At 41.4% G+C, this 144,179-nt stretch overlaps 2 protein-coding genes and 1 long non-coding RNA gene across 3 annotated transcripts; 2 read left to right on the top strand and 1 right to left on the bottom strand.

Moving 5' to 3' along the window:
• The first annotated feature begins 32,897 nt into the window (after positions 1-32,897).
• On the top strand, positions 32,898-33,587 carry LOC117545877. Its single transcript, XR_004568890.1, has 3 exons — positions 32,898-33,008; positions 33,194-33,349; positions 33,487-33,587. It is a non-coding gene; the product is annotated as an uncharacterized LOC117545877 (long non-coding RNA).
• Positions 33,588-57,194: 23,607 nt separating this feature from the next.
• Positions 57,195-114,816, bottom strand: mrpl23 (mitochondrial ribosomal protein L23). The gene is made up of 5 exons (XM_034215880.1): positions 114,686-114,816; positions 113,655-113,777; positions 96,687-96,769; positions 90,856-90,929; positions 57,195-58,202 (listed from the first exon to the last, which is right to left on the bottom strand). Exons 1-5 carry the CDS (start codon positions 114,703-114,705, stop codon positions 58,038-58,040), a joined length of 465 nt encoding a protein of 154 aa, XP_034071771.1. The 5' UTR covers positions 114,706-114,816; the 3' UTR covers positions 57,195-58,037.
• Positions 114,817-121,754: 6,938 nt separating this feature from the next.
• Positions 121,755-143,279, top strand: si:ch211-236l14.4 (SITS-binding protein). The gene is given in 11 exon segments (XM_034215957.1): positions 121,755-122,371; positions 123,716-123,887; positions 133,061-133,268; positions 133,480-133,630; positions 136,022-136,219; positions 136,644-136,912; positions 137,018-137,154; positions 137,745-137,866; positions 142,791-142,970; positions 143,105-143,209; positions 143,211-143,279. Coding segments are annotated over 11 exon segments (2,076 nt in total). The 5' UTR covers positions 121,755-121,906.
• The last annotated feature ends 900 nt before the right edge of the window (positions 143,280-144,179 follow it).

The following is a 144,179-nucleotide window of genomic DNA, read 5'->3' as shown; positions in this document are numbered from 1 at the left end:
CACCCACTTAACCGGCCGTTCCTTCATGTTGTGTTAAGGTTAAAGCCATGGATCAGCTGTTTTGATGTGGGGAAGCCCTGTTTGATAATTACAAAGGAAGAACAATGAGTGACTGGAAAACCCATAACATCACCACTCCAAAAGTGAACAAAATAAGAAAGCGGACACACAGAGAGAGAGCAGAACGGAAGAGGCGGAGGATGGAAAAGCGACAGTAAAAAGTCATAATTTGTGACAGATTAGCAACCGCTAGTCCAATTAGAACAGCAGAGGACAGGAAAAACAAGGGGAAAGAGAGTCGGGGTCGATGGGGTTCATTTCCACCCAGCAAGCCTCAAACACACACACACATAAACAAGAACTTGCATGGAGCAGAATTTTCCAGCAGGAGCCCAATTTGTGTTTGGGCTCACTTACACTATTATATCGGTCCAGTATGATCTCAGCTCAGACTGAGGCTAAATGTCTGTGTCTGTCTGTTTGTAGGTGGGATTTTGGGTTTATGTGTGTCTGTGTGTATATGTGTGTGAGTGATTGCGCCTGCAGTTATGTGCACGTGTGCATGCATGAATGCAAAATGTGCATGTGTGATATCCACGGCAGCGGGCATATATGTGAGCGTGTGTGTGCAGGGCTGCCAGTGTGACAGGAGAGCAGAGGTCATGCTAAGGTTGGGATGAAGTCAGAATGTAATTATGCTTCAATGAACCAAAGGGGAAGTAATAAAGACCAGCTGCATGTTGTGTGACTCTTAAAGTTCCACTTAAAGCAAGCTGCACATTCTCCCTACTCTCCCGCGCTGTGCTGAGAAGGGGAATACACGGTATGCGAATGCTCTTGCCTCGAAAAAGGGATACAAGGAGAGTTTAGAAAAATACACACATGTACGCACACACACCTGCACATACAGAGACATTATTAAAAAGCACAGCGTCAGCAGCACATAAAGAGATAATAAAAATGGGTAAAATATTACCTCTCACATTGTAATGGGGCGGGGTTGCCAAGGTGACCTGGCGTGCAGCCAGGGACATAGATGGTCTCTATATGGAGTGCATATATCTATGGGAGGAAAAGGGGGTGGGAAGGGAGGGCGACACACCAGGTGGTTTCACTCGGGTGATCCAGTCTCGACTGTCAAAAAAAGAAGGGAAGGGAAAGAAAAAACATCAACTGGCCCGTCAAAAACAAGAGGGAAAAAAGGGAGAACTTTATCTTCCCCTGAATGAGCCTCCCTCTTTTCTCTCTCCCTCCTGTGATTTTCCCCACTCTTTTCTTTCCCTCTGTTTCACTTAAATCCTAAATCTTTCTCTTTCTCTTTCTTTTCTTATTTTTCTCCCTCTCTCATCATCCTCTCCCCATCTGTCTCACTCAGACATGTTTTCGAGGGCCTGCCATCCATAGATACCGTTTCCACCAACAGTAGTCAGCCAGTGCTGAGCGTAGAGCCCCTGGGGAAGGTGGGGAGCTGGGGGTGGGCCTCGGGGGAAGGCCTGCTGGGTACGGGGTGATACGGCTGAGTTGGAGGGGAGGTCATAAGCCCTCCTACCTGATAACCACAGCAGCTCTATCTGGAGACGCATGGAAGGAGGAACACACTGGCCCATGTCCAGTACAACAAAAGAGACAAATGGGACAGCAGTGTTAACAAAAATTAACAGAAATGTGTGTGTCCACCCTGCAGTCAGATCTAATCCAAAATGTTATGGGTTCTTCCCTGGCCGATCTTCTCTGGCTCTGCTACAGTGTTTAACCAAGTTTAATGAAACCCGGGCCAGTAGTTTTCCCGTAATCCTGAATACAAACTAAAAAACTAATCAAACCCAAAACAGAACCACCTTGGAGGAGATAAATAGCCAGTATTATTTGCGAGCATACAATATGTTGTGACATTAATTACATATGAAGGGGATACATTATATTTATATTGCTATGCGTTAAAACATTTAAAAGTCACTTTTAAAATCTAGCTTCATATGTAATAGATGGAAGTTTTGATAGAATGAAACAACATTGGTTTCTTGTAAGCTTTAAGTGATTGCTTTAACTATTGGTCCCCAGAAAATGTGAATGTGTTGTTTTAAGGTGATGTTCCTTGTATCATTTTATATGAGAACACTTACAGATTTTTTTTTAAATTAAAGTCAATGAACACACTTAATGAGTAGAGAAACAGAGGTTTCCACCGAGGTCATACACATGGTTACATTGTTGTATAAGATCTTCTGGTAATACCTGGCTTATGGGGTCCCATGAAAGTATTTACGAGTTATTGGGAACTTATATGAAGGAGAGAGAGAGGTACGACTTGGCTCTTACAGCTTAGCTTCCTAGGGGGGGGGGGGGTGAAACGCCTGGATCCCACAAGCTTCCCGGGAAAAACAAGCAGAACTTTATCAGGGAAAGAACAAGTCACCTGATGTGGCAACTGGGGGCCGCTGTCAGAAGGGAACTACATTAACAGATACTCAGCAGTCACCAGTCATCCCTGAAACATGTGGTTCCTGTAAAAACACCCCCCCACCCCCATGAACCCCTGCCACTATTCAGTCACACTGCCCAATCGTCAGGGTGCGAGAGATGTGTTTTTTCCTGAGGGTGTCCCCCATGGGTATGCTGTATGCGTGTGTTTGAGTGTGTGCACAAGCAAGACAGGGGATGCTCATTATTTTAGTGTCAAGGTCCACACCACACTGCAACTGGTATTGATTTAGATGAGACTGAGCGGGAATGTTTTTCCGACAAAGTTGTGTGCCAGTCTCGTCCAACTTAGCAATTAAATGGAAAAGTATAAACATTTACATTATGGTTTTGATTTTTTTTTCAGGCATTTTTCCTTTTGTTCTAGATACTTTACGGAAAGACGGGGATGACTGGAAATGAGGGGAATGGCATGTAACAAAGGTCCTACACGGACTCTCAGTTAACAGACCCACCAGCATGATAACTCAATAAACAATTTCATTTTTTTAGCTGATGTTCTAATAAAGCAATGATCTCACAGGCTACAAGAAAATCATTTGACAAAATGTACGGTAGTTTTAAACTCAATAGCCGGAGATAACCCAAGTTCATTGTTTTTGAGGCACAAAGAAAATGGAGAATATGTATATACACTGAACACAAATATAAATGCAACACTTTTGTTTTTGCTCCCATTTTTCATGAGATGAACTCAAAGATCTAAAACATTTTCTATATACACAAAATAACCATTTCTCTCATATTGTTCACAAATCTGAAAAAATCTGTGATAGTGAGCACTTCTCCTTTGCCGAGATAATCCATCCCACCTCACAGGTGTGGCATATCAAGATGCTGATTAGACAGCATGATTATTGCACAGGTGTGCCTTAGGCTGGCCACAATAAAAGGCCACTCTAAAATGTGTAAATGTGATGTAAATGTATGTAGAAGTCAACGGACTGTGTTTGTATTCTCCGTTGTAGAAATGAGGAATATCGCGTGTGACTCTAAAGTCCGGAATATATTTTGAAGTTGATTCCAAATATTTGGAAATCCCAAAGAGAATTTGTCAAGGCCGGAGGAAGGTGACCAGGTCACTGTGAGGAAGCGAAAGCTAAGTGCTCAATAGAAGCAACATGAACTCAGCAACACTTATTTTCCATTCAACCTATGACCCTGCTCTGAACAGAGAACACACAAATAAATGTCATACTTATTCTTGGCAGTGATGTTTAATTTCAAAGCTGCCACTTCTGTAAGCATGTGACAATCCAGAGCCATGAACTAGTAAACACATCCTTTTGGAAAACTCAACACATCTCCTTACAATAGATATGGAACAAAAACAATTCTGGAGAAAGCAGATCAGGCTATAAAAAAAGGGACAAAAACAAATCCTGTCTCATATTTAAACCTTACTGACAGGCAACTGATAAAAGTACAAAAGGAATAACAGGCAGGCAGGTGTCAGGGTTGGCATCCTGAAGAGCATGCCCAGGGAGGGAGAGAGGTAGAAAGGATGCATCTGGGTCCAAGGTGACCCCTGGCTGACCCCTGGGCCACCCTCTACCAAAGAGATGTCTGCAAAGCGGAAATCCTCTTAAATAACAACTGGAAATCAGACTGTCTGAGGAAAAAAAGGCAGCCCAGGCAGAAGAACTCTTTCAGACTGAAATAGCACTGCAGCAATAAGCATAGGTTCCTTCATTAATTTCAATGAGAACATTGTACTTGCATAGCTGGGGTGCAGAAGGAGATGGAGATTTCCCGCTCCCCTTGTAAGCAGACCATTGTTACATCATTTGTTTTGTTTTGAGGCAAACAAGGCACATATTGGGGGCACCAAAACATTATTGGAAAAAGGGGCCCCTAGATGGTTGGCATCATTTTTCTCCGCTGTCGCAAGGACCGTTACAGGAAAATATTCCTGTCGACTGCCATAACACTGTGCAACAAATCACCTCTGGCTGGAAGATAACTCTCTGCTCCATAGCTTCTCTTGGTTAACTGGACTTAAACTCCCACTGTAGTGTACATTTTACATTTATGTTCAATTATATATTTAATAATCCATTCCTTGCACAATTAATGTATATATAATAATGTATTTTGTCACTGTACATTTGTATTTCCACATGTATCTTTGTTAACTTTATGCTATTATATTTATATTTCAGAAATATTTTGGATTGTTTAGTTCTAGGGTTTTAATTTCTCTTATGAACATTGCCTTGTCTTTTTATGCTGCTGCAACGCAAACATTTCCCAAATTGGGATCAATAAAGTACTTCTTATCTTATCTTATCAATCAAAACTTTAAAGCCAAACCTGTCATATGACAGCTGAACACTTATTTAGGACAGCCCCCCCCCCCCTCAGTGCATCATTTAAACTATAAACAGGTGCTAAAAGCACGAAAAATATCGTAGTGTGATCTTTTTGCTAATGTTCTATTTAACTTAGAAGCATTGAGGCAGAAAGCAAACTACTGTTACTGTGACACATTTTAAGAGTTGTTCAACCCTGAACAGAGCATAAAAAAGGTTTTAGGCTATTGCATATTTCATTAAGTTACAAATATTTTCTGGAGAAAATGTTCTGTTTCACCCCAAAATTCTATGATCCACCGTCTGCAGCAGTTGGACAGATGAGCATAGTCGTGAGATGCCCTATTTCTTCCACAATCGCTAATGCTGAACCCCACAAATAGCCTCTGTGTTGGTAGGGAGAAGGTTTATATTCAGAGAAGGAAGGAGGAGTGCATCAGAAATCACTCCTTCCTACTTCATTCGTTTTGTAATATGGCAGACCTACGAACACAACATTTTTTTTAATGTGCGATAAAACACAGCTTCGAGGGACACATGCCCATGCTCCAAATAATAATAATAATAACTTGAATTTATATAGCGCCTTTCATAACCTCAAGGTCACTTTACAAAGAAACATACAAGGACAAGACATAAAAAACATAAACATAAAACAGGGGGCAGAAATGGAAGTGTAACTGGGGGGGGGGGAGTGAGTTATTGTTGGAAGGTGATGTTGAACAGATGAGTTTTAAGGGTTGATTTGAAAATGTTGAGAGAAGGGGCGTTGCGGATTTCTGCAGGGAGGGAGTTCCAGAGAGTGGGGGCAGCGACACTGAAGGCACGGTCCCCGAAGGTGCGGAGGCGTGAATGGGGAATGGAGAGCAGGCCGGAGTCTGAGGATCGAAGGGTGCGGGACGGGATGTATGGGTGGAGGAGATCTGTGAGGTACTGAGGGGAGAGGGCATGGAGGGATTTGTAGGTGAGGAGGAGGAGTTTGTATGTGATGCAGGACTTGACCTTGGGTTGTTGGTTGTTCCTAGAGTCTCTAAAAGTACAATGGGAGCCAGAGCCTTTTCTTATCAAGCTCCACATTTGTGGAATCAGCTTCCAGTTTGTGTTCGGGCGGCAGACACCCTATCCGTTTTTAAAAGTGCGCTTAAGACCTTCCTTTTTGATAAAGCTTATAGTTAGGGCTGATTAGATTCAGCACCTAGTTTTGCTGATATAGGCTTAGTTTGTCGGGGGACATCTTACTTCTTCCTTCTCTCTGTCTATACCTGTGTACTCTCATGTTCCGATTAACCCAGCTTCCCCAAATGTCTTTCTTTTTGGTGTCTATATACGCTGGGATCCGGAGTCATGGATGATCCTGCGGTCCTGTGTCCTGGATCGCGAGCCCTGGATCTTGAGTCGTGGCTGTGGTCCTGGATCATAGGTCCTGGATGGATATCCTCGTGGATTCATCTTCCTATTATACACACATGCATTTTCAAACATTTGGACTACCTATGTTGCAAATGTATTATCTTTTCAATTTACACACGGCATCTATTGCACGTCTGTCCGTCCTGGGAGAGGGATCCCTCCTTTGTTGCTCTCCCTGAGGTTTCTCCCATTTTTCCCTTTAAAACTGTGGGTTTTCTTCGGAAGTTTTTCCTTGTACGATGTGAGGGTCTAAGGACAGAGGGTGTCGTATTGTCATACTGATATTCTGTACAAACTGTGAAGTCCACTGAGACAAATGTAACATTTGTGATATTGGGCTATATAAATAAACATTGATTGATTGATTGATTGACCGGGAGCCAGTGGAGGTTGAATAGAGTGGGGGTGATGTGCTCCCAGGGCTTGGTGCGTGTGAGAACCCTGGCAGTTGAGTTCTGTATGTACTGAAGCCTGTTCAGGGTTTTGCTGGGAACCCCGGACAGGAGTCCGTTACAATAGTCCAGGCGTGAGGTAATGAAACAATGTATCAGCTTCTCAGCAACAATGATTTCCAATGATGATTTCAAATGATGAAACAATAAAGGGCAAACGAAGGCAGGACTGATGGAGTCAGACAGTCAGCAAGGTAAATACAGTAAGAATCCAGAGACACAGACAAGATGTGGCGGCGGACAGGCGTTAACTCAGGATACTAATCCATGTTGAACTTTTTCCCAGACGCTTGTATCCACATAACTGATGTTCTCCTTATCCACGTGCTATCCATTTGCTCTAAATCACGCAAACACATTCACTCTCATATACAAATGTATTAAAACATACACAAGGACTAATAATCCCACTCCTCTCGCCACATAAATCAATGATACACATTGTGTAAAACACAACACCATTAAGCAGATCACAGCCAAAAAAACACGTTTTACAAATGAAGCATGTGCCAATTTCTTTTTATCAACCTCTTGATTCAAAGCAACCTTGAAGTTGAAATATGTTTTACTGGATACATTAAAAAGCTCTCTGTACAAATGTGTTAGTATTTTACTTGATAAATTAAAGCCCACTGAGGTGGTCCATACTTCAGCCGAGGTAAAAAGAGGACACAGAGTGTCCAAGGCCTAAAACCAAACACTTCAACCCCAAAGAGTCCCCCAACTCCACTATAAACCCTGTCAAATATCTGTTTGAAGAGTTGTGTGTGTGTGTGTATACGTGTGTATCCCACCCCACATTTAGGAAAGTTCTGCCAAACACAGATCCATGTAAGGTCATTAGCCCACCTCGGACGTCTCTGCTTTGTGTCTTAATGGCAACTTCCCAAACACTCAGTTCTCTCTGCCAGGGCTCCCCACACACACACACACACACACACACACACACACACACACAACACACACACACACACACACACACACACACACACACACACACACACACACACACACACACACACACACACACACACACACACACACACACACACACATATACTCACACAAACACACACACACACACACACAAACAAACACATGTACTCACACACACACACACATACCATGTATACATCACTTCAGGGGACATTACATTGACTGACATGCATTTCCTGGAGACTTATCCTAACCTTAACCATAACCAACACATGCCTAACCCTTACCCTTAACCTTACCCTTACCCTAATCCTAAACCTAACCAAGTCTTCACCCTAAAATTAATGATTCCCCTCATGGGGACCTCCAATTTCACACACACTCAAATAAAATACAACCTGGCTGCCATAGTGTAGAAGGCCTGGAGGAGCCCAGACATCAGTCTATTAATAGTGGTCCATCTGATTGTGTGTTGCCCAGGGCGAGAAGTTATTTAAACTGACTTTTGTTATCATTATTTCCTCTAATGTATCCAAAGGTTCAGAATATTTTAAATTCAGTTTCTCCTCTGAAGATGCCTTATCAATATGGGATCAAATTCAAATGTTCATTTGCAAATCCTTTTTTAGCTTATAGACTTCCCCCAACCTATGGACACAGGACTGGTTCCCCTTCGGGTTTAAAAGACCAAGATAGCAACAGCAAAAAGGCCAAACTCAAGACTTCCAAAACCATTTAACACAAACCAATGGATGACGTCACAGTGGCTACGTTCCCTTTTTATGAACAATCTATGGTCTTTACAATCTGATGTAAAAGACTTGTAAAACTCAAGAGAGTATATTGCTGGCGGGAAGTGCTTTTTCCTGTTTAATACATATAGGGTCTTTACTCGTATGTACTGCCTCCAGGAAACAGCCATATGCTCCCACACCGACAAAAGCTCTCGCGTATGCTCCTGTCAACTCGGTTTTTATGTTACCAAACTTATTCCCATCCATATGAAGGGAGTTATTCCAGACTTACTGTGTTACCATACTCAGTCAGTATGCTACTGTGTGACAAAGTTTAGCTTGTGCCGGTGCTAACTGACCAGTCTGGGTTTTACATGTATGCAATTGCTGCTGAGATCATTCAGTACTACAAACTTGACAAAACTCAACTTCAAAACTCTGACCATATGCTGAAGAATTCCAAAAGAGAGCCATTTCATGTAATGTTACCAGTTGTCAGCCTCTCGATACTAATCCTGGCTGCCTGCCGACTTTTTTGAGACTTGGTCCTGTTAGGAGCTAAAAACATTTAGTCCCTCGTAATGTTGATAATTGTTTTGCAATTTGATTAAAATACTTGTATTTGTAAGGGTCTTCTTGTATCCCAACCTTAATAAGATAGTAATTGTAATAGTAATTGTAATAGTAATTGTTATAAGTCGAACACAAAGTAAGTAAAAGAAAAAAAATTCCAGCTTCCATGTTATGAAACGTTTGTACCGGGCCGCTTAATATTTTGAGTATAATAAAGAGTCATGCTTTACTTGAACTCAATACCCCTGTATCATGCCAGTGTGCTCTTTTCTCTTGTGGCGCATAGGTAACATAACACTTGGTCAAAATTGTGTCACTTAAGTTATAACCAGATTTCCGGATGTTGCCAATCTTTTTACAACTGTTTACCTATGGTTTGTTGTTTTAAACTTGCCCCTTTTATGAAGTGCAATAAATGGGGAACTGGCACTGAAGACGAAATGGACAGAGGACTGACCGTCTTGCCTTTGATACCTTCTCAACTTGCCGTTGTTTTCTTCAGATCTTTTTTCCACACATCCTCAGGGAATACATGAGCTGTGTGATACTGGACTGATCAATGTGGGTCAGAACAGTCAGTTCCTCTCATCAGCCACCAAACAGCCACTCATACTCATAGGAGCCAAGTTTAAAAAATAAAAGAAACAGGACAAGCGTTTGGACGGCTTTTCTATGTGGCTTAAGCTCTGTGTGTGTGTCCTTACAATAATGGGGCCCTGTAACACAGCTCCCTGGCTTTCACTATTATACTGCCCCTCTTGTAATGCAGTAGGTGCTGGCCACGTCACTGTCGATAAGAACATCTCCCCTTACAAACAAAGATAGACTGAGATGAGATCACTTTCTTAGAAGTCTGTGGGAAGGCTGTGCTCTTCTTTGGATTTACAGGATCGTGACAGGAGCCTGCTGTTCCTAAAATTCCTAAATGTTCACACCTCTGTCCCAGCATGTAGCTCTTACCGCCACGTCAGGAGACGGACACTATTTCGCTGATGTAGCTAACCCCAGATAGCATCATGCATTTACATTTGCTGCATTGTAGGAGCGGCTGTTTTTGTTTAAAAATGATTAGGGTTTGAACCATACAGGGATTCTCAGTGGGAGATTATCTTTAATATAAAAAAATATCCACCAGTTAATCCAGCAGTCTTAACAACATGCCTATGCAATGAAACAATATGGTTAAGTTGTTTTTCAGTGCGCCGTTCTGCACTCATCACCTGCAGTGAATTTATGAGACCCCTCCATGGATGAGGTCAGCGTGTTTAGGGTAAGCGATGTGCTGGGTATTTTAGTAACTGAAATATACTCCTACATGCACACGCACAAACACACACTTCCACGGACAGTAACAGTGTGTACAGACACACACACACACACACACACACACACACACACACACACACACACACACACACACACACACACACACACACACACACACACACACACACACACACACACACACAGACAGACAGACAGACAGACAGACAGACAGACAGACAGACAGACAGACAGACAGACAGACAGACAGACAGACAGACAGACAGACAGACAGACAGACAGACAGACAGACAGACAGACAGACAGACAGACAGACAGACAGACAGACAGACAGACAGACAGACAGACAGACAGACAGACAGACAGACAGACAGACAGACAGACAGACAGACAGACAGACAGACAGACAGACAGACAGACAGACAGACAGACAGACAGACAGACACACACACACACACACACACACACACACACACACACACACACACACACACACACACACACACACACACACACACACATACAGAGAATGACTCAGGCGAGCAGAATGTGTTTGCTGCCTGCTCAACTCTCATCTGGAAGTTCCAGACATGAGATAACGTGGATCCAATGATGACTTTCTGTCTGACCGATGGAAACCGACCCCTTGGGCTGAGAGCTGTTACTTGGTAGATACACACTTTCTCACACACACAACTGACACAATCACAGCAGTACAAAAACACCCCAGAGCTCCTTTGCATGGTTCAACTTATACTAGACAATCACATGAGGCGGCATGCTGATGATCTGTTGCATATGGTCGGGAGGAAATATACGACTCACGCCATACATTCATTTACTTAGCTGTTTGTCTATGATTAATCAGGGAACTATATCCTGTCAGCCGCCTACACAACAAGGCATACATCTGAAAGGTAATGGTGCAGCACAGCATGTGTAACATTCAAAGACTGCTCCGGATAGATTTGTGTATGCATGGATGGAGGATTTTTAAATGGGAAAGGGGTGTGAATGTGGATCAAATGCAGATCATGGGATGATTGTATGCAAGGAAAACACCCCGGTTCGATATGCAGGACACGTAAACAGAAGTAATAAGAAGTTATATCTGTAAATAAAATCTTTAAAGGTCCCCTATTATACTGTTTTTCATCAATATATTATAGGTATCAGATAAATACAAAACATGTCTCTGAAGTGTTTGGCTCGAAATACCAAACAGATCATGCATTGTAGCTGTAATGTTGTGACATACTATTTGGTCCGGAGTTGTGGATACCCGGAATGCTATAGGCGTGACACGAGTTATTAGGTAGTACAGAGCGGGAATAAAGCACAGTTAACGATACTCGCTGTCTCCTGAGTTGTTTATAACAAAGCAAGATACACATACCAAATGACAACACTACAACTGGCGACGAGGATACCGCAACACATCGCAGAATGAGGGAAGAGAAATAAAACATCCACAATTCTGGATAAGCGGTAAGCGAACTACATTGGCTAACACATAAGGCTAACAAGCTAGCCAAGCCATCCACGGGACGCACCATGGCCAATCTCCCACATTTCCCGCAGTTTGATGTGCACACTGAACCCAGCTCTGTAGGCTCGAGGTGGAAGAGGTGGATTAAACGATTCACCAACTTCCTAGTGGCATTATACATAAAGGAGGATACACAAAAACGTGCGATATTGCTGCACTATGCTGGATCAGACGTGTATGACATATTTGACACGCTGCCAGGAACGGGAGACACTGATGATTATGATACGGCCATAGCGAGCCTGCAAACCTATTTCTGCCCCAAAGTAAATCCTGAATATGAGATCTATATTTTCAGACAAGCCAGGCAAAATGACAGTGAGACATTGGATGCTTTCCACACGCGACTGAGACAGTTGGCGTCAACATGTGACTTTACCGACACTGATAAGGGAATAAAGTCACAAATTATTCTAAGCTGCAGTTCTCCGCACGCCTCCGCAGGGTGGCGCTAAAGGACAGCGATATGACACTTAAAAAACTACTGGATGCAGGCAGAGCTCAATAACTGTCACGGCCCGTCCACACTACAGCTTCGACAGCTTCAAAAACGGTTTCCAATGCTTCTGCCCATTCACTTTGAATGGGGTGACGTCACTTTTCGCCGAACTGCATTGTGGGAAGCAGAGCGGAGCTTTCCTGGCGTTTCAGGCTGCAAAAGTTGAGCAATGTTCAACTTTTGAAGCTTCTGAAGCTTTCGGTGGAAGCGTCAGCCAATCAAATCATATGCCAGTACAAGCTCTAGCCAATCAAACCGCTGCTTGTGTGTCAGGGGCGGGAGATTCATGTGAGTGGTTGTTGGTCGAGCTTCCCACACGCCCAGCTCCAAGCTTTTTTTGAAGCTGTAGTGTGGACGGGACGTCAGACAAACAAGCTGCAGGTATGGAGACAGGAAGATCACAAAAAGAATTCCCAGTGCATGCTGTACAAAAGAAAAGCTTCCAAAGTCATAAACAATTCAATAAATATAATAATGTGAAGCATGAATACAAAACCTACAACAACTGTGGTGGACATTTTCCTCATGAGGGAGGACAAGCAAACTGCCCAGCAAAGGGGAAAGATTGTAAAGCATGTGGAAAATTAAATCATTTCCAAAGATGCTGCAGATCACAAAACAAAGATTATACCCCTAAAGCTGCAGAAAAACAACAACATTACCGACCAAAATACAAAGTGCATCAAGTGCAGAAACAAACTGAGCAAAAGACACAGAGACCAGACACTCCAGACAGCTCAGCAGAAGATGACTATGTGTATGTTGTATGCACACTGCAAGACAAAGCAGGACACAAACGTACACAAATACAAATTGTGGACACAGTAATACATGTTATTGTTGACTCTGGTGCGACAGTGAACATATTAGATGATGTTTCATATGAAGAGCTAAAAGCCAGTTGTGAACTGCAACCATCTGCTGCCAAGATCTATCCTTATGGCTCATCCACTGCTCTTCCTTTGAGAGGAAAATGTAAAGCTGCAGTCCATTCAACTACTTCCACAGTAAATGCAGTTACCGTAATTTTCGGACTATAAGGCGCACCTGAATATAAGCCGCAGCAGCTAAATTGAATGATGTGTACATATATAAGCCGCACTGGACTATAAGCCGCAGGTGTTTTAATGTTTAATTCTATAACACATAGGTGTGAGCAATCTCTCTGATTGGTCAATAGGCGTGTTTGATTCCACGATCAAAGAACGGTCAAATAGAACGTGCCTTTTCACAACAAGTCAGTATCCCTCCGCGTCTGAGAAAAACGGTATACCCTTGGCCTTGCTTTTCGAACTGGAACAAGAAAGCAGCGGAGAAGTAACGGGGCAGAAACCCTCCTTTTTACGTTACGAAACAAACTTCCAAACATAATATGGAAACATTTAAGATTAACTTCAACCTCCGGGGGGGTCTTACTGTGGAGGACTGGATTGAGGAGTGCCTAGGAAAAAAAGCACTTAAACGACAACATGCAGAGCTACGTGAAGAGCAGGTAGACCAACTGGAAAAGTACCACAATTCAAAAGCTAACTGCAAACTGGAACAAGAAAGCAGCGGAGAAGTAGTGGGTTTCCATAGCGACACACAGCCGTTACATTGTTACATTGTCTCTCGTTGGAAAATCGTTAGCTACAAAATGTCAGATTTTATAATTATCATCTGGACAACAGAAAAATGTGGAGCAACGCGCTTTTTGCCGGTCCGGGACACGCCAAACGGCCACTGGAGGAAAGCTCTTCCGTGAACACCACAGCACCAACTGCAAAAAAGTCTGGCATGGAGTTCATGAGTTGTTTCAAAAATTGCACGTTTAATGGCAGCATGAACATCCACCTTCATTCTGAAGCCAAAATGTTAAATATGTAAATAAATAAATAAATAGCCTAATTCAAGAATTGTTGTCAATAAATTGTTTTCAATAAATTGGTTAATAATATATTATTTACTATAATTATATCAATAACTGTAAGCGGGGAAGCAGGAGTGTTCGATTGATCGGCTCTCGTTACCAAGGGAACTACTTTATAGGAACTACTTTCTGACGGAGATTAAGTCAAGCAGAAAGTGAAGGTTTGGGAGCAAATTAGCCCACATTATGAAATTATTTTACGATATTGTTGATTACAATGATAGTTTGTGTTATAGAATCGCAATCATACACTTGAGGCCGTTCTTCAACGTCATTATTGGTACGACAGTACTGCGGCAGGACCGAGGCGCTTGCGCCGAGGTCCGTACGCCTGTACTGGCCTCTCGTGTATGATTGCTTAATTACCATATGTAAGGGTTCGTGCACAGAGGGGATTGTCGGGAAAGAGATGGCTGTTTGAGGAAGCTCCCATTTATTAACATTTCAACAAACAAGTTGCATATTTGCATAACGTATTCAAGTGTTACCATTTAGTGCAATAGTAGCTAGAGAACATGTACTGTGCTGTGTAAACTGTACTGTATCACATAGCGTTTCAGACACACACACTTTTCCATTTTCAAACTTAAACGGTGCGCTCCCAGCGCACGTACCGGCAGTGATCTCCAGCAGTGGTTTTTAACCAGTGGTACGGGGACCACCAGTGGTCCTTGAGGGAGTGCTAGGGGTTCCCCAGCAAAATTAGTTAATAGCGTCACAATCATTTAACCACTTAGCTTTGGCTATTTTTGAAAAACCTTGAAAAAGTGTGCACATCTTTGAATATTTATATTTTTTAAAGCGAAAATTAACTGATATCTTTGCTTCTGGGGGTCCCTGGCACAACATATTTTCAATTGGGGGTCCGCGGCCAAATGTGTATCAATTTAGGGGTCCTTGGCATGAAAAAGGTTGAAAACCACTGATCTACATTATAGCCTACAGTAGTACCATAACAAAAAACAAAGCTTACAGCGCTTGACGAGGCAATATCAATGGCTAAATTAAATGTGTTTTTTTAAAAGTGCAAAATAAAGTGCCTGTAACACGACAGTAAGCGCGTAAGCCTAAAGTTGCAGTAACACGGCTGCTTAAAATATACGGTAATCAGCCTACCAGAAAAGTCATTAATCCTTGTCTTCATCTTTTAGGCTAAGGTGCAGTACACGGCTGTAACCAGAAAAGTCAAGTCATTAATCCTCATCTTCGTCTTCTTCCTGCGTACTAAAACCACCAAAGTCCTCATCTTCAGTGTCGGAAACGAACAGGCTCAGGGTGGCTTCGTCAGCCACTCTCCTCTCTCCTTCGTTGTCGCTCTCAAAACCAACGAACTCCTCTTCGTCACTGTCGGAATCGAACAGCCTCTGAAGGGCCTCAGCTGTGGCGGCGTCCTCCTCTTCATCACGCAGCAGTCCAGCCTTTTGGAACCCGTTGGTGATCGTGGATGTTTTGACACTCCTCCACGCTGTCAGGATCCACTCGCAAACTTGAGCGAAAGTTGCTTTTCGCATGCGACCAGTTTTGGTGAATGATTTATCGCCGCTAGTCATCCACGCCTCCCACTGAACGCGTAGTGCCACTTTGAACGCACGATTGACACTGATGTCGAGTGGCTGCAGATGCTTCGTTGTGCCCCCAGGAATCACAGCTGGAATTGAGCTTGTGCTCTTGATGGCTGCTTTCACAGAATCTGTTATATGGGCCCTCATGCTGTCCAAAACGAGCAAAGTTTTTTTTTGGCGAAAGAATCCTCCAGGGCGCTTGACGTAGCACTCATTCAGCCACTCCTTCATTACGCTTTCCATCATCCACCCTTTCTTGTTGACTTTAAAGGAGATGCCGTTCGGGATCTTTTCTTTTGGCATTGTAATCCGCTTTAAAATCACCATTGGCGGAAGCTTTAATCCAGATGCTGTGCAGCCAAGAACACAAGTGAAATTCGTTCTCTCGTGGCCAGTGGTTCTCAACGTGATGGACGATTCACCTTTCTTGTTAACAGTCCTAGTGAGAGGCAGGTCAAACGTCAAAGGCACTTCATTCATATTTATGATCTGGTCCGGTCCGATGGAATATTCCTCTATCTTTCTTTGTGTGAATTCGCCGAAGTTTGTTATTTTTTCCTGGTAGTCGGGAGGGAGTTGCTGACACATAGTCGTCCGCGCCCTTATGGACAGTCCCTTTCGTCTCATAAATCTGAAACACCAGGATGGTCCACCTCTAAAATTTTCAATTTTCATTTCGGTGGCGACTGTTTTGGCCTTCAGTCGGATCTGCACGGTGGAAACACCTCGGCCGTCTGCTCTCTGTGTGTTCACCCAATCTTCAAGAAAGTCTTCAAGTTCGGGCCATCTGCTTTTATTACCTCTGAAAGCTTTTTTTGACTTTTTGCATTGAGACAGTTCTTCCCGCTGGCGTCTCCAACGTCTCACCATTGACTCATTGATGCCAAGGGTACGTGCAGCAGCTCTATTTCCTTCTTTTACTGCCAGATTGACTGCCTTTAACTTAAAAGCTGCATCATATGCATTTCTACGTTTGTTTTCCATAATGAGGGTTTGTGCATGAAAACTTCCTTTGCACAAACTGTCTCGCTCTCGTAATGTCTGTCTGTCCTGCTCTCGTTCTGTCTCTCGTACCACTCTCGGTTCCACTTTTACTTTTGCGCGCTACCTGTCTCACTCTTTTCCGGCCTCCAGCTTTTCCTGCTGGAGCCCGCCGCTTAAAGGTGGGGGGCGTGGACCGGCCATAGAGCCCATAGAGTTAAAGGTGGTGGACTGTAACCTGTAAAATCCATAGATTTAGGAGGTCCCCTAGTGGCCGTTAGCTGTAAAAATCCATGGATTAGTTGCACCGTTATATAAGCCGCAGGGTCGAAAAATGGGAAAAAAGGCACGGCTTATAGTCCGAAAATTACGGTACATTCTATGTGATACAGGGTGACCATGGCTCACTGCTGAGTCGAAAGACAGCAACAGAACTTCTGAAAGTTGTAAACTCTATGTCCACAGAAATGCCTATTTCATCCCCAAACCAGCTCCTCCATGAGTACCAAGACATCTTTCAAGGCATAGGAAAACTCAAAGATTTTCAAGTGAAGCTACACATTGATGAGTCAGTGCAACCTGTGACACAGCCACACAGGAGGATTCCTTTCCACATGAGAAAAAGAGTGGAATCAGAATTAAACCAGCTACAGGAAAAAGGAGTCATCGAGAGAATCAGCGGCCCAACGCCATGGGTGTCTCCGATAGTTGCTACACCAAAACCAAAGAACCCTGACAAAGTTCGCAGCTGTGTGGATATGCGCCTGCCGAACACAGCAATACAGCGAGAGCGCCACATCACACCAACTGTAGATGACCTCATCCACGACCTGAATGGAGCTGTAGTATTCTCCAAGCTGGATCTGAATGCTGGATACCATCAACTTGAGCTACATCCAGATTCAAGGTATATCACCACCTTCACTACACACACTGGCCTCTGGAGGTACACCAGACTGAACTTTGGCATTAACTCTGCTGCTGAAGTGTTCCAAAATGTCATTCAAGGAGTGCTACATGGTATTCCCAACGTCAGGAACATGAGTGATGACATCATTGTGTATGGGAAAACACAAGAAGAGCACAACAATAGCCTCAAAGCTGTTTTTCAGAGACTGAGGGAGAAAAATATCACACTCAATGCTGATAAATGTGAATACAGTAAACCAGAGCTTGAGTTTTTTGGCTATATTTTTTCTGCAAAAGGCATATCTGCAGATCCTAAAAAGATCATTGCCATCAAGAACCTTCCTCCACCCCAAAACGCATCAGAGGTTCGCAGTCTGCTCGGGATGATAACATACTGCTCACGTTTCATTCATGACTATGCCACAATCTCTGAACCTTTACGTCAACTAACAAAAAAAGACACTACTTGGTCATGGGGACCACAACAACAGTCGGCAATGGAGAGGCTAAAATCAGAGCTGATGGAAAACACTACAATGGCTTACTTTGACCCAAGGAAGAAATCCAAACTACTGGTTGATGCCAGCCCTGTTGGTCTAGGTGCCATACTCAGCCAGCACAGCCTTGACAAAGAGGGTAATGACCACATTGTTGCATATGCCAGCCGAGCACTCACACCAGTGGAACAGCGCTATTCTCAAACAGAGAGAGAAGCTCTGGCAATCCTCTGGGCATGTGAACACTTCCACCTATATCTCTATGGGTCACACTTCACTGTTATCACAGATCACAAAATAGGGCTGCACGGTATTGAAAAAAACTGACATCGCGATTTCCCCCCCTGCGGTATATATTGCGTTTTTTTTTAACCTGTTAAACCCCAAAGTCCCGGCGGGTACTTTACTTTTTTTTTCACGACAGTGTCTCAGGGGATCGTAATATTTAAGAACCTATTAATGTGTTATACCAGATTAACGGAAATAATCTCAGCTAACTGACGATACAAACCATTTTTACCAAAACAAAGCACAAGTCTCATAAGAAGCATCTAAATGACCCCTGAGCGAAAAATGCTAACGCACTTTGGAGCAGAACTCAAGATAAAAGTACCCTTATTATTACTTATCGTAGCTGCACTTACAAGATATCCGATTAAAGCTGAGGTTCCACAGATTATTTAGGTATATAGTATCATCACTGAGTGATCTGAACTCGGACAGGGGAAGCAAACAGACATCACAACACGTACATTTACGTAGCTTCTAGGGGAGATGTCTCACCGTAGCTGTCAATCTGATCAAAAGACGTGTTCAATGGCATTAAAACGAGAAAGAAAAAACGCGGCTGAATCGGTTAATCCATAGGTTTTTAACGTCTCTGTATAAAAAAATGATTTAATTTATAATCCATAATTCCATTTGTATGTAAATATCGCAGAGCAAAAGTTAGCTGCTAATGGTAGCTACCAGAGTGGCTGCTGCTTCCGGTCTTGGCAATGCGGCAGTCCAGCGCAGTCTAACACACACACATTACCAAATAAGGAGTGAGAGTGACGCGTAGCCAAAACCGGAAGCTGCATACACTCTGGTGGCTACCGTTAGCAGCTAACTGTTGTGCTCCGATTTTTACATAAAAATGGAATTATGGATTATAAACAATTGCTTCAAAGCCACATATACATTATCAACCTATGGATCAACCGATTCAGCTGCGTTTTTTCTTTCTCGTTTGAATGCCATTGAACACGTCTTTTGATCAGATTGACAGCTACGGTGAGACGATCTCCCGTAAAAGCTCAGTAAAAGGTACGTGTTGTGATGTCTGTGTTTGCTTCCCCTGTTGCGAGATCGGATCGCTTAGATACTATACTTAAATAATCTGTGGAGTCTCAGCTTTAATCGGATATATTGTATGTGCAGTTTCGATAAGTAATAAGGGTATCTTTATTTTGAATTCTGTGCTAAAGTACGTTAGCATTTTTTTTTTTTAAATGAATAAAACCGCACGTCCCTGCGGTGTGAATACCGCACATGCGCATACCGCGGTTATCGCCATGACACGGTATATCGTTCAGCCCTATCACAAACCGCTTGAACTGATCTTCAACAACCCAAAAGCCACACCCCCAGCTCGGTTAGAACACTGGCGGCTAAGACTACAACCATACAGCTACATTATCAAGTACAAAGCTGGAAAAGATAACCCTGCCGATTACATGTCCAGACATCCTATTGAGGGAAACATACCAAGCAGATCGTCTCGCATGGCTGAGGAATATGTCAACTTTGTCATTGACAATGTTGTTCCAAAGGCAATGACACTTGAAGAAGTTCAAACAGAAACAAAGAATGATCCTACATTATGTAAAGTGATGCATTTTTTGAGCGCAGGACACTGGAGACATGCACCACAGGACTCAGACTACACTGATTATCCAATGCTGAAAGCACTCTACCGCCTACGAAACGAACTGACAGTCAACGCTGGAGAGAATGTCATTCTCAGAGGAACACGACTTGTGCTACCTACCTCTCTCCAACGTAAGGCAATAAGCCTAGCCCATGCCGGTCATCTTGGCATTGTTAAGACCAAACAACTGGTAAGAGAAAAGGTATGGTTTCCAGGCATAGATGAAATGGTGGAAAATATGATAAAACACTGCATACCATGTCAAGCAGCAACCTCCCAGAATCACATGGAACCACTTAATATGTCTGAACTTCCCAAAGGTCCATAGCAAAATGTTTCTATTGACTTTACAGGACCTTTCCCATCAGGTGATTACCTGCTTGTGGTTATTGATGAGTATTCCAGGTTCCCCGAAGTTGAGATACTAAAGTCCACAGCAGCCACTACAGTGATTCCCAAACTGGACAGAATCTTCTCATCCTATGGTATCCCACATGTGGTGAAAATAGATAATGGACCTCCATTCAATGGACAGCCGGTCAAAGATTTCAGCCACTATCTCGGATTCAAACACAGAAAAATAACACCGTATTGGCCGAGAGCTAATGCAGAAGCTGAACGCTTCATGAAAACATTGAAGAAAACAATAACAGCCACACACACTGAAGGAAAACCATGGAAACAAAACCTCTACAGTTTTCTTAGAAATTACCGTGCATCCCCACACGGTACTACACAGCTGACTCCAGCCGAGTTAATGTTTGGGAGAAAACTCAACACCACTCTCCCCGCTCTTCATGTGACTCAACATCACACACCTGACACCAAACTCCAAGATATTGATCAGCGTGCCAAGCAGCGCATGAAAGAGCATGCCGACCACAAAAACAGAGCTCGACCTTCTATCCTCAAACCAGGTGACATTGTGCTATGCCGTCAGAATATCAAAGGCAAGCTCATGACTCCTTATGGAAGCAAACCTTACACCATCGTGAAGATCAGAGGATCAATGGTGACAGCAGCTCGCCCAGGACATGAGATAACACGAAACTCCTCACACTTCAAACTGCTCCCACCTTCAGTTCCTATTGGATCTGACTCAGGAATGACTGACGAAGAGGATGATCTGGATCTACAACTTCCTGACCCACCAGATGAGGAAACTCATCAGCTCCAAAACGAGAATATCAACCCCGAAGGCCCTGTTCCAACCAGATATTCCATCAGAACAAAGCAGGAGACCACCACAACGTCTCATTGCTGAAATATGACTTAAAGAAGTCAAGAGACTGCAGATAGTTGAACAATTACAAAAAGGACATTTTTGCTAGTGACAAAGAAGACTCAGTCATTTAAGTTAAAACATTGAGATATTCATTTCTTATTTTGATTACTAAGAATAAGAGACCTTTCTTACTGAAATTCTTATTTACATTTCGTTAATATCAAAAGTCAATGTTCATCTGAAATAAGGGAGGGATGTAATGTTGTGACATACTATTTGGTCCGGAGTTGTGGACCCGGAATGCTATAGGCGTGACACGAGTTATTAGGTAGTACAGAGCGGGAATAAAGCACAGTTAACGATACTCGCTGTCTCCTGAGTTGTCTATAACAAAGCAAGATACACATACCAAATGACAACACTACAGTAGCATCCCATAAACCCCTCTGTTTCAGCCCTGTTTCAAAAGTGCTGATTCTCTGGCCGTTTCTCAATCTCGAGGATGCTGGCTTGGTAGTTGCGTACTTCCAAGTCACTTCCTTCAGAAAGGAAGCAAGTATGCTTCCAAGCCACGGCTTCGGAAAACGAAGAAGAATGGAACAGGCTAACAAGTGTGCCACTCTCTCTAATGGTTTCAAAATAAACTGTTCCGAAAATAAATACATGTCTATCTAATTATGAACTTGTTTACTTTCACGGAACACATTTTTGGTGATAACAAATGTAACAAAGTAACATATTTACCAACACATGTTCTACACCACTACATACTTACATTTAAATGTGTGCTGCTGCGTCAGTTCAGCCATTCTCCGCAAGGGTTTTTGAAATGGGTCCGTGCGCAAAGCATTGTGGGGATTTTAAGGACGCAAAGTACAGTATACCCATGTGCAGCCTTGAAATTTCCCCCAAACCAAGGACGCGGCCTCGTGGAATTCCAAGTATGCTGGAGATTAGAACAGTACATCGGCGGCACTCAATGACGTAGCATCCTTGAAATATTGGCTTGGAAGCCAGTATCCTCGAGATTGAGAAACGACCTCTGTCTGTTACTTTAGATGAAAACAAGGAGCCACTCCCCACGCCCCTCTGATAGATATTTGGTTAAAAAGAACACAATGGTGCTCTAGGAGGAGATTCAGGTGATAAGGTGGGGGGGTGTTTCCTTGGTTGGTGATTGGCTAATGGTTACACAAGCCAAAAAAACGTTATGAAATCATGAAGTGGCCAAAATCTGATCAGCTCATTTTCAGACAGGTTTTTATATAAATCGATCAGGATAAAAAGTGAGCGAATCTTTTTTCCTGAAACTTTCAGAATCTCTTTCCAGAGGGGACACATGTTTATGTATAAAAGACATGAAAAAGTGGATTTTGCATAATAGGTGACCTTTAAATCTCAGAAATTGCCGTTTACATCAGAGGGGTCCTCATGTGTCAGCTACCACACATACACACTAAGAGATGTACATGCATTTCAAGTTATTGCTACAGTATATACTTGTGACTACACACAGAAGCACCTGGGTTCCTAAATCGGCTCATTCTGTACAAACCCTACGTATGCAAGTATCCCATTACAGATATATCCATGTTATTTTACCCCTTTGCCATTTCCCCCTCCGGCCAAATGTAACACAGTTTGGAAACTCAACATGGATCAGTTCCCATCATTGCCATAGTTGCCATTTTCATAGTGTTAGATTTTTCCAGAGTGGAGAACTTCTGTTTGTTTTTACTGCTACTGTCAAATTCAGCTGCCCTGCAACTTGATTCATACTGCCGAACCTGACAGAGCTCCTTTGTATCATAAAACTGGCACACAAACTGTGCGTTGTATATACTTCACACACAGACACACGTGCGCACACACACACACGCACACAAATAAACACCTTACATGAACTTATGGAAATTAGTCTTCTCAAACACACACACACAAACACACACTCGAAGGTAAAGCTGGTTTCTTTACATCAGAGTTTCCTCCAGTCCCCCTTGTTTGGAAATAATAAGCGGCATTTAACAGGCACAGAATGAAAACAGGGGGGAAAAGAAAGAGAGAGAATGAGCAGCCACCGTGTCCACCGCGTCGATGTTGCAGATGGAGCAAGTGAGTGCGCAAAACAACGCTGATGACTGATATTTCTTTAACACAGGAGTCTATTCCTCCATAAGAGGCGCGTTCACACCGCAGTACTTTTCCCACAAAGGTTCATCAGAACTTAATTCATGATGAGAACTCTTTAGTTCTCATGAACTAAGTACAGATCGCGTTCACACGATAAATTCCTGGGGAAGGATTAGGCAAATGAAGCCGCTGACGTCACTTCTTCTTCTTCTGCTTTGGGTTTACTGGCAGGCCGCAAACAACTTCACGCGTATACTGCCGCCCAAAGTCCCCGGTCGGCCGGAGTCCCAGCAGCTTCTACTGAAGCCTTCCGAGTAAATTGCCAGAACGCTGACACCTCCTCATCTCCACCGCTCCCATGTTTTCTTTTGTGTTGCCATAAGTTCTCTCTGCGTTTCTGCGCTGGGCTAATGCTAATAATGCTAATGCAAGAATAATAAAATGGCTGCTTCACAAAACTTTTGGGAGTTTTACGGGGCGTGGTTGTATGGGATTAGTTTTGTATCGTAAAGATAAAGCAACACTTTCTCAGAATAAAGCAAAAAAAAAAAAAAAACTGAGTCAAGCAAAATAAAATAAATTTCAAAAATACAAATAAAAGTTGCAAACAAATCATTTGTGTAATCATGTAAACTATAAGTCTTTTTTCTTTGTTTTAACATAGGTTTTTGTTTGCAGTTCTTGTTTCTTCTTTCTCAATGATCAGACTTTTGTTCTCGCTGTATGGAATGGCATTTAAGCCAAAATTAAATAAATACATAAATAATTAAATAAATACATATATATATATAAATATGCCTATGAAATAAATTCTGAAATAAATAAATGAGGCAATAAATATGTATACATGTACATTTAAATACACATTTATTTATTTCATGGGACTTTTATTTCATAATGACACATTTATTTATTTCAAGAGACTTTTATTTCATAATGACACATTTATTTATTTCAAGAGACTTGTATTTCATAATGACACATTTATTTATTTCAAGAGACTCGTATTTCATAATGACGCATTTATTTATTTCAGGTGACTTGTATTTCATGATGAGACAATTCCATTCCTTATATGCAAATGAACGGGGCGTGGTTAGCTCACAGATCCAGACCAAAGCAACAGCACCACAACACTGACTCAATAGCTTTTGTTTCACACTCCAGTACTCTTAAGTGGTTTGCAAACTGCCAATAAACCAAACCGGTTCAAGAACCATTCTTGTGCTTTTCTGGTGCTTAACTGGTTCTTCTCTGGTCTTATCTGGTCCGCCCAATGCTGGCTGCTCTTCTAGAGGTTTTTAGTTGGACATGAAGTTAGCTAACGTTAGCTAACTCTACCAGGTTAGCATGTTAAGCTGTACTTTCTGTGGCAGCTTGCTTAATAGGGGTTTTGTGCTTCATTGCAAACTTTTCTTTGTTAATCTACCTGAAACTGTAGGGACAGTTTGTTTCTACTCAACTATACAGACCATTGTTGAGGAGATGCAAAACATACTGTATATGAGTTGGGTCCAACATATACCTTGAGTAATGTTACTTTGCTGCTAAAAATGAAACATCATTATCAGATGAGGACATCACCAAAGTGTGTGAGCCTGTCAGGGGATTTGATCTGTTCTCTGCATGTCGTAAACACTGCTCTGGTATTACTTATCTTGTAAAATGTAAGTCTCCCGCTCTTGTCATCGTTCAGGCTTTCTTTGAACTCCTATGACTGGTTGCAGACTTGAAGGGAACGCCTTCCTGACATCCAGGAAAAAGGTGAGATTCTAATACATTTGAATGCCAAAAGCAAGTTATTGTTTTTAACTTTTTAAATATGATTGTTTTGGGGCATTTCAGTTTTATTGGACAGGCAGTAGAGATCTACTGGAAACAGTGGAGAGGGAGGAGATGATATGCAGCATACGGCCCAGCCGGATGGTTGCTGCTCCGTGTGGAACGTGTTCTATCAGGTAAAGCACTTTGGTACCCAGTTATTTATAGTATTGAGTTTGAATTTAGCCTTTGGAAGGTCATTTCCAACAGTGCATTGTAAAGACTGAAAGATGTAATGCTTGACATGATTTCGTCTTTTACTTAAGAAGGTGTTTGTCCTCCTGTGTTGTCTTATTTCCTTATCTTTCTTTCAGGTGTAACATCTACCAATGGTTGTACATGACAGAGACCTCCTCCACCTCTTTGCTGTCTTACTAGTCAATCCTTCTGATCAGGTCCTTTCCTAAATAGCGGTAAGTTTTACAGTTCAGTGTACGTTAATTTAGCAACTTAATGATTTACCGCTGTTGAATAAATCCTATATTGCTAGTCATTTTATTAAAAACTACGATTTGTAAACTTTTGATTCCAATTAAAATAATCTTTTGTTATAATTGTAAAACATATCTTAACATCCATCAGCAATCAATACAACAAATCATCCAACACTAAATAGAAGAAATCTGGACATATTTCTTTTTATACAGCAGCATGTTTTGGGGACTGCTCATTGATGTCATCAAGAGCCATTGAGTCTACCTTTTGTAGTCGGCCTCTTAGAATGTTTATCATTTATTTGTATCTTAACATTCCTATAATTATTAGTTTTTTTATTGTTGATATTGTTTTGTACTTTATTTTTATTGTGAGAATCACTTTGCAATTATTGTGTAAGTGCTATATAAATAGTTATACTAATATTATTGTTGTTACTGTAGAGGAAACTTCTGTGTAGCTATGCAGTGGGAGTCACCGACTCAGGAAGGAGACACGGGAAGAGCAGTAGCTTTGATGTCAAACACATGATGGTTTATTTGGAGTTAACGGCCGGAGGATTCACATCACAAGTCCAAGAGTCAGAGGTTCTGACTTCACGGTAGAGTTGCCACGTCAATCTGGAGAGCCTCTCTCTTGCCAGCCCATCTAACTGGTTTCGCAGAGAGTAAACAACATATTTGAGAAGATAGCCTAAACAGTGTGGGAACACTGAGCTACTTGCCTCGGACACCTATGACCTCGAAGATTTCACCTTGGAGTCCACAAATACAGAGAAGGAAGTGTCCCAGTGTACCCACAACACAGACCATCTGTGACCCAGTATTGACCGGTCACAGAATGGGAACAATAACATTATTGGCTAAGCAGCCTGTGTCCTTAAAGAAGGTAAACAGACATCAAGGTTTGTCCTGTATGTCACATCTTGGCGTCTATGACAATTATTCCATAACAGTCCTCTCTTTTATCATTTATGATAACCTAAAAACATTAGTCTAATAATAATTGGTCAATAATTAACTCAATAGGCGTCTCCAGATTTGAGTGTGGTCTCACCTTACATTAATTACATCACAAAGTAGAATAAGATTGAAACATTCAATCACAATGATTGATACAGCCAATCATAATAGGAAAAAATCATCTCTCATCAGTGTTTGATCATCTTTTGTCAAAAGCATAATAATGAACACACATAAAACACAGGTGCACAATGGCTAAATATTTGTTTTAAACTAATATCTTTTATCATTTACCATTAGTTAATTTCATTCATCAAACTATAAAATCAAAACCAGCTTGCCGCTTTAAAGATTTACTTCAAGGCAATCACTAGTCAAAAGCATTTTTAAAACTCAGGATCGTAAGAGATCCAGCTACAAATTCACAGTTAGAGTATAGAATTCACAATGGTGATTTGATCAATCTGTAATCTGCAAAAGTGCAGTGTCCTCAATTTTAGGATTACTTTTACGTTTACTTAAATACGCTTTAGTCAAGAGTAAGGCACTTAGTGAAATCAATACATTCATTTTAGTCAAGTACATTGTTCAAAATCTGAAAAGGAAAAGTTAGGCAAATATTCAAAGACGTTTGTAAAAACCTGGAAAGGAAGGATTAAACATTTTTAAACCTTGAATTATTACATTTGTAAACGCTACCACTGATCTGTACCAAATTAAGTCTATCAAGTATTCCTATTAGCCATACTTACCTGAGCTACTTATGGTACTTGGAAAGGATTCTTCTGTGTTTATCTAATGTTGAGAATATCAATTTCTTTAAATTATACTTCTCTAATTTGAGGATCAAATATGCTACATAATTGTTATATGAAATATTATAAATATTTGTTTTGGGCCAAAACTGAAATTAATCCAGTACTTGAAACATCATTGTAGGTCTTTCTATGCATGGATAATACATTAAAGAGTAGTGTTGTTAAGCCTGATTGCTGGATTCAAATCCACTAGAGTGCATGTACCTATCCAGAGGGGAGCCAGAACTTGGATAGAGCTTGTCGCCGCACAACCAAACGTAATCTTGTGGCGAGCTAAACCCCACATCACTGGGCCAGGCCAGTTGTATTGCTCACGGTTGCGTTGTCGTTTTTCCCCAGGCGAGCCGTCATCACGAGGTGGGAATGCTCCATGGGGTGTGTGTGTGTATTCCTTCGGTCGATTTTGTGACACGGACAGTCAGACTCCGCACACCGGTAACACAAACGAGGAACCAGAGAGCATATGGAACCGCTCAGCTGGCACTCGCTTGTGACACCTTGTGTGTAGTGTGTTTTGGTGTATGTAGTGCAAGTGTGGTGCAAGTTGGTGATTAGGACACATCACTTGTTGTCATCTACTTTTGTTGGTGATTAGGACACATCACTTGTTGTCATCTACTTTTGTTGGTGACTAGGACCTTGCAGTGGCTGGCGTGGACCCACGTAGCTCTCTCTCTGACCCTTGGCCTTCAGAGCTGTCCTACTGTAGTTATTGGGTTAACACTTGATAGGGATGTTTTCCTGAGTGCAGACAACTCAAGGTAATGGATTAGCACATTATCATTTAAATACAAAAATAGGATAGGCCCCTCAGAATTATTTGGGAGTCTTCCTGACACATGCATAAATGTAAGGTTTGTGTTAGTCATTTAACATGCAAGAATCATAAACTCATCAGTCCAAAGCAGAGAAATGTTATTGTAATTTAAAGGTGAGCTAGTCCCTGTGGATATCACCCCTTCTCAATGATTCTAAATGTTATATTAATTCACCATTTACCGTTTGATAACATATTAGTTTATCAGAAATATTTTCCTCTTCCATAAAACAGGTTTGAGAAATAAATGTTCCAATATAAAATCAATTACTCAATATAATTGACTCTCCCCTCCCTTTTCTTACATATGTCTCATATGAAATAATAACTTAGGAGTCTATTTAAGCATGGTGTAATCTATTACTCGAGAAGACTCAGTATCACCTGTGTGCAGCTTACAAAAAAACAAACAATTGTGAGAAACATATATTATGCAGGAACTGTATACCTTTGTTAAAAAAACAAAGCATATCTGATTTGGGAGGAAAAGCTTCATCCCCCTAACATCTGAGTCACTACTGAAGGCATAGCATGAATGATAGTGGGTGTCTGAGGGTGTTATTACTGAGAAATGTCAAACACATTCAAAACCTTACATTTGAAAACTGGTTTGCATTCCTCCACTTAAAATGACGTTATCATTGGAAACAATAAAAGCTAATTGTTTTGATGTAGAATCTATCAATTGAATTGTTAGAGCAGAACAGAATGGTCGTATTGTAGCCTGAGTACCGTGCAGCCTTCAGTTTCACCAGGTGGAAACATTGTCCATATAATGTGAATACATGTAGAACTAGACATTAAGAGGCCCCTGACATTTAGGCCTATTTTAAAAAAATAGTAGGGGCTTTTAACAGCTTGCCAACCTACAGGCATCCTCTGCATAGCAGTATGAATAGCCTTAAAAAAACAACCCACTCTGCGGTAACGAGAGTCATATTTCTGAACCAAATGCCCTAAGTTAAGCCGTTAGTCCCATCTGACTGACCCAAGGGTTGGTGCTGGTGTGACCGGGAGGCTTCCAGGTGTTCAAAGCAGATGTCAAGCTTTCAGTTCATGGCTTGGTGGGGGGAGTGGCCCACGTGAGACAGTATTGTTCAGTTTGAGGAGCGGCATTGTCTCTGGGAGCAGGTAATGGTGTCCATTCTCAGACCAGACCATTAATGTCATTTCATGTAGAGCAGCCATAGCATCTCTGTGACTGCACTCAGCCGGACTGTCAGAACTGGGTGATTCTTAGTGAAGCCGTCCAAGGCCATAGACAGAATGGAACCACGTACCAACAAAAGGGACACAAGGTCATCAATGTCTCTCTTTACCATTGGCCTAATTGCACAACAAATTAGTGGGAAAAATGTGGAGCACTAATCCATCATGTGAAATGTTGAGTTAATCTAAATAATTCCTTATGGGTTGAAATCAAATTAACATTAGAACTAAAGTCAGTCATAATTGGACTTTGCACGGATCCGAATCTAAGCAATACACCATTTCCCCAGCTCTGTAATAAAAAGGATAAGAAGATTAGGTACATCACAGGAGTGTTCCACACCCAAACATGCACACTTATCTTATTCTAGTAGAGATTAGAGGACAAGGTCTAATGTTGTGAACAAAATGATCAAGTCAAAGTTATTTTGTTTATTATATGTTATGTACCTAATTTAATTTAATAATTAATCTTGAATTACTAATAACTTTAAAGAAGGCAACAATTTACAATTTGGATGAAGTGATTACTCATCCAAAGTGTGTGTGTGTGCGTATCTGCCCAAGGTTTAAAACATTTGGGACAGCACAGCAGTGAGAATGTTATGAGAACCAATCTGTTGTTTATACTAAACTCGAAGGAAGCTAGACTGGAACATTTTAAATAAATCAAAACACTTGCACATTAATTAAATACATTTGACATTTAGCTCGAGCTGGGTTCAATACTTTTCTTTATGGTATTTAAAATTGGGCTCGAGTAGAACCCCTGGATTTGGCTTGCAACACAAAGTGATACTGATCTCTGTAGGACTTGGAAGTGTCATGATTCAAAGTGCCTGTGAAAGAGAGGCCCTTGGAAAACAACATCTGTTTTTTAACTGTGATTACTTATTTTAAAGAAATTGCAACATTATACTTTTAAAGAATTGCTCAATTAATTTAACACATTTATTATGCACACAATAAAAACTTCAACAAATATATTGATCCTGGCTTAACCAGCAACCTTTACTCTGTTGTTCATAAGCTCGGTTTCAGAAAACTTGTCAGTAGTTTAACAATTATTTTAATTTGAGTATTGTCTATGGAGACCAATTGGTTGATACTAGAAATAATTTGAAGCAGTTTAATAAAGAATGTTAAACTATTTTTAAAACTGTAATTGAACTTCAACTTATATTAATTACCTGATTCCAGTGGCCAGTTGGAACAGAATAATTAACACAGTTTCCATTTTGCTGCAACAGCGCAAAAGGTTTCAACAACAATTAGTATTATGTCTGAGTCTTGTTCTGCTTATCTGCTTTGTTTCGGAATGTGTTCAATACATTACGTTTTTATTCATTATTACTATACAATACATAGATTAAGAATAAATGAAACAAATAATTGACCTAAAACCAGATTTTGCAACCCTGATCTCCTCAGGCAAGTCTCTGAGGGTCTCGGGGCGCAGGACGGGGCATAGGGTTTATACAAGGTCACAAAGATATCTTAACATACCAGCAATACCATTTAAGAATGGATTCTTAAAGCAATATAATCTTATTTTCTTCTTACACCTAGCGCTCACCCTGAACAGTGTGCTTCTTGTTTACATGTTCCCCTGCACTCAGAGGCAGGACATAAAAACACTTTTTATTTTTCTCAGGTCATTTACTTTTGGTGAGATAATTAAAGTTTAGTTCATTTTACCCTGTCTATGGACTGATTAATTATTGTTACAAAACATACACAAGACGGCGGGACAAACCAATATAGACCCCCCATACAAACAATCAGACAAACAAAACATGAACTCGTAATAAACACCAGCGCGACAGCAAAGCTCATCAGCTCAATTTAGTCCGGATTTTAGAGATCTTAGAGGGGGTGGGGAATTAGTGGGGCGTCTTCTCACGCCTCACCCTTGTATACAAGTGATTTATCGGTGCCTGAAAGCCGTCCAAGAGCGGTAACTAGCTTATCCTCTTGCGACAACCACTAGGCTATTTGTTTCTAGTGGCGCTGTGCCCCCCCGATCGGAGCCCACAGACTTTTTCCCTGCCCTTTCTCTCCAAACAACAGCTCAGTTGACTGTAGTCCGTACGACCAGCCTATATCTACTCGCCATCGAGTTCACCTCAAGGTGAAACACAGTTTGCCTATGCTTGCTTGCCACTACACACCTCTGATCAATTAGCCTATAATTGTATGTATGCACTCCTGACCGCTACCTGCTCCAGAGAGCCGTAGCGCATCGGGTGATGCACGCACTTCGCGCTGGCCCGTCTAACCATGAGAAAAGCGGTCCTAAACAACGAGTGCTTTTAGACCGTCCCGTTTGAAGGACGGCGGTGCCGTGAGTTAAAACCTATAGGCAATAAGCTGTGACTTTCTCCCTCTCAGCCTGCACTGCTCCAGCCCCACACACACACAGGGAGGTTTTACACACACACACACACAAGGCTGCAGCTGGAGCCGTGTTTTTACAGAGAGGTGATAGCAGTAAATATCTCTGGCTGCTTATTTTCAACTGCTATGTTTGGCCGCTAAGACCCTCAAAATCCGGCGATTTGTCCAATACAAATCTTTTACATTGCTTTCAATTCACACAGAAGCTCCACTTCACTGATGCCCTTTCCTTAAGGTATCTCTAAACATGAGCTGTGTATGCCTGTATGGCACTTCCGTCCCGAGCAGCATACACAGAGGAAATAAGCCAGGACTGAGTCCCCAGACACTGATTCCCTGGGTTTAACTATCCCCAAATGTTCATTAACCAAAAGGAAACGCAGCCGATCAGTTTCACAGGTAATTTTAGGATACCGTCAATCACAGATTCTGGTAAGGCAATGTCCAAATGTAAATTTGAAAATCACACTTACCAGCTCTGTAGATTTATTGGCATCCTGCCGACAACGCCAATTTGTAGAGGAAACTTCTGTGTAGCTATGCAGTGGGAGTCACCGACTCAGGAAGGAGACACGGGAAGAGCAGTAGCTTTGATGTCAAACACATGATGGTTTATTTGGAGTTAACGGCCGGAGGATTCACATCACAAGTCCAAGAGTCAGAGGTTCTGACTTCACGGTAGAGTTGCCACGTCAATTCTGGAGAGCCTCTCTCTTGCCAGCCCATCTAACTGGTTTCGCAGAGAGTAAACAACATATTTGAGAAGATAGCCTAAACAGTGTGGGAACACTGAGCTACTTGCCTCGGACACCTATGACCTCGAAGATTTCACCTTGGAGTCCACAAATACAGAGAAGGAAGTGTCCCAGTGTACCCACAACACAGACCATCTGTGACCCAGTATTGACCGGTCACAGAATGGGAACAATAACATTATTGGCTAAGCAGCCTGTGTCCTTAAAGAAGGTAAACAGACATCAAGGTTTGTCCTGTATGTCACATCTTGGCGTCTATGACAATTATTTCCATAACAGTTACTATTATTAATAATGTCTTCTTTGTTTTCTTTATTTATCGCTGCAGAAAGGATCATGCCAGCCCACATCAAACACCTGATCAAGAACTTGTGAACCTCACGCTGCAGACACCTGTGTGATATTCCACTCTGACTGGAACCCTCAAAATGACCTGCAGGTACGATATATATATCTGCTCTGTCCGTCCTAAAGATAGATCAATAGGGCTACAACAACAACAGTCTTTCCGTTTATTCCCTCGGTTCTTTAAGTGTATATTATTTTCCCATTTAATGCTTAAAAACGTTGAACAGCAGCTGCACATGATGCTCTTTTGACCCCTCTTTTAATTTTTAATTTCAGGCTCAAGCTCGGTGTCATCGTTTTGGCCAGTCTAAGGCGGTGGAGGTGTACCGTCTGATCACTAGAAACTATGAGAGGGAAATGCTGGATAAAGCTAGTCTGAAGCTCGGGCTGGACCGTGCCGTCCTGCAGAGCATGAGTGGCAACAACAACGGGGTGAGAAAAAGAAAATCTGTCATATTTCTAGATGCCAAGTCATTTTTGGGTCAGTCGCTGTTGCAGTACGCTTAGTTTATTTTCAAAAAGAGTTTTCTAAATCCACTTGTGTAAATGTCTCTCTGCGTCGCCTTTAGCCGGTCCAGCAGTTCTCCAAGAAGGAGATCGAGGACCTGCTGAGGAAAGGAGCCTATGCCGCCATCATGGACGAGAACGACGAAGGCAACCACTTCTGCTAGGAGGACATCGACCAGATCCTGCAGCGAAGAGCCACCATCATCACCATCACCAGGTATGTTCTTAGCAGCACTAGCCACTTGCTCTTTGAGACATCAAGTACTTGGTTATTTGAAATGTAATATTGATGATGTAATAATTAAAACTAGGGATGGGTACCGAGCCCCAGTATTAACGGGGCCCCGGGGCTGAATTATTAAAGACCGTGGTACCGTTAACGTCCAACGTTATCGATCTTTTTATCGGTACTGGAGACATTTAAAAAATAGATGTCATATGTATTATATCTACATAAACATTATATCGCAGTCTTACTGTCGCCAACTCCGTTTCTAATATGCAATAAGACTACAAAGTGCTTCTATGATTTATTTTCGATCTTTCCAATCCAGACGAGAGATCTCTCTCTCCCCTGTCGGTGTGCGAGGGGGCGGGGCAGTTTACACACAGAACCTGCTACATGCATGCAACACACACACACACACACACACGCGCGTGCGCACACAAACACATGGCGGAGAGAACTAAGCGCCCCGAGGGTAGTTATGTTACCCGTCTTGAGCATGGATGTATAATAAGAACTGGATACAGCGTCGGAGGAGGGGCCTCGTTTTTTCCTATGAGAGCTGCTCATTGGCGCATGAAGTCAAAATGGCCCAACTTTTGAGAGAGCGAAACGTCACAGATTACCCGTCATGCCTGGCTGTCAGAGCAGAAGAACCCGTTTGTGCGCTCACAGAGCATGCGCCCCTTAAGCCCCGCCCCCGAGCACACACTCTCGGCTCACTAGATGAATGGAGAGAGAGAATAAATCTAGATTCGGCTTTTAGTGCATTTTACAACTTTAAGGACTTAATGATTCCAGGGCTATACAATAGTTCCTACTGGGTAGTTTATTTAGTTAAAAAAAAATTATCCACCGATTTACAGACGTCTCTTTCCCAATGTTAGTCAATGGGAAAAAGTATTTCTGGGCCGGTCGACGTCACAGACTGATAAGGAAATTGTAGTACCACCGTTTGGACACAACGCATATTTTCCTCAGAGTCCAGCACACTTCCTGGGGGCTTGGTCTTGAGGTGGAAAATGCTTTTTGCCAAAAGTGCAATAAGAATTTAGCATGTAAGGGCGGTAACACGAGCTATTTGTCTAAACATTTAGCAAAAGTGCACCACATTCAGACGGAGGAATGCACCGGGTTCGACTGTCTTTCTAGTAGCTCTGTAGCTCCATCCACGAGTAACGTTTCCACGTCAGGTGTTATGTATGCTAGCAGCAACACACAGAGTTAACTCAATAATACAAACATGGGTTAATGATTAGAGGTAACTGAGTTATTTATTTTGTTAAAGTTTCAGCTATTCTGTTTGCAGTTCTGTCATCACATAATTGAATACGATTTGTTAAAACATTGTTGTTTCTTATTTTCAGTTTGCTTCAAGCAGTGGCTGTACGAGAAAGACTTGGAGGACCAAGAAATGCTGGCCAGATTGGCAAAGACCGGAAGATACATAACAGAGAAGATAATGGATATTAACAAGAAAAAGAAAAACAATGTTTATAATTTCTTTGTTGCTGTTTACATTTTGAATTATATTTGTTATTTTTAAATCAAATGCATCTATTTTAGATGATATATTTATTTAGATGTAGGTTTTTTTTTTTAATATATATTATTGTATTAAGTATCATTTATTAAATAAAAATACTGATATGAACACTATACAATGTCTTTATTTTGATAGTTACCAGAATACATTGTATATTTAATACTAACATAAGCTGGTGATAGATAAATGCTGGTCTGCTAGTATGCCAGCAGACAAATATTTATAAAGAAAGAAACAGAAGGGAGGAAATGATGATAGCTAGACTCAGAATAAATCACACAGCATTGAATGGTACGCTGCATGTCATGGGGAAAAGTAACAGTGACAAGTGTAGGAACTGTGGAGTTAAAGAAAATGTGGAACATCTATAAAGCTGAAAGAGAAAAACTAAAGGATAACGTTTTAGAGGCAGAGAGGGAATGGAGTGTGGTTGGTATTTTGGGAACAAAAGGAGAGGGAGAAAGAGCTACCAGCAAGGCACTCTTTACCTTTAGTGAAACTGGGGTAGGTAAAATTATCTAACATTAGGTCAGGAAAGATCATAGATTGTTGTTTTGTTTTATTTATTACGTTTTTTATTTATTTATTTTTGGATTAGATCATAGATACGTCCATGAGTTAAGAGATGGAATGATATGATGATTCACACTCATGTACAGTAGGTGGCGGTATGCACCTTAAAGTTGTTTGCAATCCGCCAAAAAACCGAGAGAAGAAGAAGTCAACTGGTTTGCCACCGAAGAAGAAGCGAACATTTCTGGCGGGTGAAATTTAGAGTATCAGATTACATGCGATGTCTGACTCTGATAATTTAGTAGTTTGCCTTATGGCGCGTTTCCACTACAGGCCTCGCTCGGTTTGGTTAGGCCTTATTAGGCCCGGTGTCAGTACCAGATGTGTTCGGGGTACCAGATGTGTTCGGGTGTATTTCCGTCATATACTCACCTCCCTCTGCTCCCAGCGCTCTGCTGCCACACACCGGCCGTCTGCGGAACTGCAGCCGGAGGAACTCGGGACAGCTTGTTATGTGTGGGGTGCTATGGTGGGGTCCCATGTACTTGTGCACATAAATAATGTTTCTAATTACTTACAATTTAAAAAAATATATATTCTGCGTTACTTTAGCCAACACTTTTATAAGGCCACTAGATTAGATAATTACGAAATGTGTAGATAGAATAGGCCTACATATCTTTCAGGTTGTTATTTTGTCATTATGTTTAATGTTTTATTTACCTTTTAATATGTTTATATAGTATCTGAACTTTGGAGAGGAGTTAGGAGACACACGACACATCAAATCACATCTACAGATCAAGACGAAGCGAATGGAAGTACTCCCATACTCCTAGAGTGAAAATGTTTGTGAAAACGTGTGCAAAGTCTCCGAAAATCCTAAAAATAAGCTCATATTTGAATTCCCCATAAAAAAACACATCATTCAGTAAAAAGAAGGCCCCACTGATCATCTACTCTCTGAGACGATTCCAGGGATGTCTGGCTTGAGTTTCTACCACCAGGGAAAGTGGACAAAAGTGCCCGAGATCAGCCTCTTAATTTACCCAGGGCCTAGTGCTTGGCGTTTGGCATGAACATTCAGGAAACTCCCCTGAGTATTTTATTAAATATCTGAACTTTGGAGAGGAGTTGGGGGACACACGACACATCAAATCACATCTACAGATCAAGACGAAGCGAATGGAAGTACTCCTAGCCTGTGAAAAACGTGTGCAAAGTCTCCGAAAACGGAGCAGTGGCTGTGATGCTAGCTTTGCGGCTAGTTGTTATTGTTTGAAGTTGTTGCTATGGAAACAACATGACGGAGATCAAATTAATATATTCTACATATAATAACGGACAAAGTAAAGAATGAAGTGTAGGCTATGGAAACAACATGACGGAGAAAAAGTATAATCTTCTACATATAATAACGGACAAAGTAAAGAATGAAGTGTCGGCTATGTTTAAATGTTCGGAATTTGACCGTGATGGCCCTCTTGAGTTGCCGTAAAATATGACGAAGATGACTATTATTTAACAACTCTTTTTATTGGGTTCTTTTATTTTGGGTTAAGTACATTATTACCGTTATTTCCACACACCCCCCCGCCTCTGTTAGTACACATTTACTGACACAAACATTTGTATCATCTGTTGTAGACCCCAATAAATAAAAATAAAATAAGAACTAATTCTCAAAAAAGATAAACGCCATTCTTAAAATGTATAAACGAACAATAGTTTGATTAATATTGATTGGAGTGCACGATAGAAATAAAATAATTGAGAGAAGAAAAAGAGATATGTTATCTATCAAAACCCAGTTAGATTAACATTCATTGGATTGCACACTTTGTTTGTTTGGATATGTAGTAAATTAACATTTCAATAGCACTTAATGACTGACTGAATGGAAATGACAATAAATGAAAATGTAAAACGAAAAAAAGCGATCATGAAAATGTTTCCAAAAAATGAATTAAATTATTTTTGACCACTTTGTTGTTCAGATATATCACATATTTGTAACTAAATGATACATGAATTGAAACAAAACACGGTATAAACTGAGGAGTGACTCCCGTGAGGTTCATGTATTTTCTTCACTCTGCTCTCATGTCAAGAAGCATCAGATCAGTGCATGCACTGCCTCGTCCAATCAGTGAGCGATACACAGTAAGGGGGCGGGGTGAGTATCTGAGGATTTCATCGGAGGATGGTCTGGTGGTTCCTCGGTTATAGCTCCTCGCTCCTCGCTCCTCGATCCTCCGGCAGAAATAAGAGCCATGGGACGGTACTCAAGATGGCGCAGGGAAATCAACTTCCGGTGAGACCGAGGACCGAGGAAATGAAAATAGTCGACCTGAGAAGCAGCCCGGCTCACTTTAATGCTGCGCTTGGGTAGTTACTATAGTAACGCAGTGTAGGCGGAGCCGTGACGTCATCTTCAATGAGAGCCCCAGAAAAACAACACAGCCGTTAGCTCTTAGCACTCAGAGCTCACAGCTCTTCATATCTGTTCAGAAACTAGACAAAAGTTAAACAAGTGCAAACCACAGACTGCCTGTGTCATGGCGAATACAGTCGCTGCTTTATTTATGTATGTGTAGGCCGTTGTTGTGAGTGTGGACGGTCGGAGCATATAACGTTAGCTTAGCCAAGCTCCATTTAGAAAACACGTATTTCAAAAGGGTTTGTCGCCTGCCGTATGTCTACAGACTTGTCAAAGCATTAATTCATGGTTTTTACTAACCGGTATCAGTATGTTGTTACTTCGGCATCATTTTGAAACGTGTATTACAATTAAATCACGGTCAAATATGTTCATCTTGTTGTAGTTGTAGCCCCCTTGCCAGCGATTCTCTCTCTAGTTTAGCATACTCAGCCTGGTTGTTCCTGGCCCTAGAACCACGATTTGATGGGGCCCAAAAAACTGAATTATGACCCGCTAGCCGGTACTAGGCCAAGTGGAAACGCAACCAAAAACGGGCCCCGCACGGCTCGGCACGCTTAAAGTGAGCTACCCGCTGTAGTGGAAACGCGCCATTATAGTCCTCCTCCATTTTCTTCCTCTTCTCGAGTAGTCAGTGTGGTGCTGTTGCTTTGGTCTGGGTCTCTGGATCTGTGAGCTAACCACGCCCCGTTCATTTGCATATAAGGAATGGAAATGTCTCGGCTGCTTCTCAGGTCGACTATTTTCATTTCCTCGGTCCTCGGTCTCACCGGAAGTTGATTTGCCTGCGCCATCTTGAGTACCGTCCCATGGCTCTTATTTCTGCCGGAGGACCGAGGATCGAGGAGCGAGGAGCGATAATGGAGGAGCGATAACCGAGGAACCACCAGACCATCCTCCGATGAAATCCTCAGATACTCGCCCCGCCTCCTTACTGTGTATCGCTCACTGATTGGACGATGCAGTGCATGCACTGATCTCATGCTTCTTGACATGAGAGCAGAGTGAAGAAAACACATGAACCTCACAGGACTCACTCCTCAGTTTATACCGTGTTTTGTTTCAATTCATGTTTCATTTAGTTACAAATATGAGATATATCTGAACAACAAAGTGGTCAAAAATCATTTTATTCATTTGTTGGAAACATTTTCATGATCGCTTTTTTCGTTTTACATTTTAATTTATTGTCATTTCCATTCAGTCAGTCATTAAGTGCTATTAAAATGTTAATGTGCTACATATCCACACAAACACACAAAGTGTGCAATCGAATGAATGTTAATCTAACTGGGTTTTGATAGATAACATATCTCTTTTTCTTCTCTCAATTATTTTATTTCTTTTGTGCACTCTAATCAATATTAATCAAACTATTGTTCGTTTATACATTTTAAGAATGGCGTTTATCTTTTTTGAGAATGAGTTCTTATTTTATTTTATTTATTGGGATCTACAACAGATGATACAAATGTTTGTGTCAGTAAATGTGTACTAACAGAGGCGGGGGTGTGTGTGGAAATAACGGGGACAGAGCTGGCTGCTGTCAGACGCTCAGCTGTGCAGCGTCATCACAAACGGACGTCGCTTCACGTGACGCTCCGGAGGAAAGGACGTCCCATTGCTCTTAAAACTAATTTCCCTGCTTCTCGTGGTTTCCTTGCGTCCCTCCATGCTTCCCTGGTGGGAGTGACTAAACGCAGGGAAACGACGCAAGTGAGGGAAGCAAGGATTTCATTTAATCGACCTGAGAAGCAGCCCTCATCATGAAATACAAGTCACCTGAAATAAGTAAATGCGTCATTATGAAATACAAGTCATCTGAAATAAATAAATACGTCATTATGAAATACGAGTCTCTTGAAATAAATACATGTGTCATTATGAAATAAAAGTCTCTTGAAATAAATACATGTGTCATTATGAAATAAAAGTCTCTTGAAATAAATAAATGTGTCACTATGAAATAAAAGTCCCATGAAATAAATAAATGTGTATTTAAATGTACATGTATACATATTTATTGCCTCATTTATTTATTTCAGAATTTATTTCATATAGGCATATTTATATATATATGTATTTATTTAATTATTTATGTATTTATTTAATTGTGGCTTAAATGGCATTCCATATCGCTGCAGCTTTCTCATTTGCGCTCCTTCACTTTTTGTTTGAGATTCTGACACAAACCAGAGCCATATAATTATCATATTATTATTATTATTATATATGGCTCTGACACAAACGTCCCAGGTGAGCGGGACTTCCAGGGGTGCGTCCCCATTGGCTACTCAGTTTTTGAATTACAGCCCAGTCCTCCAGCGATTATACAGTGCAGCTGCGGTGCGGTGGCTGAGCGTGGATAGAACACCCGGCCGCAGAAGAACCAGCATTTCAATTATTATAATACTACAAGTGAAAATATATGTAAGTATTGATCATTTGTGTTGTTTGTGCTGTACTATACGGTCTGTTTCTTTATTGTGTTAAGTGAGAAGTAAAGAAAAGCTGTGCTATGAAAGTTAGCTTTTGCTAACTTTAGGTCCATAACTATGCAAGCTAATGGCGCATTTCCACTGCAACGGGGTAGCCCCGTTTAAGCGTCCCTAAGCGTCCTCGCTCAGGCCTCGGGCTGCCTCGCTGGCCGTCCGAGGCCGTGGCGCATTTCCATTACAGTTTAGGACCTGGGCAGAGCCCTAGAGAGATAAGAGTTACGACACTCTTTGATGTCACCGCCAGCCGGTCACGTGGTTTATGTATGCCGGGATAGTTCAAAACGCACTTCCGTTGCAATGCTTCTCTATGGCAAAAACAGCACAAACATGGTCAAAATAGTCATAGATTAAACCAACGCTGTTATTTTTTAAAGATTGCTTTCATATTTACATGATGTGGTTACACTTTGTATGGATTGGCACTATTTATAAGTTTCGTTATTTAACGATATTTTGAGGGGAAAGTGTGGTAGCACAAGCAGGCTATGTTGCTGTCACTGCCAGGGCAGTCACGTCCGTAGTATAGTTGCGCTGCGCTGTCATGTTCTTCTATGGGACAGACAGACAGCAGCGATTGCGTTATTGAATGGTAAATATATATATTAAAAAAACACACACACCCAAGTACTTTTTCAGCTGTAATTGCATTATTGCATGAAATCTTACCTTCAAAGCTGACGAAGTCGCGCTAGCTAACTAGCAGGCAATGCTAGCTAAATTGGTTGTAACAACCAAGATAAAATATAGATAATTACGCTGTGCATATACAAATGAAGACCAGTATAAGCATCATAAAGGGCCTCTGATACAATATAGACAGTTGACAATTCAAAATAGTTCGATATTTCAGGAACTTACCTCTGGAACTAATCGACGCGCCGTAATGTAAGTGAATGAGGTTCAACGCCCAAATGACAATATTTGAGCTATTTCGATGTCCATACACCGGAAGTAGGCGCCGCCATTTTTTACAACGGAGGTCTATGGGAGTGTCGTAACTCTTATCTCTCTAGGGCTCTCGACCTGGGGTAGCAACGCAGTGTAGGCGGGGCGATCGGCTTTGTTTTTGTTCACATTTCGAGTTGTTCCGTCGAGCTCCCGCTGGATTTGATCATCCCCAATGAGATGTAGGAACGTCGTCACCTCCTCGGTCGACCACGGTGTGCTTTTCTTATTAGACCCCTGCACCATCTTCATCCACGCTGAGCGTTGCTGTTACTTATCACTGGCTCAGTGTCATTTCATTTGACCAAATATCTTTACATATACATTTAATAGATGTTATTATTATCCACCTTTTTGTTTTATGTCCTTTTATTTAAAACATTATTTGAGACTTCATCTTCTGGTTCAAATTTCAATAAATGTAATTTGTATAATCACTCTTTTGTCTTACATGAAAATGTTAGAGATTACATTCAAATCTGTTGATTATTCATCTTCCTCAGGGTAGGAATAGTATGAGTTGTTAATGCTAAATGTATATCATTTTCTCACAGGATATAGAATGAGACAACACAGTTTGTATCCATTGTGTATGAATGCTTCAGCTCTTCAGACCAACATAGTAAGATGTGAGCATGTTCCTAATTGTGTTGGTATGCAGCCTAGGTCAGGTCTGTTTCATAAAGCAAATATTCCACTTTTATATTGTAGAATTTGTAAAATTAAAGCAGTCTTTAATTGTTTGTCCAAAACATAGCAATATATGCTTTTGAAATGTAACATGTCTTTGAAAAAAAAATAGTAGGCCTATACAGTTTATATTGTGCATCACCTTTAGCTTGAAAATACATAGATGTGTTTTTTTTATCTATAAAATAAATAGACAGACAGACAGACACTTTGTCAATCCCAAATTGGGAAATTAATTAACAGCAGCAGTGTGTTCAGGTATTAAAATATTTAAAGTTGGAATAAAGTATAAACTACACAACACAAGTATAATGCACAGCAATCCATAAGAGAAGTCCGATATGTTCATGAAAACTCCTCAGGAGACACCGACACTAACGTGGCCGAGTGGACTCCGGAGTTTGCTGCATGAGTTGCACTGTATGATCTGTGGTGTAGTGGGCTGTCACTCAAAAACTGAGTAGCCAATGAGGACACACCCCTGAAAGTCCCGCCCACCTGGGATGTTTGTGTCAAAATCTCAAACAAAAAATGAGGGAGCGTAAACGAGAAGAGCTGCAGCGAGAGCAAAAGTCTGATCATTGAGAAAGAAGAAACAAGAACTGCAAAGAAAAACCTGGGCGAGACACCCCAGGTGAATAGGGTAATTTTTTTAACTTAAAGGTATCAGCTAGAAAGTTCTCCAGTTAATTACTTACAATAAGGTAATTGTTTTTTGTATTACAAGTTTTCTGAAATAGCATGTTTACATATGCAAATTAACCATTATCTCATTAAATATGCACATATTTTAACACATTTCAGGAATCGAAATCTGAACTTTGGATAAAGCCAGGTTTCATTTTGTAGTCATATTAGTATCTAAGGCTTTTACAGAAGGGATATTAGATATCTCTTTTTATCACTCCATAAATCAGAAAATACTGTCAACAGCCCTAAAATATACATTTTTGCCATGTTTTTAGGTATACAATGTTGTATAATTCAGGCTATGAATGATATATGAACAAACCCTTCTCTAAAAGCCTTCATAATATTGATAGGAATTAGGGCTGAACGATATACCGTGTCATGGCGATGACCGCGATATGCGCACGCACGCGCGATATTCACACCGCAGGGACGTGCGGTTTTATTCATTTAAAAAAAAAAAATGCTGACGCACTTTAGCACATAATTCAAAATAAAGATACCCTTATTACTTATCGAAACTGCACATACAATATATCCGATTAAAGCTGAGACTCCACAGATGATTTAAGTATAGTATCTAAGCGATCCGATCTCGCGACAGGGGAAGCAAACACAGACATCACAAGACGTACCTTTTACGGAGCTTTTATGGGAGATTGTCTCACCGTAGCTGTCAATCTGATCAAAAGACGTGTTCAATTACATTAAAACGAGAAAAAACGCGGCTGAATCGGTTGATCCATAGGTTAATAATGTATCTGTGGTTTTGAAGCAATTGTTTATAATCCATAATTCCATTTTTATGTAAAAATCGGAGCACAAAAGTTAGCTGCTAATGGTAGCCACCAGAGTGTATGCAGCTTCCGGTTTTGGCTACGCGTCACTCTCACTCCTTATTTGGTAATGTGTGTATTAGACTGCCGCATTGCCAAGACCGGAAGCAGCAGCCACTCTGGTGGCTACCATTAGCAGCTAACTTTTTCTCTGCGATTTTTACATAAAAATGGAATTATGGATTATAAATGAAATCATTTTTTTATACAGAGACGTTAAAAACCTATGGATTAACCTATTCAGCCGCGTTTTTTCTCGTTTTAATGCCATTGAACACGTCTTTTGATCAGATTGACAGCTATGGTGAGACGATCTCCCCTAGAAGCTCCGTAAAGGTACGTGTTGTGATGTCTGTGTTTGCTTCCCCAGTCGCGAGTTCGGATGACTCAGTGATGATACTATATACCTAAATAATCTGTGGAATGTGCAGCTACGATAAGTAATAAGGGTACTTTTATCTTGAGTTCTGTGCCAAAGTCGCTCAGGGGTCATTTAGATGCTTCTTATGGGACTTGTACCCGCCGGGACCTTGGGGCTTAACAGGTTTAAAAAAAACGCAATATATATCGCAGGGGAACAAAAAACCGCAATGTCAGTTTTTTTCAATATCGTGCAGCCCTAATAGGAATATAACTGGAAGGTTTGGTGTATGTACGTGCTACTGAAGTTGAAATTTCGAACTCAGAGTAGGAGAAAAAACTCATTTTGAGAAAACGACCTTTAAAGATTGCAGTGAGGCGCTAGCTAAACCCTCCTGTTCTTTGGATGATAGCTTGCACATCGACGCACTCCGTGAAGGTATTTCATGTTCGGGGTCATTGATTTTTTTTGTATAACCTTGCTTCGTGCAAGTGACAATTGTTGTCGTCTTCTCTGTGAACGTTTTTTTCGCCGTTCTTTTGCCATTTTGAGATTTCAATTTCTAGCGGAAAGCTAACCAGAAAGTGTTTTAGCACACCACGTGACGCATCTGAACGAATCACATTGTCAGAAATTGACACCAGCCAATGAGATTTAGTTTCTTGGTTTAAGACCCCTTTGTGCTTTCACGATTGGTTGCTGATACAAAGGAAATTACCATATTTAGATCCGATGAGATTGTGCAGGAGAGACACAGCTTTCCAACGATATCTCTGTTGACATGGTGCACACAGCGGTCGCGGTACTTTATGTTATGTTAGAATGCTAACTTTTGGTGAATTTAGGAGAAATCTACAGACGCAAATAGACAAATTATAGTAAAATAAACACTTAAATGTGTATTTTGTACGTTTTCCTTCCAAAAGCCTGAAAGAAAACATGTTATAGAATCAAAATAGCACAAAATCTCAAAATTGACCAGTACTTGAAAAACGATGTTTTTGCCTGCCGTGTCTCGCCTTAAAACAAAGAAAAAAATACTTATAGTTTACATGATTACACAAATGATTTGTTTGCAATTTATAGTTTTATTTTTGAAATTAATTTTATTTTGCTTGACTCAGTTTTTGTTTTTTTTAAACTCATAGTTTTGCTTTATTCTGAGAAAGTGTTGCTTTATCTTTATGATACAAAACTAATCCCATAGGTTTGCATACCGCCCAGCCAATCAGACATAGGAACCTTTTTCTCCCACGAAAGTACCTGCTCTCTAGCAGGGACTGAAAACTGACGGAAAAGGGGGTAAAAAGGTTCTCATGAACTAATTTTAGTTCTGGCTCTTTTTGGTGTGAACGCGACATTTCGGAACTATATCGGAACTAAAGTGGGAAAAGTACTGCGGTGTGAACGCGGCTATGGAAAAGCAGAAATAAAGGAGGGGGAGGGGGTGATGTGAATGGGTTGGGGGGGGGGGGGGGGGGGAGAAAAAACAACTGTATTCACCTGATGCCAGACCATAACATTATGACCCAATCCCTGTTATATTTACTGGTGGGGAACACTCGGTGGTGCAGGAAGCAGCTATAACATTGTTTTTCCCTCCTGCTAAAAAGCCTGTGTTCTAGTAAAACTTTAGGGGGCTCAAACCCACAGCTCCCTTCAATCTGCTTCCAGGGGGAAAGCTGAGTCACCTGAGCCCGCCTCTGCCCTCTGGCTCTCTCGTTCTTTCTTTCTTTTTCATCCTTCTTTGTCTCCATCTCTTCTCTCTGCCTTTGGAGGTAACCACAAAGTAAAGAAAGCCAAAGGGGGGGGGGGCATTTTATATTGCAAATGTACTTACTGTTAACGATTCTTAATGTAAACCACAGGAGACTCTGCTTTAACACAATTACATAAATGGGCCAGAAATATATACAGTGGATAAATACATTTGAAATACAAGCACGGGTCTTTTGTAACTTTGCCTAGATAATGTTGTTATATGTTGTGCGGTCTACAGATTTAGAGAGAGAAGTCAAAGAAATACAATAGAGTCCCTCTTTTATGAGTCATTTAGTGGGACATGGGCTGCCTTCTCAAGATGTCATCAACACAACAGAGGGATCTTTCACGCACACACAAACAGATATTATGTTACAGGAACAACAAGGGGAAAAGGCTGAAAAAAAGAAAACAGGCCACGATCATAATAAGGCCAAGGCAAGATGGATCTGTTGTTGTCTGGATGAGGACATCGCAGAGCAAACTTTGTAATTACAAATAGATCAGACCGTATGATGTTGTTGTGTGGTCTCTGTGTAAACTCCATCAATATTTTGTTTTGAGACTTGCGTGGATTCCTTCCCTTTTGTTTGTCTTCAGGAGACCCAGGAATCTCTCTTTGCGACGCAGCACTTTGTATATAGGAAGGAGAGGGAGAGGGAACTTAGGTCATTGCTTTTGCAGATGCATCCTCAGCTGCCCTTTTTCAGTGGCAAGACTTGCCAGGGTGTTACACTAACACTAGATTTTGGCGTTGAGTAAGGCGCCAACAACAGTTCCAGTCACTTCAGCACCGCAGATGCGGTGTCAGACTGGAACTGCGGTGTGCAACATTAACAGGGCATTCACCCCCCCTTACCTCGGACTGCCTCTCACTCGGGTCCAGCTCCCAGGGCTGTGGGCTGATGTTGTTATTGTTGTTTTTCGTGCTGAGAACAGGAGTCCCAGCCAAAACGGACTCCTGTTGCAATAACAATACCTGGGGGCCACTGCTCTGTTGCTCCCCAGTTTTATTTCACTGGGGAGCACCAGCTACGATGTCTGTGGACAATCAACAACCAATTTGCTGAGGGGGGGAAGTGGGAGATCAGCCAAAGACTGTTCTTTTTCTTTGTCTTTAAAACGTGCGCTGAGTCTTTGTCACTATCTCTTCTTTTTGGGTGTCATTGGCCTCCACAAAAGGCCACACAGATGTTAAAAGTCTATCTTACATGTACAAAAGATCATTAAGGACGATTTAAGTCCTAAACATAAAAATGTATGCACGGGAAAACAGATAGACCAAGCAGACACACATGAAATGAACCAAACACACAGAACGTGGGATTGGGCTTCCATATGGCACATGTGCATAGTATACTCATTGTACATCATCAGAAACAAGCGGTATAAGGATCCGGTCAAAAACGTATATACTTAATAGCAAAATAAATATAATATACATTTCCAAAAGGACAATTTTTTTGCCTAATTTAAAGTCTATTTAACTTCTTTTTTTGTGTGAATTCACCTAGTGTACTTAATCAAAAAAAAGGTTAAATGTTAAAATATTTTTGTTGACATTGGAATTACAATTATATTATTTCTCCAGCGTGTTTAAAATATACCTAAAAGAGGATTCAGATTAGGCTTCGTTGTTTTTGTGTTTTTGGAAATGTTCCAAGGCAACTTCGCAGCTTATGCCTCACGTTAACACCTCTAACAAACAACAACAGCAGAAGATTGTTTTCAGGACCTGGCCACATTAATCCTTGGGAAAGACTCCCCGACCAAGTCTACCCTCACAGGGGAGGGGAACAAAGGGGAGGTCAAGGACCAACTTGACCCAGAGAAAGTGAACAACGTTTTAGGTACAGATCATCTGTATTTAAGTCCTAATCATGGATGGATTTCAATGGTATATATCGTCTAACTTATTAAGTTTTAAATCTAATGTCTGCTTTCTTTTTTAAAGATGCAGTGAGAAATATTTAAGAAACACATTTTATTCATTTCTGCATTTTGTTTATTTGGCTGTATTTCTGTTAAGAAAATTACCATGAGGAAAGTATTCATAATAAAAGATAGGATGTTTGAAGTGCAGATTAAAGACATAAAAGTGTTATATTTAAAGTAGGTTTGCATTACATTATTTTTATTTAGTTTAAATTTATTTTTGGACAAGATTATGTACTCTGTAATGTGGGGATTATGTTTGTTTCTGTAATGAACACACCAATGTATGGATTAAAGTATTTTTTAATATGTTTTTTAACGCAGTTATAAGAAGGTATTCTCATATTGAATGATTAAAAAAAAACAGGTTTTCATCATACTGTTATTGGCTCTTTGACATCACTGGTAATGGATAACTAAACAGAGTTTTTATTATACTAATATCTCTTAGAGTACACTGGTAATACATCACTAATGAGCTGATATTGTATTGAAAGGATCCAGGTAACACATTGACATTAATCTAAAAAGCTGTTATCTGGGGTAAATATATTCAGATAAAGTGAGAATAAAAAATATTACACTAGGGAGATATCAAATGACAATACTCCGGAGGTCAACCAGCATGCACCTACATTTTGTGTTTTAATTCTTATATCTTATATAAAAAATGATTGCTTGATATACTACAACACTTGCTCTGCATGTTGCCTGTCAATTGCAAAAATGTTGGCATTCAGGGTATTGCTTATATACGTTTTTTCATGCTGACTTCAGATGGTGTGTGTTGCACTTCAGTGGCTGACCATCCCTGACGTTGACTTTAATTTCTAATTTCACAAGACATAATACAGTTTAAGCCTTATACTGAATGCTTTGGTAGACATACACCTGTCCCCCTAACACATGCCAAGGTATCAACCGACTCACAGTATTTCATTTGTGGCCAATGGCAAAGTTTTATTATGCAGATACATTACACTAGGGATTACTACAAAAAGTGCAAGCTTTCTGGTAACAAAGGCGTTACTGATGTTGAAAAACGGGGACGTCAGTGGAACCCGTCAGACCCCGCTGTGCCCCGACAAACTGGGGAAAGCCTACTCATTCCATCCAAACTATTTACATAACTCCATGGAGAAAATTGGCCCGTACGAGTTAGCTTTTCCATGTGCGCCACACAGTAGAGATGCTGTTACAATAATTGTCCTCTTACACGAGCAAAGGGCATACACAGTACAGTATTTACAGTTTGAAAAAAAGACGAGAAGGAAGGTGAGAGGGAGAGAGGAAAAAGGGAAAGAGAGAAGGAGAAAACTGCTGATCAGGAAAGAGAGTGGGGTTCCACGGATATTCCCCCAAAACAAACACATCTATGTTGATTTTTGTCATTTTCTTGGCTCTGTGAAGTACAGTAGTTGGCAGGACAGTGAGCTCTATGATGGTTTGTATGACTGGCTGTCATAGACTTATAGGTGGCTTCCCGCTGCCTCAGCGTATGCCCCTTTCCTCCCTCTGTGATGACCCTCACCTCTCTTCTAGCTACACTCTCTCTGTGGTTGGCCATTTCATCTCTTTCTCTCTCCTTCGACCCAGTTGAAAAAACAATCAACCTGGGCCCAGTTGTGCTGCTTGCAACACCTACTGCCCAGATGGCATCCATTGTTTGCAATTAGTTCCAAGGCACGTGTTTGACAGCAAGCGTATTTGTATACGTGCAAACTTGCTTGTACGTTTTTGCAAGCATGCAAACATGTAGCAGGGTGCAAATGTGTGCACACATCTGGGCATAAACACATTTTTTGGTGCATTAAATGATCAGCAGAAAATCAAGCAGCCTGGGAAACCCATGGAAGGACACGGGTCTGAGCAGGCCCAATTATTAGGAACAATCCATCAATATGCAGAGCAAGGCTCAGCAGAAAAACATGGCAAAAAAAGTGAAAGCCCAAAAAAATGTGGTTCTTACGAGGAGGGAGAGAAAAATCTGTCTTTACAATCCCCCTGTTTCAGCTTGCCAACTTTCTGCTGGCTGTTGGTAGTGCGGAAATGAGAGCGTGCTAGATTCTCCCCTCCTGAGAATAACACAAACCCCTCAAAGCTCAAATCAAACACACAATCCACGTCACAGGAAACCATTTTGAAGCGTAAAACCTCCCAATGGGAGCTCCATTTGAATGCTGCGGGTATGCGCTGCCTTGCTCGCCCCCTGCACCTCCCCCTCTCTCCCCTCCCGCTCTCTCAAGGCTTCAACCACAACCTAACCCGAACCACATCACCTCTCAGACGACAAGACTCCCTTTCTCTCTCGCTGTCCATTTCCCCTTTATTCCCTTTTTTTCTTTGTTGTTCTTCTTTGCATCTCCTTCTCTCTCACTATCTCTGCTATCAACAATTATAATTTCATTATCAATGTAAAATACAAGATGGATAGATGGATGGATAAGCACATCATTTAATCGGGTTAAGGGTCATGAGCCAGCCCTCTCACTTGAAGTACTCCAGTGACATCTCCTGCCACCAACCATCGCCACCGCCCCCCCCCACATCTCAAACCTCCACCACAACTATCCTACTCTGTCGTCACTTCTCTAAGCCACCTCTTCCCCCTTCTTCTCTCCCCTCGCCCCTTTTTCCTCCTCTTTGCCTGGCAATTGAAAGCGGAGGTCAGGAGGGCATATGGGAGGCAATCACAGTAGTTTGTTTTGGCTCTCTCACCCCCACACGAAAGTCCTTGGCTGTGCAGGAGCAATGCCGCCACCTTGCCTGCTTGCTGCCTGGGAAACAAACACATCCTTAATCACCTAGGCCCTGTATCCGCCAAGGCCACACTAGTTGAGCCCCGTCTGACAAGCTTAGGCCAGAGAAGTTGGACTCCATCTGATGAACTCAGGCCATACAAGTCAAGCTCTGTCTACTGAACTCAGGCCACATTAGTGGCAGCCAGACAGTCAAATCCAGGTCGCACTAGTTGAGTACCCTTTGTTGAAACAGAGCCAGTGAGGACATACTCTTCAAGCTCAGTGCCTACTCAACCCAGGCCACTTTAATCAAGCCCTGATGTCCAAACGGCCAGGAAAGTTACTCCCCATCGGGTGAATTAAGGCCACTAAAGTCCGGCCATGACCGTTGAACAGAAGCCAGAAAAGGCTGTGTGAGCTGTTCTGTCATTATGTTGGCTAAGTGTTGCCTAATAGTGGGATTCTCTGACATAAGCACTGCACAGTTTAGGGCTGGCTACTAAACGAGATGTAAGACAGATGAGGAGACGCTTTAAGAAAGGGTCAGTGGCTAACAGCCATTTAGACCAGAGATGAGTTTAGTGAGTTGTTTTGTGCCATCAATCCCTCCCTCCTAATCCTCAATAAAAGATATAGCTTCTTAATCTCCCTCTCTGTCCATCTATCTCTCACCAGTTCACCTTCTCCCAACAACTTCCGCTCCATGCTTTACTGCACCTTCACCCTTCTCTTGCACCTCACTAGTACATTAGTCATGAACATGCTCAATTTGAAGAAGGCATTCAAGGCCGAGAATGTGTTTGTGTGTAAACAATAGGGGTACTAAAACCCGGGCAGCATGTTTTTCAGCTCCTCTTCCAGTGTCTGCTTGACAATGTGAGCTAAGGCGGGGCCTCAGATTTGTGTTATACTGTAAACCACAGCATTCTCAGACCTTAAAGAATTTCCCCTTTGGGAACTCTTATTAGCATGTACTGGGTAAACCCTATACACACATAGCCACCACGCCCACCACGTTACGCTCTGTCTCCATTGGGATGTCAGACAATTAACCTTGAGTTTCTGCTCCCTGGGTGATATAAAGAGATTAGTGACCCAGGTTTGATTGTGTGTGATGAGAAGAGACTAGTGTTAAAGTATAGAAGATCTCATTGCTTCGAGGAAATTAATTCACCCAATCTCCAAGGCTCATTGTTCCCATGGTCTCGCGCCTCCTCTGTTCTCCTCTCAACCGTGTTTCAAGTCAGAGTGACCTGCGGGCAGGAGCAAAAGCAGTGATACTCCTGCTGATCCCCGTCCAGCCCACCGTGCAGCCAGGCGGCAGCTGAGCTGAGCAGGTACATGAAGCGCTGAGACCGGCTGGGACTTCCAGGAAGTTCAGCATCAGGGATCAGTGTGTGTTATTGACTTGGCAGAGCCTTCAGACAGTACGATTCCACCAGTGAGGGGTTCGCTGACTGCACCGGTGCACATATGTGTGTAGAGCTCTGTAGTCCAGATGGGTGGCCAGGCCCGAGTTGATTTCTGTTTCTTTATTATGACAATTGAAGTCATTTGAACCATCGGATTCTTCCCTCTCTCTCTCCCTGAAACACATGCATACTGACTGCACCAAACCTACTCCCATCTCTTTGCTTCTCTTACGTACGTATCACTGTTATTAAGTTGTTTAAAATGCAAATGTATGTGTTGAACAGCTGGGAGGGACCACCCAACCAGCAGAGGAGTATTGTGTTGATAGCAGATAAGCTGAAATGGAGTGTCAGGAGAAATTCTTCCCCTCCTTAAGACAGTCGTCTGTGCGTAAGCCTCACAAACACTGTGCCACAAAACAACAATGCCTGGTGGCTCCTCCCCCCCTCCCTCCCATGGTCAACACAAACAAATGTTAGTGCAAACACAGATCAAAGACCCCACCACAGTCCCTTCAGTGATGAAAGATGGCATGTGCCATCTTCTAGTGTCAGGGCTTCTAATTTATCCTAATTGATGTTGTGACAGGCAAAGAGCGGAAGGATCTCAGGAGGAGCGCAAAGTGGGAAAACAGCATTCAGCTTTTATTAAGCCCGAGCACTGCTGAAGAAAACAGAATAAGACGAGGCTGGTTTAGCTGATTGATCCTTTGTGTAGATGAGTTGGAGGCAATAAGATGCTTCATGCAAACAAGACCAGGACAACATGTTGACAAATCCTTCAAACAGTGGAAGAACATTCAGCTCTTTAACCCAAACAGATTATCTAAAATAAAATGCATTGTTTTTTATTTAAAGGTGAGGTAGGTAATTTGAACAAATCTGCCACTTCCTCACAGAGCCCCTCCTCCAACACACACGAACGTGCACATGACCAATGAGGGCACGAGATAAGTTTGTGCACAGATGGAAGGCTGACAGGCAGGTAGGCCATCCAATCAGCCGGCTAAAATGATTGGTCGTGCTTTTTACAGTACTACGGCTTCCACAGATGACATTTTTTTAATGGATTTTTTGTCAAAGCACTTTAGATATTCATTGCTATCGGGATGTTAAGAGCTTTCCATGGAATATAACAAAAAGTGTATCTCGAGACGGTTTCCTTTAACAACACAACTGTAAATTACATGTGAAATGCTTAAAAAACATAATTAAAATGATGTTTAGATGGTGATGAGATTTTACACCTGTGTAAATAAAGGCAAAAAATAAATAAAAATGCATAAATAATAACTATTAATCAATTAACAAAATCAAATCATAAATGTTTTATCTATTAATGACATGTTCTGTGTATTTACTTGGTTCAGTGTGTGCTTTAAATATACACAACATTAGGAAATGCTGTCATACCTTTTTAATAATATAAAGGATCTGTTTGATAGTAAAGCATACTGATTCTTTGTAATTTGAGCAGCGATAAACAGCCGGGCCACATGTTTTTTACAGCGTCCTGCTTCAGTTGTTGCTCCTGGCTCTGAGCCAGCAACTGTATAGATGTGAGTACAGTATGACCGTGTGTGCACACACCGAGGGGCCACATCAGGGTACACTTTATGTATGTGTGAGTGGTTCACAGTGAGGCATGAACATGAGTAGGGTGTGTGCATGTGTGTCTCTTTGTGCCCGTGTAGTACATTCTCAGAAAAACGGAAGATGTTAACTTTTTTTATGTAAGGGTGCATACGGTACATGGACTCACACTGAAACAGACACACACATGTACGTATACACACTTACGGGGTGACAGAGTGCACTGGCTGAGCTCAGATGAACCAATGGCAACCTGGGAAGGAGGAATGTGTATGGCGCTGGTCCAAGAGAGGCCGTCAGAATCCTCAGCAGGCAACCCTGGTTGTCTTAGTGAACACGAGTGTGAGTGTGGGTCTGCACAAGAAGCTGGTAGGGGTAGTAATTTTACCCATAGATTCTTGTGAATTGAGTGAATTTATGCAACTTCAATTAAACATTTTGTTGAGTTGAAGCACACCACAATATATGCAAAGCTCTCTTCTCAATATGGTGGGAATAGGATGAAGCACAGCATTGCCTTATCTGCAGCGTTACTATATCTAAATTCCTCAGCAGCTACTGGATGCAATGGAGCATCTGGAGGTGAAGAGTTTCCTTTCAAGTCGGCAGTAAGGAGGAGATCTGCCCCCTAGGGAGGACATAGAGATCGAGGGTGGGCGTTGCTATAGTGCCACTCATCCCACTAATCCCAAAAGTACAGCATGATGTCATGCAGATTCCAAGCGTGGACTGCAGCAGCTGAAACAGGATCATGTGTGCACTTGACTAATGCACACCCGAACATGAATAAAGTAAAAGGAGAGAGGAGTAAGGAGGGAAAAAGGAGGAGAGTGAAGAGTTGTTTAAAATATTCAACCCCCCTTCCATTAACTAGCCGTAGGGATGGGAGCACGACCTGCACTGTACATCTCATGAGAGAGAGAAGGAATAAAAGAGGGAGAGAAAGATGGTGCACTGTGGACCTCTTTCATCCAGTAGCCCTTGAATCCAGCTCAGCATTTTCTCAGTGATGTCATCTCTTTTTCACTCTCACTTCACCCTCTTCACTTTCTCCCTCACCTCCATCTGCTCTCTCTCTCACTCCATCCTTCCTGGGCTTTCTGCGTCTCGCACGCACATGTTCGCATCTCCCCCTCTCGGCACTTTCACAACGTGTGGTGCATTACAATATACGACGCATCTTGTCCAGCACACATCGATCCCTATAAATCTGTAGCGACGTGCAGTCATCCCGAGTTCAGCTGGGACAGGAGGTATGGGGCTCACTCATTTCGGTGCATACCTCTCCATCCTCCCGTTTCTTCACACTCCAGCAGAGCAGCATCATCTGACAGGCAGGGAGAACACTGTGTTAACTAACAGGGAAATGGCTGCCAGCTGCACGGACAGGGCCGGACAGGGGGGGGACACATTGTGCTTGCAGCTTTTTATTAGGTATGAAGAGAAGGGAGAGGTATGGGGAGAACATGGAGGAGAGGAGGGCAAGGAGAGGAGGAGTGTATGTAGCTCAGGCACAAAAAAACACTCTTCCTTTGAAGTAGTCATTATTTTTTACAGCAGTGGAGTTTGGTGTTAAATATTTACTACGTAGACAGGTTTGGCTCACTGAAGAAGAAAAAGTGAATTCCATGAGGGAAAATTTAACAAAAACTGAAAAGCGTGCGCTAAGATTTGTGACTGCGAGCCCTCGGCAGGAAACGGACCGGTCTCTGCCAGCAAGAACTGGTCTGATCTGCTCTTACAGAATCTCCAAACACCTGCTTACATAAACTGTAGCTGCTCCTTGGACAAACTCATTGACATCAATAATGTACGTCTTAAAAGCTTAACATAGTCTTCAATCAGTAAACATAATTATACATTTAAAGATCATTTTTATTCAGAAGTGTATGTATATCTTGTCTGTCCTGGTCTAGAGATATACTGTACAGTGACCATGTAGTTGTGATGTCACCACATTTTCTCACTAAATACTCACATTTTTGTTTGGAAAATATCACAACGTCAAAGGGCTGATGCACCTTGAGATGTCTTACTTCATGTTCCACAGCCAGGATGATGCACCATCGCTGATGTTCAATGTGACCTTTCACTCCTGACGGAAAGACACTTATCACTTCAGACTGCCTTACCTACTTAAAAAGGAGCTCTCTGCTGGAGTATGCAGCAACATGGGGGACTCAATTTCTGCTCAATAAAAAAAAAGGAAAAAAGGACCCACAGTAAGAGCAGATAAACTGCTAATGTCCAGATATTTAAGAAAGTGATTTTGCATGTATCCCGTCTCATAAGTTTGTGATGTAAATGTTGCATTTTGAGGTCAATCCGTGGTCTTTTCTGGCAAGAGAAACACTTTAATTCAGGACCGACGCAACTTTGGCAGGTCCTCCACACATGTTATCACTTAAAACTGGAAGTCTATCGTTTTTTTTAGCTCAAGTTACATCCTTACTGATCAGTATTATGTGCTAGATGATCTCGTCAGCAAAATTATCATCATGGGTAAAAAATTAAAAATATTTTTTGTCTTTTTTTCTGTAGAATCTTAATGATTTGAGAAACACATTTATTCTATAAAAAAATGGAATCACTTCGAAAATATGTTACATTTGATGACTTGATCTTCGTCTATGACGTCATTTATTGTTTTACTCATTCTGCCTCAAAATGTTTTTCTTTTTAATGGTTCTTCCTGTTTATTTGTTCTTCATAAAGAGTGAATATGACTAAGTGACATTTATCTGCATGAGCAATAGATGAGCTCATTGACTGTGTGTGTCTCAGTGTCTTTGTACAAACAGTATCCAAAAGGGCCAAAGCACAACATGTCAACAGAGTCATAATATCAACACATCAATGCAAGTTTACATCCAAAAGTAAGTGTATCTGACTTTAGGTGGCACAGGGTTTCCCCCTGACAAGAAACAGGGACAGATTAGTACTTGGCAAACACCAGAACTTGATTTCCCAACATTCATGTGGGGTCTTCTCGGGCTGGGAGGAGAGCGGGAACAAGAATTTGCTCTCTCTCTCTCTCTCTGTTGATTAAGCAGCTGTTTCTCTGGAGGTCCGGACTGGGCAACGGAGAGAGAACAGAAAAGAAAATTGAATGGCTGTGTAACAGGAGGCTTGTTTTGTTCCAAATCAGATTGCTTTATAGCGACGCAGGGGGTGAGCGGTTCCAGGCAGCACAATGGGCCAACAGGATCAATATTGACATTCTCCTTAGTGATAGCCGAGTTGGCTGGGTGAGGTCAGGGACTGGACCTTTGTATTAGCCGGCCAGCATTAGTGGTCACGGCTGGGGGACACTTACTGTAACCTTGGCCTCTCAGCATAATGGAGGGTCTGAGCGAGCCCAGGAGAGGTCCCTCCCCTTTATGGGCCTTATTACCGTAAGAGAGCTCAGTCCTCCTGTGGCCCGCTTCGCACAGATCATTACTTTGTCAAAACAGCTACCAGACCACGTTGGCACAGGGAAGGCCAGCTTGTGTGACGGACAGCGTCTTGAAGTGCCAGTTGTTGAGCGCAGCAGCCGTGGGAGATGAGGCGAGGAGAATACAAAAAAAAAAAGTAAGCACAGCCCTTTTGGACAGCCAGCCGTTTATTAGTTCTTATTCCAACAGCACTTACAATTAGACAGATTCACTGGCAAGTCCTGCATGCTAGGCAAACACACACAAACACTGGGCACAACCTTCTCTCGGAGTTATGGCAAGAGGTGCTACCACAGAATAATAAAACACTCCAGCAAATTCCGTGTTGTTGCTTTGCTCAAACAACATCTCGATTGTTGTTTACCTAAAGTGGTCAATTAATCCAAAGCAAACTCATAAAAGAGGAAAGGATGTGGGTTGTCCAGGTAGTCTGATCCAACTGGCTGAGAGTCAGGGCTACTAGGGATGCCACAGTACACTCTCCCCAGTGTAGGAGAGATACGAGGAGACAAAGGGTCAGCAGAGGAGACAGGCGAGGAGGAAAGGAAACTCCTGAAGAGAGAGGAGGGACGAAGGAAGAAGAGGTGCGGAGGTATTGGTGCAAAACAGGAGGGGTAAAAGAAGAGGAGGTGGAGCAGGATGGGAGGATAGGAGGTCATCTGAGGTGAGGTTCTGCACGATGGGCTGGTTTCATGAAAGATGGACACGGGCCACTCTCCTCCTCCTTTGATTCTGGTCTGGCTCGGGTTACTGGACCGAAGCCTTGCATATACTCACTCTCACACACACAGACACACACACACACACCAAACACATGTCTCCAGTCTCCCACACACATGCTCATTCCTCTTTGCTACACACTTGAAAGTATTTCTTACAGAAGTAGAAGTGACATCACAACAGTGGCGTTGTAAGCCAATACATGTTGCTCCCAATCAAACACCCACGCCACGCCATATGAGCACAGAGTTCCCGGTCAGTGGGCTGACTCAGAGTCCGAACCACTCCGTGACCCCTCCTCTCCTGGGGTCAAGTTTCTGCCTCTGCTTCTCGTCCTCCATGAACTTCTGCTCCATCTCTTCCATGGAGCCCTCCTCTGGCGTCTTATCTTTTTCTGGGAAGACGTCCGGGAAGCTGAAGGTCTGGCCCTGGGCCTGGGATTCAAAGGCAAAAAGAGAGCAAAATGAGTAAAGAAAACATTATGATACTTCCTAGTAATAAGAGGAATTCGTTTTTTTACTTTCACTTAAAATAATTTCACTTGTTTGTGCAAGAAGAAAGCATCAAACTGCATTTTCCCTTTCTCTTTGCAAAACGGAAAGTGAGATACTCATTTGGAATTCAGGACACCGTTTCTCCTTCTATATTCCTCTTCCAGTTACACTGCTCTTTCTCTCTGGCATTCAATATATCCAACTCTCTCCCACATGTAATCTCTCATCTCTCTCCATTTCTCTGGTCTTGATTTATTCAGAGGGAAAGGATGGTATCCATTATTTATTCCATACCAACCCATCTCTGGCCATGGCTAATGCATCACTGGCCCAACCGTAGTCTGTGTCAGGCCGCCGTAGAGTACAGTACACACACATGCAAGCCTGCACACCCACACACACAAAAAATAACAGGTCAGCGGGTGCATGCATGCACACATATCCATAGCCTATCCCTCTCAGCCTCTCCCATGGACACCTGGCAACAAGAATTCACTGTTATGAGTCTCAACTGGAGCCAAATCATTGCAGTCCTTAAATGACTCAACTTGATGTAAAGCCGTAATATTCAGTGCATGACATTAAGGATTTTGGCTAAGCTAATTTACAGATGGCCCTGAGCCCAATAGAGATTGCCCTGAAAAATGCATGGCGGACGAAATGGCACGAAGGGTTTGGGGGGCCTCCGTCCCCCTAGAAAATTTAGATTTTTGCAGGTCTTAGATGCTGTCTGGTGCATTCTCTAGACTGAATTATAAGATGAACCACCACAATATTATATTGTACAATTTCAATTGTATTCTTCATTTCACTTGTTTGTTTGTTCTTGTTTGTGTTTGCTCGCTTGCATGCCCTGCATAGCTATAAGAAATACTCAAGTTGTTGGTCAAGACACTTTCCATCTGATGAAGGCAAATGCCTTCCCAGATGTAAAAAAGTAGAAAACATTACATTCAGTTATAACTGCCTAAACAAACATTATTTACACTATTATGGCCCCTGTTAAAAATGTTTGTAATGTTATCTACTGTAAGTTGGTCGAACGAATGCCTCCTCATCCAGAAGCTGACCGAGCAGACCAGAGCAGCAGTCGAGAGGAACCGAGCGCATCCGCGAAGCACACAAAATGGCGACGTCAGAGTTCCCGTTAGCCGGTGTAGGCATAGATATATATAAACACTAGATGGCTCATGGGAGATTTTCCAGCGTAGCTGACCGGCCGCCATCTTGCTACAGTTAACAGTTACTCTGATTCGCGTTATGGTAGCTGTTGTAAGGTGAGTGATCTGCACAAAAATACTCTTAACTCGCTGAAATCTTGACTGATTTACAAACGGTTTTGTTTATTATAAACGTTATTAGCATGGCTATGATACAGGATGCTTGGACATGTTGAAATTGCAGCTTTTCTTTGTGTATGTGGTTGTATTTATTAGCTGGCTAATAACAAGAGGCTATGAGTGAGACCTAGTATTACAAAGTTCACCCAGCAACTTTACACCAGTGGGAGAGGCAGAACTGCTTTCTTTTCAACATAACTTAAGTTACACATGATTTCTTCCAAGTGGTTTGGCTTGTTAAAAACATCTTGCATTATGATACAGGAATTTGCTGGCTTTGTGTTTACAGAAGTACCTGACTATGCCTGACTTTTGTGCAGCCTACGGATGCTCTAATCACCGCAGTCTGCAAACAAGAACCCGTGGGATCACCTTTCACGTGTAAGATATGACAATATTATGACTATAATTAGGATAATCGTTAATTACTTAGTGGATGTATGTACATTACAAGTCCTGCTACACAGGATCAGTGGGGCTATGTGAGATAATAGTATTGCAAGATTGTTGTTGACCCAGCCTCTTTAGAATATGTTGTTACCATTTCTTTACACAATTATTTAATGTTTCTTTTGGACACCTTTTGTATTACTCTTAGTGTGGTTGTCTTATTCTTAAAGTAGGCTATACATACATGCATACATACCAAAAATATGATAATTTCGGTGTGTATTTTTGTCCTTACCCTTAATGTTAAAGGAAAGAAGGGAGGAAAATGTTGACAATAATTTATATATCTGGCTACCTTTCTCATGTTTTTAAGGTTTCCCAAAACCGAAGAGAGGAGGAGGCAGTGGGAACTCGCCCTAAGAAGGGACGGTTTTGTTTCCTCTGGCAGGACGCTGCTCTGCAGTGAGTACTTCAGGAGTGAGGAATTTGACCGGACGGGGCAGACTGTCCGGCTTAAAGATGGTGTTGTGCCAACAGTATTCAACTTCCCAGCTCATCTTCAAAGGGTATGTGTATCATTGGCCAACAACAATTCAAGGTGTATAAGATTGATATATAAATATGTGATTAAATGTCACACTTTAGTTTTTCTTTCTGCAAGTTTAGGAATAAATAATGTGTTGTGTATTACAGCACATTTTAAACACTCAACATGTCTTTAATGTTTATTTTAGCCGGAAGCAACAAGAAGCACAACCACTTCAAGAAGAGCGGAAGATGAACCTCAGCCTAATGTTTTGAGTATTCTGAATGTGGCCAAGACCAGAGAGATGGTCATTGATTTCAGGAGGGTGAGGACGTCTCCTCTACCCCTGTGCATTCTGGGAGAGGATGTGGCTGTTGTGGAGGACTACAAATACCTGGGAGTGCACTTAGACAATGGGCTGAACTGGAGGATCAACACTGACGCTGTGCACAAGAAGGGATATTAGAAGGATATTAATTTCCATATTACTATTATTTATATATTCGTATATTTTGCCAAAGCAACAGGGAGCCACTGGAGAGAGGCGAAAGAGCCGCAAGCGGCAGTGCACTGACCACCCATATGCATTGCCTGCTTCCTTTTGTATAGTACTGGGCAACTCTCTTTTGGAGACCCGTTGTGTCAGATAGTAACAGTTTGACCCGTTGTTGGGCCAAGCTGTTTTGTGCATATCATTTTACTTACTTGCAGTTACAAATAAACCGCTGGTAACACATACCAATTCTACTCTGGTCGTGTCGTTTCCCTTTGTACCCCTCGCCAAGAGGGAACGTAACAACATGTGTTACGTGCCGTAGTGGGTGCTTGTGTGTCTCCCTCTCTTTCCCCCTGATGTTTCTTCTTCTTCTTTGTTTAATGGCGAATCGCTACCACTAGGAGCATATATCGCCACCTACTATGTATTTATTAAATCTTCATGTTCCATGAGACGCAGCACTATGTTCCCCACATATGTTTATGTTTGCTCAGTCTAATAAACCCATAACATGGTTGTGAAAGAATACCAAAGCTGAGGCTGGACGATGATTGATTGTTGGTGTGCCATGTGTCACCGTGTGTCTTATTGGTTTTGTGTTATACTGTATTTTATTGTGTGCAGCTGGTCCTTATCTCCAAGACACATTTAAAACAAATAACCTTGAACCCCCATCTCTCCCCACCTGCTCCTGCTTCCTACATCCCCTCCACACCACACCAAGTTGTTCTTCTTAATAATAATAATAATACATTTATTTTGGGAGGCCGCCTTTCCCAAGGACCCAAGGACACCTTACAGGGGCATAGGGGCAATATAGGGAACAATTTAAACAGTGGATTTTGTGATATATCAGCCGGGGTGAGACAAGACAAACCACAAATGGACTACAGAAGGACACAAAAGGACACATGGTACAGTTTATATTATTCTTGGTCTTTTTTCAATAACATATTTCAAAGGTTCTGGATTTGTTTACAAATCTAGAAACTAAATACAAAACTAGTATAGTAATATGAAGATCTCATGTCAAAAATAATTGTGATAAATTAGACAGCACTGGCCTGTCTGTGAGCACATTTTATGTTGGTTTGGTTCTTCTGATAAAGGTGTGAATATCTAAATAATATACCAACATATGCTATTGTCATTAGTTGTGTCCCTGTTCTTAAAGCTAAGGCATTGCTAAATTAACAACTCTTGGCTTACAGAGTGGTAACATGAGACTGATTTTTATATATAAAATATAAATGTATTTTAATTTTATAATTTATTTTAAATATTAACAATATAATAAAATAAATGGAAATATATACACCGGCAAATATGTAATATAAATACCTTGTGTGTGTATAGCTATTGCTTTATCTGATTAATGTTATTTTCATATGAAAGTCCATGATTATAAGTATGCAGTATCATAACTACATCTTTGATGTTTATAAAAAACCAAACCGTTTGAAAATTGAGCAAGCTATGGTTATTTAAATAGTAAACCATAATGTTATGAATGAGAGAACTCCCTGTAGCATGATGGCGGCCAAGTGGCAACGTCGGTCTCCATTGGCCAGCAGCGCGGGTGAGTCATCTAGTGTTTATATATATCTATGGGTGTAGGTCATGGATGTATAATAAGGTGTAGGTTGTCACTGTCACTACCCGATCTGCAGCTCTGCCCGATCTGCAGTGCGCATGTGCGAGATGGTCCGCCATATTGGACAACTCCGGACGGCAACCCAAGTAGGACAACATTGACACAGTGGCTTTTGGCAAAGCTCAAAAGGAAAACTCGAGAGAGATGCGTTATTGTCATTACAACGTGACTTCACTATTATTTAACAACTATTTGTATTGGGTTCTTTTATTTGGGGTTAAGCACATTGTCAGAATAAGTGAGAAATGGATTTAACTTATGTTAGACATACTGAATACATATTTACTGTGAATGTGTGCAAAAATGTATGGCATATAGCTGTCTAACAGAAGTTAAATTCATTTCTCACTTATTCTGACAATGTACTTAACCCCAAATAAAAGAACCCAATAAAAAGAGTTGTTAAATAATAGTGAAGTCACGTTGTAATAACAATAACTCATCTATCTCGAGTTTTCCTTTTGAACTTTGCCAAAAGCCACTGTGTCAATGTTGTCCTACTTGGGTTGCCGTCCGAAGTTGTCCAATATGGCGGACCATCTCGCACATGCGCACTGCAGATCGGGCAGAGCTGCAGATCGGGTAGTGACAGTGACAACGGTACCAGATGTGTTCCAAGCCCCCAGGAAGTGCGCCGGACTCAGATGAAAATATTCGTGCTGGCCAAACGGCGGTACTACACTTCCGTTTGGTTGCCAGGCCCGGAAACACTTTTTCCCATTGACTTACATGGGGAAAGAGTGGTCTGTAACTCGTTGGATAATTTTTTTTAAACTAAATAAACTACCCAGTATGAACGTTTGTATAGCCCTTATTAAAAACATTCGTTCCTCAAGTTGTAAAAATGTGCTAATAACGTTATTCTGATAGTTATTTCCCTCTGCATTATGAACGCGCATCTAACCCACGGGACCGCGCCGCCCGGCACGTTCATGTTACGTGTCTCGACCAATCAGAGCACACTGTGCTCACAGGGAGGGTGGGGGCTGGAGCTATTGGAGCTACAACGAGCAGTTAAAGGCAGAGAGTGAAATTCAGTGAATACACGTAGTTTACAGAGATGCTGTATGAGAAACCAATGTGAGTTGCGTTTATCTTTACCCATGGATGCACAATAAGAACGGATCCATATCGTCTTACTGCCATCCCACGGAGCTGTAATAATGGATATATTGCACATGTTTGCTGTAATTCATTATCATACTACATGGGCTGTATGATTACATCTTGTACCGTAAATGTTGTATTAAATAAAGTTAATATTACCGACATTATTAACGTCCCTGTAGCTTCGTATTGCACTAAGAAGCTTATTGCACTGTATATAAATATATATATACAGTGCAATAATTATTTCATGCTAAATGAAGCTCTGTTGGATATCACTAGATCCTGTTACAGCGTAATATAAGTACATAACGATTGATGTGTACATTAGCATCATTACTAGCTAGCCGCTAGCTGCTAACTGCCGCCTCGTTCATATCAAATCCATGATAACAACAATCCATTACCATGCTGTCATGAACGCGCGGTGCTGTTACGTGTACGCAAATTGACGTGCTTGATGTGAACGAGCATTTTGGTTGCAGTTGCGCATGCTCTATGAGTGCACATACGGGTACTTCTCAGGCATGCTGGGTAATCTGTGACGTTTCACTCTCTCAAAAGTTGGGCCATTTTATCATCATGCGCTAATGAGCAGCTCTCATAGGAATGAATGAGGCCCCGCCTCCCACGCTGTATCCAGTTCTTATTATATGTCACTACCTGATCTGCAGCTCTGCCCGATCTGCAGTGCGCATGTGCGAGATGGTCCGCCATATTGGACAACTCCGGACGGCAACCCAAGTAGGACAACATTGACACAGTGGCTTTTGGCAAAGCTCAAAAGGAAAACTCGAGAGAGATGAGTTTTTGTTATTACAACGTGACTTCACTATTATTTAACAACTCTTTTTATTGGGTTCTTTTATTTGGGGTTAAGTACATTGTCAGAATACGTGAGAAATGGATTTAACTTTTGTTAGACAGCCATATGCCATACATTTTTGCACACATTCACAGTAAATATGTATTCAGTATGATAGCTGTCTAACAGAAGTTATATCCATTTCTCACTTATTCTCACAATGTACTTAACCCCAAATAAAATAACCCCATAAAAAGAGTTGTTAAATAATAGTGAAGTCACGTTGTAATAACAATAACTCATCTCTCTCTCGTTTTATTTTTGAGCTTTGCTAAAAGCCACTGTGTCATGTGTCCATCTTGGGTTGCCGTCCGGAGTTGTCCAATATGGCGGACCATCTCGCACATGCGCACTGCAGATCGGGCAGAGCTGCAGATCGGGTAGTGACACACCCTAACACATCTAGTACCCCGAACACATCTGGTACCTACAGGTGTAGACCGGGGGCCCTTCTCACTTTGGTTAAATGGAATCCTTGCTTCCCTCACTTGCGTCGTTTCCCTGTGACTAGTCCCTCCCACCAGGGAAGCATGGAGAGAGGCAAGCAAACCACGAGAAGCAGGGAAATTAGTTTTAAGAGCAATGGGACGTCCTTTCCTCTGGAGCGTCACGTGAAGCGACGTCCGTTTGTGATGACGCCGCACAGCTGAGCGTCTGACAGCAGCCAGCTCTGTCCCCGTTATTTCCACACACACTCTGTTAGTACACATTTACTGACACAAACATGTGTATCATCTGTTGTAGACCCAAATAAATAAAATAAAAACTCATTCTCAAAAAAGATAAACGCCATTCTTAAAATGTATAAACGAACAATAGTTTGATTAATATTGATTAGAGTGCACAATAGAAATAAAATAATTGAGAGAAGAAAAAGAGATATGTTATCTATCAAAACCCAGTTAGATTAACATTCATTGGACTGCACACTTTGTTTGTTTGGATATGTAGCAAATTAACATTTTAAATAGCACGTAATGACTGACTGAATGGAAATGACAATACATGAAAATGTAAAACGCAAAAAGCGATCATGAAAATGTTTCCAAAAAATGAATAAAATGATTTTTGACCACTTTGTTGTTCAGATATATCACATATTTGTAACTAAATGATACATTAATTGAAACAAACATGGTATAGACTGAGGAGTGACTCCCGTGAGGTTCATGTATTTTCTTCACTCCGCTGGGAAACTGCTCTTATGTCAAGAAGCATCAGATCAGTGCATGCGCTGCATCGTCCAATCGGTGAGCGATACACAGTAAGGGGGCGGCGCGAGTGTCTGATTATTTCATCGGAGGATGGTCTGGTGGTTCCTCGATTATAGCTCCTCCATTATCGCTCCTCCGGCAAAAATAAGGCCATTGGGACGCTACTCAAGATGGCGCAGACAAATCAACTTCCAGTGAGACCGAGGAAATGAAAAATAAGAATAGTGAAACGCAGCCCGGCAAATCTAAATCTCTTCGGTCAAAATGTCCGGTGTAGGTACCATATCTGCTCGGGGTACCATATCTGCTCGGGTGTATTTCCGTCGCATCCGTCATATCCGTTATATTGTCCGGCAACTCACCGCAACTCACCTCCCTCTGCTCCCAGCGCTCTGCTGCCACACACCGGCCGTCTGCGGAACTGCAGCCGGAGGAACTCGGGACAGCTTGTTATGTGTGGGGTGCTATGGTGGGGTCCCATGTACTTGTGCACATAAATAATGTTTCTAATTATTTACAATAAAAAAATATATATATATTCTGCGTTACTTTAGCCAACACTTTTATAAGGCCACTAGATTAGATCATTACGAAATGTGTAGATAGAATACATATCTTTCAGGTTGTTATTTTGTCATTATGTTTAATGTTTTATTTACCTTTTAGTATTTTTATATAGTATCTGAACTTTGGAGAGGAGTTGGGAGACACACGACACATCAAATCACATCTACAGATCAAGACGAAGCAAATGGAAGTACTCCCATACTCCTAGCGTGAAAATGTTTGTGAAAACGTGTGCAAAGTCTCCGAAAACGGAGCAGTGGCTGTGATGCTAGCTTTGCGGCTAGCGGTTAGTTGTTATTGTTTGAAGTTGTTGCTATGGAAACAACATGACGGAGAAAAGTATAATCTTCTACATATAATAACGGACAAAGTAAAGAATGAAGTGTAGGCTATGTTTAAATGTTCGGAATTTGACCGTGTATGATGGCCCTCTTGAGTTGCCGTACAAACCGTCATATGACGGACGACGGATGCGACGGAAATACACCCGAGCAGATATGGTACCCCGAGCACATATGGTACCGACACCGGTCAAAATAATTTCCCTTTAGCGCAATACCGTCAATGTGACAGACAAGAATAGTCAATTATAATGTCTAACACTTAATGTGGAGAAAGAGATGTCCTGTATGGGTTGATTGTGCGTTGATCTGTTGGTAATGCCTCGGGGTTCCGATGGGCATGTAAACAAATGCATAATTCTGCGCTATACTTTGTGGCCTCACCCAGTTGCATAGCGACACTTATTCTTTAGGTGTCTTTTAATAAGCAGGTAGTCATATCATTAGCTATAACTAGCTGGATCTGATCGATATGGACATAAACGCGAGTGAAGTCTAATCTGACGGGAGAGAGAGATCAGCTGCTGCTGACAAGTCGACACGCAGCTCTGCATGATCACATGCAGCGGTGAGCTGACAAAAAACACACTTCAGATTAGAATATCACACGTAGCTATTTTAATTACCTCTCAAACTACCTAAACTAGTTATAGATATGTTTAGTTTTACTGTCGGGTCACTCATTACTGGATCCGCGTGCTGCATGATACTGGCATAATAGATTGTCCGATCGGGCAACCAGCAGGTGAGGCTTCATTGCCCGAGCTAAATACTAGATGGCCCCGGGCCATCGGGCAGTCGTTAATGTCGAGCCCTTTTTGATGATGAACTTGCACTTCAATGTGTCATTTTTATCACTGAGTGTTTGGATTGTGAGCAAACGGCTGATCCTCACATGTCTCCACAGTGATTAATGATCACTAACATTGTAGTTTACACCCAAGACAGCCTCAACTCTATAATGACAAATAGTCAAATGTCATTATGGGACTCATACACTTCCATATTAATTTAAGGGGCCTACCACTATAAAATTAATTGCAGAATTGTCAATCTTTTTAAATATTTGAATTATTTTGTTTGGGGTCAGTGTGTAGGCGTTAAGGAATGGTCTGGCTCTGATGTGAATGTAACTTTGTCTGTCTCCAACCCCCAAAATACCAAGAGAAACATGCATATAATTACCATAGCATGGTTTAATTCCCAAAGGGGGAGACAACATGAAACTCACTCAGCCAGAGATACAGAATGAAGCTGGGCTCATCTGCAGAACCTGGCTGGGACAACCCACAGCAGGAGTCTTGGGAATTAGTATTTTATGTTTAATCTTGTGCAAGTATAATTGTGTTTGTTGAGGTGTGTGTTTGCATGTACTTCTATGCACGTTATGACCAGGTAAGAGAATAATAACATTCATATAAAACCAAATAACATACAAGAAAAATAAGGACTGGCTACATGCGGGTAAGCTAAATAACACACAAAAGTAATTAAAAAATATAAAATGTCACGTAAAAATGTGAAGTATTTACACTGGTTAATGCAAAGCTTATATGTGAAATGGAAATAAGTGAAAATGATATGAGCATGCACCAGAGGAGCTTAGAGTAAACGCTCATGATGCAAGAGGCATTTTTTATTATACATTGTCACCTGTTTGTTTTGAAATCAACGGCAATTGTTTCTCAATTTTTTTTATAAAACTTAAAAACATTGAGCCCCAATAAGCCACTGTCTTTTCTCATGTTGTTTGTTGGAGAGACCACCGACCATCTTACACTGGCATTTTTTAGTTACTGACTAATCCTAATTAGAGGTTTTGAGTGAAAAACAAGACACCCTGATGGGAGAGACTGGCTGGGTCTTATCCTACACAGACCCAGAAGTCATTGCATTAAGATATTAACTAGACTCAGTCTTTATGTGTGAGAACTAAAATCCAACCCGACATGTCCAGTCTGACAATACTTCCATGACGCTGTATCTAATTATATCCAACCATCCAAAACACACCTATTATGGAAAATTATGTTTTGGTATAATAATGTTTTGATACACACACTTGAATCCATTTCAGTCTAAACTCTTTGATATCAGCTTTAATGAGCAGCTAAAGCAAACCAAGCGCAACCTTCAATCAGAAGGAAAAACACCCTGTTCCTGTGCAAACTACAGGAGGGTTACTAGTGAGTGCCGTAATGCAGGAAGAGAGACCTGAGTGCAGTCCTGGTGAGGAGGAGAGGGTTTAGTGAGGCAAAGGGAAAGAGCTGCAGGAGGAGCACCTGGTGGCCAACGGCCCTGCCAAGACCCTCGGTGTCTCTCTGCACATTCAGCCATCGAGGAACGCATAATCCAGAACACAAACACTGCATTAGGCCAAGGGAAGCCAGTTTACTGAGGGAGTAAGAGGAGGAGAAAAGGAGAAGGATGTGGCAGGGAAAAAGATGAGGGAAGTTGATGTGAGGACGTAAATGGGGAGGAGGAAGAGGGAAGTAGGGGTGACGGAGAAAAGGGGTCTACCACAGCACTGTAAACACTGAACCTGGCAACGGGGGAAACAACGAAGCGGCGAGCCAAACAAGACCTCTCCAAATATGAACCAAACGTTGTCGCATGACAATTCCCAGTTATACGGCGCAGCGCTGGACACCTCATGTATACACATGGCGAAGATTAATGCCGGCCTCAGAGAGTGCGATTCACAAAAACAACAAAGCCCTGAGATTGAAATCAACAAAGCGCTGAGACTCGTTAAACAAGTCTTATTGTTGGCAGCAGGCTGCACCCTGTGTGTGAATGTGTGTATCAAGCGTCTGCTGGACACATTTCCGCAGTTAGAAAAAGTGCTGGCAGACAGCGCTCTTATTTTTGTTTGAAATATATACATCGCAACACAAACGAGGCAAAGCCCATGTCCCCTCGGTCATGATGTGCTTCGAGCCAAACGATCTTTCCTGTGTGTCTGTCTGCCGGTTTCCAATTGTGTATTTGTGTGTGGGAGAGAGGGGGAGTGTGTCTATGACTGCAAAATGAGTGATTTAAAGAGGAGACTGACCTCACCAATAAGGACAAATGTGGAGAAAGACAGTCAGGCGTTGTGTTCCTCAACAGGTTTTCTTTCCATCATCCACTATGCTGCCTAGAAGACAAATTGTAGGAATAGATATTTTCCCTCACTCTGCAATCATCTCCACTATGCTTCCAATTGACTTCCAGTAATATTGGGATGAGGCTGCTAGTGATGTAAACGTACTCCTCTTACGCACACGAACAACCCATTACACCCAGTTTCCCCTCTCAATGGGAAAAGAAGGAGAAACTCTGGGGGGTTAAGAGGGAAAGGCAAATGTTGTCATTGACTCCCGACCAACCCGTTTCACTTTCCCCATCTCCGTGCCCGTGTATGTTTCCTTATTAAGCTCTAATTTAATGTCTCGCTCTGTTCCAGGAAATGTGTATTTATGGTGTCGGTCTGCGCTGTGTCATTCGGGGACCACTGTCAGACTTTTAACCAGTTGATTCTGGAAATCTGTGAAATTAGGGACAACAATCAGTGTCTCTTTATTGTTTTAACAGCAGTTCCATTCAGAAAATAGTTTGGGTCTTTGATGGTATCTACTGCTTGCTTATAGCCTCAAGGGTAAAACTGTACTCAAGTAAAATTACTTTAAATCAAACCTGGTTTTGTGTAAGTGTGTATGTGCTCATGTTGATACAACAAAGTCATACAGAAACCCGAAGTAATCCTGTTTGCAGCCCCAGAGGGAAGGGGGGGAAAGATTAGAGTGAAAATAGAGAAGACCAAGCGAGAGATGGAAAGAGACACACAAAGGACAACTGTATTCTGATTGACCTTTGCTTCTGATTTGTAACAAACTAAGCATGCAGTCGTAACTCAAAAACAGCAGTAGGGTTGGGGGGGGAGAGTCCTGGTGTGCGTTTGTGTTTGTAACGGTTTCCTAATAAGAGAAGGGGGGAAAAATGAAAGAATTTTGAAAGAATGGACAAATGTGTGTCCTGGAACCTTGGAATGCATGTGAAATCAATACAGGGGGGAAAGTGAAAGGGGTGACTATTTTATTATTTATTAGATTAGATTTAAGTATGAAATGTGAAAGCCTTAGTTGTTCTGGCTTGATGTGTTAAAATGTATTTGATGAAAACAGGAAGGTGCCACTGCGCACAGTGCTCTACCGACCTGGAGCTGAATAGAACATTATGGAAGCAGTCGGCAGCTCCACACACAAAAGCACACAAAAGGCTGATTCAACCTGCTGCTCTGAGAGGTAAAACATACAAGACATGACCGGGCTGGACTGGAACAGAACCAGACCTCCCCATGTGACAGATGAAAGATATATCAGCATTTAAATACCTCTTAATGGGCTGCACAGTAAGCACAATCAGAACTATGGTACAAATGTGGACATAAAAAACAAAGAATTGGGCTTTTAAAGATGATTACTCAACTCCATTGTAGTCCAATATCCTCAATCCACGGAACAGCCTCTGTCATATCAGTTTTTATGTCCTCTGGAATGAAGTCATTTTGGAGCAACATTTAACTACTATAATACTATTTATCAGCTGTAGAATTACTTGAAAGGTCATATAGGGACTTCCATTCAGATAATGTACAACTTAAATATTGAATTCAGCACTCTTAAATCCTTGAGCACATAGAACTATAGTGGAGCTAAATAAGATGTAACTGAGGGTTGGGGACCAAGAACACTGACTTCTTGGATGAACACACTTGACCGAATTAAAGAACAAGCAGCTCTTAATGTGGTCACAGTGACTGAAAAGCCTTTAAGTGGAAACTGGGTCATTCATCCCCACACAACCGTAAGAGACTGTCAGACACACTACATATATATCTTGTTAATGACGGACCACGCAGAAGGCATCAGAAGATATCGACATTCACAAACCAGTCAATACAAATCAACCAGATGTTGGCGGTTGCCATTAGAGTAAGGTCAAATCTGGACCACACGCTGAAACGGAGAGGTGTTGACGACGACGGGGGGAAATCTGATGAGGCTATGGGTCGTGTGGATGCGGTGGCAGTGTGGTGGTGCGGTGGGGTAAACCGTGGCAAAGCTCAGAGACATCTTGAATAGAAGTGTGTGGTAGTGAAAAAAGAACCAGAGGTGTGGTAGAACCCTATTTTGGCCACACAGTAGGAGAGCCTGGCAAACTACAGAGGGAGATACCTCAGTGATGAGGTTACCAGGATTAGAGCAAGGGCAACCCCCTGCTGAGTGTGTGAGATAAGTGTGTGTGTGTGTTTGTGGGTGTGTGTCAGTCCATATACACCCTATTTAACGAGGGAAATGTTGACTGTAGCATGCTCTTTTGCAGGAACTCATGCAGTTGTACGCATTGACACCTGAAGTTACTTATTAAAAAAGAGCTATCATTTTCCTACCATTGGCCAGTAACCAGTTCCACTTGACGAGTTGTAGTAGGCCGTACTCATTACCGTACAAGGGCAGCTCAACAGAAGGGAGAAAGATTTACTACACTCTTTCCAACCGGGATTTAGCAGCCAGACTGTGGATTATAAAGGTGTGATCACACCTTTGCAAGTCTGTTCTTTGGTCTCAACCACAGATGAAAACGCTGTAGCATTCTTCTCTTCGGTTCATTTAAGTTCACACTGCCCAATTACAAGTGAACCGGGGCTTGTAAACGAAAGTCAGATGGACTCACAAGTAGTGTTAATTTCGTCAGCTATTTTTTTATTTAGTTTTAGTCTTAGTCCTTTGTTAAATTTCCTTTTTAGTTTTAGTCATATTTAGTCACCTTCATCCTGTTTTTATTTAGTCAAGTTTTAGTCGACTAAAAGTCTGAGCATTTTAGTCTTATTTTAGTCGACTAAAAGTCTGAGCATTTTAGTCTTATTTTAGTCGACTAAAACAGTAACTATTTTAGTCAAGATTTATTTTAGTCTACTTTTTGTCAATGAAAACTATTGAGTCTTTTTTAGTCATCAGATTATATAGAACATTTCAGTCAAACTAGTCTAGCCAAAACCAATAATTTGTAATTTTAGCAAATATAAATAAATAAGATTATATCTTGTCCTTATTTGATGAAAAACACAGGTTGAATGATTAAGAATGCAGCTTTGCAGAGAGTATCTGCTCAGGTTTGTGGTGTTTTTACCAGCTGTGTTATGGCCACATTGCTTCCCTTCTGATGAAACAATGCATTCGCGTTTTTTCTCCGCCTCATTGTTGCAAAAATGGGCCCAAATATCACGTTGTTTCTTTCTCCCAAGCAGTGGTGGCTTAAGACTTTTTCGTCAGTCATTTTGACGGACAGGATCGTAACATTTCCGTCATAATCCATTATTACCCGTCGAGTACACAATTTATCACTCACTCACGCTGACGGGGGGGTATTCGGTTAACGCGAGTGCGACCACTGCTCCCAAGCCCTGTTGTTGCCATTTCATTTTCTGTTGAATAAGGTTAGTTAGAGACCATGAGTTAGACCCGAGTCTTCCTGACAGTTCACAGTGTGCCGCTGCCCGGTGTAATTCAAATGTACCGCCGCACGCGCAGCACAGACACACAGCTGCTGCCCTGCCGCAGCACCGGAAATGGAACTGCTGGGAGAAAAACGGACTATCAGAGATGTAACGTTATCTTTGATAATATTTCGTCTCCTCATTTTTCGTCAACGAAAGTAAAGAGAGATTTTGGCATAGTTTTTATTTAGTAAACTACATTTTTGTCTCGTCACTTTTCGTCAACGATATTGCATGATGATTTCGTTACAGTTATTGTTTACTGCCGTCGGTGCCGTCTCGTCATCGTCTCGTTTTCGTCATGGAAAAAAAGGTCGTTGACGAACATATTTCGTCATTGTTTTAGTCAACGAAATTAACACTACTCACAAGTAGCTTGTTTATTGGACAGAGTTTTGGCAACCTGTCATCCTGCAAGAATACACATTTTGGCAGCCAAGGAGCAAGGGGGTTTGATTCCAGTTCCTTTAGATGTAACTAAGAATTTTGGACTGCTTTTTGACATCTCTGGTCTTCATACCAGCTGACTACAGTGATCAGTACAGGCTGTGGTTTGCCCTTGCTTCATTTTGTTATGCTGGCCGTTCCAAGCATGAGTAACTGCTGGCTATCCGATGTAAACATCCGTCTCCTTGTACCCATAAAATCATATGAAACAATTACCAAACAATGAACAACATGTTCATGGGAATGTTCTTTTGGACTGTTTTGTGTACTTAGTTCACATTACATGCCATGTTCTAAAAAACTTTACCTAATTTAACTTGCCAGGTTTGCGTCGAATTGTAAATGTTTCACCTGAACATACCAACTACAAGTTGGAAGTGTGCAAGTCAAAGAGGTCCACCCTGAACCGAGAGATGTTTTTACCAAGAGTTAGATATGTTTGATGACGTGTGAAAGCTTAAACTCAGGGCGGTCTTACATACTAACAAACCCACAGTAATAACTCTGTAAGGCTAAAAGACAGAAACCTTGGCTTTCTCAAGTAGACGTAACACCAAATCTGCAAACACCCTAAACAAGCTTCAGTGGTCAACTGATATCAGTCCACTCTGACACAGTCCAACTGTTCTCTGATCTTAGGTTGGATACCCACAACTGCATAGTGCTCTAATATTGTTGGTCTCTATAATGACTCAGCCTAGTCTTGTAGATTCTATGGGTGCTTTTTAACCTACAAACTGAATAAATTGTGGAAGAAAACTGGTAGAGGCGGGAGAGGAGAATGGAAAAGGGCAGAAGATGATGACTAGTCTGATAACTGTAAACAGCTCCTGTTGCCAGGCCCTTGGGTGGGCCACACATTCACTCTCATTTTATCTCACACACACGGTTGTCCATCGAATCCGATGATGAAGTCCACTTCTACACACACACACACACACCACACACACACACACACACAAACACACACACACAACAACACACACACACACACACACACACACACACACACACACACACACCACACACACACACACACACACACACACACACCACACACACACACACACACACACACACACACACACACACACCACACACACACACACACACACACACACACACACACACACACAACACACACACACACACACACACACACACACACACACACACACACACACACACACACACACACACACACACACCACACACACACACACACACACACACACACACACAGTTGTCCATCGAATCCGATGATGACGTCCACTTTTCGGTGAGTTCTTTGGTGGCTGAATAGTCCTATCCTGGACCCACAAATCCTATTGCAGGTAGGACGAGTGTATGTGGTGGCAGTAGCAACGGCAACTGTAGGTGTGTTCCTCCTGAGTCTCCTCTCCTGTCTCCTGGCTGTCCTTTCCTCCTCCAGCATTTGGGTCCCATCCCGGCACAGCTGGCGCCAGGTGTTACGGTCAGCAGCAGCGTCTTCCAGGGCCTCAGGTCTGATTCTACATTTCTTTAACGCAGTCTTCAGCTGGTCTTTATAGTGCTTCTTCTGCCCTCCAGCAGAGCGTCGACCATGGTGTAGCTGGCCATATAGCACTCTGCGAGGCAGGCGGTTTGAGGGCATCCTTACTACATGGCCCAAGCAGGGTTTCCGTTAGCCGGTAATTACCGGTTTTTAGCTGGTAAAATGTATTAAAAACCGGTAAATTCAAAACCTGCCGGTCAAAATGTCTGGTAATAATTAGGGATGCTCCGATAGATCGGCCGATATTCACTGTTAATAGTTTGATCGGTGCTCTCTATAAAGCCCGATCAGGAGAGCTGGATCTGATCGATATGGACATAAACGCGAGTGAAGTGTAACCAGACGCGAGAGAGAGATCAGATCAGCTGCTGAGTCTGACAGAGACACGCAGCTCTGCATAATCACCTGAAGCCCCGCCCTCTGTTTAGCGAGCTGCAGGAGCTGCATGAGAAACTGACGGGCTGTCAGGAGAGAGAGGGAGGGAGAGGGGGGAAAGAGAGCATCCGTTTCTCCCGTGTTATTATTCAAAGTTAATGTAAACTTTTGAATAATGTACTTCATCTACTACAAGTAGTTTGTTTGAATGTAATAATTATGTTGTTTGTGGAATCATTTATTGAAAAATGAATCTGAATTTTTTCGATCTGTTACGATTATAAACTGAAGCAATATAAAAATGAGCCCCATTAACTGAGTTTTAAACATCAGCATATCTGCTCATAGTCCGGTAATTACCTGCTAACGGAAACTCTGCTACATAGCTCTTATTATTATTATTGAAACATGACCGGTAAGTTTCAAATTTATCCGGTAAAATAAATTCTGCCTGGACATTTGACCGGCGAGAAAAAATCCTAGCGGAAACCCTGGGCCCAACCATCGTAGCTGGTGCTGAGTAATTGTGGCCTCAATACTCCTGCAGTTGGTCTTCGAGAGTACTTCAGAGTGGGGCACACGATCACGCCAGGTAATTCCCAGGATGCGCTGAAGGCAGCGTATGTGGAACTGCTCTAGGGCCCTGATGTGGCGGCTGTAAGTTACCCAGGCTTCGCAGCTGTAAAGGAGGGTAGTGATGCAGATGGCTTGGTAGACACAGACCTTCGTGCGGAGATGGAGGTTCTTGTTTTGAAAGACCCTACGCCGGAGTCTCCTGTTTTGGACCTCATTGTTGATGGTGTTATCTTCAGAGAGAATGCTCCCCAGGTATCTGAAGGATGGTACAATAGACAGTTGTTCACCAGCAGCAGTGAAGGTAGGTGGTGTAGATGGGATGTTGGCACTCCACTGGCAAACTACTTCCGTCTTGATGGTGTTGACGGTCAGTCCCATCCTGCTGTACGCTCTCACCACAGCAGTAAGAACAGACTGGAGGTCTTGTGGACTGTGAGATACAAGAGCACAGTCATCTGCATACTGTAGCTCAATGACTCTCCCTTTGCAGTTTGGTGGTTTCCTGGAGCCTCCTTATGTTGAAGAGGTTGCCATCTAGACGAAAGTCCACTGCCACACCGCTACTGTCCTCAATCTCCTTGTGGAGGAGCTGGGTGACACATAGCAGGAAGATGTTAAAAAAAGTACTGGTGCTAATACACACCCCTGCCTTACCCCTGTATGTACAGGGAAGGGGGAAGACTCTTGTCCTCCTATAGTCACCCGAGCAGTCATTCCATCATGAAATTGGCGGAGGATGTTGACAAACTTTTTGGGGCAGCCAAACCTAATAAGGACTTCCCATAAAAGTTCTCTCTGGACAGTGTCGAAGGCTTTGGAGAGATCGACAAAGGTCCTGCTGTTGTTCTCTGCACTTTTCCTGCAGCTGTCGAGCTGTGAAAATCATGTCCACCGTGCTCCTGCTCTTCCTAAATCCACATTGTGATTCAGGCAGTATTGACTCGGTGGTGTTTCTAATCAGCCTCTGGAGCATAACCTTTGCCAGGACCTTACCAGCGACAGCAAGGAGTGAAATACCCTTGCTGTTGCCACAGACAGCCTTGTCACCCTTGTTCTTGTAAATGGTGACAACATTGGCGTCTTTCCATTGTGGGACGTTCTCATCAACCCAGACCTTGGTGATGTACTTGTGTAATATACGCACACGCACGCACGCACACACACACACACACACACACACACACACACCACACACACACACACACACACACCACACACACACACACACACACACACATCACACACACACACACACACACACACACACACACACACACACACACACACACACACACACACACACACACACACCACACACACACACACACACACACACACACACACACACACTACACACACACACACACACACACCACACACACACACACACACACACACACACACACACACACACACACACACACACACACCACACACACACACACACACACACACACACACACACACACACACACACACACACACACACACACACACACACACACACACACACACACACACACACATTCCCATTAGCCGGTAATTACCGGACTATGACCGGTAAAATATGCTGAAGACCGGCAAATCTAAATCTCTCCGGTCAAAGTGTCCAGTCAAAATAATTCCCCTTTAGCGCAATACCGCATCAGTTGCGCAACTTGCGCCACTTATGTGACAGACAAAAGAGTATGTGACAGACAAGAATAGTCAATTATAATGTCTAACACTTAATGTGGAGAAAGAGATGTCCTGTATGGGTTGATTGTGCGTTGATCTGTTGGTAATGCCTCGGGGTTCCGGTGGGCATGTAAACACATGCATAATGCTGCGCTATACTTTGCGGCCTCACCCGGTTGCATAGCGACACTTATTGTTTAGGTGTCTTTTAATAAGCAGGTAGTTCTATCATTAGCTAGAACTAGCTGGATCTGATCGATATGGACATAAACGCGAGTAAAGTCTAATCTGACGGGAGAGAGAGATCAGCTGCTGCTGACGAGTCGACGCGCAGCTCTGCATGATCACATGCAGCGGTGAGCAGACAAAACACACTTCATGTTAGAATATCACACGTAGCTATTTTAATTACCTCTCAAACTACACTGAACAAAAATATAAATGCAACACTTTTGTTTTTGCTCCCATTTTTCATGAGATGAACTCAAAGATCTAAAACATTTTCTATATACGCAAAATAACCATTTCTCTCAAATATTGTTCACAAATCTGAAAAAAAAAAGAGAAATGAACATTCAATTCACGGGCAACAGCTCTGGTGGACATTCCTGCTGTCAGCATGCCAATTGCACGCTCCCTCAAAACTTGCGACATCTGTGGCATTGTGCTGTGTGATAAAACTGAACATTTTAGAGTGGCCTTTTATTGTGGCCAGCCTAAGGCACACCTGTGCAATAATCATGCTGTCTAATCAGCATCTTGATATGCCACACCTGTGAGGTGGGATGGATTATCTCGGCAAAGGAGAAGTGCTCACTATCACAGATTTTTTCAGATTTGTGAACAATATTTGAGAGAAATGGTTATTTTGTGTATATAGAAAATGTTTTAGATCTTTGAGTTCATTTCATGAAAAATGGGAGCAAAAACAAAAGTGTTGCATTTATATTTTTGTTCAGTGTAGTTATAGATATGTTTAGTTTTACTGTCGGGTCACTCATTACTGATCCGCGAGCTGCATGATACTGACGGGTTGTCAGGAGAGGGAGAGAGCGCTACGTTTATTATTCCCGTGTTATTGTAAGTTACTGTTCACTTTTGAATAGTTAATCTACTATAATTAGTTTGTTTAATATCGAATCATATCAATTTGTTTTAAAGCTCAATAAATAACTAAGAAGACCTTTGACCGGCACTTTTCAAATTTTGTCCGGAAGATTTAAACTTTAACGGACACGTTGACCGGCGAAAACATATTCTAACGGGAACTCTGACACACACACACACACACACACAATAGTCTGCCCGGTTGAACTTTTGTCCAGTCCTCCTAGAACAAACCATGCCAGGAACTTAAAAGTGAGACAGAGATGGACAGAGAGTAAGGAGAAGGAAGGGTGAAAGGGTGAGGAAAGTCAATACCAAGATAGATAAATCTGGACTTTCGTTGTTCACGTAGGAGAGACAGTCAATTCAGAATGATTTAATAGGAAAATGTGAGAGAATACTATGAGAAAGTCCTTTAAAAGTGAGGTGAAAAAGTCAAACTGTTCAGATGACTTTAGGAATTTAGCAAAATAACAGCTGAGAGAAAAAGCAAAGCGAAATAACTTCATTCTGTTAAAGACAGATAAGTGGCAGTGAGAGTAGACCACTAACCAATGGCATCCTGCTGTGGGTTCATTAAGGGTCATGCCCCCGACCCTCCCTCCAATTACAATGACATCTCCTCCACAGTTTGGCAACAGCCAAATTACTTGGTCTGCTCTGGCTTGCAGCAGCGTATGTTTGTGTGTGTCTGCATGTCACTCATATTAAATAGCCTATGGTGCACATAAGGGAGATCGAGAAACATATTTGAACAGTTTGCAGACAATTGTTTGTATGCATAGATGTATGTGTACACATGGGGGAATGAATTGCTCTTCGAGTGATGCTTGATTCAGCAAGGATGCTAATAACCTCTCCATCGAAATTCAGGGGTTTACTCCAAAACCAGGAGGTGGTTAAACAATCTGTTTCTCACATATGACTGTTGGCTTCTTTTTATGCTTTAAATAAACTCTGTTTTGGTTTAAATTCAGATTTTGGCTGGAAATATAGGGAATTTAACATATATTTTGTTATCATGTTATGAATGCATGGACTCATATATCCATTTTAAGAAACGATGTGATGTGTAGTTATAGCCTTACACTGAAACTAAAGCACTTTGAGCTGCAACCAATGCATTAAAAGTGCTATACAAATAAAGCGTATTATCATTATTATTATTATAACACATCGGAACAGTTCCAAGCAGTGAGGCACAAAATTGTGATTGGCATTTTGTATTGACCAATACATTACCATGTTTGTGTTAGATTTGATATTGGCAGTCACAGAAATTCGGATTGGTTCATCAGTGAGGGCTTTAATAACCCATGCCGAAGTATTTTCAGTCTACCTGATTTTGCTATGATGAATATTATTCTGTTGTATATGTGGTCAGTACTGTGAGAAAGTAAGTACGTGCTTTGTGGGACAAAGAGCAGGAGCAGTAGAGAGGCAGGTGGGCGAACACTGGCTCTGGTGTCGACTGAAAATACTTTAAAATCTTTAGCAGGGACCCTCTGACATACTAGTACAGGGCAGCCAGTGATACATAAGCAAATACTCCTGCCCGGAGACAAACGGAGGGTGCGAGTAAGGAAAGTGTGTGTGTGTGCGTGTGCGCGTGTGTGTGTGTGTGTGTGTGTGTGTGTGTGTGTGTGTGTGTGTGTGTGTGTGTGTGTGTGTGTGTGTGTGTGTGTGTGTGTGTGTGGTAGTTTTCATGTCTGGGCATGTCTGCTCAAAGCCTGCTACTGGAGACATTAGACCCTGGCAACAGAGCTCTCAGGAAAAGATCATCACCATCTAAATACACACCCAGCCACCCACAAAGATGTTAACATCCATCTGGGCTTCAACTGGACACTCCAAGAATAACAACAACAACAACAACAACAACAACAACAACAACAACAATACTAATAATAACAGTCATGAATAACACGACCGAATCTGTCCATATTAGCAATAATAACAAACAGTGAATCATATTGTTTTCAGCCATAGACCCTGACCACTGTACCTTAAAGTCAAATCACACCTAAACCTTGCCTGTCTGAACCCCCCACCCAGATACACACACATAAACAGCTGTTCACTATCATTATCCTCTCCATCTATGTCATTCACCCCCCCAACCCCCACGAAGTACCCCATTTCTCTCTCGTCGACGCATGTAAACAACCCTCACACACCCTCCCCCCCAATTTCAAGCATCTTCTCAACCTACCCTGCCCCCTCTCAGCCCCCAACTATCCACACACACACACACGCACGCATTGCCCCTGCCCCCTCCCTGACTCTGAAGAATGCGGGGACCAGCTGGTGGAGAAAATAAAAAATGAAGAAGCATACCAAAACAGGAAATGCATCAGCAGGGGCCTATCAGAGGGCTTTATCAGGCCACTGGCAGCCCCGCTGAGTACTTGGGTGGCGCCGCATGGTGATTGGCTGATCAAAGTGGCAGCTGTGTCATTACAGGTCAGGATGTCAGGGGTAATCATGAAAGGTTACGAGCATGTGGACATGCACTGTGGTGTGTGTGTGTGTGTGTGTGTGTGTGTGTGTGTGTGTGTGTGTGTGTGTGTATGTTGTGCTAGGCTATCTTGATACAGGGGGAACCTGGAGGAAATGTGGGAGGAAATGAGGGTGATGAGAGAAGATGCTGCAGAGAGAGATAAAGTAAGAATCAATCGAAAACCACAGAAGAAAAAGACTATGCTGGATATGTAGGATGAGAGAAAAAAACCTCCGGATTAAACTGTATTCATACAACTGAAGTGTGGTGTTGATTAGATGTTACATTTCACTCGATGCCGGTACTGTTCTGCTTTTTAGACATCGGTCTTTCTTGTATCTCTTTTTTTTCATTTGCCGAAGCAATACATCTGCATCACAGTCCTGACATTAGAGCTTGCATCATCGGAACTCAATTGATCCGAGTCGAAAGTCTGAGAAAAAAAACAGACAGCTTCGACTGAAGCCATTAAAAAAAAGGTTTGCGTGTGAGGTTCCAAACCGGATGGTGAAGACCCTGCTCTGATCTCTATAATTCATGTTCTGTCCCTACTGAGCTCTAGTGAAAATCTACACACGCACACACACCATTTTTCTTGGGAGTGAATTTTCTAAATCAGGAGACACATAGGGAGATGGGGGGCCTTTCAGTGAATTAACTGATTCTAGAGTTTCTCTCCCATTTGAAGAAAGAAGATGTAATTAACACGTTGCATCTGTCATAACACAGGGCCTATATGAGCTCACTGGAGAGAGTACGCTACAGTTTGGGCAGTATCAGATTGGATATTTTCTGCTGGATGTTCTGGTAAAACTTGGCCTTGATAGCTTCATAACAATGGATTTTGTGGTAATATTTGAGGTGATTGAGTAGGTTTTTGACATTGGATGTTTTTGTTTGCTTTCTGCTTTGAAGAAAAATATGTTGATATGCTGCTACCAAAATGTTAACATTGATACATTAAGGTAAATAATGATTTTAGAAAAATGCCATTGTTAGCTTTTGCTTCAAAAAACACCATTAATATGCCACACAGAGGTTAAACATCTCAGCAAATACAAACGATAGAGAGTTCTATAAATTGATTAAAGATTTGTGTAAGATCAGACATAGAAACCAACATGTAAGTGCACAAAATGTGACCATCTTTTGACAGAGGAATTCTCTGAATCCATGGTCTTCTTGTATATGTATGTTTTGTTTAAATATTCATATTCAGAGTAGTGAAGATTTACGTATTATACGACAAGGAATAACATAAGGAATGCCCTATGCTATTAAAAATGACTTTTGAGTCTCAGCACCTTGTTATTGTATTCTGATGCTACTGAACAGCAGCTCAACATACAGAAGAAGCATTAACATGTAAGAATTAGTAGTGGAATGGATTGAAATAACAATGTTCATTTGATAAATCTGTGAGACAAACAGAAGAGAAAAAGGCACACGGGGAGAAATGACAGAAGTTAAAAATGTTAATTGGCGTGATAAGCAAGGGTGAGGCAGCAAAGGGAAGTGAAGGAAACAGAGCGGCAGACAGACAGACAGACAAGGCTGGGTGAGGAAAGCCTGTGTTTGCGTGACAAGGTGGAAAGGAGGGAGGGAGGGAGGGAGGGAGGGAGGGAGGGATCATGATCCAAATAGTTGAAAATAATAAAATTCCACACAGATAAGCAAGATTTCCCCGTTGGCCCAACCCCCTGAATCAGCACCTTCAGCTTCAGAGAGCCGGGGCTTCGTTCAGAGCAGAGAACATGAACACGGAAGGGGGGGGGGGGGGGTCATGGGGATCCTATCCTGTACCCCTCCCCACCTCCACCCCCCCAGCCCAGCCAGATAGGCATACAATCTAACACACAACCTAAGAGGGTCTATTGTTGAGCAACTACGAGTCAATAACAGATAGGCGATAAGAGCGGCTAAAGAGAGAAGCTGTGCAGCAAAACGTTGCCATCTAGTGTCAGTCAAACAGAGGAGAGCTAGATTTGGCCACAGCTTCCCTCTCATAATCACTCTCAATGCAGCTGTTCCCCCAACCCCCCCGCCCCTTCTTTTCAGCTGTGTCACAACTCCTCCATGTTTGCCACTCAGGCTCTCCCTCTGTTTGTTTGTCTCTCTCCCTCTCTCACTTCCCGCTCCCTTTGACTTCAAGTGATGCCTTCCCCGTGGATGGAGCGGGGGTGGAGAAAGCGACAGAAAGAAACACGGGAAATTAGCAATTTGAATGAAGCTACTACTTATTCTACAACATCGTTTGTTTTGTTTTGAGGTCGGCAGGTCGGGACGTTGCCATGGGGAACCGAGCCTTAGGACTGCTGCGACTGGTACAGCGCTGCCTTCAGGGGCCGGGGCACTGGAGGAACATCTTGACACCTTATTTACTACTTTGCAAACTTGGCTACCAGGCATACAACCAACAATAACAAGCCCCTAGTGGCTAAATGCCGTATTTGTGTGAAACCGTCTGCTTTCACTGCGAGAAAATGTGTAACTCAAGGAAGAAAATACAACCAATTAAAATGTACGCATACATTTATATGGACTTCCAGACAAACACACTATTGAAAAAACACCGGACATAATATTAAATAACATTTAAAAAGATAAAGAGTTTAGGATATGTATAAATGGATCTAAGCAGTCCTTAGCACACGATCGTGACTACTATCAAAATAATGACATCATTGGTTTATGTGTGACCACAATTAGCTGTTCACTTGAAGGTCGGCATCGTGACAACACCCTGGACCATCTGTGCAACTGCTCTCCATCTGCTGCAAAGTTTACCACTCATCATCTACTTTCACTGCTTTCGCCCTTACGCAGACTCTCCGCAGACTCTCCGCTGACTGTATGAAGTGAGCTTTTGTCTACTGATAAACTCTGTGGAATGGAGCTTGTGTGGGATTTGTGCTACCACACCCCACAAAAGCACGGACTGACGACGATGCTCACAGATTCCCAGCGAGGTGTATACAGACTGTCAAACGAGTGTTGATTATTCTGCTAAATGGTTGAAAGCATCCAGCAGGTGCCTGGACGTGCCATGCGGTGCTCAACACGCAGAAAACACAAACTGATGCTCCTCCCTTTGAAACTCATCTGAAAACGTCAGAGAAAATGTCTTAAATGCTTTTCTTCACACGGATAACATCAATCAAAATGATGGGGGAGATTTACTCACCATCTAACAAACTAAATTAGAAAATAAAGTTTAAAATGTTTCCAAATGTAATTAATCTCTTTTAAATTAAATGAAAATTCAACCACATAACTACTCGGAATTAGAAAAAAAAAGTATGAAAGATGTCTTAGAGAATCTTGTAATGTTAAAACCCAACATAAACTCGCCAGCTGAAAACAATCTGCTGATTAGAGCTTGTAACTTGTATAGCATGCATTTGACATTTACAGCACAATGTGGCACTAAACTGGATCATTCAGAAAAGCTGACACTGGTCAGGCATCCCATTCATATATTCACAGCGTCACCCTCTGGGAGCTTTCAACATGCACTCTGAGCACTCAGCCTGCTCGAGTGCTGCAGCTGGCACCAGCCACCAGAGCTCTCTTGCAAACTAGCTGCCACTCCAAAGAGAGAACATAACCCCCCCTCTGACCAAAACCCACCACAGCCTTTTTATCTACACGCCATGCAGAGAGGAATTAATAATACATGTTTGACTGACAATCATTTTGCGGAATAATGACTCAAATCCTTTAAAAATGACTTTAATTTCAAAGGTTGATTTTCTTATTTTTTCTTTGGTTTACAAAATGTTCAAATGGAAATGGTGGCATGGCGCACTTTAGCTGTGAGATGTGCCAAGATAATTTGAATTAGGGTAAACCACAAGGTATGACATGCATTATGAAGATGCAAAAAAGCCTTTTTCTAACAGATTTTCTACAAAAATGCAACAGGATTTCATGATAATGAAAGTAATGTAACTGTCTTTGTAAACAGTAGAGTGTTCCTAAAAACCTGAGGAAAATGTTATTACTCAAAAGGCAATGTGAGTCAGAAAATCTAATTACTCCTACTGTACGTGAAGTAATGTCTGTAACGGAGGTTAAAAAGTGCAATGCACAATTAGATATTCCAATAGCAGCCTTTACAGCAGGGGTCACCAACCTTTTTTAGGGTGACACAAGTTGGGGGCTACTTTTAGTCCTCTATTTTTTGCAGTGTATATATTTAGCACATTTTAACATTATTATATGCTTACCTTTAACCTTTGTGTGCTGTTTGGGTCTGTGGGACCCGTTTTCAGTGTTTACTAAAAGAACATGTATGCAATTTAATTATTTTAACCTGCTTTATTTGGGGTGGACCTCATCCTCTAGGGCAGTGGTTCCCAAACGGTTGCCGCGGCACACTGGTGTGCCGTGAGGCAAGTCCGGGTGTGCCGTGGGATTTTGTAACAACCATACATTATTATTGCAATATACAACTACACAAAAATAATAATTTTTTATTTACTATATCAGTACTTTGTAGGTTTATATGTACGTAATCTGCGCGTCCACATCTCCACGTGCAGTGCTGCATAAACATGGCTGAGTCAGCGATAACTTTCGAGGGGTGGAGGTATGCCCATTATTTTGAATTCGTCCGAAGAATAGACAGGATTGTGACGGTGAGGTGCAAACTGTGTCCAGGCCAGAAGCTGTTATCCACTGCTGTAAACACCACGTCAAACCTCAACAAACACCTGCAAAGAACACATGCTAAGGTGAAGCTACCGCACACGCTATTTGTTGTTTGTTTATATCACGTAGTCTGTTCTTCTTCTCTGTCTTCCGGTTGTTGCATGTTTTGAAAGACAAATACACACTACCGCCGCCTGCTGGTAAGGAAAGTTATTGCCACTCACGCATGCGCAGTTCGTACGTGCTCGGCGAGTAAAGTAACAAGTAAAGTAACGAGTTACTTTATGTAGATAGTAACGAAGTAGTGTAATATATTACTTTTTTTTAAATAATATGTAATATATTACATTTTTTTAGTAACGACCCCATCTCTGGAGTTGGCGTTCTCTACTCTGATTCACATGAAGAACAACAGGAGGTCCCGGCTCTCTGTTGAACAGGACAAGCGAGTGGCCCTCTCCTCAGTGCCACCAAGGATTAAAAAATTCTGCGCGCCCCGACAGGCACATGTATCTCACTAATTTGTAAGTCGGCAAAATATTTGCAATAGCACATGTTTCAATGCTGATTGCTGAAATGTTAATTTTGTGACCTGTCTGGTTTAAATGAGTGTGTTGCTGCTTTGATGAAGCCTAATTTGATAAAGTTTCAAATTAATTTCTGAAATATTTCGTTAATAAATATTTCACGAGTAATATAGTTGTCTTTGTCACATTTTATTTGGCATTAGTAAATAATTATGCACATTTACAGATATTTTACATGATATGAGTGATAACACGTGTTATAAGGGCTATTTTGCACAATAGGTGTGCCTTGAGATTTTTACTTGTCCTTTGGTGTGCCTTGGGCACAAAAAGTTTGGGAACCACTGCTCTAGGGGGTCCGGGGGCATGCACCCCCGGGAAGATGTTTTTAAAAAATGTTGAAGTGAAATGCATCAATCTGGTGCATCAAAAATACAGCTCTCAACACTCGGATGAAAGGGAGCTGTATACTTTTCAATAATCCAAACATCTTTAGAATATGATCACAACCAATAACAAATCATTTAAACTTGTTTATTCTTATCTTATGTTACCTATAGCATTCTTTCTTTTTATTTATGCATATTTTACTAATCACTCCCCTTTTAAACTGTTTTTTGTTTTTTTTACTGTCCTATAGTACACATTGGAATGATTTCTTACTTTATCTATATTAAATAGATAAAGGTGTGCTCTCCCTAGCTCTCTCTCTCGCTCTCTCGCTCGCTCTCTCGCTCGCTCTCTCGCTCGCTCTCTCCCTCCCTCCCTCCCTCCCTCCTTCCCTCCCTCCCTAGCTCTCTCTCTCTGTCTCGCTCGCTCACAGAGGCTGTGTGCTCCTCCGTGGCGATGATGGCTTGCGTTAAAAAATAATAATAAACATATTTGTAAAGTGGGGGGACACAAACGGGATTTCGAAAAGAGCGGGGGACATGTCCCCCCTGTCCCCAGTGGAAATTACGCCATGCGTGTGTGTGCGTCAAGTCCAATAAATATATATATGCAAGTTGCAACACACACAGAGTAAAACTCTGGCCCTCATGTGCTGTATAGGCTGGCATGATAGGCTGTGTTCAATGGGGCTGATGTGTTGTGTAGATTCTGCCAGAAGGACAATCAACGGGGAGGTGCCACATTGCTTTTCTTCCCGACTGCAACGCTGGTCCCGCGAATCAAGCAAGAACGTGATTGGTCGATATTCATTGTGGGGGAGGAGGGGTGTTAGACAGATATAGAGTTGTAGTAAGTAGATAGAGTTCGCTATGATTTAGGTTTCGCTTATGCATAGGGTAGATTTTTTTTAATTACATTTCCTTTTTTGCTTTGTGTATTTTATACATTTTGGATTTGCTTGGCGAGCTATTTTTAGAACATGCCCGGTGGGCAACTCACGTTGCCCCTGCGGGCGACTAAGTGCCCGCGGGCACCGTGTTGGCTACCCCTGCTTTACAGCATCAAATGAATGGAACAGTATGAGGTGACTGCAAAAATGGGCTAAGCTGTCAGACTCTATACACACACCAGTGCCATTGATGTGCAGCCAGACCTAAAAGCAGTCTGATAGACTCAAGATTTTCATTTTGTACTGCTGTTTTTGTCACCCAACCACCACTACCCTATCACACACACACACACACACACACACACACACACACACACACACACACACACACACACACCACACACACACACACACACACACACACACACACACACACACACACACACACACACACACACACACACACACACACACACACACACACACACACACACACACACACACACACACACACACACACACACACACACACCACACACACACACACACACACACACACACACACACACCACACACACACACACACACACACACACACACACACACACACACACACACACACACACACACACACACACACACACACACACACACACACACACACACACACACACACACACACACACACACACACACACACACACACACACACACCTCCTCCCCCTGATGCCTTTGTCCCAGCTCTGGACCTCCCTGCTCTGGCATGACTCCATCATGCCCTTACTCGCCTCCCCTGTGTGAGCCCCTCACACACACATTGCACATTTCATACATGCAGACGCTATCTCTCCCCCTGTTACTGGGGTCCCCCCTAAGCCTGAGGAAAATGGCCGTCACGGAACCCCGCTAACGGGAGGCCTCCCCTCAACCACAAACCAAGACTAAGGAATGAGAGAGAGAGAGAGGGAGCAAACGTAGTACTGCTGCAATGTTAGCGGATGGAGGGAGCAGGGGGAGAGAATGGGGAGAGGGAAAGATGAGGGGAGAATGGGGGGACCGTGGTGTGAGCATCGACCCACAGAACACTCTCCCACATGTGGAGTCAATTAGGAACAATCTTGTTTTTTACCCACCACTGCAAAAGAAAGGAGGGTTTTCTGAGGCTGTGTGTGTGCGCGCTTGTGTAAATGTGTGTGTGCGTACACAAGAGAGGGAGAGTGAGGTAGGAAAAGAAGTTGAGAGAATGTTTTTTCCAAAAACCTGCCAGAGAAATAGGCCGGATATTCGGTTTTATATCAAGCCAATTTAAGCACAAAGAGCCAGCATCTGCCCGCTGTTCCCCATCAAATGAGCATGACTTCAGAAAACCGCGACGTTCAGGAAACCGCAACGTGATTGGGACTATAGAGCGAATGACACTCAAGGAAAAACATAATTCCGTATGGGGCTGTGCATGCATGAATGACACACACATGTCAGAGATGTGTGTGTGTGTGTGTGTGTGTGTGTGTGTGTGTGTGTGTGTGTGTGTGCTGTTCTGCATCCTCACACCTATCATCGTCGTGTGCGTCTGTTGAGACAGAAGCATCAGTGATGACTCCGCAAGGAATTTCAGACGCACACAAAATCACAGGCCACTTCCTTGGTGTCAGACAAGAGGAAGTCTCCCCTTTTAAAGATTCATGGCTGCTTCAATTATGTATCCTCTTTCAAATTGTGGTGTTTAGACCATTTTCATTTTTCATCCGTTTCAAAATTGATGGCTCCCAGTCGGGTGGGCGGCGTGGCATAAACAAGCGTCTACACCACTGCTGATTTATCTGGGCAAGATCAAAACGACAGGCACAAAACAAAGGGCCCTTGCTTTTGACGTTTTAGAGGAAGGTTTGTTAGATTTCAAAGAGTAACATACTTCAAACATTGGCAAGAGGTCCTGGGATTGGGCCTTCCTGACCCAAAGCTTACCTCAAACACAGGTGTCAGGGCAACTGCTGTGATACAACGAGGAAATCTTGTCTGACATCGGGAGTGTCTTATCAAACACACACACCAAGTGTAGATGATTGCTCACAGAAAGGAGAGCTACACCAGATGATAAACATATCTCAATATTTCCTGTAATAAGTCTGGCATGTAACCAAGGACAACCTTTTACCCTCAGGCCCCTCAGAAACCCAGACTGCAGCTAGAGCAGAGGGCAGCCAGAGTGTGTGAACCCCAGAGGAGGAGAGAGATGCAAGGTTAGGCTGCACACTTTGTGAGCATCTACTTTTCATGAGAACATTTGAGATGGCATTCGAGCAAATCAAATGTGTGCCCACTGATGTTTTATTGTTACGTGTCTCTTCATATCTGCATTTGTGTGCCAGTTAGTTTCAGAGCTCACCTTCAAAGGCTGCCAGCCCCTCAGGGCTCTACGGGGGCACATCAACTTACCCATCTCACCTCTCTCACCCGCCAAGTCTCCCTTTAAAAAATAGCCCATGACACAAAAGCTGAAGGCTCAAGGCCTGAAAATGCCCTTTCCCCCCTGGTTGTTGTGTTTAATAAAGCAGCCCCCACAATAACAAAAAACACAGAGGTCTAGCTGAGAGAGAAAGAGAGGGAGAGAGACAGAGAGAAAGAAAGAAAGTTATTGTGGCAAGGTCTTCACCTCCCACTGTGTATGGGACAGGAGTCAATGAGCTAATGCTACTCAAACAACACTAAGCAGAAAACAGTCGGAGTGGGAGGAAGAGAGAGTGTGTGTGTGTGTGTGTGTGTGTGTGTGTGTGTGTGTGTGTGTGTGTGTGTGTGTGTGTGTGTGTGTGTGTGTGTGTGTGTGTGTGTGTGTGTGTGTGTGTGTGTGTGTGTGTGTGTGTGTGTGTGTGTTCTCACCAGCTGAACGTAGGCTACTTTGTAGTCAGGCTGCTTGATCTTCTGGTTTAGATGATTCCTCTTCTTGTTGGAGCCTGATAAAACGAAGAACAGCAGTTATTGTACTTGTTGGTAAACAGGCATGACTAGTGTGAGAGTGTGGTTGTGAGACAGCAGACAGTGCGACAGTGAGGGTGGTGACATTTATGAACATGGTGAGAGTAAAGTTTCGCAACATAACGATATGCCGTTGAGACCATGGAAGTGTTTCATCTTGGAGAAACTTTGTGATACAGCCTATAATGAGGTAACTTGTCCTAAGGGTCTTGGTGGACAATGTAGCAAAAAGATGAGCATGATTTCAAAGTTTTTGCTATAATGTATTGAGTATGTTAATTGAAGAGGTATTCCATTCACTGGAAGAGACAATGCATTTTTGTAACAATATGAACTCTAATATAATGATAATCATTATCAGAGCCACAACAATTAGTGGATTTCTAAATGAAATGGCAACAATTTCTGAATACATTTTTTCAAGCAAAAATGCAAAACATTTAATCATTCCAACATTACAAATCTAGATTTGTAGATATTTAGTCTTTGTCCTAACATTGAGTTTTTGATTGTTGATTAAACAGTTGACATTTAATGGAATCACCTAGGATTTCAAGTCATAATAATGGACATTTGTCATTTATTTTTTGTAATACTAAGACCAAATGTATAATGTTGAGGGATAACGATGAATTAGAATGAAAATCAGAATGATTAATAGTAAAGGATTGTCGGATTTCATTCCGCACCTAGGTGAAAGTTAGCAAAATTACCAAGGCACTCCTTACATATATTAACCTGTAAAGCAATTTTATGTTTCATCCTTATCTGAATAACAAATATTATACCATCTTTTTTTTCCAGGGAATAATCTGTGTGTATGTGTAGTAAAGCAGAGCTTTAACGTGTTGACATTTGAGGTCAGATTAACCTCTTCCCCATCTGAAGATGATGAGGACATCAACCTCTCTGCTGTCGAACCTCTCCAACCCTGGAGGACAGGGGACTCTGGAAGCTGCTCAGTGCGTGTGCAGTCTGGCTTCCAATAAATACATTAAAATGATATAACTAAATCTAGCGGCACTTCACAATGTTATCTCAATCTTTACGCTAGGACAAAAACACTACTATGAATTGCGGATAATAACCACAGCATCATGTTTCATCTCGGCCTTAAACTCTAATCTCAATGAGACCCTGGTGGTCAAGTCAACAGGCCCTCTGAGTAACTGCCATTGCCGTGGGAACGGTTTATGACATGAAAAACAAGGGAAACATTCCGCTGTAATGAGTCACTTGTGTGTGTCTGTATGTCTCTGTGTGTGTGTGTGTGTGTGTGTGTGTGTGTGTGTGTGTGTGTGTGTGTGTGTGTGTGTGTGTGTGTGTGTGTGTGTGTGTGTGTGTGTGTGTGTGTGTGTGTGCACGCGCGCTTCCATCTGTGTGCGTTGTATGTGTAGCTAGTAATCACTAGCCAGGCAGCCTACTGCTAAGGGAAAGCCCTGAGCAGGGTTTTAAAAACACACCCCCCTGGCTAACTGGAGGCCCCTGTGTGGGTGGGAGACAGAAGTAACGAAGAGTGTTTGCCTCTGTGTGTGTATGTATTAGTGTGTGTGTTAGTGTATGTGTGATTGCTGAGGAAATCCACAGGGAAATGCTAGAACCTTTGAAAGATAAAAGGTAAGACACTGACCTGTCCCTGATAAACAAAACACACACACACACAAGACACACACCTTGAAAAAGGAACAAAGTATTTCTCTTAATTCTCGTAGCCCTTTCCTAACACATACGGACACACAGACAGAGTTTTCATGCAACACTCGCAAGCGTAAGCACAATTTCTCCCACTTTGAGATTGCGGTTTGGCAGCCAGCTATCACGTTACAAATCCCAGGCCAGAGGGGTAACCATGGCAACTCGTTCCAAAATACCCTTGCTGCCCATGGAGGAAAGAAAGGGTTGTTTGCGCCCCTCGCTTTCCTCAGCCTCTTGCCGTCTTTACGCTGCCAATGGAGTGGAACCCCTGACGCAGACAGGGATACCTTCTCTGACGCACCTCGGGATCAACGGGGGCCCTGAGCCGCCCTTTCTTCTCCGTCCCCCCAAAGTTCACTGCTTTCCTTCCACCCACCCTCCCGAGGGGCTTTCCTTTTCCTCTAGCTTTTAATGACACAACCCTAATAAACAGCGTTAATGGGTCCTCCAAAATGTAGGCTAGGCTAAGCTAGACGCCTCTCCCCTCTTCTCCTTCCTAGGCTCTCCTCCAGAGGTAGAGGGGGCTCCTCGTGGCCCTTAAGGCCGGCATGGAGAGAGCGCGTGCCTCCTCTTTTCAGCACATCCATCAGTGTCTATCCAACTTTAAACCACCCATATGTCCTCTACTTATGTTGTTCCATGAACTTGCAAATTCCTTGACTTGTAGGGAGCCCCCAAATCAGTCCATGCTAACTCAGTGACCTCCCCTAATAAAAAGTCAAGAGGATTATTAAGTCAATGACACTGTGGGCTCAGATCATCCTTGACAAGGGGCAGAGGGTTGGGATGACTGCGGAGAAGATGGGGCACTTAGAGCCCTGAAGCTGCAAGTTTGTAAGTGAATAGTATGTGTTTGTGCGGAGGGAGCGTGGGGTGTCCTGGGACAGCTGGAGGCTGGAATGCTGCAGCAGCAGATTGTCAGATAAACAGCTGTGTGTGTTAGGGGGAAAGGAGAGCCAGGCACGCTAACCACTACCACAACTAGCCGCTAGAAAACACTCCCGCTGCTGCATGTCAACGGGAAAATGTCTACATCGCGATCTGGAACTGCTAATCCCGGATAACCACCAGCTTATCTCTCAAAGACAGAATTAATAAGACTTTATGCTTTCCAAGAAATAATTACATTTCTGTGAATCCGACAATCCAACATTTCATTAACAAACTTGTCGACTGATAAAAAAATGGGATGGACATAACCGCAATGATCACAGAGAAAATAACCCAGTGTAAGAAAAAGTTTTTAGAGAGTACTTGTCCATAGAAAAGTGAGTTTGGCAATTTACTTGTCCGAATACATTTTTCACTTGTCCGGGCCACTGGAATCTTCTTCTTCGCCATCGTATTTTACATTTTCCCACGATTTTACGACACCGCTAACGTAAGTGAGCGGTAAGATTTTACTGCATCACACATAGGGTTGGGTTCTTATTATACATCAATGGTTGGGTATCGTTTGGATTTTAACGAGTCCGGATCTGATTCCGGTTCTGCTTTTCGATTCCGGTTCTTTTTGGTTCTCATTCCGGTTCTTTGAGAGGGTAAAAATAAGTCCCATGCCAATTTCACTGGGAGAAAAATATATTTATGAAAACATTAAGTCAAATCTGTATTCCTATTTATGAATCACTTCATACCGTTTCATTTTCTTACGGTTATTGAATAAAATGATGTAAAAATAATCTCTGCATTGTTTAGTTATTCCTAAGTGGTGCAGTTTGAGAATGTACAATTGGCCCAGTCTCCTCAGTCTCCTCAGTCTCCTCTGATGTTACACTGCAACCTGCCTGTGAGACAGAGTCCAACCACACAGTCTGTCCAACACATGTCCTGCAATACACATATGCTACAGCTGTCCAGCTGCTCACTGTTTGTAAAAGGAAATAAATAGTATTTTCATTTCAATAATGTACTTTCTATATAAACAATACTGACGTCCCTGTGCTCCTCCGAGTCTGGGGGTCCGGGATGTGAGGACAGCGCGAGGACACAGACAGGGAGGCTGCTTTACTTCATAAAGGAAATGGTGGTCAATATTAACAACATAGGAGCTAAAACGCTTAATAACCTTCATTACGTGTTAGAGAAAGAACCTAAGAAAGTTTGCGGATCCGCTGTGTGTAAAGAGAGAGAGGGAGAGAGGGGAGAGGAGAGAGAGAGAGAGAGAGAGAGAGAGAGAGAGATGAGAGAGAGAGAGAGAGAGAGGAGGAGAGAGAGAGAGAGAGAGAGAGAGAGAGAGGAGAGAGGAGAGAGAGAAGAGAGAAGAGATGAGAGAGAGATCGATATGACTTGAGCTGCACCAATCAGCTGATCCGGAGCATGGAGAGAGAGAGCTGCGGTCCGCGGGGACACGGACAATTTGCGAATGAGTTCTGCCTTTTGTAAGCTGAATTTATCAATAATTTGTCAATTAATATGGGCGAAAAACGTCACTTGTCCATCGGACAAGTCAATGGATATATGTACTTGTCCGATATTGTAAATAACACGTCCCGGACGATCGGACGTGTGCTTTTTCGCACACTGTAACCATAATATTATTTATATATTTTCATCTGAACAAAAGAAATATCATGAAGCTTAAATGTTTTCCACAAGATTTACAAACTAATAACTAAATTGTTAAAAAGAGTCAAGTCTTGCAATTTTGACATTTACTTTTTTTTCTGTGAACATTTTGTATCTGGAATCCATGGTAACATGAATTGTAGCTACTTCACAAAGCCATCTTTCCCGCCTACATTATAAGTAGAGATGGAGCTGTAAAAAGTGCTGAATTGCCTCTTAATTCAAAGCATATTTGTACTGTTGTGTTCTATTGAGTAGACTTGTATATCACTGCATTGTATAAAACATTTTCATATCACAGTAAAACACAGTATGATGAATATGTAAATGTATGGAGAATAATTACTTATTGCATGAAGCTGAAGTCACTTATTTTTAACAAGTCATCAAATTACCTTTTAAAGTACTTTACAGCGAAGAGGCAGAGTTTGACAAACAGTGAAAAACTAAGGTGTGTGTGTGTGTGTGTGTGTGTGTGTGTGTGTGTGTGTGTGTGTGTGTGTGTGTGTGTGTGTGTGTGTGTACCATTTGTTCAGTTACTCACAGCAGCTGCAGTAAAACTTTAGGATTTTAATTCAGATTAAATGTTTGTGGCTTGGTATTGCATTCCATAAATCAAGTGTTTTCATCACCGCCTTAACACTCTCTCCGAACAGTTGGAAGAACTCCATGTCTTTACATAGATGTACAGTCATGCTTTGTGTTATGTTCTTCAATTGCTAGCTTTTTGCGTCATAATGTTAGTGCCTGTGGCTATAAAGTCTGCATTGTGCGGTTTTTTCTATTCTCCGAGGCTCCTCGTACTTAGTCCACTTACAGTAAATAAAATGAGTTCCATACTGGAAACAATAATAAAGCTAAATCCATAACATACCACAGACCTATACTGGGCCCGAGAGAAACAAAACTATATTGCTCTTACAGGAATAATATGGTATTGAATTGTGGGAATTGAACTAACTTAAAATGTCCTTATAATTTCTGTGTGTGTATCAATATTTTACAGAGAAAACTATCTACAATTATCTGGAAATGTGCTTTGGTAACTGTCACTCATGAATATATTATCTTAATGTTATCTGAGCTTGAAGTTATGAACGTCATCTGAAACCAACCTGGGGACAGTCAAAGCCAATTTGGAAAGACGTAAGGATAATTAGACCCGACCCAGAATGCATTTGACCCGGACACACCCAAACAGAAAGAAACACCAAACCTAGCAGCAGCATGAAGCTCCCACAGCTATGGAGCAGTTGCTGTCCAAAAAAGGAGCAATACGTAATCTATCCTGCAAACCAACTCATTTAGAAAAATAAATAGAAATTCTCCTGTGATAATGACGCAAGAGCAAGTCAACTTCGATCCATCCTATCAGTTAGTTTATGAGAAATACAAATATCTCATGAGGTAGCGTCAATAACTCCAAGTTGTGTAAATAATACAGCTCCCTGAATGTTTTTGAACACACTTACCAAACTGTATCCTGGTGCGAACTGCTCCAACAGGGACATTATAGATGTTCTCCAGGTAGTTCTTTATGTCATACTTGGTCATTCTGTCGCAAAGGGAAAGAAAAGAGGAAAATGGGGAGAAAGGGGGGAGAACAGGCTGTTAAACAAGGCTTTCAAGCACTTGCAGGGTTACATGCAATCAGTGTCCATCATATAACATTAAGTTCACTTAATTGACACAGACAAAAAAATGATAGCTTATTTCCACACTGCATTCCCATAAACTCTGCTGTTATCTTGCCTACTGTAACTGACAGGACACTCTCATCTAAACCCATATTCAGCTTTTATTCCCTGGCCCATAAAGTGGAGAGAAGAGAAATGTGAGTGTCAGTGTTCATCCAATTAGATGTCTGCATGTATTGATCGCGCCCGGTGAAACCCTACACAGGAAGCGAGCCTGGCACCAACTGATCCGGTGGGCCAGCTCAGCTGAAGATAGCCCACTTGGCAGCATTTGGAACGGAATGCTCCGACCAGAGGAAGAAAGGCTTTTAACTGCTAATCAATCTAGCCAATCGGATTAGCCTGGTAGAGAGCACTTCCCAAATGCGTCTGACAAAGTGCTTAATAGCGACGCTGTGGTCTGACATGAGTGCCTCGGATATGGCATATTCTATCACCTCATATGTTTTTCTGATAGCACCGGATAATATAATATTCCCTATTTTCAGAGAAAACAACATTATACCTTGAGCTGCTGTTACAATATTAGGCAAACAATTGCATGAGAAAATCCCATCTGTGAACACAAAGACTCTTTGTACATAAGAATGATGTAATATATGTTTCCATGCAGTGCAAACAAATGCCTTTTCCTCTATAATACGTTACATTTTGGCAAAGCTAGCATTGCAGTAGCATAGATTCCTTCAATGTGACATGCTCAATTGTGTTTATCAAGAAAGGTAAGCCTGTTTACGATACTTCAGTAACTATTTCCACATTTGGATCAATCTTTACCGAATTAGGATGGTTTGATGGGCTGATTCTTGAGTATTATGATTTTCTATCAAACCCCAACTTCAGGAAGCTAACTTAGTTACACTACCTGAGTTCTCGCTCTCAGACCCAGTACTGGTCCATGAGCACTGGGATTGTTAGGGTGAAGGAGTTGCTGCATCAGTATGCAAAGAAAGATGTAAACGTTTTAAGGCCCTTTGAAGCCAATTGTCCCCCTTTTACCCAGCCGAGAGGAGAGACATTTGTTTCTCATGTGACATGCATCTTTCTGCTCCATTTCCACCCACCTCCCCCCATAACCCCAATCTCACAGTGCGTGTTCTGGAGGGCAGTGAAGCGTAGCGGCCTGACCGGGGTACTTGAGATCAAGAGACGCAGAAAGAGAGAGTGATAGTGTTGAGAGACCGGTTTTCCTAGAAAGCAGGGGAGGGGAGCTGGAAATAAGGAAAGTGGCTCGGGGACTGCGAGGTCTCGTCCGGATCATTTAGCAGACGGACACTGATCCTGATTAATGGCGAATCTAAATCCTTCTGCCTTTACCTCTCAAATTATCCAGTCACCACAGATATAGAGGGGCATAAGACATCGCACAAGCATGGTCATATCTGATACTCTGCACTAATGTTTATTTTGGCAGCTATGTTGTTTGTTTTAGTCTTAGTTTAGGTCCTGTATCTAAATCTGTATAGGCTATATACACAGTACGATTATATATTTAGTCTTTTTGTCAAGTTTTAGTTAACCTAAGGTAATTCAGTGTTTTAAAACTATTTTAGTATAGTCAATGAAAATTGCTGACATTTTAGTCATCAGATTATAATAAACATTTTACTCAATCTAGTCTAGCCAAAATATAACCATGATTCTTCCTCCCTAGCCCTGTTGTTGTTGTTGTTGTTGTTGTTGTTGTTGTTATTATAGTTTACTTTAACTTGACTTGGTTTCTGCAATTCTCCTCACTGTGCTGTTTATTCTGCTGGTCGTAGTCCTGATAGAACTGCTGCATTGAAGAAAGAAAAACAAATATGATATTTAGTCTCCTCTTATATGTGATGGAAAATGAAAAATCATTAGGTGATGTTTTTATTTTTAAACTACATTTAAATATGTCTATTTGTTGTCAAGCACTGTTGGTGCTTGTCTTGTTATAGTCTTTAAAAAGGTTATGGCGAACTTGTATACAAATATGTTTAAATTATATATCTAAGTATATATATATATATATATCTAGGTGACACAAAGATAAAACAATGAGAAAAATGAAAACCAATAACTCACATAAAAGTAATGATATACATCATTGTGTATCTTTATCAGTAATCAATACCAGTAGTTTTCTAAATAGAAAATGTACCACAAAAAAATACTAGATGCTGGATTTACACGGGTTACAGTAGAAAGCTGTTTTTCTCTGACCTGAGTCAATACATGACATTTCAGCACAACTGGAATCAAGTCTGAGAGGAAGCCTTGGGCTGAAAGCTGAGGAGAAAATGTCAAGTTAAGTGTACATAAACAAGGCTAAACTTAGACAAAGGCGTGGTGTCTTCCATGGTGATGCAGGCAGCATCTGATCATCATCCCAGTATAAACACCCATCTGACTCCACAAGCTAACCTTTCACACCTCTGTCTCGCAGGAAGAATGAAAACCTGCCTCCAGCAACTGCCAGGGCGAAAGGCATCGTTCCTCAGCAACTGGTATATATTTATACGCAAACACACATGCTACAAAGATTCCTCGCCCAAGATGATGAAAGAACTCCAAACACAAAACCTAGAAAGGCTTCAGATGACGCAGACGATGGACTAGGCTCAATTATGGTCCGTTGTTGCCGAGCAGGTTTAAAAACAGGCACACTGGCACTATTGTTAGAAAACAATTAAAACAGTTATATAGTTCTGAAGTGTAGATGTGAGATGAAAGGCATTCATCTGATATCCAGTAGTGCTAACACAAACCGGTTTCTAAAGGGACGCAGACATGGATTAAAAGTAATGCCATTGTTTCACCTTGCTGTGACATAGGTCTAGAACAGGGGTGTCCAAACTACGGCCTGGGGGCCAACCTGCGGCCAATGGTCAATTTGTATTGGCATGCAGCAAATTCCAAAGTATAATGGCATATGGCTCACACATTACACTTGTGCTTCTCTTATATTGTACTTCTTAAATATTTATGTGAAAATATATAACAGTATTTATAATAAGCCCCATTTTCAAATAAATGTAGTCAAATCAAGTTGAAAACCTTTTTCTAACGATAGTAGTTGATTAAAAAAAAAAAAAGAAGCCAAATAACTTATTTGTATAACAAGCTGGAAGTACACCCTTCCTATTTCCCCTTATTATAAACAATCTGAGGTTTCTGTTTTATGGGATAAGCTGCAAACACTTTTTGTAACAAAATAAATGAAACCCTGTGGACAGTTGCGATGTAGGCTGTTTTTTTCTTAAAGCATATTCAATTATCAAGCAAAATGTACCTACATTTGATTGATTTTTCTCACCTCAGTGAAAAATGTTATGGACACCCCTGGTCTAGAACGCACACCTCTATCAGCTTCCCTCTAATGTAATCCTTCCTCTGCAAATGAATCCTTACTGTATGCTCCGGGATATTTCCTATTCACAGTTTGGGCTAACTCACACTAAGCCCAGGAGATGGAGAGTATCAGTTTCAGTAGTTTAAGGCAACCATTTACACCTGTGCCCCGAAAGCATATGAGAAAAGTAGGTGAAAGGGCACATTTGGAAAAGTGCGGGACAGGACAGAGGCAGCTTTGACAGTCTTTGACAATGAGGATAGTGAATGTATTCTAAAAGCTCAGAGACTACTGCTTGCCCCTTGTCTATTAATGTGTTGGTGCTAAAAGAACATCTGCCAGGTGAAAGGGTGGTGCCTCTTTTGTACATAAAGGATACCCTATATAGCTACCCACTCTCAATTATCTTCAACCGCAAACAATACACAATATTGACTGAAGACTCACTGTGTAATGAGATTAAACGATTCTTGAATTTATCGAAAAATATTGTCTTTTCAAGGAATAAACTGTTTCTGCAGTGAGAAATATAACGATAAAGTATACTATAAACTTGCATATAAAGTATGTCACTCTATTGTTCATGTATTTCAGCTATGTGTCCAAACATGTACTCAGGGAAAGTATAAAGTAGAGGGCACAGCTTTCAAAAGGTTGGATGAGTTAATGGAGAAATCAAGGCGTCTACATCTTATCTATATATGCAGACGACTCAGCAATATTTTTGGCAGCCCTTCAAACTCATTGGTCATGCTTTACAAAGGGAACAACATTGGGTGTTGGAATGGATTGTGAATAACAAAATAATAAAAAATAACATTTGTAACTGGAAGTGTATATTGACACTGTCATCAATGTTACTACTGAGACTTAACATGTAAAAATCTAAATTGTGAATAATGTTGACCTTAAGAGGTTGAAAAATATTTTTTACAGTATAGGGTCCATCAATTTGACCTTTTTAAGAAAGTGTATAAACGTAATGCTTAAGTACTCAACTATGGCTTTTTAAAATAACAAAAATTGCAAAAGGTATGTTCCGCTTAAAAGAGATTTCCAGAGGCACCAGTAATGTTGAATTTGATAACGCAATCAAATGTGTTTGTACCAATACATAGCACTCTTGCTGTACTCATAATGCTGTCACCTTCAGGTTTGACCCATAATAATAAAATGGAAAGACATACCAAAAGATATTTTATCACGATAACAACCAACAGTTTGTTAAGCGGTGGAAGCGTGCGTAACTGAATAACTGTTATATGAAATGTCAATATGGTAGATCATTTTCATCGTTAAGGTGGATTAGTGGTCATCACGGTGCGTCATGTTTTAAATATGGTGCGTGTAAGTCAGTGCGAGACAAAACTCACAAACTGGCATCGTTGGTCTCCACGCTGCTTGTGTGTGGAGTACTGGTATGTTTGTTGAAACATTATTCATTAGAAAGCAATGGCTTCACCCTGTGTCTGTACCAGAGGTTGCGCTAGACTTTTTCACTGCCCGTCATTTTGACGGACAGGATCGTAAAACTTCTGTCAAAATCCAGAATTACCCGTCGGCCTTTACACAACTCTGACGAGGGCGTGAAGCATGCTCGTGAACTGTCAACGGGGGGGAGACAGCTCACATGCGCCGTGTTATGCATGGCTGCTGCACCTCGCGGGAGCGTGCACAGCGTAAAGCCAAAACTCACAGACATTTCAATGATTTGTACGGCACAGTTAGGTTTGGAAACGGTATGATTTCCTTTTTGGAGGGCATGCATAACACGGCATAACACCGGAGCCTCGCTGCGGGGAAACTTAGGCGCTGTTCCGAGTTTGTTCTAATCTGTCAAAATGACGGACTGCTTTCAGATTTGTCCGTCATTGTTAAAAAAAATCCGTCATAGACGGAAAATATTCGGTTAACGCGACCTCTGGTCTGTACATAGTACATGCAAACCACTGCAGATGTACTCATTTCATCAAAAGGGAGAAATGCATGTCAAGTAAAGATAAAACATCAATGCTGCAAACATGTTCTCACTCTCTCCTGCTTGCCTTCTTCTTCAAAAAATAAACAAATAATATGGTGCGTGTAATCTACTGTATAAACAGAATGTCATGCCACAGTCCTTATAAATTATTTGATATAACAACATTTGATCCAAAGAATGGGGGTGTTGCTGTTGTCATGTTGTCAGGAATGACTCATCATGCTTTTTTGTGGCTCTCATGAATCGTCATTGGAAAGGTTGCTTGTTTTAGCAACTTGACATGGCAAACCACTGGAAAGCTTTACATGTGGTTCCCCGTTTGATAGAAACTGGGCTGCATCTACATTTGGTCTTTTTATGGGGCCTTTTTGGTTGGCAGATAAGCATGATGAATGAATGCAACAGGCACTTACTGCAGTTTGGAGGAAGCTCAAGCCCTTAACACATAACTTAACTATTTGGCCTATTTATTTTGTATGTAAGTATCCTTTTGTTGTGCTGAAGTAATATTATTAAAAAAATGATGACTTTCAAAACTCTGTTAAAAAGGGATAGTTTTGAAGTGTGGTCAAATGAGGTAGTTATTAGGCTGGCTACGGTAGGCGGTATTAAAAGGCATTTTTGGCATACACCAGGGGTGCCCAACCAGTCGATCGCGGGGAGATTCCCAGTCGATCGCGAGATGTGTCTAAAAATAGAACAACAATATTCTGTTTTATCGTTAATGTCCTATAACATAATCTTCCTGTGCCAGAATAATGCACTTGAATGCATCAAAGCTTTGCAATTGACCGGCGTCACCCCATGTGTCGGGGCGTGGCTGGTGGGCAGTGCACTAGTTCGCTGACGTTGTCCGTGTCAACAGGAGTGACAGTCCGCACACACACAAGACCACAATTATGGCAGAAGCAAAAAAGCCCAACATATATAATTTTCACTCCGAGTGGGAGGATGATTATTTTGTTATCAATTCCAATTCAAAGTCCATCTGTCTCATCTGCAATGCGAGCGTGGCATTACCGAAGAAGGGTAATTTAGGAGCGGCATTTCAAAACAGTGCACAAACGCTACGAGACGGAATTCCCTCCTAATTCTGCCCTACGCTCCAAAAGGGGAGGGGCCTGAAAGGACAGCTAAATGCACAGCAGTCCTATTTTCACCAGGCACAACAACAAGAGCAAGGCTGCTACCATAGGATCTTATCGTGTCAGTCACGTTCTTGCGAAACACATGAATTCTTTCAAAGACGGCGAAGTTGTGAAAGAAGCATTCCTGGAGGCTGCCGACGCGCTTTTTGGGGACAGTAAAAGTAACAGTAGCATTTCAACAGGTTTTTGATATAATAAAAACTCAAGTTTGATACCGTTATTAATCAGCTGTAAGTTTGTTTGAACTTATTCATTATGATTATTGTACAAAATGGTATAAGAATGCAAACATTAAGATCTGTTCTGTTTAAATTGATTATAGTCTATTATCAATTCAGGTTAAGAAACTAGTGTTGCTTGCATCCTATTTTAAAAAAGGCATTTATTTTTATCCTCTACTAAAATGCAACAAAAAAAGGGTTTGATTCTATTCATTTTGTCTTTTTTATTGCACTTTGGCAGCAGATTCCTGTGTAGCTTCAGATCTGAGTTGTCTCATTAGTAAGCCTAATTTATACTTTTGTAGCAACACTATTTTTATATAATGGCAAAGAAAGGGTTCAGAGTCTTTTCTTTTTTTCCTGTGTCATATGTGGCAGCACTGTTCAATGTTTCTTGAAAACACTGTAGTATGTGACGTGTGAATACACTCCAACTCTGTTGTGTAACTTCAGTTAAATACTTGTATGTGTGTAGATTAGAAAGAGGTAAGATAAAGGATCTGCAGTATTAATCGTACAAAGGTCAGTTTTATACAAGTAGAAGTGTGTATTTACCTGGTAGTAGGCTGTCAGTAATGGCTACGCCTCTCTATTTGGACTGGTAGATCTCGGCAGACTGGCAACTTTAAAAGTAGCTCTCGGTTCAAAAAAGGTTGGGCACCCCTGGCATTTTTTTATTTATTTTATTTTATAAAGCCCTTTAAGTTCATTTTGCGCATTTCAGGGTCCACGCTAATAAAAAAAAAATGAATGTAATGTGTAATCAATCCAGTCAGACAGAGGAACTTTTATATTAGCTATATCGTTAGAGTTCACAAACCAACACACTCTCACTCCATAATCGTCCAGGAGCGACGTTTGGTCAGTGTCTGTGGCGTGCAGTTGTGACGCTCCTAGGCTCCTTTAGCTTCATAAAGGGACGCAAATAGCTTTCAACTGATTGCAATGTATTCCCATCTGCGGCGGGATTTGACGCTCATGGAAGCACGGCATTCGTTTGTGTCGGCTGCCCTTAAAGGCCATGTGAGCGTCCATTCCCATTGGATAACGGAGAATTGTACACCCGGAAGTAAGTATTCCCCTTACTGTCGATTGATTTTACAGTGATATCTGCACTACTCATCGACTAAAAAACACCAGATTATCCTTGTTAATTACACAACATTGATTGGTTTAAATTGTGTGCAATGCTTTTGTATTTTTCCCCTTCGATTCGGAGAAACAAATGTTTTTTCGGAGTAAAGGATGGCAGAAGACACTACACTACCCAGAATCCCCAGCTATCGTTTAGGACTACACCATGTGCTCTGTTTGACAAACCCCTTAGTTCTCAAGCTCTGTGATTGGTTGGACCTCCAACTGCATTCCATATGAAAAAAAACGTTTCGTAAAAGATAAAATCATACTTTATTCAGCAGTGCTTGCTTTACTCTTTGAAAGTCATCACATGAATGCATTGTAATAAATGGTTCGGCTGCATTCAATATATTACACATCTGTAGTTCTTTATTTTTATTTATCTACAGCAGTGGTTCTCAAAGTGGGGGGCGCGCCCCCCCAGGGGGGCGCAGAGGCATGCCAGGGGGGGCGCGAGAGACCAGGAGGAAAAATGGTTAAAAAAAAAAAAGATTAAAAAAAAAAAAAAATAATCATAATTTTAAAAATTATTGATTCGAAAATAATATGATGCAGTACAGTATTATTACGTGTTGAGAGATGTATCCATAGATCTCTTCATTTTGCTCTCAAAGTGCACCAGATTGATGCATTTAACTTCAATATTTAAAACTGAAATCTTCCCGGGGGAGCTTGCCCCCGGACCCCCCTATGTGAGGTCCACACACCACCTATAAAAATAGCACTTTACCCCTGCTAAGCTGATTATCGAGCCTTCATTGTAACAGTCGCGGGTACACTGTGTATATGCGTGGGGAATGTTGCAGTAGAAAATTCCACTGTAGCGACCGGTACATTAATGGGAAACCCTAAATGTTTGAGCACCCTCTATGAAACGTCAAGCTACCTGAGCTACTGAGCCTGACTATTTGTGTTGGGGGGGCCCGACTTTTTTTTTTCTCCAAAGGGGGGGCCTGACAGAAAAAGTTTGAACCACTGATCTACAGAGATCGGGCTCAGAATAGACCGGAAACTATTCTTTTACCATTCAGTTTGAATTTCACAATAAAGTTAGTAATATTTTGTTTTGATATTATTGTTTTTTATTAACTACTAAACCGCTGGGTCATGTTAAGACCATCTTTTCTGTGTTGCTGTGGGTTTTTTCCATCGCTTTTGTGTTACAAATATCAAAACAATAACTAAATATATCCGTCGTAAACTAAACCAGAAACAGCAGTATATTTTATTTTGTTAACACTGTAAACTTGACAGCTTTTTAAACCAAACCACCTACTGGTTAAAGCACGTTATTACACGTTTAGAGTAATGCAGGTAGATTGTGTTGCTTTTTAATGACTGTTTAAAATGCCTTTTTCTTAATGTCTTTTATTATTAACTACGTGTTGCTAGGGACGCTGCTATCGATGTTATTTCTGTTATGTAACTGTCTAATGGTGTTATCTTTATTGCTACCCCCTTCCCCGTCAATGTATAGTGTTGGTCCACAGCACAAACGTATTAGTTTAACAAAATCTGCATCTAAAATTGTGGCATAGATAGCCTACGTTATTTTACCCTGTGCAATTCTCCATTTACTCAACAATAACACATAATTATCCTTGTGTTTATTTATTTGTTTGATTAATAAACACAAGTTGGAGTCCGTCAGGACCGAGGGTCGGAGCAGCTCATTTGCTTTAGAGAATATGACACCGGGAAGTAAGTATTCTCTCCGCTTCGCTTGACAAACCCTGTGATAGTCCTCAAGCTCTGTGATTGGAGAGTGTGCTCCGAGGGTTACGCCGAGCAGCGCTTGAAATGGGATGGAACCACGGCAGACTGTCCAAAACTGGATTTGAACGGGTCCACCCCGTCCCCAGAACTACACATGCTGGCTATTGTGTTTCGCAACATGTTCTCTATCTATGGCACGTCTCTACAGGGAGTTGTAGTTTTAAAAGACGTTTTCATATTTCCCATAATAAGAAGTTGCCAGTATTAAACTGTGTACATCCCTGGAGGTTTAGGGGATAGAAAACACTCAAATTTAAAACATATAATTAATAAATGGGTGAAAATTGCTTGTGCCCATAATGGGCAGCATTAATATATATACCCACATGCCAGCTAAGGTCAGAAGAGCTTTATTTAACAGCTGGTCTTATGTTTGTGACCGCTGTTGTTAATTGATAACATTACATTACATTACATTAATTGATAAGCCTGAAACATGCACTTGTCAAGGTTCAGAGGCAAATTTTGCAAATATGGCAGTAGCCATCGATCAGCTTAAGATAAACTTTATTGATCCCAAGTTGGAAACATTTGCGTTACATCAGCATGTGTAACAGTTATAAATATGCAGTGGTGTTTATTTGTAAATAATTTAGTATAATCACACAAATTCTGTGTTTTATATTTAACAATTCTGTGTTCTTTATTTATTGTTCAATACCTGACAAGGCCGGAGATGAAATATCTACATACATCTTATAAGAGTATAATACATATGTATGTAATATCAGTCAAAATAAGTGCTTCAACATAGTTAACATTGCTGGAGGTATGCACAAATATTGATAGATGTCTTGTAATGCACTATTGAGGAACCTGCGACCCAAGTTTTTAATTCAATGCATAACTACACCGTTTGTGAATATGATATGTCAATAAACCTTAGAAAATCTTGAAATCTTGAAAGGGATGTGCAAAATAGTCATTATATAGTCTTTAATTAACTATTAGTAGAGAATAACGAGTAATGAATATACTTTATAGGGATCCTATTAATATCTAATAATAAAAATAATGAAATTCAATAACATGCTTTAAACACTAGGTGTCCCTTTATATCAACTGTGCACCTTTATGGTGTAAATACAGCATATCTACCAATTGGATCAAATATAAAAGTCAGCCGAATTAGTGTTGATACTGCAAGGAGACGTATTGTGTGAAAAGAAATGTAAGATGTTGTTTAATTACTGATATATTTATGATCCACGTCACGTTTTCAGTGTTGGCGGCAGTTCCTCATGTTTGTCTAGAAGTCTTCTCATCAGGGCTCTATAAATAGAGAACTATGGCAGATGTAATATTTAATGCAGCCGAACCGTGTATTACAATACCGTTATGTGATGACTTTCAAAGAGAAAAGCAAGCACACTCGGAATAAAGTTTTTTTATTTTTTTAATGTTTTCGATCTGTTTCCGGTATTTGTTAATGACGATGTGCTGTGAGATGTGAGACTGGAATTGCACAGGGGAAAATAACGTATATTTAGCTGCGGATTTTGTTAAACTAATACGTTTGCGCTGTGGACCAACACTATACAGTACATTGACGGGGAAGGGGGTAGCAATAAAGATATCACCATTAAACAGTTACACAACATAAGAGAAATAATATCGATAGCAGCATCCCTAGCAACCACCTTGGTAACAATGAAAACGTTCTATGGACGCAATTTCCTGAAGTAATCTTCGTAATAACTAGCAAACTAAAGATCATGTACATCCACTGCACACATAATCTGAAATAACAACTCATATTTCTCACATCAAAACGCATTTTAATGGCCAAACTAACTTTAAAATAGGCATTTTCCACCGAGAATAAAACGAAGTTCGGCCATGTTTTTTTTTTCTGCAGGGAGAAATGTGAAGATCACGTGACATAGACGCCAGCCATTGGAATGAATGGTGAAAAAAAACGGGGTTTGTCCGTTCTTATTATACATCCATGGGTTTGTCAAACAGAGCACATGGTGTAGTCCTAAACGATAGCTGGGGATTCTGGGTAGTGTAGTGTAGTGTCTTCTGCCATCCTTTACTCCAAATTTGTTTCTCCGAATCGAAGGGGAAAAATACAAAAGCATTGCACACATTTTAAACCAATCAATGTTGTGTAATTAACAAGGATAATCTGGTGTTTTTTAGTCGATGAGTAGTGCAGATATCACTGTAAAATCAATCGACAGTAAGGGGAATACTTACTTCCGGGTGTACAATTCTCCGTTATCCAATGGGAATGGACGCTCACATTGCCTTTAAGGGCAGCCGACACAAACGAATGCCGTGCTTCCATGAGCGTCAAATCCCGCCGCAGATGGGAATACATTGCAATCAGGTGAAAGCTATTTGCGTCCCTTTATGACGCTGAAGGAGCCTAGGAGCGTCACAACTGCACGCCACGGGACCCTGACCAAACGTCGCTCCTGGACGATTATGGCGTGAGAGTGTGTTGCACAAACAGGGTTCAGTATCAAGGCGAATACCATAAGCAATATGAGAATATTTTTAAATGGAAAACAATGTTAATAGGGAACCAGATAAAAGTGTCGAGGCATTCTCAGCCAGTACAAGGAATGATGATTTAATGGTATAAGATAAAGATCCAACGTCATGATGAAAACATGCAAAACAAGAAGAATTAATTAGCAATGAGGCGCAGCATATGTTAGGGTTAGCCGTTACAGTCACTGTCAGAAATAAATGACTCGACAACTTTAATCTGTGATCTCAAAGGAGAATTACCCTTTTGATTTACGCTTTTTTTTTTTAACAGCTGAAGGATCACTGACATGTTGATGTTTTGTGATCAAATAAGCATCTCAGAAATGATTTAATGTGTAACACTTATCAACACATCGTTCAGTAAGGTCAAGTCTGAGGTACAACAAATTGTCCACACACACACCTACACACACATCAAAGTACATTGTGTAAGAGCGGCTTAGTGGTGAGAATGAAACAGGAGAGTTGTTTTCTGCGCAGATGAAAGGCAAAAGAAAGCCGCTCCTCATTGTCAGCCTACCCCATTGTCAGGTTTGGGTCGAGATATGCACACTCACTACTTTAACCCTCCCATCTAATGAGACAATAGATGCACAGAAGTTGCTCAACACTAAGTATCAAGATCATAATAGCAGACTTTGTTTAGGGAGAAAGCCATTGAGGAACCTGAGACTTAGGGAGAGGAGACAGCTGAGAAGTTGAGAGTATGAGAGCAGCGTGTGAAGGATTATATTTATTGTTTGTGTTTTTGTCTGACAATAGAACAGAAATAGATCAAAGAACAGGTCACCAGGAGTCAGTAAACTCCTCACAGAGAGACGGGTCAACAGTTAGTTACACTCCACTACCAGCTCACTAAATGTCCTCCTATGACATAAACTGAGGTTAATCAGCCTGAAGAATACGCTAAGTTCCAACTTGTTTATGAAGTGGAACGGGCGAACAGAATCAGTGATTGTCATTGCACTCATAACATTGTTAGATCCAACAGGTGCTGAGTAGAAGGACAATGTGAGCTGCTGTGTGCTCATGCCTGATTACAGTGAGAAACCGCAGCATGGTCTGGTTTCATAGTTATTAGACAGCATAGTAGCATGAAATGTGACTGAGTAGTAGACCGAACACAAAGTTCAGCTTTCTTCTCTTTGTGGGTGTATGTGTTTGTGTTTGTGAGTATGAGTGCTTGTGTGTGTGTGTGTGTGTGTGTGTAGTGTGGGTATGTGTCAGTGCTGTCCTCTATCCATGCCAGGTGAGGCACAAGAGGTGTGTGTGTGGGTGTAAACCCAGAAATTTGATGATGTTCCTTCTAGAGCGGGGAGGAAATACTAACATAGCACAAAGGGTTTGAGAACAATCAAAAAGACAAACAAACATATCCCTCCAGCAGGTAGAAAGAGAATTATGAGAGAGCACGGTCCAGGTGTCTCAAACAAAAAGTGCCAAAGAGGGATTGGTTTTGGACTCGGTGCAAAGGGTTTAAGAAAAGCACAATAAACAGCAGAGCCCAGGGTGGGTCAGAGAGAGACATGTGCAGATGATAGCAAGTGCATATTAGTGGAAACAAGCAAGAAAACTACATAGATCAAATAAAGGCCACAATGTGTTATTGCCCTGAGAACGTCAACATTACCACTTCTTATTAACAGCTGCTCGGCACTACAACATATCCAGGCCAACACCCCCTACCCTCGAGTCATCACTACAGCAGCTCTCACTGTAATGATTGCTCAAACCCATCAATACGCCAGAAGTGGGAGTGATTTATGGTTTTTGTCACTGTCTCTTTGTGTGTTGATTTACTACATTTTGAGTATGAAAAGTACAAAAATAACAGTGCTCCGAGCCCACACTGAGGCCCCAGCAGCATATCAATCAGCCGCGCACCTCTCCCAGGCATCAAAGACTGCAAGGAAAAAACCCTTACACACCCTTATAAACACACAGGCACCCTGCACTTACCCACTTTTGTGCATATATACACAAAGACACACACCATTTTTACAAACGGACTAACCCACACTGACAATCGCACACACAGACACACAATTATATAATCACCCTAGGAGTTTGGCAGAGAAGAGGCAAGAATCAGAGTGGGAGGCCAGGCACCTGGATGAAGAGATTATGGTCTAAACCCCACCAGAGACACATAGATGATCTGCCTCAAACTTCAATTTTTCTCCCCAGTGTGGGCTTTGGCCTTCTCAGCGCCTGAGGAGCGCTGCTAACCTCAGTGACCTTGGCTCGCAGAGGTACTCAGAATCAGATCATCACTACTAAGTGCTGAGTAGTGTGGACCTCCTGCTGCATTATATGACAAAATACCTCTCGTCTAAACCAGTTCATTTTGTTAAAGATAACTATGTGACAAGGAGACCTCATTAAACCGATTGTACTAATATATATACACTACTATATAAATATATGATCAGCCAATCACGTGGCAATTCAATGCATTTAAGGAAAGGCTTTAAGGAAAGGCTTAAGATGATTTACTGAAGTTCAAGCTAAGCGTCAGAATTGGTAAGAAAGGTGATTTGAGCGACTTTAAACGTGGTTTGAGAATGGTTGTTGGTGCCAGAGAGGCGGGTTTGAGTATTTCAGAGAATACTTTTCTACAGGAATTTGAACGCACATCATTTCTATCATTTAAAGAGAAAATATACATTGACTGGACAATAACGGTACGTCCACACGGCAGCGTTGCGTGCTTCAACGGAGACGCTTCCCATTCACTTTGAATGGGGTGACGTCACGCTCTGCCGAACTGCATTGTGGTTCCGTTGCGTCGCTTTGTCTCCGTTGCTTGCTTCGAAAGTTGAGAAAAGTTCAACTTTTCAAGCGTCGACGGAAGCGCCAGCCAATCAAATCATATGCCAGTACAAGCTCTAGCCAATCAAACCGCGTGCTTGTGTGTCCGGGCGGGAGATTAATGTGATTGGTTGTTGGTCGCACACCAGACACGCCCACCGGCAAGCTTCAACGCGACGCTGCCGTGTGGCTTTTTTGATGCTAGAGGTCAGAGGAGAATGCATGATTGTTTAGTAAAGGAGCATTCATGTGCAACACTAGAAACAGTAAAGTAGTATAACAAATAATAAAAACCCATTGGACATGAACTTGGACAATGATCAAGAACATATTACTATTATTCTGTGTTTAGATATTAATATTGGCTCCTTTTTGTTCCACATAAAGCTGTCTACAACATGGACCTTTGTAGCAGAAAATTAAAGCACTTTTGACCTTGCCTGCCGCCAGACGTCAGCCTTTTGCAAGTCATCCTTGAAACTGAGTTCATTAAAGACAGCCATAAAGTGGTGGTAGCTGTCGATACTGTTAAAGACTGGGCAACAGACTTCTGTTCTTGGGGCTGTTACGCCACCTGGTGGTGATGGTTACCAACTCAATAACACTGCATATTACTGGTCCAGCTGGTTTCAGTGAGTGCCAGTAAAAACAAATGATTGCAGCCTAATACATGAAACATATGTCCATTATATAGTAGTTCTGAATGCCATTTAAATAATAGTATAGTATGTTACAAAATAACCTAAAATATTTTCAATGCCAAATAAAACAGCTGATTTGTATTTTCATATTACAATTTATGCAGGGCGTAAGCTTGTTATATTTATATTTGCAAGAAGCACTGTAAATGTTGCTTTAAGAGTTGTTATAGTCATGATATCCTCATGGTCCAGGATCCCTGTGGTAATTATCATCCAGTCTTCAGAAAAACACATAGTGCTGAATCCATACCAGGTCTACAAAGCTGTTCTGAAGCTGAACGGCCTGTACTTGAGGTAAAAGGCAGCTAAGAAGACAAAAACATAAGCCTTTTAGCATTAGGATTAATGTTAAATTTACAAATTCACCTTAAAAGCAACCCATAAGTTTCAAACTATCTGAAGCTATTATTGTGAGCAGTAGCTGTTTCAGAGGAATATATGTTCTTTGTAATGTATTGTACGGCTCTATTGAGACTGGAGAAAGAAAATACAAATAGAATTGTCCATACAAAAGAGAGGTTATTAGATAGTGGTGATTTGCAAGTTCTATGGTAACGTATGACAAACATTTAAGTAAAGTAGACTAAAGTCCGAGTGATTACATGTTTTCCTGTCTTCCTCTTAACATGTACATCAATACACAAATGCTTACTTATTTCCATATCATTACAGTACTAGTAGTAGTGGTAGAAGTAAGAGTTTAGAATATCAAAATGTGCAATACACAACTGTGAATTATGCTGTGTGGCATAGGTACAAAAAAGTGGCAAGTTTGCACACAATACATATTTTATTTGTTTTCCTTTTAAATAAATGGTACAAATCACTACTGTTTGCACACAATACACATTCAGTTTTCTGTAATAATAAATAAACATCCATAGTTTCAAAAGTTGGCAGCAGTGTCAACGCTGTCATCTTTTACTTTAGAAACTAAATATGGCTAAAATACGAACAACCATTAAATTATTCACAGACACACAATAGCCACATTTATGAAGATAACAATCATTGTTTTAGTGTTTTCCTTTTCAGGGCGTAACTACACACTATGGAAATGTGTAATGGTAGAATACTGATCATTTGTACTTCCTTTTATGCAGCTCTTTGGAATGAAAAGAAAGATCTGGAAGCAAATACTTACTCCATTGGTGTGCGAAATTGGACCGTGTCAGGCGGCTGCTCTTTTCCGGGTCTCACCAGAGTCAAGAACCAGTTGGGTCTAAAGATCCTCAGCTGAGGGTTTCCCAGCTGGTACAGAGGGTATCTGAGGACAAAGCCAGATTATTATCATCCACAGTATCATTCCCAGACATCCTGTAGTATTTCCTACAATCACACTAACAACTGGGTAATCATCAAATTACATCGTGTGGTGCAATTTTTGTTTCATTAGCTGTAACCAATTATTGTCAAAAAGGTGATAAAAGCAAAAGTTTCAAAAGAGAGTGGCGTAATGAAAAACCACAGGATGTGATCACTGTTTGTGGTTTGCCATCCAAATCACACAAACCACACGCTTTGCCTTTATGAGATGTAGGTAATGACTTATGGAGATATTTGGCTTTTAAGATGCTAAATGACTTCGTATGTTCAGCAGCTGCACGTGTAAAGGTTTAGCAGTTTTCACTTGGATCAGCTGGAACCTTTTAACATATTTTTATTCTCGAATAGTTTATATCGTAGATGCATAAACTGGCCTGCTTTAGATTGTTTTGTTGTAGCCATGGGAGAGATGTCGGGCCCTTCCAGGCCAAGAGAGAAATACATAAGCCTGGTGAGTTACTTCACTTTCTAGAAACCATTGCAAGGTCCTGGGTATCATGGTAACCCACATAGTAACAGTACTCCGGCTGTTGCTGCATGTTAGCGGAAGTTTGTTTTTAGCATAGCTTGCTAATGCTCGATACGTTCTTATGGCATAGCATCATTTTCGATTCACACTAAGCACACACACACAAAACAAATTCAAGCGCACTGCACATGTGTAAAATGAGAAACCAATGGGCGAAAAGCTGCATTAAGACATAAGGCTGGAAGGGCAGCTGGAAGAAGGCTGACATGCTAATGTTAGCTGGGTCTGCTAGTATACCAAACTAAGATTCAAACACAGATGTAATCTCTACTTTGGACGTATTTATGCCTATAAATACGAATAGCAAACTTGAAACTTACAGTACCCGTGTCACTGGCATCACTGGAACAGTTTTATCACGCAAGCTGTCAGGTAGTTGTTTTGTAGTCTTTTCAAGGTTGTCAAATGCTACACGTGCATGTTTCTACTTCCGGGTACACTCCAATAGCGCATGCGCACTGGATGTAATCCATGCCCTTGCAGAAAACGTCACCCTTGCAACATGAATTTAGGTTTATTCATGACCTACACATTTAAGAGACTGATTGAAGGTGCACTGGAAGTAGCCTAACTTAGACCTGTTCTGGCTGAAGTTATGTCAATGGACTTAAAAAAAAGAGATCTTAATATATTGAGAAGATACTTTGTGATTGGGCCTATATTATGTTGGAGCAAGTAAATCTTAAAAATCTGAGAGCACTGAACCACAAATACAATATATGGGAGTCTACTATTGAGCAATAACACTCATATGACAATGACGGGAAATATGGGACATGAAAACCCAGGAGTTGAGGTTTTATTTTTTTATTACATAATGAGATAGGCTACCTTTAAATATCTGCAATTGGTATCAAACTGAAAATTATATAATTTAAAAGTCATAACACTCAATAAATATAGACAAGTCCGAGTCCTAATACCAATCAGACACATTTGCTTAATTTGAGACAAACCTAATAATTCATAATTATCATATAAGAATTGAAAATAAATCAGTAAAATATAAATAATATTAATAAATATTAAAAGGAGTGCTATTGTCCCATTTGAACCAACAGCTTTAATCTCTTCCTTGGATAACACTACAGTAAATATAATATTTGTAGGGCTGTCTTTCTATTGTGGCAATGTAACTGCTTGACAAGTATTCAGGGCACATATAATGAGACAGCAGCAGAGGGAGACCTTGTCCCATCTCTCATTCAGACCCTTTGCCCTGGCGTCTGACCTCACAGCCTACGATGTGCTTGCAACAGGGGTAAGAGACTGAAGGACCCCTCAGTGAAACTCGACTCCCTGGCTCAAGCCTCAGACCTGGCAGGAAATGGACCACACGGACAGCCCACACTATGCCAGGGAGGGAAGTTTCCATCCATATGATGCCATGGAGTGTGTGTGGACAGTATAAGGCAGTAAGGCATTTGATTACTATGCAGTTGTTGTAATGTTTACCAGTTCGCCCATGTATTTATCACACTGTCAGTGTCCTGTCATACCCTCAGTTGTCTAATTGAATGTTTTGCTATGAAGAAAAACAACTGATCCCTGCAAGCATTTCATTGGTTGTGTACTTGTGTGTTGCTCTGGAACTGGTTCACGGGAAAGCTGATATGAGAATGTACTTTCAGAACTACTGTAATATAATGCAAAAAACTGGCGCATTCAAACTTTAGATTCTTTAATAAGATAAATAGTTAATTTATATTGAATTCTATTCAATTTCAATCAATGTATCATCATATATGAAGAGTGTATAGTAGAGTACAGACCGTAATGTTGGTAAAAGCTGTTCCAGTAATACAGTGTTATCATTTATGCATGGCGTTAGAACAGAGATTGATTGCTTTTTCAAATTCCCGGATCAGTCCCAGACAACTTTTGCCTTTCTTTCATAAACCATTTATTTGCTACAATGTTGGATTATGAACTGGAAAAAAGAGCGACTTCTTCAACACGCCAGCCCAAATCTCACTGTTAAGCAATAGATATCTACATGTTTTTGTATCACTGATCAATGTCAATAATATGAAACAAAAAGGACATAATTAAAACTCATACATGACAAGAAATGAAGAGAGACTAAGGGGCTAACAAGCAACAAGCCTTAATGTATTTTTAAGCTGAGTTGTTGGGATGTTGAGATACAGTGTTATGCATTGCCCCTGTGTTGTAGATTGGCTCAATGTGTAAATCTATTTTTAATGGCTTTATTTATCCAGCTGATAATCATTTTCTTTTTCTTACATTTTCATTTATTCAACTTAGGTTCTAAGGGGAGTGGAGGGGGCCGCAACATGAACCGATGCAACCTTAAGCCAAAAGTCCAGTCTCACACAGTTATCCACCTGTGCCATTTATAGATGTGATTCAAGCCTGTTTGTCAATGCACACAGTTTGACTCTTTGATGGAAAATGAAAAAATAACTACACTATCTAAGTATGCTGGTTTCCATAAGAATGCAAACCTGATAAATGCGGTTTTATTGCTTTTTAAATGACTGAGGCAAAAGCCTGTGAGGAGTCTGCTGCCCTCATTACTTTTGTACAAATTGTCTTTTTTTACTTATAGTTCAGTCTGGCAGATATCATATGCCACTTAACTCCCTGCCTTTACAGTTAAATTACTATAGTGTTTGGGACATGCAGTCATACAAAAGCAAACACATAACACACAGCTCCTCACAAGCATATGTTAATACATGCACATACATTTCTTACACCCATGCTCAATTGGACATGTACGATTTAGAGAGAGAGAGAGAGAGAGAGAGAGAGAGAGAGAGAGAGAGAGAGAGAGAGAGAGAGAGAGAGAGAGAGAGAGAGAGAGAGAGAGAGAGAGAGAGAGAGAGAGAGAGAGAGAGAGAGAGAGAGAGAGAGAGAGAGAGAGAGAGAGAGAGAGAGAGAGTTCAGGTCTGGGGCAGTGGAAAGTGGCTGTTTTTGTCACAGTAAAAAAAGGGAGAAAGTAAGGAAGGAGGAGGGAGTGCTCTACAGCAGAGGTGGATAGACGGAAACAGTGCAGTCTACAGCGGTATTGTCCCGCCAAGAGCGGACGTTGGGGTCACATGGAAACTTTCCCCCTCCGATTCTCAGGCAGGAGAAGTTGTCGGTATTGAGTATCCTAGAGAAGAAAAAAGGGAAACCGTAAATTGAAGATCCAGACGTGAAGATGGAAAAGTTTGTCAGTTCAACGAGTAGTTTTGGATGTAATGGGACTATTTGAGTGTTTCCCTGTAAAGCCACTTCCTCCTAGACCATACAGATGCCTTAAATCATTTCCCTAATTAGTTACCCGGCTAAAATATTTGATAATGAGTTTTCATATAATACAAAACACATAATCAAATTACTGTAACAATAGCAGCAGTAGCACCATAGAGGGGAGTGGATGAAGAACAGGTAGAACTTGATCAAAGACACTAAGAGCAAACATTGAGAGTCCACATTTGAATCAGTGGTGGCCTGTTAATGTCTGCGGTCACATGCAAGGCTTATACAGTAGGATTAGGCTGCAGCATGTTATGTGTGTTATGTACCACAGTCAGGGATAAGGCAAAACTGTGTCAGGGGAGCCAATTATCATTTTTGGCAGGAGTTGTTTTTAAAACCATTCTCATCCTCCGTTGACAATCTGTAGCAGATGTTTCAAAGATACAAGAATCACAAAGCCTCAGTGGCTTGTTATCTATAAGGGTTTACTGAACAAGTCAGTCCATCCATTCCTACATTTTTAGATACACTTATGGTACAGTATGGCTCTATGAAGGATTGATCCGCTTTGGTTCAGACTAAAACAAATCTCAACAACGATTTGATGGATTGAGATGGTGTATGGACATGCCCAGTGCCTAGAGGATGAATCCTATGACTATGATGATGCCGTTTTCTTTTTCATCTAGAGCCAATAGCCAACAGTTGTCATTAATCCAGTGAACTTCTACTAAATGGATAGACACAACATTTGTACAGGTCTTTTGGTTAGGATCAAGTTGCATCTTCCGGGTCTCAAAAGTTAAGTCAATGTGCTTTTACCTGCTTTCTTTCTAATGGCCAACAAGAGGCAACTCTAGTAATGGCAAAAAGAAGTCCAATTGTACAGAAGTCTTAGAAAACTACCATAAAGAGTTTAACTCCTTGATGGAAAATACAAATGAACTACATTATCTAATTATGCTGGTTTCAATAAGAATGCTTGATTCCTAATGCCTTTATGGTCTCAATCACTTGTCTTGTTACCCTTACATATAGCATGATTTTGAAACTGCAGGTACATTTGCAGTAAAATACAGAACAAAGCAGAGTATGCTTGAGGGGGGTTCGACAGGTCGCTACCAATGGGTTGACCTTTTTGAATGTTGTCTGTGTTTACTTCATTTAAAAGTTAAATGCTTCCAAATGTTCAGTTTCTGTCAAGAAAAGTAAACTGTCATATTTCTGTTGCCTAAAGTGTCTGCTTCGGTTATACTGCTCTACTCCATCATGACAAAATAACGAGATGGCACATATTCCTCAAAACAGTAGTCCCTAGTAGTGCTAGTTTGTTTTATAATGTCTATGGTTATGATATAGTCCCTGCACATCTAGACAAGATAATCCTATCTGCCTCAGTGTTACTTTGTGGTTAGTGCTAATAATCAAATATTACCATGCTAACAGGATAAACTAATTTTTAAATGAAGTTTTTAATACTGCTACTTTGAACTTTATGTAGCTTGAGGCAGCCCACTTGACACACAAATCCTAAACCATTAGCTGCTCCACCCCACAACTAATTAAACCCCTGCCCCCTCGCCATCAACACTAAATGATCGGTCAGAGGAAGTGATCAGTTCAGGTCAGATTCCTATGTTTTTTCATGTCCCATGTTCACACTCTCTAAGGGAGCGGGTGCATGCCACGCAGCAGTCCTCGGACTATTAATAGTCGTGAGGGATGGAGTCGGGGGCAATCTGGATGGCGTGTATACATTTAGACCCTCCCCCTGGATGTTTCGTTGATGTCAAAAGACTGACCTCTGACCCAGGAGCCTGGCTGCCACAAGGCCCATGTTGAACTTGAATTGAAGGGGTCCAAATGCAAGCAAACAAACAAACAAACAAACTGCAAACACATGTACAGTACACATGCATAAATGCACTAATTTAATGTATAATCCAAAACTGTTTTTAAAATAGAGCTGGACAAGTATGTCACCAAAGTGCTCATGGTTCAGTAGATTCTTCCCCAAGAGAAATCATCACATGACATCTTCTGACACACTAACTGGCTTTGGAGCTTCTTTGTCTTTCATTCTCAAACTAGTCGGTGTGCGGACAGCAGCACCGTTTTTTCCCTCATAAAGAATCAAAGTATCAAATGAATCATCTGCCGTGTTCTGTCCTGAGAGTTTTGCACTTAAATCCATAACGTCGTACACGATCAAGCACTGATTTTTAAGAGATTTTGAAATACAGTTAGAGTAGGGTGATTGGGTAAAGTGCTCACACAGGTTCCCACAGCCTGATCCAGTGTCTCTGCCCCTGCCAGAGTTATGTGATGGATCAGAGGGCGGGGGGGTTGACATGCATAAACGGGGACAGAGGCAACTGATCTTCAAGCTATGCCAGCCCACACTCTTTGGATATCTTGTGCACAGCACCACGGAAGAGACCTTAACACACAAACATAACAACATTGTTCAAGCCACGATTGCTCGTCTTATTTTTGGGTTTGATAAAGTTGTTGTTGGATACCGATAAAGCCATGACCATGTAATAGTAAGAGCTTTGTTGAAATGAAATGAATAGTGATACCGGATTAAAACGACTCAACATGATCTGTATACAGTTTAGGTTTCAGAAAGTTACGACGGATAGGATATGCTTCTGTGAGAGCTAAGAGTCGAGATCTGCTTTGAATTGTACACGATTTTGCACACATGGATATTGACTAGTTGATAGTCAAACAGTGGACATCTATGCTTTGATTATAACTCTAGACACAATGGATGTTGACAGTCCAAATGCCACCTTTTACCCTTGAGGAACTCACAAACAACATTCTTGCCCTGAAATGTCTTCCACACTATGAACCACACAATTTATAATATATTTTATATCACAACCTGAATCTATCACAGATTTGTCTTTATTGCTTTACATTTATATTTCCGTTGTATCTGATTCTTCTAAAGCAAAAACAATTACATGCACAATGTTGTTGTTTTTATTAAGGTTATTGTAAGTTTATTCCTGACACTTCATTAGATTCTGCATTGATTTAAAAAAAAAAAAAAAACGGTTAACGTTTATCAAGACTTAACATTCAAAGGGACAGAATGCAAAACAGTCCATTATTGCAAAACATAAAACTTTCGGACACATGCAGGTTACAGATTTCTCTCTTTATTTTATTTTAGGTTAAAGAGAACACCCTATATATTTGCATACAACTTCCTAGATTTGTTTCTACACTGAAATGTATTTCACCTAAACACCTTTTCAGTTTTAGCAAGACATTTCTTCCAATGTTTTGAGATTGTGTCACTACGACAATAATATAGTGTGTGTAATGGTCTAACAGTAATTTAAAAGGACATTAGTGCAGTAGAGAGCCCTGGAGCTTGAGCAGGAGCATTTGCTGGGTTATCCATCTCACTTTGTAAATTTGGCCAAACTGGCAATACAAACTGTATCCAACCCACATCTTTCAAACGTACTAATTACCCAAACCCCTCAGGAATAATTGGTGAAAATGTTGTTGTGACTTCTTGGTCAGTTTGATGAATAAGTCCAGATGTAGCCAATAAAACATGCAAAAGACACTGCTAAGATCATTGTGCTTCTGATTTCAAACAGAATCATCACGATTTCCTCTCTAATAAAAATGAATCACCCACAATATCAAATTTGGATAAGAAATGGCAATTGACGCCCCTGACCGTCAACCAAACCACCGGGTGACAAGTCTCCACAGTCTCTACGCACGGAGAGCGCACGGTGAGTTTGCAAGCAAGCATGGGGATCCCTCCCTTCCATGCTGTCCGTGGCCTCTTCGCCCGGGCGGGCAGTTCCAAGACTCAGCCAAACCCTCCCGATCCCCCATTTCCCTCTCCCTACCTTTCCTCTGAAGAAACAACCCGGCGTTACGTCAGAAAGTGCAGGGCAAGCAAGACAGCGTCTTAGGAGCTATTCGTAGGCATTGCTGCCAAACCCGGCTTCGGGCTGCTCACGAGCTCACTGCAGCCAATGCAATTTACAAATGCAACCCTTTTGAAACAACAGCAGTATGTGGTAAGTCACTTAATCATCCATATGGTTTTATTGACGCGCTGGGATTTTTCTCTCTCACAGCTTTCTTCACATGACAGGTCTCTGTTGCTGGCACAATTGCGCAAAAAAGCAACAACAACATTGTAAACGGTGTAAAGATAAATAGTAGGCTGGTTTACCCTGTAGCCTCACTGAAAACACCATGACATGATGAAGCAACAGAGATACTTGTCGCACAGAGATTTCTGCAGCAATTTTTGTGTGTGATTCTTTGCTTATCTCAAAGACAACATGCCCCACGCTCGAAATAGGAACCCCAGCCCCATCCCAGAGGTAACATGGGACACGGGACTGAAGGAGATGAACGAGACCTGGAAAGGAGCTATAGCCTGTCTCGGGGTTGCCGTCTTTTTTGTCATGACTATCGGGATCATTTATTGGCAAGTGGTGGACCAGCCAAACAAGAACTGGATCCTCAGGGGGACTTTTAGCGGACTGATCTGGGAGAGAAGAACCCACTCGCTGGTCATAGAGACCCTGGCGGAGGACAAGACCTATGTGGAGATAGACGTTGGGAACGTGGGGAACGCCGACATCGAGGTTCCCTTTGTGAGGAACCTGTGCTGGCTGAATAAAACCGAGTTCTGCTATACGTGGGACTCGGTGGCCGAGGTGAAGATTTCCCTGGAGGTGAATGAGGAGACGGAGTGCTACAGTATGACCTGGGTGCCGGTGCACTGTCATGTGGAGCTGAAGGTAAGGTTACCCTCTCAGAGTGCAAGAAAATAAGTTGAACCAAATACAATCAATATGCCATTTTACGCACTATGTCATGTGCAAAAGGCAGTTTTGCATATATCACTTTCATGCCTTAATTTGTAGTTTACTTGATGCTTATTGGCATTTCATTTCGTATGGCTGTTGTGATTTTGGTGCACAATGTAAAACACAAAATCATCGTTTTATTTCTCATACAAATGAATTACAAGACGTCTTGTTAGTTGTCTGTTTTATATAAGTGGTCTTCCTTAAATGGTCAACTGATTTCCACTATCAAGGCTGAAAAATATCAATTAAATGTGTGTCCCAAAAACACGGTATATTTGCAGCATACCACAATCCAATGACATAAATAACTGTATTCATTAGATTCAGATATAAAATCTTGCAATTTTTTATTTATTTTTATTACCATGAAATCCTACAATATTTTTGATTTGAGTTATTATTTAAATGTATGTTATAGACCAAAAATATATTTGCGTGACTGCCTCAGCCCTCAATTTAACTACATTCAATTTGTAAGGCTTTTTGACATGCACAGTACTCCCCCCCCCCCCCCCCCATCTTAATTATCAAAGGCATTGAACTATTGGGATGTTTGGGGAGGTTAATCTGTCCCCACTGGAACATTCCTCACCATAACCCCCTGTCATGTGATGCGCCTGCTCACAGAAAATCTTTCCAACCCAAAGTCGCCTTTATTTTACCATTTTACTTGGCACCTGTTTCCAAACTCCTTAGCAGAGCCCGGATTTGCTGACGTGAAATAAATAAGCTGCCATTCTGCACATTTGTCCCCCACGCGTAAAGGCGCTTTGAGGGAGGACAGACTTTCTCTTAGAAAACCCTCTGTCATTCAATCCCTCCTGCGTGCAATGCTTTCTGAGACAGTCTCTTGTGCCAGCCATAACATACCCTGCATTTCTCCAGTAAAGTAGCAGTAACTTGCTCTGTCAAAGATTAGAATCATCAATACTCTAAGTTATCAGGTATATAATGTGATAAATCTGAAAACATCAACTCGACAGTCCTTACAGCCACTCATGCTTTTTATTTACACCCATTATTTACATTTTAGTCAGCCAAAAGCATTTGAGGAAATTGAGTGTTTTTCTAATACCATCTACTGTCTTTTGATACGCCTTAACACTCTTTTTATCAATAAACTTTTACAAATATTTCAGCATCAATTTCACATCTCTAACAGCTAACGTCTAACAGCTGTCTTGCCTCTCTCTTTATAAATGTCTACCTCTTTCAATTCCTTGTGGGTCTTTCTCCCTAACACTGTTTTTGTGCATGTCTGCATCCTTTCAGGACTGCTTCTCCATGACCAACGTGTCCTGGTACGGTGGTGCTAGTGTCCGTGGTCAGACCTGGCCCATCAACGATCAGAACGCCACCATGCAGCCGTTTGTTGTGAGTGATCTTAAGAACAATCCATTTGGCTTCGGCTCCGCTTTGGAGCGCTACTTCCTGGGCTCATCAGGTGAGAGGTCATTGTTGGAATCAATCATTTTGCATCAACTGAGATTTACTGTTAGTGTAGTAGACTGTCATGTCATTAGCAAAAGTGGAGTAACAGTTCTTCTTCACACCTTGGTCTGTCACAATAAGTAGGACCTTTTGAAATCTTTAATATGACACATTGTCAGCTGTTCTTCCACACTTGCCATAAGTGCAGGGTGAGCACAAGGGCTTGGGAAATGTGACCCCATATCAGCTGGTATAAGATGTGTGGCGTGAATCCCAGGGCGTGAGGGAAGCCCTGTGGATGTTGTTGTGTTTTTCCCCACCCCCTCATGCATGTGTTTGTTTGTGTTTGAGCTGAGAAAAATAGTCTGACCGCCTCCAAAACCAGCTGCCCTCCCAAAAAAACACAAACCACTGACTGGATAGGACGACCCTCCCAGTAATAGAGTGTAACACGATACTGTCTGTGGCATCTTAGTGCATTAATTTAGAGATTAAACTACAAAGGGAAGCAAACCACCTTTAACATCTTAAATTAACTCTACTGGGGTAATTGCCTTTTGTTTCTATTAAAAGGGCAGGTTGGATGAGGGACCTGCTGACTCTTATAACTCACCAGGTTATTTAAGGGGTGTTAGATTTTTTATCCTGGGGGCAAAAGGGGGGGATGCAAGGACCAGTGGCGGATGTGAATGGTTAATGTGACTGATGAGGAACGTGTGTGTGTGTGTATGTGTTGCTTTCAAGCTGTGTTTGTGTGGAGTTAGCTTACTTGCTTACTGCTGAATAAACTAATCAACCTATCTTGAAACATGAATAAGATACTCTGATTTACAACCAGACATTTCAAAATCCCATTTTACACCAATGAACATTGGAAAATAGACTATTTTTTACATTTACTAAGATGTTAGACTTTGCTTGGGAATCCTTTGCAAGTATAAATGTGTGTATTAAATATCTTGAAAGTTCTCAAATCTAAATAATAATATTGAATAAACACCAATAAGGTCAAACAAACAATTATCGATAATGGCTTTGCTTATTTTTAGCAGCAGTCTCACATACATTAATGACAGAAACAAATGCATGCACATACACATACACATTTTGGGATATTATGTAACACAGTGGCAGGCTTAACAAGAGAGTCACATGACTTAAATCCCTTTTCCACCTTGTGAAAGGACGCCCGTAATTATCAGGACCCTTTAACCCTTTGTTTCTCCGTCTAGCTTTGCACTGAGAACAAAAAACAAAGATGAGATCCCTGTGAGAGCAACTGTTTGAACGTTGCCAAGAAACGACTCGCAGACACACACAGTACATAGCCCCAAACATAGCAAACTGATGCTCAGCAATGACAGCAATGCCTGATGGAGCGTTTAAGGTATATTTAACATGATATCTTGCTTTAAAGTTCAAGGATGTTTTTGTTTGGCTCTTATAATGTTCCTCAGAGAAAATTGTTGTTCACAACTGAAGACCTATTGCAATTAGTATACTTGGCTGCTCTCCTTTATCTAGGATCTGTTTAAATAATTATTGATGAATGATCATAATGAAGTTGGACTGTTTGCTTATCCATGCAGCTCATGAGTTTAAAACAAAAGAGACCTAACAATGTAAGCTGTCAGGCTTCAGATTTGGTAAATGTAAATGTTGGTAAAGGGTTTAACCATCAGATTTGGAAGGTCCCATGCTGCAGGTAGAAAAGTGCTATTTTCATTTTCAACACAAACTTGGTGTTTTGGTGGTGATTCATCATGAGCCCTTATCGGAGAATAAGCACAATTACAGTGTCAAATGTGCAATTCAATTACGCATTACGGGAAATAAAAAGTGTCTGATTGTTACTGGTATACTCAAAAGTTTGCAGCCTGTATGAGGATCAGTTGATTCCCTTATTTCAGGGTTAGGTATAGGTTCCATTTTTTGTGCATATTTTGTGTGATGCGCACAGGAAATCCAATTGTTACCCTGCATAAATCTCATAAAAGTCCTTATTCGAAGTCCTTCGGGCTCCTGTAAAATAACGTGTAACTGTGATGTGCACATCAGATGGGTTGACCATCATAATTACTTTCGCCAAGGAGGTTCTATTGGGTTGTTTTGTAGTTGTCTGTTTGTCAGCAAGAGAAACTACTGGCATGATGTTCATAAGATGTGGTGGAAGGGTGTACCATGTCCAAGAAAGACCCTATCAGAAATATCAGAATATCAGACTGTCACTGCAGCATTAGCCATTCTCTTCTTTCCATCAGCTCTGACTAAGCAATGACTGTGTTGTTGTTGTTGTTGTTGTTGTTGTTGTTGTTGTTGTTGTTGTGTGATGGGAAACAATTGAAGCAGCTTTAATGCGGATAAACAATCCACAAATATGTGAGGATAGTTAACAGGATCCTTCTTGGAAACTGTGAGTTTATGCAACCGTGTGAGGTTTAATCAGATTATCGGTTTGATCCTAGTTTTGGCAGTAAAATGTTATTGTTTATGCATGTAGACTGACCAAAATCAAATTGAATGCAGAGCTAAAAAGTACTTACAGCACTTAAAATACAGACAACATACTAAACCAACTATTTTCTATAGACCAAATGTAAATTATAAATTGTTGTGTGTTTCAGAAAATAGAGGGACTCTGCTTTCAATAATCAGACAAAAGTGAACTTAATTACAAGATTTGAAGTACATTATTATGTAAACCCTACCATTTGTAAATGATTATCCTCTCAGGAAATGCAGCTTTAATGTTCTGCTTTTAACTATTTATCATTCATTATGATTCAAGCCTCATTTCTAAATTAGTTGCGGGTTTGTTTCTTCAGCTCCCGTCGGGTGAAAAAGACCTCTAGTATGTTTGTTTTGCTCAAAACAGATTCCTGAAAGGCATAGCACCATTTCTAATAAAAAAGCAAAGGTCAGCACATGTTTAAATCATTTTTGGTGAATTGTACTTACAGCATAATTAACAGACTGACAAATCTACATTTTGATGCCTCATGTTTTACTGAATCTGCTTATACTGCCGTTTTAGTTTAATATTGGCTTTGCAGCTGTCTAAGCCCAGAGACTGTATGTATGGGACCTGTCTCCACTGCTTCTAGTTAGTCATAGGAGCACATTATTAGTGTGGTAAGCAATATGGAGCTGTGGCTGACGTTAGTAAGCTAAGAGGACTCCTGGGGACGGTTTAAGAGCAAGACAGATGGACTGAAACAAAAGAGCAACAGAATGACCGGACTGTAATAGTCAATATTAACCAGGGTTAGAAAGAGAGCGCAAAGAGTAGCAAAGTAAAGAAGAGGTAATAGAGCAAAGCAGAGAGACAGGAGACAAGATATATGCAGCTGTGCAGTAGAGTGACATTTGAGAGTGTTGCCAACTGGAGGAACTTGTCATAGCCCCACCTGTCTTTATCCATACAAAAACAACTGGGCTACCAAGAACAGATTAGATATCACTGAAGCTACATCCTGCATTAAAGACATAAGAAGAGACAAGTTGTCCCAAAGCTTTAGCGGCTTATTCCTACATTTACTCAACTGGAGGTCTTATGGATACAGTCTATGCAGAGTTACAGTGAGCACATAAGCGGAGATAGTGTAGGTACCTATACTTTGGAAAGTATTGAGTGCACATGGTTAAATCACATGACAGTGATCAGGTGCGGCCTGTTGGCTTGACAAAATACTGGCGGACCATTACAGTAAGTGATGGCTCTCTATTATTTGCTTTTATGGTGTCTATTAAGGGTCCGTTTTTTTTTCATCAAATAAAGATATTAAAATAATTCAATTTACAACATGAATAGACATTTTCATTTATTTCCTCAATCACTCACTCTATTCACAACTCACTTATTCACTTCCTAACTCACAGCTGGTGCCATTTGTGATTTATCAATTCATTGTTTTATTAAATAAAAAAATAAAGACTTGACTGACAATTTACCGTCAGTCTAAAGACACAACAGGGACTAGAAATAACTAAATAGTGAACAGTGATTTGACATTTGTAAGTACAATTATCAAGTAATAAATAAGAAACACATATAGTATATTAATATTTGTATGTGATTCACCGATGCATTTACACACACATTTCTTTCCTTACTTTTAAATACCCTGAAATATACCTTTGTTTAAAATGATCAATACAAAAAGGTGTTCTCAATATGAGTATTATTCATACTCTTTTAAATGCAAGTACACTGAAAATACTGAACGTTGACTTTAATTAAATGTATTATGTCAGCACAGTTCACATCATTTGATTAGGTTAGTTGAAAGCAATAATATTAAGAAACTTAACAGTTATGTGAAATCTGTTGACATTCAGATTTTTAAGTGTACAGATGTACAGTATTAAAATCCGACAAATAACGGCTCTCATGAATGTTTCCTCGACTTGTCACTTCAAATAAGGACTTGGAGAAAGCCTGTTTGTTGAGTGTGTGTTATCTCTTACTTTGATATCATCATGGATCCAATAAAAGTAATGTATCTACTGTCTCTTCATATCTGCTGTTTTCCAAGACACCCTCATTTTAGTGAGCAACAGAGATTACAATCACATATCATTTCTAGCAGATTTATAAGACTTCACAGAATCTCCTTAAGACATTAGACCACCTCCACACACTCATGCACGCACACTGTATACAGTATATGTGGATGGTGCTCTCTCTATTTATTTTTTATCTCTCCATCATTCATTTAGCATCGTTTTCTCTCCCTTGGCATCAACACCGCTAACCATTTAACTGTATTTCTGCCCCTGACTCAATCTTTCCGTTTGGGATTCAAAGAAATTATACTTTGTTGCTTCTCCTCGTTTGTTGTTTGGTTACTCAGAAGGAATCGGCCAAGCACAACACACAGATAGGGATTAAAGTTATGTAACAGTTATGGAATTTATTTATTTTCTTTCATATAGTGATTATAATCAGCTTCATTTTATATAACAGAACTTATAGATAATTAGATAAATAAATAAGTAAGATGAGCAATAGTGGCGGCATTAGAATAAAATCAATGACAAAATGATAAGTCAAAATGTTTTTCTCAGCACCCACAGAAAAAGTGTGTGAACAATGAATATATTTGAGCTGTTACTGTTATACTAAATATATAAGAAGCTTAAGTTTAAAAACCCAACATTACAAATGCACAAAGTTTAGGTGTTGTAGACTATATTCTGACTTTATGCTGTCATCTAATTGAAAAAATACTTACTTAAGCCTTAAGTAAGTTGTTTAGATAATACCGGGGGGAAAAAGAAAAAAGGCTTGTTTTCTTATTCTAAATAGCTCTAAAGTATTTCCTCAGCCTTTTCTTTGTCCTTATTCCAACCCCAGATCACTGAGTCACACGAAAACAGAATTAAATGCTTAAAATATTCAGCTCGGATGTAGGAGGAAAACAAGCTGCCCCTCTGTTACTCAACGGGTCAGCAGGAGGTGCCTGTGGGCAGCTGCCCTGAAACCTCCACTCTGCAGGACAAGTAAGAGGTGAAACACTTTAACAATGACTCATTTGGCCAACTGAAGCTTTGTTAAAAGAGAGCTGTCATCTCCTGTATAAAAAGGCTACTATAATATGAACATCATCCCTCAAGATTTTCCACAGTCCATGTCCTACCTACTTTCCATCAAGGACAACAAGCAAGAGAGAGACAGTTTTTAATCCAGCCGCGTTAGTCCACTTATATTACAGTATCAACTGTCCACATTAACACAACATGTGATCAGTCTGTGGTTCTTCATCCCAGCTCTGTTTATTTTCTAGATAATGATCTTCTATATAATTGATCTGAAAACAATTCTTGTTTCAAGTATTTCTTAAACCAATATCCAGCAATGAAAAATACTTTTGAATAACATAAAAGTATTTGAATGTTGTATCTTCTGATCTCCTTTCACAGTTGTGATGTTTCTACGGAACACAGCATCTCACACGGGAAACAATAAAGCTGATTGATGACAGGAATGGAGCAAAGAAAAAGCCTCTTTAGTGTTTCATTATTTTTCTTCAATAAGTGGAATTGGAAATGTACTACCATGGCAAGATCCCAGTTTTGTGGCCATCAATTTCTTGAGGTTGGGCAAAGAAACTAAGTTTCCATTGTTAAGGAAATGCATGCCTGAACACACAGACACACGCACGCGCACACACACACGCGCGCGCAAACACACGCACACACACACACACAGTGAGCATTTGAATGCACCTTTTATAACCTAACTCAGGTAAATGTGCACAGGTGTCATAAATAACAGTATAAATATGACAGGTAAAAGAGTGTAGCCCAGGTAAAAGAGTGTAGCCCACCTTTACGGCCCTATAAGTTCTGCTCTGTTTTCCTTGGATGTCTACAGTTTCCCATTAAAGGAAGTGTGTGTGAATGCAGATGCAAATGAGGCATGTGTGTGTCAAATCATTCAAAACTGCCCAATGAACTTAAATCATTTTTACGTGTTGCCTTTCTGCTGCTTTAAAGGTGAGCGGATACGCTCTGTCAGGCGTATAATTTTGCTTTTGAGAGCTAGTGGAAAATATTTCGGGGGAAGCTTGAAGTGTTTAAGGAATTGTTCTAAAAATAGGTTCTCATCCCCCCTCGCTTTGCCTTTAAGTCCTGTGCACCCCACTTTGGCTGTAACTCAAGGCCTCAAACCCGCTTCACTTTCTTTAAATAACACTTATTGATTCCTGTTCCAATCCGGCACATCCAGAGATGTGTTTCTGAGCCTTAAACTTATGTAACTAGAGGTTAGAAGTTCATTTAGAATCAGGAGTTCCCCCTATACTGAAACTAAATGTGTCAAAGTGCTTTGAATAAATCTGTTTAAACCCCCAGAGCAGATTTTGTATATTTAACATTAAAATCGGCATGTTTAAAAGCTAGAATAAAAGGTATAGCTGTTCCTGACCATATTGTCCCATTTCTCTGAGGCCCTGCAGTGTTATTTCCCATCAAAATGAAATGTGACTCCAGAAGTCGTGCTTGCAAACTTCACTTTCCACCCCGTGTGCACTTTGGTAAAACACACTGTTTGCAGCCTGCTGTATCTGCACATCATTCTACGAGGCTGCTCGGTGTCTGGTGTACTCAGTAGCCTCTATTTCCACTGCCTGCATTCCTCTTCCATCCTTCCATAAAGCTGTAACATTTTCTCCTGCTGCCCCACTTTCTACACCACTCTGTATATTCATTATTGACATGTGCAGTTTCATGGCACCCCTGTTATCATGAACAATTATTTTATCTATTTTATCGCTCAAGGTTTGAAATATATAACGCAGTTTCGAACAAAACCCTACGTTTATCTGGCATTATGAATCTATAACAAGCAGTCGGGGGGTGACCTAATACCTTGAGAGGGGCAGCTGAGGAGTTACCAGTATCTCTTTGACATTATCCATTGCAAACACGTTAGCCGGTTGTTGAAGGCTCTTCAATAGGCTTTATGCAGCACTTGAAGACTGATCTTTAAACTATTAATCTGATTATAGACCCGTATCCTGCCGGCTCCTGCAGGTCCCTGCCTGCAGGAGAACAGTAAGCCCATTGAAACTAGAGAGGGGGGGCGGAAGTGAGCCAAGCTTCCAGCCCCGGTTCTCAAACTGTGAACCGCCTTTGGTCTCAAATTCTAATCTGTTTATTAATCAGCTCCTAAATTCCAGTTTGGCAACTTTTGAGCAGTTTGTGCAAAATGTAAGTGAAAGAGAGGCTGGGTTGGGGGTTCTGATCAATACTGGCTGGGTTCTGCTGACCTGAGATGGGGCAGAGTGGCAGCAGAGAGGAAAAGAAGGCAGTTAAATCTGGGAGGGAGAAGGTGGGAGTCAGGACGGGTGAGAAGCGGTGAGGATATGGGGTAGGGGTAACCTGAGAGGGACGAGGCATTCCTTGCAGGGCAGCTACATCTGCGGACACAATTATCCGCTTCACAAAATCTTACTTACAGTAGGGGAGAAAACGAGAAATGTTCTGAAGACGTAGGTGTTGTTTTTCGTACCTCACGCCCAAAATTAAGAGATGTTCCCTGGAGTAAAACCCAGAAGAATAAAAAATCGTCTTCAATGTGACTTTGGATAGGTATCCCAGACTTCTCCCATTGCTGTGCAGTGTTACCTACCTACCGAGAAGTTGCCAGCAGTGCCGGTGTAAACTCATCTAACCACATACTGTGATATCTCATACTCAGGGGTGTTTTTCTCACATCTGAGCGGAGCAATATCAGCTGACACAGCCCGCACTCTACCTCCCACAACACTCCAACCGTCACGCTCATCCTCGTCTCAGTATCACTCGCGCACTATGTCATATCAGAGGAATCTGCGATGGACCGTCTCGTACTTCCACTGCTTTTCATTGCTGTACATTAAGACTCGCAATATATCTGTTTGAAGAGGCACATATTATCTGAGAGTGGTAGCTTTCAATTATATTATATTTTTCAAAACATGTATTTTATTACTTTTGAGTATTTGGCAGGACATAAAACACAAGATGTCGTTTGATAAAAAATATTTTAGGGAGTTATACTGTGTGTGTTTGAAATTAAATGCATTATTTTCCATTTCATTTTATTGTGAAATAAGACAATTTTACCAGTCTACCATATTTATTTGTGTTACCCTCCACTGCAGTGTTAGGTGGTACATAGAATAATATTTGTTCTTGGTTGTTGTCAGTATTAGGTGGAAGGACAGGGATTTTGTGGCCTTTGCACTCGATCAATTTGTCGCTTGTAAAGTTGGAGATGTTTTTGGAATTGTGCTTACTCTACTGTTCTCATATTTATCTTTCTTCATCTCTTTTATTGTCATGAAATAATGAATGCGTCATCAAGGACTGTTGATGTTCCCTAGTTGCTTTTCTATTGGTTGTCCTCATTCAATTGTTACTTTGACTGTCAGAGCCTCCCATGATGCACCACGGCTTTCCTCCTTAAATCTATGATGTGGGAAATTGACTGATCTGACAGAACTTTAAAAAAAGAAATGTGCCTACCCATATTTTGTATTTTATTTAAAAATGTTCGCTGAGCAAGTATTTGTAATTGGTAACAACATTATTTTTGATGTATTTCATAATATAGACGGATCTGAAGCATCAAGTATGGATCTCTGATCAGTACAATGTGATAAACACCCTGTGCCCTCTCCCCTCTCTTTCTCGTTGTAGGTGTGGCAGTGCTTGTTTCTCCTGATATTCCTCTGCAGCTGGGGCTGGACAGCCGACAGCAGTTCTGCCTGCAGTCGCTGCCCAGTATGGAGCGAGAGCCTCTGCAGTACACCGTGTGTGTGGCCAACAATGTGAAAGCTGCTCACCAGGAAGCAGTGCAGCAACTGTACCAGCACAGCAGGGAGCTGCCCAACATGAACACACTGTGGTACGTTCAGTTAAGATGAGGATTAGTGGTGGGTTACTTGTCAGAAGTGGAACTTTGTTGATTCATATTATCAATAAATCAAGCCGTGGTGCATCTCAGATTCCAGTTACCACAGACTAAAACTTTCTGGGTATTTAGGGAGTGATAAACTACACTGTACCCAGGTTCCTCAGAGCAGCAGATCCGTATCATCCCTCTGTGTGTACTACAGGCTACCGTTCTGGAAGCTGCTCACTAACATGGATTCAGGGCCGAAGGTGGAGAGGGAGCTGAGGACTTTCTCTAATCGTCTGAAGAGACACCAGCTTGGGGAGGGAGTCATCAGCCTCAATGAACATTCCACCACCCTCCTCTCCGACATGGTACGAGCTCCTCACTCCTCACTGCCCGCCACACTGTCTCTTTACTGCAGCCTCAGAGTCTTTAGTATACTGGCAATCTTTAAAAGATAAAGTCATGCTGTTCTGCAGATGGATATGACTGGCACATGCATTGGTCTCTTGTTGCTCCTTAGCAGCGGACTGTTCTCTTAAAAGAAAATTAACAACCTCTGTAATGTCCAAATTGACCAATCAGAATCAAGTATTCAACTACGCTTTGTTATAAATCACATTAAAATGTATATCTGTGGGTTTTGACCAGACAAAGCAAGACGTTTAAAGACATCACCTTGGACTTTGAGAAACTGGGAATAGACTTGTTTCTATATTTTCTGACGATCAACGATTAATCGTGAAAATAAAGTGTGAGTGATGAATAATTGTTAGTTGCAACCCTTGGCTCTAATTATAAAAAAGTATGTTTGTACCAACAGAGAAGCTGTTTTACCAAAATGTTTGTAGCCAATGTTATCAAAGTTTTACTTTCTGTCATACTCTGGCAACCTTACATTAATTCGCATTTCACTTAAGCATATTCAGTTTAGTAGCCTTCTGCTATAAGCATATCTCTAATGGTGCAAATGATCTTTTATTCATCCTTTATTCTTGCCCTGTGTAGCTGTAGACTCCTGTAATCCTCCTCCTTAACCATCTGGGCTGTGAAGCTGGCGAGGGTTCATTGGTCAGAGGCTCAAAACTGGTCAAGCCTACAGTAGAGATGAAAGACTTTTCAATTTAAGTAAATCTCCAGAGTGCAGGAGACGGGCGAGGAGGGAATGAGGGAGGACAGGTTCACAGAAATGTCACAGCGTAGAAAAGAAAGATGGTTAAGTACTACATGTCCTTATGTTGAAAAATAAGTCTGAATGTAAACCACAGCACACTGGCCACTTCTTGGAAATATGTCTCATCATTTGTAAATCTGATATATCATGATCACAGACTATACTTCCAGTATTTGGGATTTCATTATACTGCCTAGAAACAGGACCACTGTCAAGTGGATCTAAGTCAATACTTGAGATCTTCCATTACAAAACAGATATAGCCGAGAGAAGACAAACAGAGACTCTCTGAACTGATCTCAGGTTGCTCTGAGCGTGGTAACCGTGGGATGGTGATGAAATGGTTGTGTTGAGACAAGAAGGGATGTCAGCCAACACAAACTTGATGCAGCGATCTGACCTGAACATGAAATATAGGAGGAGGCAGAGTTTATTATACATACACAAAGCCTACATTATGTTATGTTGTTCAGAAGGTGTGAGGAATAAGTCAACGTTAAAACAAGTTTCCTTTACCCACAATGTGAAGTTTTCTGGTACATCAAAGGTATTGTTGTCATCCAGTTCCCCTCCATAAATGCCATAAAGAATAAGCCATCTGTACAGTGCTGCCTGGAAACGTATGGAATTTGTCCATTAAGTGTACTGAGGTGTAAAAGGCAACAATGACCCTCTGTACAAAAATGTAAATAAAACTAGGCTTCTCTTTAAAGCCAGTTTTACAAGTGTTCGTAAATTATCAGTCACACTTCTTTCCGAGTTTCCATATTAGTGTGGAATTACAGGCACTGGAAGTAGAGTTATTATTAGGCTGTCATGTTTCTAAAAGTATTACTCAGACTAAATAATGCAGCTTTTCGCAAATCTACTATAAAAAGATGTGTGGGTCATCTTTTTCACAATTTATTTTATTTTGTCAATTATGCAGAACTCAAATTCAGGGTAGAAGCAGGACAAAGGGGAGCATTACGAAAATTACATAACCTGCTAATCCACCCTTTTCTTCCTACAGCTGGTTTACCTCCTGGGGTCATTCGTTGTATTCTTAAAAGGTTTAATTCCAGAGTTATGTAACCTGACATCTCTGTTTTGACTTGTCCATGTAAATACCAAAGGATTATGATATACGGTAAAAGGGCAAAAGTCATATTGTAGGTCAACCCTTTGAGAAACTCTATGATCAACCTACCATTATAATAACATGTTAACATTGTCTCTGACTGCAATGTCCTGTACCATAACATCTACAATATAGGGTCCTACGATTTAATAAAGTGAGATTAAAGCATTCTTTTGTGGACCAGTCTATCCTTAAAATGTAAAACTGAAATAAATCCTGGATCAAATGTCGGCAAGGGGTCTTGGAAATATTGTCTATGTTACGTTAAATGTATTTTCCCTTGGTTCTTGTCCTTGTTGATGTTGGAAATGGAGCTGCTGACTTGAAATGACGAAAAAGTACGATACGATACAGTGATTTGAAGTGTAGCATTTATTAAGATGTAAGGCTTCCCTCCGAGTGTAGAATGTTGACACTTTTCTAACTGTTGATTCAGATATGACAGTGAATGTCTCTGTCTCTCTGCAGGACCATAACTACCTCAACAGCAGGAAAAGGGGGATGTCCAAGAGACTGACCAGGGACCTCCCACTTGTCAAGCTTCTTAACATTTCCATCACCCTGTCCCCTTTCCTGGGCGTGGACAACACGCAGTTCCACACCTCCCTCATGGACGGCACCGAGGCCTTCTGGCTCAGCCTCCCCTCAGCGCCTCAGGGACAGCTGGTGAGAACTGAGTGGACTTCATCATCATCCTGAGAAGCACTTGGCTGCGTTCCCTGTCCTCTGCATGTTAACTTTTACCCGAGGTTTCTCTAATTTCATTCTGGTTGTTGTTGTAGTAAAGAGTTGCCTTGTGATCGGTCCATTCACAGAAAACATATTCCATGTCTAAAACGTAGAATTTTCCTCAACTTTTGAGAACCCCCATTAAAAAGAGAAACCAGAAACAGCTATTTTTTCCAAAGTAGACAATTTCCATCTGCCCAGCCTGTCTCTTCTCACAAGTTGCAGATTGATAAAAAGCAGAGCAGTTTGAGCATGGCCTAAAACAGAAAATCTAAAACTGCAACAGCGGAGGAGCCGTAGTTAATAATGAATTGCAAAAATAGAAAATGATCGTTGTGTAAACTCTACTTCTCCCCTTTAGATCCCTGTGATGAGTCAGTGGCGAGGAAAGTTCTGTGTAAAGCTAAACATCACCAACCCTGGAGCGGTGAGCTGGTTTCTGGACAGGGTGGGGTCCCTGCAGGCACACCTAGGGATGGAGTATGTGGTGCTGGAGGGGGCAGAGGGGAATCTGTTTGAGGAGCAAGCTCTGAGGCCTCCACAGGCTCTCGGGGGAGACAAGTACATCAGCCTGCTGGCCGACATGGCCACACGGATAGGAGACTCCACCATCGTGACAGCGGGGACACGGTAACTCCCTCGAGCATCAGTACCAACTGCCACTGTTTACAGAAAGAGATGTTTCCCAATGTGAGATTACTCTTTCTACTTCTTATGATGCTATTTGTGTCTCAGGTCAAGCCACAAGCCTCTGTTTGTGAGGATGAGCCCCTTGCAGTCCGACTGGAGCCCAATGGGCCTGAAGGGCATAATTCCCTCCCTGCTGCACCACACTCTGCTGGGATACAACTTCCTCATTCCTGATGCAGTAGGTAATACCACGGCCTATGAGTACATTTTCTCACCTCAGTACATCATATGTCCCAAAGAGAGCATCTTTATTTCACTACTTCATAAAAAAATAGACACAAAATAGCTCTAGATGTTCTTGTTTTGGACATAAATTAGGTTAATTCGTGTAGTATAGCAAATTCCTGCAATAGCCAGTCAAACAGCTGATGTCTATCTGGAAGATAGACAGAGTGTCAGTGCTACAGACAGAATAGACGACCTGATATTTGCTCTCTGACCTTCGTAAAACATGGCACGCTCATGTGCCCCATACTGTATGTCACTTCTGGTAGGTGTGAAAATTGTGACTTTATAATTTCCTTAATTCACTATTTCCTCCTATCAATGTATTAATGAATTATTTATTAATCAAACACCATTCATATAAGCCAGATCCTGAATGCGAAATTTACATTTCAAACAACACCACAAAGACCAAATTTGTCAAGGTCTTGCTAAAAAGACAACCTGACCATGTCTCCAAAGTCACCTCGCGTACATGTTTCCTCTTGGATATTTTTGAGTCATTTTCATGTTTGGCATTTTTCTCTGCCTCTCTCTCTCCTTGCAGGTGGTTCTCTCTCTGGAGACCTGGTCACAGATGAGGAGTTGTTCATCCGTTGGCTGGAGATCACAGCTTTCCTTCCTGTTATCAGCTTCCACACGCCACCCTGGGTCTGCGGAGAGGACCGGGTAAACTAGAATATTTTTTGTAAAAAACATTACAAAGCAGAGCCCCCCATGAAGTCACCTTAACACACTCTAACCCTGCACTCTGAATTTGAACCACACCGCAGAGCCATGTAGGCTGAAGAGCAGTCTTTACATTTTTCTCACTGACATTAGAAAAGATTACAATAGTGTTCAAAAAACAGGTTTGTGTTTTTTTCAAGATTTGTTAACAAGCAAGATTATATTTCCTTCTTGGAAAAAAAACAAGAGAGCAGGAGTTTAACCAAGCAGCCTCTCCTCAGTTTTTGAGGGTCAGGATGAGAAGTTCCCACCGGTGTGTTTGCAGGAGGCATGAGGGCTGCTGAAACCTGGTCTATCAGAACTTCAGATTCAGGACTAAACCCTGTCCCTCTCTGCTGGAAAGCAGGAATGTACAGTTCACCTTGCCCGGCAGGAAAACAAAGCCTACAATCTCAGCGAGTCCAGTGACAGACATCGATACTTTTCATGGCTCAGGTTCCCACCAGGAGGGTTAAGTCTATTTTTTTACCCCCTCCCTTGTCCTTTCCTCAATGGGAGCGATGGCTTGGCCCCCTCCCGACATCACCTGTGGTTAGGAGTACATCTGTTCTGAATTGCAATCCCTTCTCTAGATGTATGGCTCACTCTCACTCTCAAGAGCCACTTCAGCAGGAATGATAATGAATTTGGGGACAAGTCTTGGAAAAATACTTTATTGTGGCAATTAACATTTCCATGAGTAATTGACAAGTGTGACAGAGTGGGAGTGATCAACTTTTTTCTTCCACTAGGAGAGAACTGAGGAAGCGAAAATATATTGGTTGTGATTTGTATTGCGTGACAATGATAAAAATAGGCCTTTTGGACAGCTAGACGTTTGACAGCAGCAATGTTTTCTATTTCGGTCTCATGCGTGGCCTTCAATTTATAAACTCGGATGAAGTGGGCCTAAGAAGAAACTTTGGAGGAGACCTGCTTTATACATGCTTAATGCTTAGTTTAAATGTGGCACACCTTCATTTCCAGAATGTGGGATTGTTCAGTCGTAGACAGGTCACAGCAGCGGCTTTATTGGAATCAAACCTCAAACCCACACACATGCCTGGCTTCTCATTTACATTACATTGCATTTAGCTGACGCTTTTATCCAAAGCGACTTACAATAAGTGCGTTCGACCAACAAAATACAAACTTGAAGAAAACAGAATCATATAAGTACATCAGGCTTCATAGAGCAAAAACATTTCAAGTGCTACTCAACTGGCTTTAGATAAGCCAGCCCTTTATTAGTATATAAGTGCTTTGTTAATAGTTCTATCGCTCGAAGTGGAGTCGAAAGAGATGAGTTTTCAGTCTGTGCCGGAAGGTGTGTAAGCTATCTGCTGTCCTGATGTCAATGGGGAGCTCATTCCACCATTTAGGAGCCAGAATAGCAAACCCACGTGTTTTTGCTGATGGGAACTTGGGTCCCCTTCGCAGCGAGGGTGCAGCGAGCCGTTTGGTTGATGCAGAGCGGAGTGCACGTGCTGGGGTGTACGGTTTAACCATGTCCTGGATGTAGGAAGGGCCAGATCCATTCGCAGCATGGTACGCAAGTACCAGTGTCTTGAAGTGGATTCTAGCAGTTACCGGAAGCCAGTGAAGGGAGCGGAGGAGCGGCGTGGTGTGGGAGAATTTAGGAAGGTTGAAGACCAGGCGAGCAGCTGCATTCTGGATGAGTTGCAGAGGTCGGATGGCACATGCAGGTAGACCAGCCAGGAGGGAGTTGCAGTAGTCTAGGCGTGAGATGACGAGAGCCTGGACCAGAACCTGCGTCGCTTTCTGTGTCAGCTGGGAACGTATCTTCCTGATGTTGTAAAGCGTGTATCTGCAGCAGCGGGTTGTAGCAGCTATGTTTGCAGTGAAGGACAGGTTGTTATCTAGAGAAAGATCCACTCAAACCCGAGCTGTGACTTCAAGCTCATTCCTTCAAATGTTCTCAATCCCAACTCATAAAAAGAAATGTTTTATAGATGTGGTTTTTGTCATGGGACACTGAAGAGGATGTGACCCTTCCAGGAATGCTGAAGGAGTTTGGACAGAGGGAGACAGGAGAAAGACGTGGACACTGTTAAAACCACTAAGTCAAAAGTTTTGTCTACATGTCTGGATGTAGAGATGGCACAAATGGATTTTGCAGAGCTCATAGTTATATAATATCATATATAATATTAATACTATTCATGTCCTGAACTACTTAAGGCAGATGATTTTGTTAAGGAAAGGCCTTTTTTGTTTTAGTTTTTCAAAAATATATTTTGCCGGATACTAATGAAACACACGCTTGTATGCAAAATGAGACCCACATGTTGGCTGACAATGACTACACTGTAACCTTTTTGGCTGTACATTTACAGTAAATTACTGGCTACTAGTTGCATGGATTTCACAGTAATTTACTGTAGATATTTTACAGTAAATTAGAATAAAATTACAACTACATACTGTGACTTTACAGTTGCCATGCCCATGGAAGTACTGTGATAAAGCAGTACAGAGCTGTGGTATTATGGTACCTTGCTGTACATCAGTGATGAGCCGTCAGGGCCCTCTAGGCCCTCTGTGAGGGCCTAAGATATTCTAAAAAATAATATATTAAAACATAAAAAACAAACATTTTTAGTGACGTTGTGACTAAGATATAGGGGGGCATCCAAATCCGGCAGCACCTGCTCTGCCGGATATGGATGCCCCTCTTTAGTTTTTTACCTGCTGGGCCCAGAGTAAAATGCTTTTGTGAGCACAAAGTACAGGGGAACAGCGTGACGTTGTGACTGTCCTGGACAAAGTTGTAGGGGGGGTGCCATATCTGCAGGAGAAATACCTGCTCTGCTGAACATGTTATGTAGAGAACAGTGCAGATCTTCCCTATGGACACCAGGAAAAACCTAGTCTAAAATAAGGAACATTAATAGTGTGATATAGGCACAGATTAGATATAAGATCAATAATACACTTGATTTTAGGGCACCTTTCAAAACATTCAATGTCACCTTAAAATAAAAATAAAAATATGAGTGGCATTACAATACAAACATGTGTTGAGTAGGAAACCACAGAGGAAAATTACATTCAAAGGAGCCATTCAAGCGAGTGAACAAATGATCTTTTAGGCTTGATTGAAAATAACAGTGTCTGACATTATCATGTTATATCATTACTGTTATATCATTGCTTACTATTCTTGGTTATCAAGTATCAGACACTTAAACAACAGAGAAGGTTTTAAGAAATAGGACTATACTGACAAATGACATCATTATTATCCTTTCATTGTCTGTTCTGTAGGAACATAACAGAGTGGGACTACACTTAAAAACTGAAGTTTGTTCCAATACGAATATTGTGTCCTTAAAATGAGCCACCTCGCAATTGTATGCACATTATTTTTTCAGCCGTTTGCTGTTTAATTTGATGGGAAATATACCATTCAAAAGAGAGAAAAATCTTAGAAAACTAGGCGAACGCTCAATACAGGCGAGGACGTCACCTTTGCACGTCCCCGCGAACAGGGCTTCAATCTACGGCAAGCCTTCAACCTATGGCACAACACCGGTCTTCAGCATATTTTACCGGACTATGACCGTTACCGGCTAACAGAAACTCTGAACACCAGATATTTCAGACTGTCTGTGATCACATTAAACAAAACTGGAGCAAGTCTAAATAAAAGCACACATTTTCATTTAAGTAAAGGGGAACAAAATGCGTTGAATTACATGCTATCAGAGTAGTGACAGGTGTTTCTTCTCGTTTTTGCTTGGCGCAGAGTGACTGGGGGTGTTTCTCAGGGTGTTTCTCAATCTCGAGTAAAGCTGCTCCAGAGCCACTATTTCAAGCATACTACGTCATCGAGTGCCGCCGAAGTACTGTTCCAATATCCAGCATACTTGGAATTCTACCGAGCCCGGCGTACTTAGTTTGGAGAAATGTCGAGGCTGCACATGTGTAGACTCTGCGGTCTTAAGATCCCCACAATGCTTTGCGCACGGACCAATTTCCCCAAATCTGTGCCGGAAAATGTAAGGCGGGGCCTCTCATATGACGCACACCTGCACACTTGCTCGCCTGTTCCACTCTTCGTTTTCCGAATGCCAGGAAGTATTCTTGCCTCGCTTCTGAAGCAAGACGCTCGGAAGACATGTGCTACCAAGCAAGCGTGCTCGAGATTGAGAAACACCCACAGTGACTCCTGACTCGTAGCAGTTACTTGCCGTTCGAAATCTTTTGCGATCCCACAATGCAGCAGTTCACGCAATTTGTCGTGTTATCACCACCTTATCACCGGTTATCACAGAGGATGGTCTGAATACAGTATTTTACTATGAAATAATACAGTAACATGTTGTGAAATCCTGGTAATAATTTATCCTTTACATTCACAGTAATGAACTGTGCCAGCATTGATTTCACTGTGAAATTCAAAATTACAGTATTATATTATGAACATTACAGGTAAAGACTGTAAAGTGGTAAAACAGTAATTTATTGTAAAATATTACAGCTAAATATTGTGAAATCATGGTAATATTTTACAGTGTACATTTAATTCTTCAGAAACGTAATTTAATTAGAGGGCACATGGAGGCACTACTCAATATGGAAATAAATAATCATACAAAATAATAAATAAAATGTAAAACTCTTAAGTAGGGAAGGGTTTATGTAGGATTGAATTGGTGATTGCGATGAAAATACTTACGACCAGTTGATCGAGGTGAATTTCCAATATCGAGATATTATCTTCTCATAAGGGACTTATGAAAACAATAGAGCCTGGTATAAAAAATAAACAGTAGGCTATTTATACAGCGTTGTGCTACCACTAATAATTTGTTGCTGAAATCTTCATCTCGTTTATGCTCTTCTCTCTTTTGACTCATAGGTGTTAAACCTCACACGGGCCTACATAGCGAAACACCAGAGGGATGTGGTCCCACTTATAGAAAAGTATGCAGATGAGTGGCAGATGACGGGAAACCCCATCTACAGGCCGATGTGGTGGCTCAGTCCCAGTGACCCTGTGACTTTCACCATCGATGACCAGTTCCTCATCGGAGACGAGGTGACCTGATGGAAAGGGATGGGGTTACGATGTACTTGGCATGGATGGTTTATGAATGTAACCTGATGTCTTGCTAATTAAGTGCACAATCTTCTTTGACATCTGAATTTGTTTTTACCAATTTGCATTTCCAGGTTCTAGTGGCACCGGTGCTGGAGAAGGGGGCAGTGCAGAGGGATATTTATTTACCTGACGGGGGCTTCCAGTGGCAGGACAGCCGCGATGCTCAGGTGTTTGACGGGGGGGACGTTCCTACAGGACTACCCTGTGCCCTTGGAGGACGTGGCTGTCTTCTTTCGCAGAAGCTGAGTCACATGACTGATCCACTGAGTCACCTGACTTATCCTGTTACTGTTTTGAATCAAATCCTTTTTTTTTTGTATTACTAGTGCTGTTCTTAACTTGCACTTTTCCACTAAAGACTATTGACCCTGTCTCAGGGCTTGAGATGATATGTAGAAAGATTTTTTTTATACTTGCACTTTACAGTTCATTATGATTTTTTTTCCTTTGTCACAATTGTTTTCTTACTTTTGAAAAAATGTTAATCAGTTTTACCTCTTGGCTGATTTGTTTCCGGACTTTTTGATCTGTTCTGCTTTTTTTTGTATGTAAGTTCCGGATAAATCTGTGCGTTTACATACCGCATTTCTACAGTCTTTAAATTGCTTCTGGCTCTCTTGATAAGGAGGAACAAAGAATCGGAATCTCTCAAGAAGACCAAATGAAGATATAGCAGAACTAAGGAAGAGGCTTATTGGGAGGAACTAGCTCACAGAAAGCTTCGTACAGAGGCCGACGCACCGTGATACTGTATGTTTTCTAACTCATCGGAGAGGCTTTTACTTGAACTATTCAGGCCAAAGGGCTGATGTTTGATGAATGTACCTCAAGTTATGGTTTTGCAGTGCTTTACAGAGTCATTAGACAAAGCAATCTTACCCCTTAGCACTTATTCAGTAGTTCAACTTAATTTATCAACATACCACTCTGTCGGACACGTATGAATGTCCTTTAGTGCTGTAGGCCAGATATACTTGAGGCCAAGCCACTGTAATTGTACCTCTGGCTACATTTGAATTTAGTTTATTTGTTGCCTTCATACTGACCTGCTGTAGTAAGGTATTTTTTTGTATCTCTGATTTTGATGTGCTCTTCAGAAGAAATCCTTGTTGACGACACCGCAGAGCAGAGTCCCCATTAGAATAT

The sequence above is a fragment of the Gymnodraco acuticeps genome, unplaced genomic scaffold, assembly GCF_902827175.1.
Source record: "Gymnodraco acuticeps unplaced genomic scaffold, fGymAcu1.1, whole genome shotgun sequence".
Taxonomy (NCBI): Eukaryota; Metazoa; Chordata; class Actinopteri; order Perciformes; family Bathydraconidae; genus Gymnodraco; species Gymnodraco acuticeps.
This window is presented reverse-complemented; position numbering and strand designations above follow the sequence as displayed.

Coding starts and splice junctions, on each gene's coding strand:
- mrpl23 (XM_034215880.1), bottom strand. CDS start 114,705: ATGCCAGTGACACGGGTACT. Junction 113,778..114,685: donor ATGCCAGTGACACGGGTACT/GTAAGTTTCAAG, acceptor CTTTGTCCTCAG/ATACCCTCTGTACCAGCTGG. Junction 90,930..96,686: donor TCGCACCAGGATACAGTTTG/GTAAGTGTGTTC, acceptor TCGTTTTATCAG/GCTCCAACAAGAAGAGGAAT.